The sequence below is a fragment of the Mya arenaria genome, chromosome 3 (genome assembly GCF_026914265.1).
Source record: "Mya arenaria isolate MELC-2E11 chromosome 3, ASM2691426v1".
In the NCBI taxonomy this organism is placed as follows: domain Eukaryota; kingdom Metazoa; phylum Mollusca; class Bivalvia; order Myida; family Myidae; genus Mya; species Mya arenaria.
This window is the reverse complement of record NC_069124.1, coordinates 12360955-12505133: the sequence shown is the minus strand read 5'-3', so window position 1 is coordinate 12505133 and position 144179 is coordinate 12360955. Positions and strand designations below refer to the sequence as shown.

Here is a 144179-nt window from a genome sequence, read left to right as displayed (position 1 = left end):
CTAGAACATTTGCAAAAATGCCATTGAGCATCATGGATTCATGACACTTACGAGGATTGCCGATTGCTTGAAACGTTGAGTGAAAACTGACTGACTTCAATAAACTGGCGAATAAAACAAAACGGTGGTCAGCTCGTCATTATTCACCAGTGATTGCACCCTAACCGACTAGGAAAGCCTATCTGTCCATTGAGAAGGACGAGTAACCCTTTATAATAAATATTTTGAGGGTATTTTTCCACAACAACAACAACAACAACAACAACAACAACAACAACAACAATAGCATCATTAACAACAACAACAATATCATCATCAACAACAACATTAAAACCGGAACGAATATTGTGACATGCACGTGATTACAGGAATACTCTACGGACATATGCCTGCGTCATAAACGGGAGGACAAGCGGGGGTGGACTAGCGGCTGTGGTACGGGAACAGCTCCGAGCTGCATTAGCTCGAACTGAAAAACAAGATTTTGGGCAGTATCTGGGTACGTTAAATAACACTCCTTTTTATGTATTCCACCACTCTCCCCCATCTTATATTTCTCCTACTCAATACCACTTTTCTTCGACTCGTATAAGATTTGATCCTTCTCATCCCCGTCATGGGCTTCGCCACTCGTGAAAATATGTTTTTCTATGACACTCGTGAAATAAAATACGATTTTACACTGAAATAAACAAATATCCTCTACATCTTAGATTTGGATACGAAAGGGCGATCGAACGACACTGAATTGATGATGGTGTCATCTTCATTCACAACGTATATAATAATGTAACCCATTTTTTAACATACCGATTTCTAATTATAAAATGTGTCGTAATAGTGATGATTGTACTTGTAAATAACATTTCATTTACGAAGATTCTAATTAAGTACAGCAAGTGCAAACTGGAACAATGCTTTATGAATGAAATATTTGGCGGGAACAGCCTTTGGGGGCATTGCCTGCTGATAAGAATTGTGAATTGCAAAATTATCAGAAATAACTGTATCGTTCTTCAATATACGTAAATTGTGTTGATAAATGGTGGGCTTAGAAATGACAAATTCGTCCAAAGCAATAGTGCAGATATCGTATCGTCTTTCTCGACGAAGGTGACATTAAGAGAAAATGTGTTTATTTCCCCGGAGTTCTCTTTGTTATTGGATCAAATATTTAATAAGGAGTAATCCCATGATTTTTCCAGGGCACCATGAAAACCTAACTCGAGAACAATGTTTTCCAAGTTTTCTTTGTTAGACTTATAATAGTCCTTAAATGCTTCTGTATTTCTGAAAACTCTATGAGGCACATCTTGGCACAATTGTTAAATAGGGATATCGGGCGTGTATCTGTTTTCGAATCTGATAAGTATTTCGCTCTCATTAGATAGTCAATGGGATTATTTGTAGAAATATAAAACGCAATATCAAGCCGTTTAATTCGCTTAAACATTACAAAACAGAAAAAAAGCATGGCCAATCCGAAAACTTATGTCTCCTCTCAAATACTTAATTCTAAGTACAATGGAGCTCCGCAAGGAGGACCAAGGAGACATTGTCATCAATAAGTGTTGCAATTGTTGGAAGTTTCAATGAATTCCATTGAATATTTATCGAGTTATCGCCTGGACATTTTTGCTCTTGAAGAAAAGATGAGCCAACTTTATAAAGACGTGCTCAAGAATTGCAAATTCTGAAGTAAGCACACGTTCAATTAATGAAAGTTTTACGCTTAACAAACTCGTTGAATAAAATTTAGCATACCAGGGGAGATTAAAGATACTTTAATTATAAGACTAAATGAGGATATATTTTTTACCTTTTTTATGGCGAGCTATTTATGACAGTTGCCTTGTGCCCCTAAACAGGGTTTTATTTTTCGACAACTGGGCTTGTCCCTGTATTTTTTATTGTGATATTGTTAACAAATTTCAATTTAGCAATTTGATTTCCTGCAAAATCATGCCCTCTTCTGTACATCCTTTTTCAGATTACATTTGTCCATCATAACACAATGCCATTCATCAATGATTCCTTTTTGAATGAAGTACGCACACTTTCATTGTAATAGTTTTGCTGTGACAAAAATGAACTCGTTTAAGAATATGACCCATAGAGCTACAACCAGGACGTTCATATAGGGGATAGTGAAATTAGTCGACAGCGACTTCGACCAACAATAACCTTTTTAAATAGTCACTCTTTTATCTTAGTCATTTAAAGTTTATATCGAGTATAAAAGTTAGTTTTGTCTTACTTTGCAGTTGACAAAAGAACAGCAATACGGTTAGAAATTCAATTCAAATGTCATAATACTTTTCCTCGTCACTGTATTCCTTCAATGCCTACTGGCTAACAGTGTTAATATTCTTTTAGACAAAGTGGCATGTCTTGCAGGTAAATATTAAGCAGGATGGTCCACCCGGAAAGAGCATCGGTAACATTGCGGTCCGGAGAGTGGACAAACTCTCGCTCGCGTCTGCTCTTTCCGATCGCCTTCTTCATAATTAACCTCGTGTTCTGGTTATACTTATAACTTGTGACACATCCTCTCAGTCGCAGTGTTGCGCTTTCTGTGGAATTAGGTGAAGCCACATATATATTCCTGTTTGTGATGCTCTTCGGCCTATAATAATAGTTCTGGATGAAAGGTCGAGCAGCTAGGTGACACATTGCTACATTTGGACTGTGTGTCACTATGCTTGCGTTTCCCTAACTCCTGCATGGATATAACCCGAGGACAATGGCATTCATGCTTTCAGCACGGCGCTTGAAAGCTTTATTTAAATATGTGTGATGAAGGTTGATGTATTCCCTCGCCTTCTCCTTCCACTATATGAAACCATATAACATTTGTTTTTATCTGTGATATTCTGTAGCTGGCAATGCTATAATGTTACTGACAGAACGCTCGACGCAAGCATTCATTACTGTCAAAGTCTACTGAAGTATTTTGACCTATAAAAACTTTTTGCCAGCGTCTTTGCAAAGTAATTTGAACCGCGATAAATTAGAAAAAAAGCATTAATAAAATCTGCATTCACTCCCTCGAACGATGGAAATCGAATCCCTGCGTGATACTGAAATGTTACTTCTAAAACATTCCAATGTTTTCAATGCAAATGGAAGGGAAAAGTTTTAATTAACGGAGTTGATTGCACACTGCTTGAGCTGCGGTAATTAACAAGAGTACGATCGATGGTATGGTACCAAAATTGCAACGTAGTTTTTTACGACTGCTTTGGATAAGAGACTCGGAACAATCTTTCAGTTAACTTCTGGTAGGTCTTGCAATATTATACAATGAGATTCTTCGGTTTATATTTCGTCACTCTGGAAGCTGTTTGGTGTAGATATTAACATTCTTGGAATGGAATGATCATAACAACTCCATAGCGTACTAAACATTTACCACTGTAGAATGCTCCCTTACGTAACCTTCTGTGATTCGTTTATCATTATCATTATTAACCGAAATAAACTGTAATGTATAAACAGAAGATTTACCCACAGAGTTATTGATGCTATTTAGGATTTGCGTGGCTTTGACAAACTATCTGGTCTTAAACTCGTCTTTTTTCTCTATTACACTATTTATCTTGTCGATTTAACTTCTCTTTACTGCATACTTGAACCTTTTATTTGTTGAGAATGTTTTTATGATATGAATATGTCCCAGCAGTACTCTTTCATATATTTTATTAAAGCATTGAAAACTATAGGAGCACGCCCAGTAGTCAAAAAATCAAATTTAAACACATTGAAAACATTTTTTTTCTTCTTAAAAACCAATGGTGCAGTTCATCTATTTATTATTAAAGCAATCACAGAATTTCCCCCGTTTTTCAACATGGAAAAGCTTATTAGTTAATACTGTTTAAATAATCATTATAATGTACAAAAATCTTTAATCCTATATACAATAAATGATTGTTTAAACTGGAATAATACGGCGTAGTTAATAGAAATATCTGTCTGGAACATGCTCTGGTAAGAGTGTTAGCTGACTATAGTTTAAATTACAAAACTATCAGAAATTATTGTGCCCGTCTCTAATATATACGTGAATGGTTTGAATAAACAGTTGGCTTCAAATTGACCAGTAATACAATGAAAACTGCAGCAACAATTCCAGTAGTCGAGAATAGCTTGTCGTCTTTCTCAACGAAAGAGTGCAAGTATTTCCCCGGGGAACTTTCTTAGTAATTTTCGGATATTGGATCAGATGTTTAATAAGGGCCCGTCCAATAACCTCTTATAACTCTTCAGGGCACCATGAAACTCAAATCGTGAACATCGTATTCCCGATGTTTTCATAAGACCAAGAATCCTCTTTTTTGTTGCCTCGCTCATTTCCTGATAACGCCGAACATGTATTTTACGACGCCATTGGTAACTAGAGCCTTCGGGAGTGCATTTGTTATTGCAAAGATCTAAAAACGAACATCGACGCAAGTTTTATTAAAAGCCATTTCTTCTGCAATCTATTTAATTCACATATCAAAACCGACATTTATTACACTACTTTACATATGGTATATTATGTGAGAGACCCATATTACTACAACCGATGCGTGCATGTGGGATAAGGATTACAGTCGATGGCGACTTTGAAATACAATAACATTTTTGCAGTAGTTACTCGTATTTGTTTTCCTAGAAGCCTTTATATCAATAGATTGAAACGAATGGGGATAACAGTCGATGGAAACCTTGAAATATAAAAACCTTTATCCACTAGTCACTTATTTTCATGGTAGCCATTTTATTTATATCTTCAAACGAATAATCCATATTAAAGTCTCACAAACATCGACACCAGAACTTAAACTCAAGTTGACGCCTCGCATAAATTTGATTTTTATTTACTTTGCAGTTGAAAAAGCTTTTTAACTCGTATTCATATACCGTAATTTAACCATTGTAAGTGTACTGCTAGAACGCACACATGCTTATATGTTTTTTTTTGTTGGTTTTTTTACATTAATTGGTCATGTTTTGCAGGATGATACTTAGCAGGGTGACTCAACCGGAAAATGCCTAGGTCCGTAGAGTGGACAAACCAAAAGCCTATGCTGTTTCCGCAGGTAAGTTCGTGTTTAATCTCGTGCTCTGGACCTACTAGTCACTTGTACCACACGCTACAAGTTGAGGCCCGTCCGTGGTTCGCGCAGAATTACGTAAGGCAATCGTTGTACATACACCGAGTTGGAACGCTTACTCGGCTTAAAATCTCGAACACTTCATTCGATCTCGAGCGATGGACTCATGGATCCAAGCTGAGAGTCTGTGTTACCCAATGATACATTTACCCGAGGACAATACATTCTGAGCACTTTATTTGATTCCGTACGATAGACTCATGGATCCAATTTGAGAGTCTGTGTTGCCCAATGATACATTAACACGAGGAAGATACATTGACTGTTTATGATTTCGGTTATAGGATGAAGTTTAAAAGCTTTGTTTATTATTTGTTGCATGTAAGTGCTTGTATAGTCCCGTTAGTTAGTTAGTTATCTAGTTAGTTGAAACTTCCTCTGTCAAATGTGGAATATGGATGTTTATCATGTGCCCATGTTTGAAATAAGTTATCAAACTTTGTGAACAGTACAAGTTGTGGTATCTCTTTCCACGATAGTGTTTATTTTAGTCTTTATCTTCTTTCTTAATTAACAACTTTAATCATTTTCGCATCACAGAGAATACCGTTAATATCCATTTCGCGGCCACAACAATTACTTTCGCATCAGTCAGTTTTGGTAAGCTCGTATATGTTATCATGCTGTTTTAAAGTCAGTTACTGTGTTTGTTATACTAGTCACTGTTTATTTGTATTTTAATTTGTTTAAAATAAACAAACAATTCCCATTCTTTAGAGTTATATTTCTACAACCGTAACGGAAATGCATAAATATAAATTCATAAAAAACATCGAAATTTAAAAGTATATATAGATGAAGCTCACAAATGATATTGTACATAACGGTTATACATGAGCAAAGACCCAACATAAAAAGGAAAAGTTCAATGAATAAACGATCATAAATATATACAAAAACAAGGATTGAATATAGACAATGAACACAATGTTAGAAAGCCCATCACGGACAGCTCTATATGAAAATGATTAAACTCGATATCAAATAATGATACACAGCTTGATGGTTTTTAAGCCGTTAAGAGTCGAACATTGGCTCCACTCAAACCTTTACACAACATTAAAGCTACTATTAAACTATTGCGATGACGATAGTTTTGAGTATGCACAATATGTTTAGCAAACTTTTTGTCTAATTTTGTTTGTATCCTCAAACGCAAGATGCAATTACACAAGCAATACCTAAAAACCGGCATTCCCCGTTATGGTTCCATCCGGCCAAAAGTTCCACAACAGTCCTCATCAGTTTTCCGCTCCGCCACTTGCTCATCAAGGTTCTTTCCGGTCCTGCAGCTCAAAAACCGGTCAATCCCTCGCCACTACCAACTCGTCAACCACATCCCCGAACCTCAGCAGGGTTAAGTCATATACTGCAATTCAGAGACCTGTCAATTCCCCGACCCAACACAATTCCCAACCACTGCCCAAAACCTTAGAAGGGTTTAGTCCGGTTCCTCAGCCCCATGGCCGCTTCATCCAATGCCTCTTAAAGCTTAACCGTCGTGATTTTAGACTAGTCCTCTAAAATGATACATTCGCTAAAGGAGTAAATATTAAACAAATAAGGCTTGTTCATTTTATGACCCTGAATAAGGTATTGTTATTCAAGAACAAGATTTCATATTTAAATTGAATTAAATGCTATATGCACAGTGGCTGCTCTAGAATATTCCAACCGAAATTTCAGTTAGATGCATAATATTAGGTCGATTGTAATCTTTGAAAACGAATATGATAAAGCAGCAAATTTGCTTACAACTTTGTCTAGCTGACAGTATCTCTTTTCCGGAAGTGGGGTCTTTAGAACAGTCGAATTTGATGGCTCTGAGGGAAAGAAAATTTAGAATAACAAAGTTTATAACTTAGCAAAATATCATCAAATTGCCCCTTTCTACCAATCATTATTAAGAAGCAAACTATTTGATACCTGTAAGACTTCGTACACTTTTCGAAATACAGTGTACATGAACATACACGCACACACATCTGTTGATAACTCCATATTCCGTCATTACTTAAGCCAGAGTTATCTTATAAATGTGAGTCAAAAACATCGATGATGTCAATTGTCTTCCACAATTGTCATTTTTTTATGAAAAAGGATGACAAATAAATGTTGTACATTGAAATATCTCGTGCATTTATATAGTGTTCTTATCCTGAGGAGAAGAATTATGTAACGATTCTACATTAGAACTGACACTCCAATACCTATTGAGACACTGCTTATCGAATAATTGTATTGGGATGAATACCAAATGTTGAGTACACTTATATAAAATATAAGGACAGTCCATTAGTTATTATATTATTATATTTGGTTGTCATCCTTGAAGATGTAATGGTGGTAAAATTAGCAAACATACATGAATTATAATCAAATTACGCGGTAGAATGCGTTATACTTAATGTGAGTATTTGCATCTACTCGTTGTCCTAACTATTGGTTTCGCTATCTGCAAGTATAAGACAGAATGATGATTGTCCTCCAAAAATTGGTAGCTAGAATTATGGAATATGCACATCTTAAAAGTCATGGTAGCTAATATGAGAGAAGATACATGTCTTGCAAGTGAAAGTTATGGTAGAAATTAGTATGAAACAAGTCATTGTAGCGATAATAATAAAAAATGTATTTCCTGCAATTCATTGTAGCGACACTTATGGAATAAGCTTGTCCTCGAAGTCATTGTAAAAATACTTTTGCATATGCATGTCCTCGATTTCATGCTAGAGATAATTATGAAATGTGCGTGTCTTTCAAGTGATATTATGGAATTGTAGTGATAATTATGGAATATGAATGGCGTCGAAGGTAGCGACAGTTATGGAATTGGTAAACTTTGGAACATGCACGTCCTCCAAGTCATGGTAGCGATAATAAATAAATAAATACATGCCCTCTAACTCATGGTAGTGATTATCATGGAATAAGCAAATGCTCTAAGTCATTTTAGAGATACTCATAAAATATGCATGTCCGCCAAGGGATGGTAGAGATCAGTATGGGGTATGCATGTCCTTCAAGGCATGGTAGCGACAAATGTGGCATATGCATGTCCTCATGTCCTCCAAGGGATGGTAGCGACAAATGTGGCATATGCATGTCCTCATGTCCTCCAAGGGATGGTAGAGATCAGTATGGGGTATGCATGTCCTTCAAGGCATGGTAGCGACAAATGTGGCATATGCATGTCCTCATGTCCGCCAAGGGATGGTAGCGACAAATGTGGCATGTGCATGTCCTCATGTCCTCCAAGGGATGGTAGCGACAAATGTGGCATATGCATGTCCTCATGTCCGCCAAGGGATGGTAGAGATCAGTATGGGGTATGCATGTCCTTCAAGGCATGGTAGCGACAAATGTGGCATATGCATGTCCTCATGTCCGCCAAGGGATGGTAGCGACAAATGTGGCATATGCATGTCCTCATGTCCTCCAAGGGATGGTAGCGACAAATTTGGCATATGCATGTCCTCATGTCCGCCAAGGGATGGTAGAGATCAGCATGGGGTATGCATGTCCTTCAAGGCATGGTAGCGACAAATGTGGCATATGCATGTCCTCATGTCCGCCAAGGGATGGTAGAGATCAGTATGGGGTATGCATGTCCTTCAAGGCATGGTAGCGACAAATGTGGCATATGCATGTCCTCATGTCCGCCAAGGGATGGTAGAGATCAGTATGGGGTATGCATGTCCTTCAAGGCATGGTAGCGACAAATGTGGCATATGCATGTCCTCATGTCCGCCAAGGGATGGTAGAGATCAGTATGGGGTATGCATGTCCTTCAAGGCATGGTAGCGACAAATGTGGCATATGCATGTCCTCATGTCCGCCAAGGGATGGTAGAGATCAGTATGGGGTATGCATGTCCTTCAAGGCATGGTAGCGACAAATGTGGCATATGCATGTCCTCATGTCCTCCAAGGCATGGTAGCGACAAATGTGGCATATGCATGTCCTCATGTCCTCCAAGGGATGGTAGAGAGATAATAATGACATACGGAATGTGCATGTCCTTTAAGTCATGGTAGAGATTATTTTGGAATATGAATGTCCACCAAGTAATGGTAGAGATAATAATGAAATATGCATGTCCACCAAGTCAAGGTAGTGATAGTTATGAAATTTGCATGCCCACCATGTCATTTTAGAGTTTATTATGGACGTGTCGTCAAACGACTGGTGTGCGAAACAATTCAATTGCCTTAAGAAAAAATTATATATCCTTCTCATTAAATGGAACTTTTTCTGCGACATTTAAAAGCTTGCAATACCATAACGTTACTGACAGAACTCTCGACGCAAAAATCATAAGTGACAAATTCTACAGAGTAATATCATCCTTGAAAAACATTTCGCCGGCGCTTTGGAGATTGGCGCTTTGAGAAAGGGTTGGAAACCGCGGTTCATGTATTTAGAAGACAATTTGATGTTAAAATATGCTTATAACTTCTGGAATTGATGGATGCAATTTCGAGTAAGTGTATACTATTTTGGTATAATATAATTGTTATGATGATAATTTTTAAAAAGATATACAATGCACTTTCGTCAAAGATACAGCCTGGCTGTGGAAAAAGAGAGACATCGAAATTGCTCTTGAATGGAAAAGCGCGAAATTCTACTCTATTGCTTGGTATTAATTATTTAAACAAGCCCACCATCATGAGCAAGCCTGGACAGCATAATAAGGCGATGCAGGGCTTGTGCGATTGTTCTTATTTTGACCACAGATGTACGGTGCGGCGCAGTATTGTTTTGAAATGGGTTCCGTTGGGATGTTTATGACGTGACCAATGGCTATTTTACAGAAACGCCAATAACGCTCTTCACTGATATATTGATTTGGATTAATGCAACTGACAAAACATTAAACCAATTTGAAAGGAAAACGTTTTTAATGATTGTAATAACCGTGTGTAAAAGATGTACTATATATGGTTCAATAGTGATGTATCAATACTTAATAGGCACTGCTGTTGATGTGGCGAATACTCGGTATCCAACGCACCTTGGACAAATCTCGCACGTTCAGCGGCTCTGACATTGATCCGCGCAAAATGGTAGAACTATCAGATATGTCACGTAGTACATACCAGTGATTATAGTATAAATGTTAAATTAAGCAATGAGTGAAATTAATTAGCAAAGAATACTTGCAGTCATTATTTTAAAATAGAATATTCAATACTAACTGTGGGAAAGCTTACATGGAACAATTCCTCGAGGTTCCCGGTGCAGACGACATCGTGATTTGGCAGACAGCAAGAGTAACAGCTGACAGAATGACTCCAGGATTTAAAACGAATTTCATAATGCTGTTTTTTTCTGAGGTTGTGTTAAGTGCCTTTCTGAATGCGGAAAGTTTATCTAGGTATGTTGACATTTCCAGAACCTAACTACGTATATTTGTATTTTCTAACCAAACATAGCATTACCGAATGATTACCGGTTTTGTTAACGTCAATTCATTTTGTGCAACAATTTCGAAAAACCACTACATTTGTATATTTTTGAAAACTATGGAAATTGAAAATTGAACCCAAATTCTTCTGTGAGAGAAGGACAACTCCGTTTACTTAAATACTTCAACTTGCAATATGATAAGTAATTTGAGAGAAAAAAACAGTACGATTTTGCTCAATGTTTCAGTTAACCGTTTCTGTTACAGACAAGCGACGCTGAACTCCCTGCTTGGTCTGGAGAAAGGATCTTCCGGTACCTTTTCCACCCACCGCTCCAAGTATGACTCCAGCATCGCGCCAGATTTCGAACTAGGTAATGTGCATGAACTTAGTAAGTATTAACCAAATTTTAACTGACATATTTTTATCAAGCCCTGTAAATTATAAGATAACAATTGACACAATTTTAACCATAATCAAACTAGGTTATATCATATTGTATTGTATTTATTGAAAGCGCAGCATATCCACAAATTTTATAATCGGCAAGACTCTCGGAAGTATGTGAGTGATGGCTTAAAGGTTTTATTTGAATGTTATTTAAGGTAACTGATACACAATATATATGAATTTTGGATACGCATTACAAGAGAAAGAAACGTTACAATCTATGCTTTCCTTTCAATCCGAATCATTATATTTAGTATGTGTAAACATGTTGTTTTGTGTATTTAGTGTGATATAAAAATATGTTTACACCAGTTTTGTTTGCAGTAAGAAATAATACATCGGTTTACTGAAATTTATACTTTTACCTTCAAAAACAGCAAAATAGGTCATGGTTATGTACGAATTCAGTTGAAATAAAGATCAAATACATGTAAACAAATTGTTATATTTATTTATATATAAGTTTAATATTCTTTTGGTCATTGGTTTCCATACATCAAATACCTTCACACGATACAAAACTTTGGCTTATATGGGGTCACAAAGCATACAAATTTAAAATTACGGTCAATGAAGCTATCAGAGAGCTATACACAGTATGTGTTGGTGGAATTCCTTTAGTATTGTTCGGTCAAATGTCTACATACAAAATGTAAACTGTTATTTTTTTTGCAATGGAATCAATTTCCATATTGTCTAAGAGCTTCAGGGAAATAAATAATCTGCAAGATAAAGGTTTGGCGTCCGGATAAATTGAAAGCACATCTTAAACAAAGAAAGTCTTAGACTGCATCCGATAGAAAACATTGCCATAGTGAACAGAAGATTGAATTAACGAAGTTGTTTGCATGTTTGATCTTATTTGGCTTGCATCGCGGCAATTACCATGAGAACGATCAATGGAATGCATACATTTATGTATGACTTGTACATATCGCGTGTCTGATGGTATTGGTATTGGCGATGTTGTCAGTCGTCCTGTTGATATACAATGATGTTGATATACAAATTTATTTTTACAAGTTTCTTTTTATCCTCCAGTTTATTGTTCCCTTGCAACGCCGCCTTTGTACATACAAATTTCCTTAGCGAATTCCATTAAATCCTATATCTTAAAATATGTTTAGATATAAATGTATTTATCTCCAATTATTATATACCATTTACAATACTGCTCTTGATGAAAACAAGTTTCTATATGCTAATTATTTGTTTAAACACTAATGTTCTTGGAAATGAGAGCTCATTGCAACACCAAAGCGAACTCAACATTTATTACAGTGTCTGCTTAGATTCGGTGTTTCATTTATCATGATGAGCCAAATGAACCTGTTAATTATTAACAAGAGATTTCCCCACAGTGTCATTGATGCCATTCAGGCTTTGCCTGGGATGATTTGTTTTTCTCAGATCGCTCGCTTGGACAAATTATCTGGTATCTAGCTCTATCAAACTCCGGTATAGACTTTCTTTTCTGTAAACTTGATACCGTTTCCGTTATAGATGTTTTGACATATGAATATGTCCAAGCAGCTGGTTTTATTTTGAACGATCACTTGAATAATAGTAAATTCAAGCCTAAAAATATCCAATTTTATAGTATGTTCTGTTATCATTTCAAATATCATTACGATAAACCGTTCTTACAAAGAGGTTGTGCATGGTTATATACGGAGAAAAAATTGTTGGTGTTTGACCCTTTAAAGCATCCCTTCCGGATCATGTTTCGCGGCCCCTGTTGCACATAAAACAATGAAGATATCACGCTTGAAAAAAAAAGCAGAAAGAAATGATAAAATAGGATTCATATTCGCATGAACAAAGGATGATTTGAATGATTCATGCTATGATCAAAACAATTAATTTATTAGAGTTAGTTATTCAATAGTAATTTATCAGCTAAAAAATTTAAGGGACTCGCTCATGTGTTTGAAAAATGCACTTCTTTGTGTGACAAAATAAAGTGTGGCAAATAATTAGGAGTGTTAGAACTAGGATACCAAATGCTAATACCCTTCAGCAAATGTTGATATTTGCTCGAAAGACCACGATTCCATTAGCGTTTATAACCGCTCTGAGGGATTCGTTGTTGTGTGATTGGTTGATGCACATGATCGCTTGATGTAATTAATGTATTGTTAAAAGGTAAAAATAGTCATCATGTATAAGTCCTGGTAGCCTAGTGGTTAAGGCATCTGTTTCCCCTTTTTCTTGACTTTACCGGCGTTGGTTCGCATCTATCTAAATCAAAATACTGGTTTATACTATACTTGCAATTTTTGCTGCAATTTTTATATCATAGAGAAAAACATGACAAAACAACTGTTTTCAGATGCATTACCTGGAAAACTAATGTTTTGACAAAAACATGAGCGAGTCCCTTTAACTAGTGCATGAGCTCTGCTAGACATGATGTTGTGCCATTAACCCGGGTTTATGTTTAAACTGTTTGCTACTGAGCTTGTTTCTGTAGTTTTTCACAGGTATATGAATAGAAAAAAACTAGAAGCAAACTGCAAGATTATCGACAGAAATCCCAACTTTTTTTTAAAATGAGACCTCGATTTATAGCTTTAACACATGTTTTCATCTTTTAGACGTTCCTACTGAAGTCTATGTCCGAATCCTGATACAGAACATTTACTCCGTCACCGAGACCTCCATGGTAAGACGTTTACATTGTCAAGTTATCCCTGGGTAATCCGGCGTCGTCGCAGTGAAAAGAGTTTAACCTAAACTCTTAAACTGCCGTTCAATATATATAAATGAGACTTGGGACACATGTTGCCAGATACAGTACTCACATGTACAGCAAGACGACAATAATTTATTTCAGTAATGTTCTTTTTCGCTAAAAAACAAACAAAACAACAACAGACGAGCGTTTGATGTCGCTCCACGGTTGAACTATATACGCAATGGTCTGGGCGTGTCTAGCAGTTTTTGATGATGGACAAAATTGCTACAAATTGAAGGCAACACTTGTTCTTATCTAACATGCAAGAAGTAGAAACTATGCGTATTATGGCTAATCTAACATACAGGAAGTAGCAAACTAGGCGTATTGTGGCTAATAAAACATACAAGAAGAAGCAAACTAGGCGTGTTGTGGCTAATCTAACAAACAGGATGTAGCAAACTAGGCGTATTGTGGCTAATCTAACATACAGGATGTAGCAAACTAGGCGTATTGTGGCTAATCTAACATACATGGAGTAGCAAACTAGGCGTATTGTGGCTAATCTAACATACAGGAAATAGCAAACTAGGCGTTTCGTGGCTAATCTAATATACAGGATGTAGCAAACTAGGCGTATTGTGGCTAATCTAACATACAGGATGTAGCAAACTAGGCGTATTGTGGCTAATCTAACATACAGGATGTAGCAAACTAGGCGTATTGTGGCTAATCTAACATACAGGATGTAGCAAACTAGGCGTATTGTGGCTAATCTAACATACATGGAGTAGCAAACTAGGCGTATTGTGGCTAATCTAACATACAGGATGTAGCAAACTAGGCGTATTGTGGCTAATCTAACATACAGGATGTAGCAAACTAGGCGTATTGTGGCTAATCTAACATACATGGAGTAGCAAACTAGGCGTATTGTGGCTAATCTAACATACAGGAAATAGCAAACTAGGCGTATTGTGGCTTATCTAACATACAGGATGTAGCAAACTAGGCGTATTGTGGCTAATCTAACATACATGGAGTAGCAAACTAGGCGTATTGTGGCTAATCTAACATACAGGAAATAGCAAACTAGGCGTATTGTGGCTAATCTAACATACAGGATGTAGCAAACTAAGCGTATTGTGGCTAATCTAACATACATGGAGTAGCAAACTAGGCGTATTGTGGCTAATCTAACATACAGGAAATAGCAAACTATGCGTATTGTGGCTAATCTAACATACAGGATGTAGCAAACTAGGCATATTGTGGCTAATCTAACATACATGGAGTAGCAAACTATGCGTATTGTGGCTAATCTAACATACAGGAAATAGCAAACTAGGCGTATTGTGGCTAATCTAACATAGAGGATGTAGCAAACTAGGCGTATTGTGGATAATCTAACATACAAGAAGAAGCAAACTAGGCGTATTGTGGCTAATCTAACATACAGGAAGAAGCAAACTAGGCGTATTGTGGCTAATCTAACATACAGGAAATAGCAAACTAGGCGTATTGTGGCTAATCTAACATACAGGATGTAGCAAACTAGGCGTATTGTGGCTAATCTAACATACAGGAAATAGCAAACTAGGCGTATTGTGGCAAATCTAATATACAGTAAGTAGCAAACTAGGCGTATTGTGACTAATCTAATATACAGTAAGTAGCAAACTAGGCGTATTGTGGCTAATCTAACATACAGGAAATAGCAAACTAGGCGTATTGTGGCTAATCTAACATACAAGAAGAAGCAAACTAGGCGTATTGTGGCTAAGTTAACCTACCGGATGTAGCAAACTAGGCGTATTGTGGCTAATCTAACATACAGGATGTAGCAAACTAGGCGTATTGTGGCTAAGTTAACATACAGGATGTAGCAAACTAGGCGTATTGTGACTAAGTTAACATACAGTAAGTAGCAAACTAGGCGTATTGTGGCTAATCTAACATACAGGAAATAGCAAACTAGGCGTATTGTGGCTAATCTAACATACAAGAAGAAGCAAACTAGGCGTATTGTGGCTAAGTTAACCTACCGGATGTAGCAAACTAGGCGTATTGTGACTAATCTAATATACAGTAAGTAGCAAACTAGGCGTATTGTGGCTAATCTAACATACAAGAAGAAGCAAACTAGGCGTATTGTGGCTAATCTAACATACAGGATGTAGCAAACTAGGCGTATTGTGGCTAATCTAACATACAAGAAGAAGCAAACTAGGCGTATTGTGGCTAATCTAACATACAGGATGTAGCAAACTAGGCGTATTGTGGCTAATCTAACATACATGGAGTAGCAAACTAGGCGTATTGTGGCTAATCTAACATACAGGATGTAGCAAACTAGGCGTATTGTGGCTAATCTAACATACAGGAAATAGCAAACTAGGCGTATTGTGGCTAATCTAATATACAGGATGTAGCAAACTAGGCGTATTGTGACTAATCTAATATACAGTAAGTAGCAAACTAGGCGTATTGTGGCTAATCTAACATACAGGATGTAGCAAACTAGGCGTATTGTGGCTAATCTAACATACAAGAAGAAGCAAACTAGGCGTATTGTGGCTAAGTTAACCTACCGGATGTAGCAAACTAGGCGTATTGTGGCTAATCTAACATACAGGATGTAGCAAACTAGGCGTATTGTGGCTAAGTTAACATACAGGATGTAGCAAACTAGGCGTATTGTGACTAAGTTAACATACAGTAAGTAGCAAACTAGGCGTATTGTGGCTAATCTAACATACAGGAAATAGCAAACTAGGCGTATTGTGGCTAATCTAACATACAAGAAGAAGCAAACTAGGCGTATTGTGGCTAAGTTAACCTACCGGATGTAGCAAACTAGGCGTATTGTGACTAATCTAATATACAGTAAGTAGCAAACTAGGCGTATTGTGGCTAATCTAACATACAGGAAATAGCAAACTAGGCGTATTGTGGCTAATCTAACATACAAGAAGAAGCAAACTAGGCGTATTGTGGCTAAGTTAACCTACCGGATGTAGCAAACTAGGCGTATTGTGGCTAATCTAACATACAGGAAGTAGCAAACTAGGCGTATTGTGGCTAAGTTAACATACAGGATGTAGCAAACTAGGCGTATTGTGGCTAATCTAACATACAAGAAGAAGCAAACTAGGCGTATTGTGGCTAAGTTAACATACAGGATATAGCAAACTAGGCGTATTGTGACTAATCTAATATACAGTAAGTAGCAAACTAGGCGTATTGTGGCTAATCTAACATACAGGAAATAGCAAACTAGGCGTATTGTGGCTAATCTAACATACAAGAAGAAGCAAACTAGGCGTATTGTGGCTAATCTAACATACAGTAAGTAGCAAACTAGGCGTATTGTGGCTAAGTTAACATACAGGATATAGCAAACTAGGCGTATTGTGGCTAATCTAACATACAAGAAGAAGCAAACTAGGCGTATTGTGGCTAAGTTAACATACAGGATATAGCAAACTAGGCGTATTGTGACTAATCTAATATACAGTAAGTAGCAAACTAGGCGTATTGTGGCTAATCTAACATACAGGAAATAGCAAACTAGGCGTATTGTGGCTAATCTAACATACAAGAAGAAGCAAACTAGGCGTATTGTGGCTAATCTAACATACAGGAAGTAGCAAACCAGGCGTATTATGGCTAATCTAACATACAAGAAGTAGCAAACTAGGCGTATTGTGGCTAATCTAACATAGAGAATGTAGCAAACTAAGCGTATTGTGGCTAATCTAACATACAAGAAGTAGCAAACTATGCGTATTGTGGGTGGTCCAGGGCTTGTTCTCGTCCATTATTAAGGCCATGCGGTATTTAGCTCATGTGAATGTAGGTCATGCTTCATTTTTGAGGTCAACACCGACACGCTTTTTCCTGCCAATGCCATTTTGATGACAATGTAGGCCATCTCTAGTTTTTGACAGCACGGACATTTGAATATAATTTTCCCAAGCTTGCCAATTTATTATTTTCAGGCTTAAGCCATTTTTTTTTTTTTTTTTTTTTTTTGGGGGGGGGGGGGGAGATTGTTTTGTATAACCAACTAACCAATATGTCAGTTTAATGTTTCTTCTTCGTAGCTCGGCTGGTTCCACACAAATTCTTCATCTACGAGACGATCTATTAAATTTTGATCATCCCATTTATCATCGTCCAACACCGTGCTACCTTTGTCTATGTCTTCAAACCAGATATTTCTTGCTGATGTGTTGCTTGTTTATGTCTGTCCATGTTAAATTTCCTTTGAATGATTTATCTAATTTGTTACATGAATAAATACTCTCTGTGGTTGACGATGCACTATCCAAATATATCGTCAAACTCTGGTAGATTTCTTGCTTTTTGTGTCTCTCTCTAGTCTATTTTGGCTAGATATGCTTATTTTGTTTGTTGCGCTGATAAAACTCACTTTTTCTTTTTTGTTCTTTTTTTCTTGGACGTTACTTTCACTCTTAAGCTGTGCTTCTCTGCAGCAGTTATGACATGCAAAGCAGTCAATGTTTTTCATATGTTCCAACTCAAACTTCAACAGCTCTATTTACTACGACCTGTGTTGGTGTTATGCGTTTAACTTTATAATTATGTTCATTTGTCAAGTCTTGCATAGACCTAAAAAGATATTTGACTCTTTAAGGATTCGGGAAGTATGTAGTTGAATTTATGATGATCCTCTCGCAAGGACAACCTTAGCAATTAGGAAGATTTAAAAGCCTGAATAGTTTTTTTCAATGCAGGTTCTTTTTTCTTTCTAGTTAATCCTCATTTAAAATTTAATGTTTCCCTTTTGTTATATCCTGAACTATATATCCTATTTTCATCTTACGGTATGTGATACACCTTTATGTTTTATATTCAGTCGTTTATTTGAAATATTGTTTTGAAGTTTTACATACAATGGTGAATACTTTGCTGGTTTCATCTTCCCTCAACAAACTGTACCGTTAGTAGAACACGGTCTTGTAAAAAGGATGCTTCACGACCATTTTGATCTTTTACACATTAAATTCTAACAACTCTTTCTTATTCAACGGAATATAGAAGGGTGTATCAAAACCAAACTGCAACGTCCTTTCGTAGCAGTTGAAACACGTCGCAAAAAATGTGTCGTTTTTCACCTTTGAGAATACTTTCACCACAAAAGTTACAAAACTAACTAAATTGATTTGCACTTAGTCTGTTTTCATTGAAGTGCAGATGCTTGAACATCTATCAACGCTAGTTTTCAATTTCCTTAACATGTAAGTGGTATTTTCAAATGTATTTTGCAAAACCACGGTTTATTTTCAGGGAAAGTGTCAATTCCCTCATCACTTTGGAGATACACAATCATGATTGGTTCTAGTACTTCGTCGCTTGAAATCCAAGAGATAAATGATAATGGTTAATACAACAAGCGATAATAACATTTTAAAAATGCAAGTTTTAAAACGTTGACTTATTTACACACCACGAGGATACAAAAAATATATTTTTGTTGCTTTTTTTATACTTACAGTAAATTATAGATTTTTTTTATATTTTACTCTTTTGTTTCTCTATATTAATAGAACTTACTTTTTTGTTTCTGTATAAAGTGTAAGTACTCTTTTGTTTCTCTGTTTTAATAGTACTCTCTCTTTTGTTTTTCTGTATTAAGTGTACTTACACTTTATTTCCTCTTTATAAATAGAACTGACTCTTTTGTTTCTGTATAAAGTGTAATTACTCTTTTGTTTCTCTATTTTAATAGTACTTACTCTTTTGTTTCTCTGTTTTAATAGTATTCTCTCTTTTGTTTCTCTGTATTAAGTGTACTTACACTTTTATTCCTCTTTATTAATAGAACTTACTCTTTTGTTTCTGTATAAAGAGTAATTACTCTTGTGTTTCTCTGTTTTAATAGTACTTACTCTTTTGTTTTTCTGTATTAAGTGTACTTACACTTTTATTCCTCTTTATTAATAGTACTTACTCTTTTGTTTCTCTGTATTAAGTGTAATTACACTTTTATTCCCCTTTATTAATAGTACTTACTCTTTTGTTTCTCTGTATTAAGTGTAATTACACTTTTATTCCCCTTTATTAATAGTACTTACTCTTTTGTTTCTCTGTATTAAGTGTACTTACACTTTTATTCCTCTTTATTAATAGTACTTACTCTTTTGTTTCTCTGTATTAAGTGTAATTACTCTTTTATTCCTCTTTATTAATAGTACTTTCTCTTTTGTTTCTCTGTATAAAGTGTACTTACTCTTTTGTTTCGCTGTATTAAGTGTACTTACTTTTTTGTTACCTTTTTGTTAGTCAATAAACACGTGAACAATATGTTTTATGTCAATTCTATTTCATAACATAAAAACAATTAATCTTTACAGGTATACAATTGAAACAATTTGAATTACTAAGGTTATTGTTGTTTTTTTCTTTCATTTTTCTTCATATCTATTTCGTTACTGTAAAATTCGTTGTTTCATTTCACATTCCGCTGTGTTTGATATTACTTTTGAACTCTGTAATAAGAGTAGTTACTTTTTGTACCGTGTACAAATAGTACCTTCTGTTTTGTAACTATGAACAATTTTGAGTTAATTAAAATTCATTAACCAATGTCAGATACAAAAAAGGTCAGTTAATAATTCAGCTGTTTAAGGTCAGTATAAGTAGTGCAGGCCGGAAGGATAAGGTCAATAACGTTACCTCTCATTGATAAAGCAAGCCGTAAAGAATGTGAACTAATCACAACTATTAACGAATGTTTTTGGCTGGATTTTGAGAATCACGGTTATAATAGTCGTTATGACATTGACACAGAGCTAATTAATCATTGTTTAAGCAATCCAATTACGAACCAAAAACAACAAAAGAACATATGTACCTAATTTATTTATCTTTTTCATAATCACAAATTATATCAAAATACATATTAACAATAATGTATCAAATATGAACTCTCGCTTTATAATGTTTGTTTCAAAAGGAACCAGTCATATTATATTTAAACCATAAAACGGCGATTTCTGTGTTCACTACGTACTTTTGTGTTCACTAAAAGTGAACCCTGAAGTGTTGAATGTACTTATTATGTCTGTACCAGCGGTAGATCAAACGATGTTTTATTAAGGAAAATACACACTGAATAATGTTTGACGTGTTCTTTCCACTGATTGTCAGTTTGCTACCACTGGTGTAGTTTTATATGGCAGAAGAAACAGATGACTTTGTCCGTGAATCCAGTGTATTGTAATCCTGCCTTTGCTAACTAGTGCTTGTCAGATATAATCTGTGAAGACCACGTATTAAAGGTAGCCAGACGATCATCGTAAAAGTTGTTATTTTTCTGTGATAATAATTCAGAAACATCCATTAGTTCAGTATCCATCAAGGAATGCTTTTTACAGCACTCTAACTCTCTATTTCAAATCGAAGAGAGTCTCAATCTGTTTTACACTCAATGTTATGGGTAGAGTTCATTTCCGTGATGGCATATGACCTGAATGTTCAGTTTTCTTCACCACAAGCGTTTTCTTTTCATTTAGTTTGCAGTTGATATGGTGTAGCACAGGTGAACACTCAACAATGGGAAATCCTTTTTGTTTAAATACTTTAAGGTTTTCTCTTTGAGATCGAGTTGTGCTTGTGTCATACTGCAAAAACGATGTTTAAACATGGTCCTTCTTTAGCTTAGAAACATAATACATGTATGGACAGGTATTAGACAATGACCTTGTTTATGACGTGAAAACCCTGACCGAGCTGTCAAGATGGCCTGCACTGGAAAATAACTAGGGATGCTCTACATTGACATGAGCTAGATACAATATGATCAAAATAGCTCGGGCAGGTAAAACGTGTCTTTGTTGACAATGAAATTATGATATACATTACCAAGACTTAAATACATTATGACCTTAATAATGAAGGGGAACCCCTCGACTCCCCCACCCATAATACGCCTAGTTTGCTATTTCTCATTCAAAATGCAGTTAATAGTCATATTGCACTAACATCACTGTCTAGAAAATATGTTGTTGTTGTTGTTGTTTTTAATTTGAGAATTTGAAACATTTCTCATTTTTAGTACACATTTAATCAGATAAATGTCAAGATAACGTACTTATAAATTTATGACTCATACAAAAAATGCCATCGTCGGAAACGCTGTGCTAATAAAAAAACTGGCTTAAACAGACAAAGAAAAGCGACAGTATTGTTATCCTTGTTGAACAGCGAAGAAAAGCCCGCTTGCCCATTGAGAATGCCGTGCATCTCCTGTCATTTTATCATTTTGTGAAGGCAATCTTTCAATATCTTACCATCAACAACAACAGCAACAAAAACCAAACAAAAATAAAACAAACAACACTACCAACAATAACAATAACATTTGAACTTTAAGTAATATTGAGCCATTTGCGTACTTACAGGAGTACTCTATGGACATCTTCCTGCGTCAGAAGTGGGAGGACAAGCGGCTGGAGTACGGGAACACATCTGAGCTGCCTTGGCTCGAACTGGACAACAAGATGATGAGCAGAGTCTGGGTACGTTCATGAGCTTGGAGATGAATGTTTAACCCTTCTGTTCTTCAACCATTTACCCTGTCTGTTCGAGACTATCGATCCTGTCCCTCATCCCCTTAATAATTCCCATTATTACAAAATTATATATAAACCTGAAATTGCAATCCCTTTTTTCCTCCATCTCCTCCATCTCCATCTTTCTTCTTTTCCTTATTTGTTTTTTTGTTTTCATCGTGACATCAATCCTGTCTTCTCAACTCCATGTCTAATCAATCAAAATCTCTTCCAGACCTTCTATAAATATCTCCTTCTATCTAACCTCTTTCGTCTCATTTTGCCCTTCTACGTATTATGCATGACATTCTGCTTTCATCCTTTATATATGGCCTATATTTTCAGAATATGTCTCACCCTTTTTACTAATCCTTTTTTCTTCATTTGTGTTCATCACATGCTTCTCTTTTATTTTTTTTATTTTTCTATAAATATCATATTATAAAATATTGTCATAATCTTATACACTTTCCACTTTGTTCTCCCTTTTCCCCTTTTAAGCTGTTGCAAGTATTCCCTCTTTGTCTTTTTCATTTATATTCTCCTTTGCATCATCACCATTATCCTTACCCTCAAAATTGTTTTCAAGGGTATACCTTAATCATGACTGTATCTATCTGTTTAAGATACCAGACACTTTCTTCCCGAATGAAAAGAAGGCGAGAGTCCACGACGTGACAGTGCCAAACAAGATGATGCATCTTTACAAGAACGGCACCGTGCTCTATAGCACCAGGTATATAAATTATACAATATTTGTATTATATATACGGTACAATTGTTTTAACATTGATAAAGACAAACTGACATCTGACAAAGGCTGGTAACAAAAATATCGAGAAAAATATTGAAAAATTAAGTTTATAAGAAAAGGTTATAATAATAACAATTGTCTTCGTAAATAAAGTGTTCTATAAATATTATATATTGGTGGATGCTATATACAGTAAATAACAGGCTCTGTGGACATGAAGTTGACTCCGAAATGACAAAGTCGTCCGAAAGTTTGCTTCAGATAGTCTTCTATCTCGTTGTAGTCTTGTTTTGCGTTCGTAGTGAGAGAAAACGAAGTGCATGTATTTCCCAAAAGAGTTTGCATTGTAATTATGGGATATTGATTCAGATGTTTAATAATGACCCGCACCCCATTATTAATATCTTTAGGGCACAATTCAAGCTAAGTTTCCAAATGTTATTCATGACAATACGAAAAATCTGATTTCGTGATAAAGCCAGAGGCAGTTTATGACACAACTGTTAACTTGGGACACTGGGTGTGCATCTGTTATTTCATAAAGCTAAAAACGAACAGGAATGAATTTTAATTATATATTTATACTGACTATAGACCCGCAACCGCATCTGTACCAACGACTCTAAATAAGTGTCAATGACACCAAGTGAAAACATCGAAATGATTTCTTTTGTAAGAGCAGAACAGAACACTTTGTTACGATACGTATTCCCGTATTTTTTTAAAGGACATTAGGGTGTTTTCACACGAAAAAACATGATATATTTCAGGTTGTCTCTGACGCTGAGTTGTTCTATGCAGTTACAGAAATACCCCATGGACGTCCAGACCTGTCCTATTGTCCTGGCTAGCTGTAAGTCTGGTGGAATGTCCTGTGTTTCAGTTATCAAAAATAAGTACGGCATTTAACATATAATGCGCATTTTCGTTTCTATCGAAGCGAAGATGTCATATGAGCTTAACCATGGTCTCTCGGCTTTTAGTAATTTCCTTTAAGTGATCCACAGCCTTTCATATCAGCATGATAGAGAGAATGTCCTATTTACAGTCTATCCAATAAAAGCGTCTATACTTTTGATTGAAACCAAGGTGTGCCAACCCATGAGCATTTTGCATCTAAAGTTTAGTTCTAAATTCTCTAAGCCCTTCACATCAATATAGAATCGAGCGAGGATGAGACATTCTGAATAGTAGTTATAACTTTCAAATTCACCAGACTACTTAAAATAAATAGGTTTTTGATAACCAGCAAATATATTTTCTATTCAAGACGGATACACAACAGAGAACGTAATCTACCGATGGGACGGGCCTCACCCTGTGCGCCTAAATCACGTGGAAATGCCACAGTTTGGTGCTGAAGTAGCTGACAACACCTTCAGCGAGTCTTGCCTGGAAAACTATGGAGAAAGTAATCAGAGCGCTTCAGTTCAATGTTATAATGTCAATAAAGTAAAACGCTTTGGCCGCGGGGAATAGGTGCGGCAGGTTTGACATTGTCCCATACCTATCGCAAGCAGATATTTGATTTTAAGACGTCGGAGAAGGTTATAATAGATAAAAGGTTACAAAAGAAACTGTTACTTTAAACAGTCTACATGGACTGTCTTAAAAAAACAAATAGATTGAAATATAAGTTAAATAGTCCTGACTTTACGTATTCCAGACCAGTTCGCGTGTATCCAGGGCTTCGTCCAGCTGAACCGAAAGGTGGGTTATTATATTGTCCAGGTGTTCGTGCCCTCAATATTGATCGTGGTGCTCTCTTGGGTCTCCTTCTGGGTGGACCACGACGCTGTCCCCGCCCGCATCTCACTTGGCGTCCTCACTGTCCTCACCATGACGACTCAGAGTTCGGGCGCGCGCCAGTCGCTCCCGCAGGTGTCATATGTGAAGGTAGTGGTTGTGTTGCTTATTTCGTGATGGTACAAATTCTTGTTGTCTTCGTATATTTGTCTATAGATCACCGAGTGTCGCACTCTTTCAATCGTGGAAACGCAAATATAATATGCCGCCTGTTTGGAGCACCATCTTATTAAATGGAAAATGCTGAAGGAGCTACAACGAATCATACGGATAAAACTGATGTATCTGGAGATATACTTTATAATTGACATAGTAATTTTAACAAACTTTAAGTTTACGTGTTTAAGTCAACTTATCCTATGCAACCTATAGAAGTGTGAATGCTTATTTTACCATTTGCAGGCTATAGACGTATGGATGTTTACCTGTCTGATATTTGTCTTCGTGGCGCTGATCGAATACTCGTACGTTAACGTGGTGGCTCGTGGCGCACAGAAGGGGAACTCACATGCACGGGATAGACCCATAGAACTACAACCAGTACGTCAACGTAGGGTTGGGGATAGCAGGCGATGGCGACTTTGAACCACTTCCATTTTAAGTAGTCACTCGTGTTTATTTCCATGGTAGCCTGAATATCAGTTTTTGTAAACGTATATTCCTGTTAAAAGTATTTTTCTTATTAACACAGAACGTTAGCTGAAGTGTATACGTCGCATGAAATAGTTATTTATCTTACTTTGCAGTTGACAAAAGAACGCCAAGACAGCAATACAGTAAGTGAATTAACATGCCGAGATCATTTACTTTGCAATGCATTGCTACTTATCACACAGGATAACATGGTTGGTCTTTTTTATGGAATGTTGGAATGTTTTGCAGGAAAATGCTAAGCACGGCGGCCCATCTGGAAAGAGCGTCGGTAACATTGCTGCCCGGAGGGTGGATAAACTCTCTCGCTTTCTCTTTCCGGCGGCCTTCGTCGTGTTTAACCTCGTGTTCTGGATCTACTACTCACTTGTTCCCCATCCTACCAGTAGCAGTTGAGGCCCGTCCAAAGAATCATGTATAACCTCGTAACATAATCATAACTGGGCTCATGGTCCCGAGTGCTCGGACCTATTTTCATCGGAGCTCAAGATCTCCACCGAGTGACTTTAGGTTCCGAGCTAAAAATACCGGCCGGTATTCATAAAACATTGTAAGTCATTTCTTGTTTTAAGGCGAAAAAATACCACAATATAAATTGAATTAAAACAATAAGTGATCTTCGAAAACAAATAGTCAATTCAATAGAATCAATGACAATCAAGTATTTCAGATTGTATAAGGTTATTATACCAAATGACCAAGGATAAACCTCGGTTAGGAAAATGACTTAAGTTAGAAAATGACTTAAGATGTTTTATGAATACTGACCCTGGATGAAAGGTTTAGCTATTGCTGGTATAGTGGGAGTTTGTGTGTTCTTATGATACATTTTCTCCCACATGATTAAGTCCATGGAACAATGAAAGGACTTTTCGTGCTTTCTGTAATCAGACGGAATTGTATTGCTGTTTCATGGACGTACGTGTATTGTCTTGTGTATTGCGTAGTTTTTAAGCATGCTCATCCAAATCTGCAAAACATGTGTCTGTATCAAACAAAATTTAATGTAAGTTTTTGAATATTTATTTTGGAAGCATGGACACAGTTTTCCCGAATGTATACATTGAACTTTGTCATCGAAATGGATTATTTTACTTGTATTAATTGTTTGTGGTAGTATTTGTTTTAAAAAAAATCAAATCACTTATTCAATCATTTTTTCATCAAAGAGCAGATCAATTTAATCAATTGAACAAGAAATGCAATGTATTAAATGTTATAATACATACAAAACATCGATCGGGTAAGAGGTCTTTCTGCAAAAGGTTTCTCGGAAAGAAAGACCTGTGCCCGGGATTCATGTGCCATCGAGAGTCGTGCATAGGTCTTTGCTACGCAGAAAGGATGATGGACGAGGTTGACATCCGACTTAACACATCACAAACTGTTTGTAAATCTGTACACGTCTTACGAAATGTTGGGAAAAATAAACTATTACGGTATGAGGTTTTATTTAAAAATAATCTTCACTCTGTTAGAATGTGGCTTCGCCGTCACTAAATCTTTTTCTAAATCAAAAGGAAAAACTTGATTTGGAATTTTATTTTTATTTCACCCACTCGCTTTAATTTTTCTCAGCCATAATTCGTCAAACACAACATTAAATTGGTGTGGTAAAAATGAATGCAGAATAAGACACTTTAAGTAATAAGTTACGGGTTTCAACGGATCGTACGAAATATTGACGAGGCAGACCCATAAACTGTATGTCATGGCAAGGTCTTGTAGCATGCCCGAAATCATTTGCGGGTGGTTACAAGGGCTACGAAACATTGACGATGGTTTGGCAATGGCAGAAAAAAAATGTCGTGGTTATGTCGTTCTTGTGTCGCAAGTCAGTCTTTGTTCACCCACGGACGCCTGCGCGTTCATCAAGTGACTATAAAACACGACTTGGTATGTTGCCTGTAAATTGCTCTAGAAATTAAAACTCTTTCAGCGACGATAAACAGTTTTTATTTCAAATCTTTCATTTGCCTGGGGTGTATACCCCTTAAAAACGAAATTATATTAAGAGACTAACGCAAGACCTACGCACGACCTACATATAGATGTTGTTCAAGCCTCTTACGAAATTTACTGTTAGTGAGACAATTTTGCAAATCTCTCGCGACTGCCCTGTGACAGTTGTGATACAATCGTGCGACAGTTGTAGATTGTTTGACTATTTAAAAAGAAAAAAAGAAATATTCTGCTACCCACGACAAAATATTTATCGCACGATAGTCGCTTCCACGGCAAAAACAAGACATAGAGACTACACAAAATCGTAGAACAAAAAGGTGCATGTCCAAATCTGACTAATAACGACACGTCGATGCCACGTTGCCAAAAACATTCGCAGGACTGTCTTGTGACGACCATCGATGATCCCCGATTTGCCAAAATGTTCTGTCGTGTCGTTCCATAAAATCATTGTTGGTTTGCTGTGACTATGCCTTAACACAGCGAATTATGAAATAACTTGACACTTTCATGAACGATATTATCACTTAATTTCAAAGGAAATAACTCGATAGATTACCCGTAAGAAATGTTATGGAGTTGAATTTGACATGATGTTTGTCTCACTCGAAGTTGAGGTAATTTATGAGCTCACAGAATCGCCAAATGAACCCGCTATTGTAACCTGACCACGAGCAAAGAAAGAACTCTATTTTGTTTGTGCACGTATTTGCTATTATGCTCAGTCAGTAATTGTTTATTTTATAATATATATAACTTGTAATAAATTGTTTTAATTGTCATAATTGGAATAAAAATAGAATCACATTGTTCAGTATCGTGTTTCTATGTAATAACTATCGATGCAAACGAATGGCAAAATTGATATTCGAATATTTCGTAATTCTTTCGATCGAATATTCGAATATTATATTACCGAAATACATATTTTGGAAGATGTAGTAAACTACTATTATTATTCGCTTAAGTATTAACCCTGGCAATTTTACCCTACTTTGTCGTAGCCAGTACGCGCGCTGGACTCTTATTTTCCCTTTGAAACTCGATATTTTCAGGAGTAAAAAAACAGTACATTTTAAACAGACAAACAACAAAATCAAATAATTTCAATCCCACTGCCTTTATATTTGTAAACAATGTAAAATTAGATGCATTCCTAGTCAAGTAGCGTTTTGCGCCAATGCGCCAATTTACAAAGATAGCGTTGTATTTAATCAACGGCCGAAAATAACAAGTCAACCACACTATTTACACAGACAAGCAAATACCGACTTTTTTGAAAATGGGGAATATTAAAAAAAATGCCATAAAAACACAGCTTGGACAGATCAGTTAGAATATTCCATATATGTGTTTGATCAACGATAAACAATTACATGGTTTTCAAACATAAACTGTTGCATATAGACAATACAGCTTGAAGAACTTGACTGTAAAACTGAGGTATCCTTATAGTGATTTTGGCAGAACATTCAAATGCCATTTACACTAACACCAGTATTAAATATGAATCGGCATGGACCTAAGCATTGCTCCATCCATTCCATCAATGCTTTTTTCAGTTTTTCGCTCAGTCCTCGGCCCCAAGGATCAGTCACGTAATGCTGTTCCGGCACAACTGTTTACCAACCCATTCCTAAAATCTCAGCTTGGCTCATTTCGATGCCTCAGCTCCAAGACTGTCCAAGCACCCGCCCCTAACGATTCACAAACACCATCTATTTCAGCAGGGCTAAGTCCCGTCCAAAGTATGATAAGGTATGGTGTATAAATAAACATTGTCTTATAAAGACCATACCGAATCCGGAGCAAAGACCGCCAACGAGTCCTTGAACGGTGGCGGACATCCCTGCCGTTGTGATCTCGCTGGCGTAGGAGGAGGCGGCGGCGTACATGAGTCCGAATGTCAGGCCTTGTATCAACTCAACCGGGAGTATGTACCACGGCCCTGGGATGGCGGAGTAACAGAAGAAACAGATAGCGTAGCAAAGACAGGCGATGTGCAGACAAGACATGTGGCCGATACGTTTGATGATTTTGCCAGCGAATTGCAGCACGATTATTTCCGGCACACATTGGAATACTATGTAGAGTCCTAGGATTTTTTGCGAAGCGCCTAACATTATGAGATACCAGAATAGAAACGCTTCGTTGTTACTATGCAATATCATCATATGAATGATCAATTTGTTTTCGTTTGTTTTAAAAGAACATATCGATGCATATGCATTTGTACAACTTGATATAGTATGTATACATGAATCATTAAAATTATATGTTTCCAATACTTCTTTGATAAGGAGCTTATTGGTGATGTGGCACGATATCTGGTGTTCAGAGTTTTCCCCAGAAGGAGGGTTTTATCTCAGTTTTTCCTCGGCCAGTCGACCACGTCTGTAAGCTCCAATTTTGTCAGGCATGTTGTTACCTAGACAAACTTTGCTCATGTTGTAAGTTCATGCTGTATGCGTCAATCAGTTTCCCAAGTGCTTCTCCAAAATAATACCATTGAAATGTATTGATTTTGTTGTTTTCTTTAGGAGGTTATATAATGGTATTCAGGGAACTGGGCATACCTGCGTTTAACCCATTGTAGATAAAAACATCTACGATAAAAAGCATAGGGGAGAACCTTTGTCTCGATATGGCAATATCAAAATTTGATTGTGACAGTTGTTGTCACGATAATTGAAAGGCGGGAAAAGGTGAGTGCGTGTCATTTCTACGGATGCATTCGTCTAAGAACTCCTCGCCATTTTCCATCGAATACATTGACGGTTTATTACTCTAACATAAATTGGTGTTCGCACACAGTTGAATATTGTGGGCCAACGTCAATCGAGGAATTATCATTTTAACTGCCGCTCCATATCATGCAGAGCAGATTTGACTACGAATATAAACTATATTTATCTCTATTTTTGTACAGATTATTTTGGCGATAAACATGATTTGGTCAAGTCGTCTATTTCCTATAGATGGCTATGCCCTCTGCGCCTGCTCGAAGTATCTATGATTGACAGTTAAGGGTGCCGTTTTCTGGAGGCAGTTGAAGCTTACCTCATGAACCCGATCTCGGAAATAGATCTGTAATCAGCTGTAAAATCGTACTGACATCTACTCAGTGCACAATTCAATATTTATTCGGCAATATTCAAATAGAAATTTCTTCCTTTAAAATGCTCTTCATAATTTACAACCAGTCAAACAAATTCAGTACTAAAATGTGTGTGCAAACTGTTGTTGATTATAATGAAAAATGCCCATTAACGAGTCCATCCCAGTGAGGTTATGTACTATGCAGACATACCTAAGAAATTATAATAATTTAAATATCAACATTCTTTTAAACGAACAGTATCATAAACGTTCGTGTGTCGGTGCTTTACAATTTCTGTACAAACATCAATCTTTTTTTTGCTTTTATAAAATATATTCACAAAGTCGAGACAATTTACCATTGCCCGACACTCCGTTAATGAAACTACCGTCTTGGTGGTTTAACTTTAGCGCCAAAATACCCCGTGACTACAAAGAGGGCGGTGCTAGCGGGTCAACTTCGTGCTACCACCAAATATGCTGCGCTCAATCCATTTTCTGCAGATCGCAAAAATGAACTCTTACATATACATTATATAAATGTGAAGTGAATAGTTGTCAATACGTGTCGATGACGTAAGCTTCAACTGCAACCAAACATCGTCACATTTAGTCAAACTTGTAGATATTAATAAAAGCCTCAACATTTTGTTACAAATTAGTTCGGTTCAAGTAAGGAATAACTTGTCTTTCACTCATTTTAAAAAATATAGTTCATAGCAATGTTCATGAACAAATTATATGCGAAAAGGTTTTTACTGATCCGAAATACCGAGTGGTTCACCATGGCACGCACATATAAACCAAAGATCCGTGACCATGTTTACATGAACATGGTCTTGTAACTACACGTTTTAACAATATGGGTGTTTTGAACTGTATGCTTTATAATGCCATTAAATTAATTTTTGATGTAAATACATTGAAATGAGCAGTCAGTCGGTCTGTCGGTCGGTCAGTCGGTAAGTCACACTTCGTTTCCGCCCATTCAATTGAGAACACCAAGACCAAGGAACATGATACTCAGTATGCAGGATGGTCATGACCAGTAGATGATGTTAATTGATTTTGACATCAACAGGTCAAAGGTCAAGTTCACGGTGACATTGAGTTGAACAACGATTTCCGCTCAATATCTTAAGATCCGCTTGGAACTTAATGCTTAATATGCAAGCTTGTCGTGACAAGTACATGGCCCCTATTGATCTTGATTTCAGAAGGTCAAAGCCGCGGTGACCTTCAGGTGAAATACGATATATTGGTGACGTCAAATGTCAAGGTCGCGGCGACCTTAGGTAAACAACGGATTTTGCTCAAACACTTTACAACACTTGCACCCAGGATCTTCATACTTGGTATGTCAGTTTGTCAGGACTAGTAGACGACCCCTTTTGATTTTGGAATCAGTAGGTTAAAGGTGACCTTGAGGTGAAAAAACGTTTTCCCGTTGAATAATTAAAGATCACTTGAACTCAGGAACTACATACTTGATATTCCAGTTGGTCATGACTAGTAGAGGACATCATTAAATTCATATAGAAGTTATTTGTGCCGTTGAAAGTACCATTCTTGAAATCATAATCTGTGCATGTGTGGCCACTATATGAGGTGTTTCCCACCTGAATTTCGTTTCGAATATACCCTTAACGTCACTTTGAAACATGACGTCATCACTGGTTTCCACAACACGACCACACGTTACCTCAATCAACGTCCCAACATCGGCTGTAAAGCACATGCTGCCTACCTTAATCGAGTTCCTGCTCACATAACTCCCATTGTCTTGAAATACCAGTAAGATTATTGGTGACTAGAGCTTGTTTTAAAAACATCTCACAACCACCGTTAGCGACATTACAATCCCTAATAAAATAGTATCTTTTTGAAAACTGCATGTGGACCTTTATTGCGAGAACCGAGTTCCCATGCGTTTACTTCGCGGACATCAAAAGAAAATGATCATACCATACTCCAGTTAGTAACACACATACGATAAGTATTTACAACCTGCCATACAGAAGAAATACATGAGATTGACCGGAAGCAGCTGTCAGTTCACTTCTCCACATGGTAAGGCCATCCTTCCGTCTGTTACAACATCAATTTATACAATATATTGTAGTTAAATTAACTCAATCCGTGTTCGATTCTTTCTTCACTCCAGTTTCAAGCCTCATGCAAGAGTCGAGCAAAAACGTTTAAAAATATAACCGTATTCAGAGCAAAAGTATATTTTATATTTAATTATAGTGTTAAAGTTCAGTAAGTCCTCTCAATTCCAACGCAAGCTGGTCAACATTTTCCAATTAATGTTTAACAAGATTGGGCGAGTTACAAACACGGGTACTGCAGCAAGACACAACGAAGATACCGTTCCTCTCTGACGAAAACCGCCCGACAAACCTTGGAATGAAATTCAAAGAGTTGTTTGAGGATAAGTGGACAGACGCCTTCAGCATTCTTACTGCCAGTAAAGGCTTGAAAGACGATGAAGGGATTGAAATACTGCTCAAATTGCTAAAGGTGTTTACATCATGCATATCAATGATATGATATAATGTATATAACAATCATGTTTTTGAAAGATGGTTTTAAGCCTGTTATGAAGACTGATTGCAGTTGTGTGTGTTTTTCACTGTTGTTTTCGAAGTTTTGACGACATGAGGTAACTCAACCAAGCAACTTTTCTAATAACCTACTAAATATTAAAACTCGGGTATCACACAGAAAACGAGCTCAATATGAAAATAAATTATATATGATAACATGGTACAACATCACCCTTGTTATGATAACTACTGTTTTCTAATAAAGTTAGTTTTCGAATTATTGAATCATGAAGTGCATCATGTTGATCGACCTCGCGCATCAATGACACCGGCATCGGTGATTTGGCGTGTATTTTACGTATCACATGGAACTAACCACCAAAGAGGTGTGCTTATACATCCGCAATGCATTTATATATGTAAAATTTGCATCAGTTTCGCTCTTACAGACTAAATAAATAGTAGCGCTCACGAGAACAGCTCAGTGACCTAACAACTTGACCTTCTCTTCAGTGCAAAAAGGCATTGCGATCAAAAACATTGTTGACGAGCACGTTTCTCTAGGCTTATTTGGAAACAGTAGTATTTTTTAAATTCAATATATTGTCATTATTTCCCTTATTCACAGGACAGTAACTCCCTCTGTGAGGAGGCGTCGGCTAACATGAGGTCAAGTATTGAGAGGATCGTGACACATCCGACCTATCTCACCCAAAGCAACCCGTGGGCTGAGGTAACATTATCAGAGTCCATTGTTGAGTTTAGCAGTACCGTATATACAAAAATCTAAATGTTTACTGTAATGTTATAGGAGAATCTTAGTAGCATGTGGCTTGTGTGAGCTCAAATGTATGCGATATACCACTACTCTTTTAAGGCGACAGATGATGAATCGGGACCTACTCTTAGTGCACCTGCCTGGTCCCGGGGTGGAGGTGACCCCAAGGTCGGCCAGTCACATGTTTCTCGAGAAGCTGTCCAGCAAAACCTCGCTGGGAATCCTTCGACAAAGGCCGTGGATCAGAAACAACAATTATGTCTTCAGCAGCAGCAAGAACAAAAGAAACAAAAACACCAGGAACATGATGGACACGATGAAATGGGCAAGGTAATATATTCAAAAAAAAATTCATAATACTGAATACTTGCATTTTTGTATTAGTTCCTACATTAAAGTTTTGAAACTCAATATGTTTATACATTTGTAATGTTCTACATGTAGGTGTACATATATTTTAGAGAGGAGGAATCAGATCTACTTTAGAAAATCCCATTCGAGACTTTTGCAAATATTCTGCGCAGGAAGTGTTTAAAAAACGTTCAATTAGAGGTTTGTTTATGAATGCGTTTGGTATTAAATTATCATATTGTCAGCGTTTACTTTAAAGAAAGGAAGGGAGGGGTCGATGGAGTAATTGACCCTATGGCTTATATACATACCTATTTTAGAGCGATTTGCAAAAGAAAAATATATACCTTTAAAACCTTTATTTATTGCAACTATAAACACACAGAGTGAATGTAACGTTTGAAATAAAATTTTGCATGTTGAAAATAATTTCTTTTTTAAAAACAAAACAAACTTCTTTAACTTATTTCTTTTGCATTCCAGTCAATTGTTCGGAAAATCATCCGGAACCTAAAGTTTCAAAAGGCCCTTCTGAATCACAAGGAAATAACCATTTTAGTTGTCCAATGCCTGCGTCTATGTTGTTTGATGCAGGCTCAGTACCCGCCCATGGTATTGGATTTCTCCTTCCGGTGCGGTGATGTCTTTCACACGGACGCACTGGACGCCTTCTCTACGCGCGGACCCACCATGGCGTACCTGGTCTGGCCTCCTCTGCGCTTACACAAGGATGGGCCTCTCGTCTGTAAAGGATACGCAGAGGGGTTAAAGAAATAAACCTAAAACCATTGGCGGTAACATGATTATAAACAACATTTGAATGAATTGAATCAAACTACCCTATCCAATGTCACAATGTGGATTTCAAACTCTTTATTTGGGTCATGAAACGTGCCCTTCCCTTTTTTGAGCAAAGAATCAATCGAAATCACAAAAGCTTATGATCGTGTATGACTAATCAACCATTACGATTTTAACGTGATACCGGGACAATCGTAGTACGAATACTTGACAACTGACAGCAATATATGCCAAAAATCGCCCAATATCGACCGAAGTCGGCAAATTCGAGTTTCTGCCGTTTTGATTGGCCACCTCACTCGCCAAATTCAGGCGACCATTTTCATTGGCTGTTGAAACTCTCCCTAATATGAGAATGCTGTAAATTATTTTGAAAAGGCAGCCATTTTGTTTTCCGTTTTGCCGACTGTTTTGAAAAGTGTGTGCCTAGTTTAAAACATATCTGAAAACAAAGTGAAAACAATTTTTAGCTTTTGGAAAACGATTTACGAAATAATCACGATAAGTATGCTTCCTTAGGCTGTACACTGCAATTGGCATTTTTAAAAGTCAGTGCAATGTCATTACTAATGATGCATGGTAAAATCAGCAAGCATTAGTCTAGAAAATCAGAAATCATAAATGAAAAACGGAAATAATCTTCAATAATAAAGTAAGGTATTATAATGTTTTCAACCAAATATCGTAGCATACGTAATAGTTCATTAATAAAATGCTTATTAATATGGTGATTTCATAGTGGCCGAGTTATTCGCAATCAGTCAGCAGTACTTGCCTTCGCCATAGCAGACCTCGGACAAATAACCCGAATAATATGAAATCAACTATTTGATAACATTATAATATTTACGTATTGCAGTGTTGTATCCTCGTATTGTTGTATTCCTGACAACTGTTTACGCTTGTTTTAACCTTGTATAACCATAATTATATTCTCTCCGTGATATATATTAAGACGTGTTGTTTTTTCTGCTCAAAAAAAAAATAATTCGCTAAAAATGACACTTCCACTGTAAATTAAACTTTCAGTGCATTTCCCCACACTTAACTTCAAGAGTGCAGAAAGTTTATGAACAACGCTTGTCGGTTCTTCCTTGTTGACCTCATAGTCAGAGATCGGATCTTGTGGTCCATCCGACTCGACGGAAATTTAAAACTAGAAGGTTCATACCTAGGGTCCCTTTGATGGCGGACCGCCAGGGAGCCATTTATTTATATATATTGTATACTGAATTGTGTACGATCCGTTGTTGTTGAAGAGGTTTCATGAAGCACCATCATAAGCTTTGTAGATAAACGGAAAAGAAACATAAATCAATTTGTATATGCTAGTGTATATATCATCAAATATTTTTTACCATGTGTTTGCTATTACTAGTTGTGAAAACAGTTTTGATAAACTGTTAGCACGGAGTTAAAGTAAACACATCAACGTCACCAGTGCTTCAAAGGGCATTTTTAAAATATGGTTCTAAAATCATTTCTTTCAGAATTTCTTCTTGTCCACAAAAGTAAAATAATACTCTCTTGGGCCCATTTAATCAAAAATGACTTGCAATCCTAATCATATTCAACTTCGTTGATGACATGAACATACAATATTACAAATACAACAAAAGGTTCAATATTACCTGGACGTTAAATATAGTATAAAACAACAACAACAACATGATATTATACGAATGCAATATGATCCTTTCACAAAATATCTTACTTGTGCAAGAAATGTCCATCTGGTGACGAAGATAAGAATCCCATACGCGGAGATGATCAGGGTAAGGTGAAAGTAACGTCTTTTGTATTGCATCCTTGGTCTCGTGCTCGTACACAAAATAGTTCTGAAACAATTTCACGCACTACCATTTCCTTCTTTTCAAATGTGCTAACTGATAATGCAACTTGTTATTCCTTCTTTTTATATATCTGTATTGATATTGCTGTGTATCGATTGTATTTACTAACCACTCAATGATAATATTTTTGTTAAGCAAAAATGGTCTTGTTTACATCGTGTTTGACGTCATCGCAATTTTAAAACGTTTTTCGGAAATATATTGTCAGAATTGATATATTATTATTGATACAAAACATTTGCAAGCTCGCACAAAAGTGTTAAGACATGAAAACCTATACCGGTTTTCATAGTGACTTCCGCAAACTGTAAGGCCCTGAGTCAATATTGAACTTTGGTCGAATGTTCATTATTAACAGATAAACAGTATCCCATGGCTAGTTATAAAAAGTTTGATCTTAAATAATGTTAACTTTATTTGGTAAAAATAATATTGAAATGCATTCTTGTGGGAAATTTTAATTATATTGAAAACGTTTTTTCAGTTTAACTTTTTTTTCTAATTTAGTTCTATTCATAACAAGCAGAATATGCGTCAAAAGAAACAATTCAGATTTTGTTTTGAATTAATTGATAATTGTTTAGGTTACCATTAATTAGGTTTTTAACTGTACAGTATATCCATTCGTATTGCATTCTTTTTATACCTCGTGCTATAGAGAAGGGTGCCGTTTCTAAAGAGATGCATAATCTAGTTCGGAACTCTAAAGTCATGGACTCACGCCTTCTTTTCGTTCGGGCAAAACGTGTTCCTGACCTTAGATTATTTTTGATATTCAAAACAAACAATAAATAGGCACATGTTATGTTTATAATACTTTCATACACGTTCCATGACCTTGTTTACAAATTAATCGCCGTCATTCTTTTTCTAAGATATTTCTTGTTCGTGTTTAACCTCGCGTTCTCGATCTACTAGCGACTTGTGCCCAATTCTACCAGAAGCATTTGAGATCCGTCCAAAGAATCATGTAAAAGCCACATACATATTCTGTGCTACAGTTTAGGGCCGGAATTCATAAAAACATCATCAAATCCTTTCTTATCTTAAGTCGATTACTTAAAATTGTCGTACTTAGGGTAAGTTTAAACAATACAAGAAGTGATTTTCGGAAAAAAATAGTTAATTCAATAGAATCAATGATACTCAAGTATTTCAGAATGTATTAGGTTATTATACCAAATGACCAAGGTTAAACCTCAATTAGGAAAATGACTTAAGTTAGAAAATGACTTAAGATGTTTTATGAATACTGACCCTGGATGAAAGGTTCAGCTATTTCTCCCACTTGAATATATCCCGGAACAATGAAATGACTTTTCGTGCTTTCTGTAATAGGACCGAGTTTTAGACCTTGGTTGTATAGTTGTTTCATGTATGTTCGTGTATAGTCTAGTGTGCTACATAGATTCAAAACATGCTGAACCAAATGAGCAATACAACAAAATAAATAAATCAAATTTAATGTTTGTATTTGAATTCTTATTTGAGAAGCATGAACACATTTTTCTCGAATGTATACGTGGCATACATGGCTTTTTTCATCCAAATGGTTTATTTTACTTGTAATAATTGTTTCTGGTAATATTTGTTTAAAAAGATATAAATTCACTTATTTTATCCCAGAGCATATCAATTTTATCCATTTTACAAGAAATGCAATGTAGTTGTTTTAATACATTAGAAATATATATGAAGTACGGGGTCTTTCTGCATAGCATTCTACTTAAGGAAGACCAGTGCACGAGATTCATGTGTCATTATGAGCGGTGTTCAATGAAACCCGGACATAGGCCTTTAGAATAATGTATAAAATAAACCATTAATGTATAAGGTTATATTTGTTTTCCAACTTCCGGTAGACTAAAATAATTATGTTGGATATTTTTTACCTTACATTGAGAAGGTAGATTAAAGTTAATTGATTGTTAAGGATTATCATTCTTAATATTCAATTTGTGTTAGAATGTGGCCTCGCCTTCGCCAACTCTTATTTTAAATTAAAAATGAAAAATTGATGTGGCAAAAATGAATACAGAGAAAGACACTGTTAAGTTCCGGGTTACAACGGATCGTCCGAAGTCTTGACGTGGCAGACCCATAAATTGTATGTCATGGCAAGATCTTGTAATATGCCCGAAATCTATTGCGGGTGGTCACGAGTGCTACGAAACATTGTCGATGGTTTGGCAATGTAGACGCGACAGAAAAAACAATGTTATGGTAATGTCGTTGTTGTGTCTGTTGCCTGTAAATTGCTCTTAAAATGGAATCATCCGAGTTCTGACCTAATTTTAAACCAATTTTTGAAAATTTATTGTATTCTGCAAATTCAATTCAAGTTTGTATTCGAAGTGCGAGAACTCTGGTAACAGGTCGAAAATCCACCCTGTTTCAGCGACGATACACATATTTTATTTCCATGCATTCTTTCGCCTGAGGTTAATACCCCTTAAAACAAAATTACATTAAGAGACTAACGCAAGACCACCGCACGACAGAATTGCGAAGTTGTGGGAGCATCTTAGGAAATATAATATTAGTGTGACAATTTTGCAACTCTTTCATGAAAGTCGTAGATGTTTGACTAAAAAGAAAAGAAATACCCACGACAAAATATGTATCGCACGATAGTCGCAAGAATATCGTAGGACCGACCCACGACAATAACAAGACATAGATACCACACCAAATCATCGAACAAAAAGGTGCATGTCCAATTCTAACTCACAACGACACGTCGATGCCACCTTGCTAAACACATTCGTAGGACTCTCTTCTGATGACCACCGATGATCCCCGATTTGCCAAAATGTTCTGTCGTGTCGTTGCATGAATTCATTGTTGGTTCACTGTGACCATGCCTTAACACATGGCCAGCATGTAGGTGGGTCTGGTTAGAATAATACACCTGACCACGAGCGAAGAAGGAACTCTATTTTGTTTTATAATATATTAAACCTGTATTAAATTGTTTTTATTATCATAATTGTAATAAAAACATGTGTCACATTTCTTCATGATCGTGTTTCTATGTAATTATACGATATGTTTGCCTGAATCCTCTAAATAAATGAATGTATTGGACTTAATCGGAATACAAAACTCCAAACAAAATTCAGACCTACCTATAAAGAACATTCTACAACTGTTAATATTAGGCATTTTACAAAGATGGCGTTGTATCTAATCAACGGCCAAACATCACAAAGTCAACTACAATATCTACACAGACAAAGAAATATAGACTTTTGGCGAAAATGACATAAAACCCCATTATGGACAGATCAGTAAGAAATTGATAAACTCCATGTATGTGGTGGATCAACGAAAAATAATTACATGGCTTTCAAACAGTAGACTAAATAACTGTAATGTTAAATGTTGTTCCCGCTTAAACCTTGAAATAAAACCAGGTAAAAGAATGCGCTGACGAATGTGTTGAGTATTCCATATACGACTGGGATAATTTTGATTCATATCTCAATTCATATGCAATCTCATTAACGCAAGTATTAAGGAAGAACTGTCATGGCCCTCGGCTATCGGCATGACTTCATCCGGCATCGTGTTCCATCATCGCTCTGTTCGGGTTTTCGTCCCCTGCCCCGTCCCAGCAGGGATCAGTCGCGCAATGCAGCTCCGACACAACTACATCTCCGCCGCAATCTCCGAGCCTCAGCTGGGTTAATTTCGGTTTCGCAGCTCTAAAATCGGCCAAGCCACCGCTTGATTCACGATTCACGATTCACCAACATCCCCCTACCTCAACAGGACTGAGTCCTGTACAAAAGCTCCAAGACTAGCCAAGTCCTCGACTCTAACTAATCATATTTACTTTCACACTTCATTCCTAAACGATGGTTGTTGTTTATCAATTGCACTTTATTTCTGTATAAAGTGCAATGGCATTTCCCATCGATATCGCGTGCGTTTGTTCGATACTTCTGTCCTGTCATTGGGCGCAATAATACCGAGGAGCGGGGCATATTTACTACGGAACTATTTTTTTCAATGAAATCGTAGTAAATTTTTTGCCAATATTGGCAACATGCAAAACTGTAATCTGCAGTAAAGCAGTTAAAAAAAGATAAGCAACGATAATTTGATTGATTTTAATGTAGATGGTTTCATGATGGATGGAACAGTTGAAGAAACGTTGGTGTTTAAAAAGGCTGTTAAATGTCACGAAAATGCAAAAACAGTTAGTTCAAAATAACCTCTATGACGGGTGCTTGTATGACGTCATGAGTGATGTCATTGAAAAAGTTTTACATTAAGCTCGATTCGGGCCGCAACATAACTCGGCAGCTGCATTTTGTTTCGACGCCATTTTTTGCAGTGTTCATTCGTTTTGAAAGTGTTGTTTTTTCGAAAATTGACTGGATTACTGGGATTATTTACACGCAATGCCTATTGGGTAATCAATTACTTACCTATTCAGTCATACTTTAACCATTGTTTGTTTTGATAACTAATTTAAGCCTGACTGAAAATTTGGTAAACATGTTCTTGATAAAATGAACAGCATCTTCAGCATCAGAGAAAACATATTTGAAATTTCTTTGTTCATTGCATACGACGTAATGGAATCATGTCCAGAATATTGGTGGAGTCCTTCGGACTCCACCCATTTTGAACAGCCCCATTGCATACCATACCCCAATAAAATGCAACATGTCGAATTTTGATCCTTAAATAAACATCCTCCTATCTCATCAGCTTCAAATCCCTCACCCAACATCCCCATACTTCAGCAGGGCTTAGTCCGATCCCGCATCTCTACGGCTGCTCCGTCCCCTGCGCATAATAGCTTCTCCGCTGCGCCTTTAGCACTCTTCTCTTTAACAACAAAAAAAAACACTTTGAACTCAAATAGGACTTGTTGTTGTAAGAATACTGAATAGTTTATTGTTATTAAGGCAAATAAATTTATTTTATTAACGTTTACGATGTATTCACTGTTGTTGCTATATCATACTAAAACTATCACTTCACTTATAAGAATGGAACATGTTAGATGCATAATATAAAGTGGATGATAACTTTGTTTTGAAACGCGTCAAGTAAATGAGCCAATTGAGTACTTTGTTTCTTTACGTACCTTTTCCAGCCTGTCTGTATGACGCAGTCTCCTTGTCGGAAGTGGCGACCCGGAAGAAGGCGAAATGGACGGCCCCGTACACCAGCAGGACAGTGATGGCAAAACCCCCATAAATCCGGAATGTCAACACCGGCCCAAGGCCCGTTCCGGCGTCAAACAACTGCCCCGTCACCAAACTTCCGATACCCTTGCCTAAAATTGAAACATAGTAAAATTAACTATAACTATTGACATCAAATGAGACCACATTTACTTCAAAATAAAACTAAAAGTTTTAATTAGGGGCGAAACAGATTCGTCATTCGTGAGTAATAGATAGGCAGTTGCTCAAAATATAAACATAAATCCGTGCTTGATATGCATAGGCATGTTCAATGAGAATACAGTTTAAAAGCATAATGACTCAACATTATAGGTGTACGTCGTATCAATAAACACCTATAATAACATCATACCGAATCCGAAGTATAGCCCGCCGACGAGTCCCTGGGCGGTGGCGGACATCCCTTCCGGTGAGATCTCGCTGACGAAGGAGGAGGCGGCGGCGTACATGAGTGCACACGTCAGGCAGTGTAGTAGCTCAACCGGAAGTACGTACCACGGCCCCGGGATTATGGAGTAGCAGAAGAAACGGATGGCGTAGCCAAAACAGGCGATGTGCAGACAAGACATGTGACCGATACGCTTGATTATTTTGCCGGCGAATTGCAGCATGATTATTTCCGGCACACATTGGAATACTAAGCAGAGTCCTAGGATTTTTTGAGAAGCGCCTAACATTATGAGATACCAGAATAGAAACGCTTCGATAACACCGTTCATGATACCGTAACATGCCATAGCTATCAGGAACACAACGACTTTGGGATATTTTAACAACCCTAGGATGTTTTTGAATAATTGTCCACAGTGGATGTTTTCCGATAGCTTTAAGAAGTATCCGACTACGCACGAACTTACTAATAGGGCCAGGAAAATGTAGAATGAAACTGAATAGTCAACGCTGTTGGTGTTTTGGCTGATAGCGTCCATAACAAACGTTGAAGCAACGGCAAATATGAAATAGCCTATTGTCCCCCAGAGGCGTTGACGGCCCCATGATCTGCGTTTATCACTTAGAATATCGTACGCTATAGCGTCGATAAGATTTGTCACAGGGGATATCGCTATGCTGCAAAACAAATATATAATAAAAAAGATCCAAAATGTCTCGCTTAGTTTGTCATCACTGACAATAGTGCTCATACATTTCTGGCTGATTTCTGGCGTACAGTGTAATTTGCAGTTAAACAGAGTTTCGGATTCACATAGAAGTTGCCAGTAATTTGTGCCGTTAAATGTCAGATTCTTGAGATCATAATCTGTGCATGCGTGGCTTCTATACGAGCTATTTCCCATCTGAATTTCATTTGCGAGTATACCCTTAACGTCACTTTGAAACATGAAGTCATCACCTATATTCAAAACACTTCCACAAGTTACGCCACTCAACGTCCCAATATCGGCTGTAAAGCACGTGCTGCCTGCCTTTATCGAGTCTCTTTCTACAGAACACTGAAACACACATGTTTTCGAAATTTCAGTAAGATTAGTGGCATCTAGAGCTTGTTTTAAACCAATCTCACAACCACCATGAGCGACCATGCAATCCCTGATAAAAGAATCATCATGTGAACACTGCATATGGACCGTTATTGCAAGGGCAGAATTGTCGTGCGTTTGCTTTGTTGGCGTCAAAAGTAGAAGATTATACAATACTCCAGTTAGTAACACACATACGATAAGCACAGCCTTATGGTTCTGTATCTTGTCAGAAAGAACCCCAATAAGGGGCCGCACGAAGAAGGCGACGAAGGGCATGACCCCGTAGATGATACCCGTCTCTGTCGCGGACAGTCCCAGTTGACGCATGTATACCGGGATGAAGGGAAGAATGGCACCCTGTCCTGTACAGAACAAAATAAATAATTAACTTGTTTTTCTAAGCTAGTGGCCATGTCTGATAAGTCATGATTAAAAACAGCGTGAGTTTTATATACTTTAAAATGCAAATATCTGCTTGAAGCACTCTCAGTTTATCTCGAGTATACCTCTCACAATATCACTCAATCCATTAACTTTTATTACATATAAAGACTATAAGAATAATTGAAAAATGAAAAATGAAATGCTTTTTACCCGCAAAAAAGAAGAAGTACATCAGTTTGACGGGAAACAACTGTCGGTTAACTTCTCCACATGGTAAAGCCATCCTTTCGTCTGTTTCAACGTCAGTTGATAAAATGTTAAGCTAATTGAATCCGTGTTTGATCTTACTTCCATCCAGTTTCAATTGACATGCTTGAGTCGAGGATTGTTTGAAAACTAAACCGTATTCAATTTGAATGATATTAAGTTTGTTTTCATAAATGTCCGTTGTATTTTACTGTATGTCATGTCTGTTAAGCTTATCTACTGTAACTTGGCATAATTGCGTTTAACTCTTTATAGATAAGGTCATCCACTTGAAATAACTAAATGGGACAGTTTTTGTCACGTGATTTTGATACCTGAAAGGCGAAGTGAATGCGTATCATTTCTGCGGATGCATACGTCTAAGAACTCCTCGGCCATTTTCAATCGAATACATTGACGGTTTATTATTCTAGCATAAAATGGTTTTTGCACACATTAAAAAATTGTGGGCCAATGACAATCGAAGATTTATCCTTTTAACTGCCGCTCCATATCACGTAGTGCAGGTCTCACTGCGAGTATAAACTATGTTTTCTTTACTTTCGTAGAGAAATAGTTTGGGGATCTTTGATGTGAAACGAAATTAAGTCCTCCCCCTTGCTTAACTGTCAATCATAGAAATTTCGCGCAGGCGCAGAGGGCATAGCGATCTATGGAAAATAGACGACTTAACAAAATCATGTGTTCTAAATAACCATGAAGTTTGGAAAATAGGAATATATACATGCAAGCACAGTTACAACATACACAGATATGCCATATTTGCCGAGAAAATATGAAAAAATGTGGATAAAATCAACACGTTTATTTTTAAACATTGCCGCCTAAGCCACAATCTGTTCAATATTTTTTTTATCTTTATAATTATGATACCAAACTAAGAAGTCGATCGAAGAATATGTTTTTCGCCACATACTGGACGCATACATTTTTCAAAATTTAAAGAAAAAGTCCACTTACCAGGCAAACTTTTGTTTGCCATGAAACATTTTTTTTTCACTTAATGTTTGCATGAAACGAAATTACGTCCTCCCCCTTGGTAAAGAGTGTCGTTTTCTGGAAGCAGCTGAAGCTTACGTCATGAACCCTTTTTTACTCAGATATCGGTCCATAAACACATGTATACTACGTTTTATATCAATTACATTTAAATGAAACAAAATAATCTTAACAGGTATCAATTGTAACAATTTGAATTACTAAGATTAATGTTGTTTTTTTCTTTCATTTTTCGCATGTATTTCGTTATTTTAAATTCGTTATTTGAGTTTCATATTATGCTGTTTTATTAACTATGCAAAATAGTAGTAACTATTTGTGACGTGTCAAAATAGTACATACCTTAAACTATGTACAATTTTGAGTTAATTAAATTTACATTAACGAATGTCAGATATACAATGTAACCTACAAGGTTACTTAATTATTTAGCTGTTACAGTTCACTTGATTTTATCTGTATATGTAGTGCAGGCGGGAAGGATAAGATCAATTACCATTCCTCTCATTTATAAAGCAAGCGGTAAATATGTGACCCATTTAGAACCATTAACGAGGTTTTCTTTAGGAGAATGTTGCGAATCAAGGTTATGGTAGTTGTTATGGCATTGAAACTGATTTAAGCAGCCCAACTATGAACAAAAACAACGAAAGAATATGTGTAGCTATTTTATTATTTTTTTATAATTATGAATTATATCAAAAATCAAAATTAACAATAACTTAACATTGTATCAAATATAAACACAAGCTTTATAATGTATGTTTCAATATTAATCAGTTATTTTTTAACAGTGAAACAGCGATTTCTGTGTCAACTAAAAGTGAATCCTGAAAAGCGGTGATGGATGTATTTAGAATGTCTATACCACTGTTAAATACAAGGGTTTTAGTTAGGCAAATACAAACTCGATAGTATTTTAAGTGTTCTTCCCCACAGATTGTCAGTTTTCTATGGCAAGAGAAACAAATTTCCGCAAATCCAGTGTAAATATCTGCAAGACGATCTTAGTTAACGTTGTCTATCAAGGAACGTCTTAAATAGCACACACCCTTTTTTAAATCACAGAGAGTTTCAAACTCAATTCTTGCGAAGAGTTCCTTTCCTTAATACAATAAAGGCTGAATGTTCAGTCACAGTCTACATAAGCGCAGGTTATTCATCTTGTTTGCAGCTGATATGTTGTAGAAACACTTGAGTCTAAGGATTCAACTGTAAACTTTGTGACAGTATCATTCTACAAAAACACTGTCTAAACATAGTCTTCCTTAAAAAACACATGTATGGACAGGTATAAGACACTGATCATGTTTTTGACGTTTGATCGACCTTTACCTAGCTGTTAAAAATGTCACAAAGACTCGCGCGAAAGAAAACTTGACGGTGTTGACCTTGGAATTGTGACCAACATTCACATGATCTTAATATAATGTGACTTAAATAATGGACGTGAACCCCAGGAAACCCCCGCAATACGCCTAGTATGCTACAAATCGAGGGGTGAAAGCAAAAAGGTTCTATCTTCTTCTTTACTTAGTGTCACATAGAACCTTTTCACATTCACCCCTAGACATACAACATGCAGATAATAGTTATATGGCACAAACATCAATGTCTAGAAAAAATATATTTATTTTTTTATTTTGATCATTTAACTTTTCTCGTTTCTAGCACAATACTTACAAGGAGAAATGTCACGATCACGTACTTCTTTATTTATATGTAAATATGTTTGATACTCTCTAGAGTATTAGCAACAATGCAAATGAATATAATGATTTTTTTATTCGAACGAGAAATGCCATCGTCGAGAACGCCCAGCTATTCAAAGCCTGTTATTAAACTGATATAAAGCAAAGCGACATTATTGTCATCCATGTTCAGTAGTGATTGCATCCTTCACCCAAGCAGAAAAGCTTTCTTGCCCATTGCGATTGCCGTGTATATCCTGTCATATTATCATTTTGTGGGCAATCTTTCAACATCGTGACAACAACAACAAAACACCAACAACAACAACAATACATTCATCAGAAGTGGGAGGATAAGCTGCGATACTGGAACACGTTCGAGCTACCCTGGCTTGAACCGTCCAACAAAATGATGAGCAGAGTCTGGTTCCGTGTATGTGCCTGGAAATAAATATATAGCCCCCATGTTACTCGACCATTTTCCGCATCTGTAGGAGGCTACTGTCGTTAGAAGTCCTTCCTCCTCTTACTCATCTACACGATAAGATTAACGATATCTAAACCTGAAATTATAATCCCTTTTTCTTCTCATCATAACAGCAAACTTAGCTTCTTAACTACTTCTTCCTTTCCTGTCTTATTATTCAAAATACCCACCAGGCAATATGTAGATATACCGTCCTATCTTACCTTTTTCATCTCATTTACCGTCCCTTCAACATAGTATGCATGCCATTCTTCTTTCTTCCTTTTTATATGGCTAATATTATCAGAATACGTCTCTTCTTTTTTTAAATAATTGCTATCATCTTCTCATACACTTTCCCTTTCTTTTTCCTTTTTTCCTTTCAAAACGGTTGCATGTTTTACCTTCTTTGTATTTGTTATTTATAGCCTTCTTTGCATCATAATCATCCTCACTCTAAAAATTAAAGAGTAATCTTCAGTTGTTAACAGATAAACATTTATTTTAGCTATAGCCGTATCATGATTTGATTTATCCGTTACAGGTTTCAGAAACTTTCTTCCCGAACGAGAAGAAGGCGAGAGTGGACAATGACAGCTCCAAACATGATAATGCATCTCTACAAGAACGTCACCGTGCTCTATAGCACCTGGTTTACAACATCCTACAAAGACTTTATAACAGGCTCTGGGGACATAGTATGCTGACAAATATTTTAACTGCTTAAACGCTTGAAAATATTTTTGTACGTCAATATATGAGTAGATTGTGTTGATAGAGTTGACTTCGAAATGACGTCATGTTGTAATGTATTGCAGGAAAATGTTAGGCAGGGTGGCCCGGCTGGAAAGAGCGTCGGTAATATTACAGCCCGGATGGTGGACAAACCATCTCGTCTTCTCTTTCCGGCCGCCTTCTTCGTGTTACCTCGTGTTCTTGATCTACTACTCACCCATCCTACCAGTAGCAGTTGAGGCCCGTTCAAAGAATGTAAATTTTGTTTAAATAATCATTATTGTTTTTTTGTCCCAAACGTTCGGACCTACTTTCACGAGAGCTATATATCTCGACCGATTGACTTTAGATTCAGAGCTACCAATCTGAGCCGGTACTTATAAAACGTAATATGTACTTTCTCATCTTATGTCGATTAACCTAAGGTGTTATCGTATAAATTTGAACAAAACAACACTTTATTTTCGGAAAAAAATAGAATTTCAGATTGTATTAGGTTATTATACTAAACGACCAAGGATATATCCCAGTTAGGAAAGTGACTGAATATGTATTTTGAATACCGGACCTGGATGAAAGGTTGAGCTTTTGTTGGTATATTGGAAGTTTATGTGTTCCTATGAGACCTTTATGTTTTCTCCCACATGAATATATCCCGCGAACAATGAAGTAGTTTTTTTTGTACGTTCGTGCTTAGTCTAGTTTTTTGCATAGATACAAAATGTGCTCAACCAAATGTGCAATACATATAATTATCTTTATCAAACCAAATTTAATGTTTGTATTTGAAAATTTATTTTCGAAGCATGAACACACTCCACCAAAATAAATACGTGGCATGTATTGGTTTTTGTCATCCAAATGTGCGTTTATATTTGTATTATTTGTTTCTGGTTTTAGAAAAATATAATATCACTTATGTAATCATTTCTTCACCACAGAACAGATCATTTCAATCCATATAACAAACACGGCAATGCCTTTGTTATAATAAGTACACAATGTTTATAATACGTAAAAAATATCGATCGATTACGAGGAATTTCTGCATAGGATTCTACTTAGGAAGACATGTGCACGGAGTCAATGTGTCATCGAGAGCGGCGTTTATAAAACCCGTGCATAGGTCTTTGATATGCAGAGGGGAGATGAACGAGGTGGATATCCGGCTTGACCCACAACACGCTGCTTTTCTTTTATGTAGTTGATACATGTCTCATGTAATGTTAGGAATTTTTTTTAAGGTAACAGGTTTTATTTTAAAGTTTTTAAAACTTCCGGAAGCCTTAACTACTTCTGTTGGATAAGCTTAACTTACATTTAGAAGGGTGAATACATTTATGATTGCTAAGGATTATCCATATCAATATTAATTATGTTTAAGAATATGGCTTCTCCTTCGCCAACTCTCATTTTTAATAACAATGAAAATTTGGTTTGGAATTTAATTTTCATCCAAGCCATTCACCATAATCCTTCAAACACAACAATAAATTGGTATGGCCTAAATGAGTACAAAGAAAGGTACTGTTAAGCCCAGGGTAACAACGGATCGTACGAAATCCTCTCGTGGCACATTCATAAAATATTTTTCATTTCAAAATCTTCCAAGATGCCCGAAACATATCGTGGGTGGTTACAAGGGCTAAGAAACATTGACGATGGTTTGGCAATGGAGGCGCGACAGAAAAAAAATCGTGGTTATAATCGTTGTTGTGGCGCAAACAGTAATTGGTCACCCATGGACGTCCGTCAACCGACTTTAAAATGAAACCCGTTGTGTTGCCAGCGACTTGCTCTCGAAATTGAAGCTTCCAAGTTTTGACCGAATTTTAGACAAAAAATATTACATACTAGTATATCATTTTGCAATAAAAATCAAGTTTGTATCCAAAAATGTGAATAACGTGGTATCAGGTAGAATATCCTTCCACTCTTATCATTCGTTTGTGGTTTATAGAGAGACTTTTGAGAGACTAACGTATGAAGACTACCGCGCGACTTACTTGCGATTTTGTGCGAGGCACTTACGAAAATATTATTATTTATGATTAAATTTTGCTGTCTCACGATTTCCCTGTGACAGTCGTGATACAGTCTTAGACTATTTGACTTAAAATATTATTCTGCTACCCACGAAATATAACTATCCCAGCCAGTCATAGGACTGTCGTTAGAATGTCGTAGGACAGACTATCGACAGCAACAAGACATAGATACCATACAAAATCGTATAACAATAAAGATGCATGTACCATTCTGACTCACAACAACATGACGATGCCACGTTGCTAAACAATTCGCAGGAATGTCTTGTGACGACCACCGATGACCCCCGATTTACCAAAATGTTCTATCGTGTCGTTGCAAAAGTGCTTCGTGAGTTCGCTGTCACCAAGCCTTTACAAAGCGAATTATATTGAATTCTATTATCCATAAATTACTTGTTAAAACTGTTACCGAGTTAATTTTGATTTAATGATTGTTACACTCGTAATTTAGGTAATTTACGGGCTCACATAAAAACAAAACGGGACTATTATCAGGTAAAGATAATTCAGAAAATCCAAAATCAAAATTCAGACAAACCTCAAAAGAACATCCCACAACTGTTAATAATAGGCAATTTACAAAAATGCCGTTGTATTTTATCAAAGGCCGAACATAACAAAGTCAACCACTATATTTACACAGGGATACAAATATATACTTTAAAAAAACAACAACATTAATTATATTTAAAATGCCATAAAACACATCAAGGACAGTCTGAAAATTCCATATATGTCAACGATAAACAATAACTTTGTTTTTAAACACAAACTGTTGCATGTAGACTATACAACTTGAAGAACTTGACTAAATGTCAAAGTTTGGTCCCACTAAAACCTTTGAACGAAAAAACAAGTAAATGCATGTGTTGACGTTTAATATTCCATATAAACTGAGATAATCAAATAGTGATTTTGGCAGAACATTCATATGCAATTTACAGTTTCACCAGTATAACATAATCGTCGACATGGACCTAAGCAGGGCTCCATCCATTCCATGATTGCTCTTTTCAGTTTTTTGCTCAGTCCTCTGCCCCGCACCAGCAGGGATCAGTCACGAAATGCTGTTTCGGCACAACTGTAATTTCACCCAATGCCAAAATCTCAGCTAGGCTCATTTCGATGCCGTAGCTCAAAGATTTGCTAAACAGCCGCCCCAAACGATTCACAAACATCCCCTATTTCAGCAGGGCTAGGTCCCGTCTAGCAGGTTCGACACTGGCTAAAGCCCCACCCTAACAATTCACAAACAAACCCTATCTTAGCAGGGATCTGTCCCGTCAAGCACTTCCAAGATTGGGCAATCCCCCGACACCTACGATTCACAAACAACACCCTATCAAAGCACGGCTCAGTCCCGTCAAGCAGCTCCAAGACTGGCCAAGCTCCCACCTCTAACGAGTCACAAACATCCCTTATCTCAGCAGAAATCTGTCCCTCCAAGCAGCTCCAAGACTGACCAAACCCCAGCCCCTAACGATTCACAAACATCCCTCTATCTCAGCAGGACTCAGTCCCGTCCAACAGCACCAAGACTTACCCGTATCTGCCCCTAACAAATAATAAACATCCCCCTTCCATAGCAAAGTCTCGTTCAGTAGCTCTTAACCCCAAGCGATCTACAAACATCCCCGTATCTCAGCAAGACTCCGTCTCGTCCAGCGTCTCAAAGATTGGTTAAGTCCCCGCCCCTAGCGATTTACAAACACCCGCATACCTCTGCTGCGCTCAGTCCCGTCCAGTAGCTCAATGACTAGCCAAGCCCCCGCCACTCATTATTTACAAATATCCCCCTATCACAGCAGGGCTCAGTCCCGTCTAGCAGCTCCAAGACTAGGTAGGCCCCCGCCCCTAGCAATTACAAACATTCCCTATCTCAGCAGAGCTTAGTCCCGTCCAGCAACTCCAAGACTGGCCAAGCCCCCGCCCTATATGATATACAAACATCAATCCGATCCCGTATATCAACGGCTGTTCCGTCCAATGCGCCTAGCTGCTTCTCCACCACGACTTTAGCGCTATCCACTTAAATAGACAGTTATCAAAGGATTACACTATGAACTCAAATATGGCTTTTTCATGTAAGTATACCGACTAAATAATTGCTGTTGAAGACAACTACTTAGTTTTAAACGTTTAAACGATGTATACACTGTGGTAACTTTTGTTTACGCAAACCATCATTTCTAATGAAAGAATGAAACATGTTAAATACTGAGTATGAAAGCGATAACAAATTACAAGATACAAGAAACAAGAACCTTAATCTTAATTTAATGTCGGGTATATCTTAACAAGAAACGTTAGCCCATTGAGTTATTTTCCGACATGAGTAGTATAGAAACGCGTAAATGAAAGGAGCCATTTTATTTTTGCTTCTGTACGTACCTTTTCCAGTGTGTACTTCTAACACAATCTCCCTGTCGGAAGTGGCGTCACGAAAGAAGGCGAAATCGACAGCACCGTACAGTAGCAGGACCGCGATGGCGAAAAATCCAAACACTCTGAATGTCCACACAGGCCCGAGGCCCGTCCTGGCGCCAAACAACTGCCCCGTCACCAAAGTGCCGATACCCTTGCCTTGAAACATGCAGTAAAATGCATAACTATCAACATCAAATGAAACAAGATACTTTTTAATTTTTAACAAAAAGTAAAACGTTAATTTTATCTTGTTTTACGGGCGAAACAATTCATTTATACGTGAATGACTTGATAGGCAAATTGATAGGCATGAGCTTAGGTCTAAGAAATATATTTAAAATATAAATATTAATCAGTGCTTAATATCTTTAGCATGTTCAAGTTTGTTAAATCAAAAAGAATATATTTTTTTTTTTATTTAAAGCAAATTGAATAGGTATGGTGTATAAACAAACATCAACTTAAAGACTATACCGAATCCGAAGGAAAGACCGCCGACGAGTCCTTGAACGGTGGCGGACATTCCTTCCGTTGTGATCTCGCTGGCGAAGGAGGAGGAGGCGGCATACATGAGTCCGAATGGCAGGCCATGTAGCAACTAAACCGGAAGTACATACCACGGCCCCGGGATGGCGGAGTAACAGAAGAAACGGATGGCGTAGCAAAGACAGGCGATGTGCAGACACGATATGTGACCGATACGCTTGATGATTTTGCCGGCGAATTGTAGCATGATTATTTCCGGCACACATTGGAATACTAAGCAGAGTCCTAGGATATTTTGCGAAGCGCCTAACATTATGAGATACCAGAAGAGAAACGCTTCGATAACACCGTTCATCATACCGTAACATATGATAGCTATCAGGAACACAACGACTTTGGGATATTTTAGCAATCCTAGGATGTTTTTGAATAATTGTCCGCAGTGGACGTTGCCCGATAGCTTTAAGAAGTAGCCGACGACGCAAGAACATACTGATATAGCCAGGAAAATGTAGAATGAGACTGAATAGTCAACGTTGTTGCTTGTTTGACTGATAGCGTCCATGATGAAGGTAGAAGCGACGGCAAAGGTAATGTAGCCCCCAGTCCCCCAGAGGCGTTGACGACCCCGGGAGCCGCGCTTTTCACCAAGAATATCGTATGCTATAGCGTCGATAAGATTTATCACAGGGGAATTCGCTATGTTACAGAACAAAAATATTACAAAAAGATCCAAAATGTTTTGTCTAGTTCATCATCACCACTGAGAGTGCTCATACATTTCTGGCTGATTTCTGGCGTACAAAGCAAATTGCAGTTGAACACAGTTTCGGATTCACATAGAAGTTGTCAGTAATTTGTGCCGTTGAAAGTCAAATTCTTGAGATTATAAACTGTGCATTCGTGGCTTCTATGTGAGCTGTTTCCCATCGGAATTTCATTTTCGAGTATACCCTTAACGTCGCTTTGAAACATGACGTCATCACCGGTATTCACAACACGATCACACGTTACCTCACTCAACGTCCCAACATAGGTTGTAAAGCACGTGCTGCCTGCCTTAATCGAGTTCCTGCTCGCAGAAGGAGGGTTTGATCTCAGTTTTTCCACGGCCAGTCGACCACGTCTGTAAGCTTCTTTTGTTGTCAGGCATGTTGTTATCTAGACAAACTTTGCTAGTGTTGAAAGTTACTTCTGTATGTGTTTCCCAAGAGCTTCACTAATACCATTGAAAAGTATTGATTGTGTTGCGTTCTTGAGGAGGCTATATAATGGTATTCAGGGAACTGGGCATACCTGCGTTTAACTCATTATAAAAAACATCTACGATAAAAAGCATAGGGGAGAACGTTTGTCTCACCATGGCCATTTCAAAACTTGATTTTGGCAGTTTTTGTCACGTGTTAATTGAAAGGCGTGTTATTTCTACGGATGCATTCGTCTAAGAACTCCTCGCCATTTTCCATCGAATACATTGACGGTTTATTACTCCAACATAAACTGGTTTTCGCACATATTAGAAAATTGTGGGCAAACGTCAATCGAGGAATTTTCCTTTTAACTGCCGCTCCATATCACGTAGAGCAGATTTGACTGTGAATGTAAACTATATTTTCTCTAGTTTTGTAGAATAGAAGAATCTGTTATTTTGGCGACCTACACGAGTTGGTAAAGTCGTCCATTTTCCATAGATCGCTATGTCCTCTGCGCCAATGCAAAGTATCTCTGATTGACAGTAAAGGGTGCCGTTTTCTGCAATATTCAAATACAAATCTCATTTCCCTTTCTTCCTTTAAAATGCTCTTTATAATATACAACCAATCAAACAAAATAAGTACCAAAATGTGCAGACTGTTTTTTATCATTATTAATAAAAACCTTAACGAGGTCATCCCTAAAAAGTTCTGTACTATGCAAACATGCCTAAGTAATTCAAATAATCAAACTATCAACTTTTATTTTATTTTCAAACGAACAGTTTCATAAAAGTTCGTGTTTTGGTGCTTTTCCATTTCGTACAAACATCAATTTTATTTACCTTTATAACATAATTTTATATTCGCAAAGTCGCGACAATTTACAATTGCCCGACAGTTCGGTTCAAATTAGGAATTATTTTTCTTTCACTAATTTTAAAGATATTATTCATAACAATGTATTTGAACAAATAATATGCAAAAGTTGTTACTGATCCGGAATACCGGGTGGTTCACCATGGCACGCACATATAAACCAAAGGTCCGTAACCATGTTACTACATGTTTTAAACAATATGTGTGTTTCAAACTGTATGTTTAACAATGCCATTGAATAAGTTATTATTTATTGATGTAAAAACATTAAATTAAGCAGTCAGTCGGTCAATCGGTCGGTCGGTCGGTCCGTCACACTTCGTTTCCACCCAATAACTTTAGAACGCTAAGACAAAGAAACTTCATACTAAGTATGCAGGATGGTTATCATCAGTAGATGACCCTTATTGATTTTGAGATCAAAAGGTCAAAGGTCTAGTTCACGGTGACATTGAGATGAAGAACGTGTTTGGCTCAATAACTTAAGATAATTTTGGTCAAGTAACTTAACGCTTCATATGCAAGAAAGTCATAACATCATCTTGAGATCAGAAGGTCAAAGTCGCGGTGACCTTCAGATGAAAAACGATTTATTGGTGACCTCAAATGTCAAGGTCGCGGTGACCTTAAGGTATAAAACGGGTTTCGCTCAAAAACTTTACAACACTTTCACCCAGGATCTTAATACTTGGTATGCCAGTTGGTCATGACTAGTAGATGTCCCCTACTGATTTTGGAATCAGAAGGTCAAAAGGTTAAGGTGACCTTGAGGTGAAAAAAATAGTTCCCGTTGAATAATTAAAGAACACTTGCACCCAGGAACTTCATACTTGGTATTCCACTCGGTAATGACTAGTAGATGATCCCTATTGGTTTCTGGATCAGTTGGTCAAAGGTCAAGGTCGTGGTGACCTTGAGGTGAGAAAAAGGTTTTCGTTGGATTACTCAAGAATGCTTGCACCTTCGTAATAATGTTCTATTAATTATAGTCATGTTTCCAGATATAAAGGTCGAGAACTGTTACCAATCAGCACAATAAATATGGTAAGATTTATTCAGAAACACCAAAATTAATGAAATTCAAATCTAACCACAACGACATTTATAAATTTACAAATGTATGGTTATATATGATTAATGATCCAACATAACAAAGAAAAGCGCATTGTATAAACGCTCGTTGCAATTAAGAAACACTGTATCGTTGAAATAGAATTATAATTAATTTGTCATTGATGCCCACCATGAACATGTATAAGTCAAATGTCATAAATGTCTAGAATGTGCAGCTGAGTAGGAAATCCGAAAATGATGAACGCAAAAGATGAATATGATAGACACTTCTATAAAATTTAAACAAAAACTTCTGCATGTAGACAAGTTGAAGATGTAGAAGTTGGCTGTATTTAATTTTCACATTCTAGTTCATACTTATGTTTTGATTGTGCACGTATATATCACCATGCCCTTAAAAGCTGCGCTCTCACAGATATACCGTTTTTACAACATCTTTTTTAAATTATTGTCTTAGAAGGAGAAAATTTTTGCATATATATCTGCAAACCAATGATAAAAGATTGCTGACAAAAGATCAGATCGCAGATTTTCCTTTTTTTGTTAGAAAATTAATGTTTTATAAAACATCAATTTTTGAACTTAAATATGAAAACCTGCGATCATTTTTTTTCATCAGTCTTATTTAACTGGTTTCCATGCTGTCGAAGACAAAATAAAAAACAGTTGTCAAAACGTAACAGTCAGTGGGTGTTTGTTACAATAATTATATTAAGCTTGTATTAAAATGTTTCATTTGTCATGTTTTAATAAAGACAAGTGCCACATTACTCAGGATCGTGTTTTTATATAATACGACCGAAACCTCTACAGAAACAGAGGCATCGGGCTTTTATCAGGTAAAGATTTAAACCAAATTCAAAAAATCCTAAATATGTTATAATGTTATAAGTAGGCAATTATTACTAACAAATATTACCCTGTATCTTATCAAAGGCCGAACATAACAAAGGCATCCACAATATTTACACAGGGGTACAAACTTAGACAAAAACAATTGATCAAATTCAAATTAACAAACACATTGTCCTAATGTCCACCATGGATCGACAGCTCAGTTAGAAATTACTAAACTCCATATATGTCGTCAATGAACAACTACATGGTTTATGAACACAAACCGGTGCATGTAGACTATTAATCTAGAAATAACTGACTGTAATGTTAAAGTGTGGTTCTATAATAATCTAGTAAAAGAATGCGCTGACTATTATGTAATAAGTGATAATTTTGTGGTATTTTGGCTTCACATTCATATGCAATATGTATTAACACACACTCTTAAGAAGGAACCGGCATGGTCCTCGCCATGGTTCTCGGCATGGTTCCATTCGACCACAAGTTTCATTACCACTCTTGTTATTTCTTTGCTCCGCCCCTTGTCCAGCCCCTGGCAGCAGAGTTCAGTTACGTAATGCAGGTCCGGCCCAACCCTGTCCCTACCAACTCCCCCTAAATCTCAGCAGGGCTCAGTCCTGTCCTGCAGCTCCACGGCTGCTCCGTCCCCTGCGCCTAACAGCTTCTCCGCCGCGTCTTTCGAACTCTCCTCTAAAATGAACAGTTATCAAAGTAATGCACTATGAGCTCAAATAGGGCTTGTCCATATAAGAATACTGAGTGAATTAATAATATTGAAGAAAACTACCTTATTGTATTAACGTTAACGATCTTTGCACTCTTTCCTCCAGAAAACTCAAAACAATATTTTAATTAACACAAGAGGCCCAAAAGGGCCTATGCTCTACTGGCATGGCTTTTGTGGTCATCTCAATCCAGAGCATGTATGTATGGGTAAAAGGCAACAGACATATAGTTTATGTTTTGTGTTTGGGTTACCTGAAAACGTAGCACGTTCAACATCTGAGCCCAGAAAGTACTGTAAGCAGATTAGTTGCATGAACTATTTTAATATGTGCCAAGTAAAAGTCATCTGACAAAAAAATGCTTTCAAAACTGTTCTCATAGTAAAACTTTCTGTAGTTTTAAAAGTTAAAAAAAGTTGGTCAAAAGGTCAAAGTCAAGGGCATCCTAGGACAACATTTATCAATTTGAACAAACATTCACAATCAATTGTGCTGAGATGGATGCACGAACACACAAAAAGATTTTCAAACCATTCCAGATTTATGTTTACCAAACCTGTGAACCCTGGGTGTGGCCAGTAATGACACCAGGTGCATAACTTAAACATTCACAACCAATTTTGTTAAGATGAATGCACAAACTACAGAACTTAAAGCTAAAAAATGGCCTTTGGGCTTTCAACAAGAACAAGGCAGAGTAATTCACAAAATCAACTGCAGAAGCAAAAAGCAAATTGTCTCTAAAAATCCTACACTTGCAAATTGTCTCCCTTAACTCTAGACTTGAATTTACATGTACATGTAAACTTGGCTAAAAATAGAATTCGCTCATGCAGACCTGGCTAAAAATAGGAAGCATTTCTTTAAAACTTTCATGGCCCATAATCTAGGCATTCATGGGCGGATCTGGCTGGTTTTCGAAAGGAACCCAGCTCTAATGGATATCTAGATACTGTACAAGTTTCATCGAGATACAATCAAAACTGAAGACTGTATCGTGTTCACAAGCAATTGTTTACAGACGCACGGACGCACGAACGCACGGTGGCACATACTACGTACACATTACCATCGCATAAGCTCTTCTGGCCTTTGGCCAGTAGAGCTAAAAATGAAGCATCTTATATGCATAATATGAAGTGGATGATAACTTTGTTTAGAAAAGCGTAAAGTAAAGGAGCCATTTTAGTACTTTGTTTCTTTACGTACCTTCTCCAGCCTGTCTGTCTGACGCAATATCCTTGTCGGAAGTGGCGTCCCGGAAGAAGGCGAAATGGACGGCCCCGTACACCAGCAGGACCGCGATGGCGAAAAACCCATAAACCCGGAATGTCCACACAGGCCCGAGGCCCGTCCTGGCGTCAAACAATTGTCCCGTAACCAAACTTCCGATACCCTTGCCTACAATTAAAACAGTAAAATGAATAACTATCATCATCAAAAGTGATAACATCTTCTTAAATTTAATACAAAAAGAAAACGTTGACTGAAAGTTGTTTATGGAGCTTGAAGTAAGCAACAGACAGCTACTCCGTAATGTGAATACGTTTTAAAATAAAAATAAACATCTGTTCCAGGTCTGTTCATGCCTTTTCGATTTTGTAAACTCAAAGAGTGAACAGACTAAAAACATAATGATAATGTATGGTGCATAAACAAACATCAATAATAACATCATACCAAATCCGAAGTGTAGCCCGCCGACAAGTCCCTGGACGGTGGCGGACATCCCTTCTGGTGTTATCACGCTGGCGTAGGAGGAGGCGGCGGCGTACATGAGGGAGAACGTCAGGCAGTGTAGAAGCTCAACCGGAAGTACGTACCACGGCCCCGGGATTATGGAGTAGCAGAAGAAACGGATGGCGTAGCCAAGACAGGCGATGTGCAGACAAGACATGTGGCCGATACGCTTGATGATTTTGCCGGCAAATAGCAGCATGATTATTTCCGGCACACATTGGAATACTACGCAGAGTCCTAGGATTTTTTGAGAAGCGCCTAACATTATGAGATACCAGAATAGAAACGCTTCGATAACACCGTTCATGATACCGTAACATGCCATAGCTATCAGGAACACAACGACTTTGGGATATTTTAGCAATCCTAGGATGTTTTTGAATAATTGTCCACAGTGGATGTTCTCCGATAGCTTTAAGAAGTATCCGACCACGCACGTACATATATTTAAGGCCAGAAAAATATAGAATGAGACTGAATAGTCAACGTTGCTCTTTTTACTGATAGCGTCCATGATGAAAGTTGAAGCGACGGCAAAGGTTATATAGCCAACAGTCCCCCAGAGGCGTTGACGGCCCCACGAGCCGCGCTTTTCACCAAGAATGTCATATGCAATCGCATCGATTAGACTGAACACAGGGGAAAACACTATGTTGCACGACAAAAATATTACGAAAAAGATCCAAAATGTCTCGCTTAGTTCGTCATCACTACTGATAGTGCTCATACATTTCTGGCTGATTTCTGGCGTACAGTGTAATTTGCAGTTGAACACAGTTTCGGATGCACATAGAAGTTGCCAGTAATTTGTGCCGTTGAAAGTTACATTCTTGAGATCATATTCTGTGCATGTGTTGCCGCTATATGAGCTGTTTCTCACCTGAATTTCATTTGCGAGTAAAGTTTTAACGTCACTTTGAAACATGACGTCATCACCGGTATTCACAACACTACCACACTTAACCTCACTCAACGTCCCAACATCGTCTGTAAAGCACGTGTTGCCTGCCTTAATCGAGTTCCTGCTCACAGAACACTGAAACTCACATTTTCTTGAAATACCAGTAAGATTATTGGCGACTAGAGCTTGTTTTAAACCCATCTCACAACCACCGTTAGCGACATTACAATCCCTGATAAAAGAATCAGCTTGTGAACACTGAATGTGGACCGTTATTGCGAGAGCCGAATTATCATGCGTTTGCTTCGCGGGTGTCAAAAGCAGAAGATCGTACAGGACTCCAGTTAGTAACACACAGACGATAAGCACAGCCTTATGGCGTTGTATCTTGTCAGCCAGAACCCCAATAAGGGGCCGCACGAAGAAGGCGACGAAGGGCATGACCCCGTAGATGATTCCAGTCTCCTTCGCAGACAGTCCCAGTTGGCGCATGTATACCGTGATGAAGGGAAGTAGGGCACCCACACCTTGACAGGCACATAAAGATAACATTTACTTTTACTAAGCTGGAGGGGATGAGCGTGTGAGATGATTATTATAAAACAGAATAAATGGTGTTTAATTATATAATCATATTATTAATTCTATCATAATTATAATCTACTTCACATCAAAATCTAAATATCTATTTCAGCTCTGTAAGTTTATGCATGGACGACTTTTCATAACGATATTAAATTCATTCATTTCAATAACAAATACAGTCCTTCAGAATAAATGTAAAATAAAAATAATAATATACACCAACCTGCCATAAAGAAGAAATACACGAGTTTGACCGGAAGCAGCTGTCTGTTTACTTCTCCACATGGAGAGGCCATCTTTCTGCCTGAAACAACGTCACTTGATACGATAGTTAAAGTTAATGACCTTCAACAGTACAAAAGTGAGTGGGGAAGGGAAAAAGTTAAAATGTATTAAACGTGAATGTTTAATTTAAAGCTGCACAGATTTACCATTTTTACAACTTTTTTTTATTTTTTGTCTTGGAAAGAGCCTATCTTTGCGTAATTATCTGTAAACGAATGATATAAGACAAAAAAAAAACAGATCGTAGAGTTTCATATTTCCGTTCGAAAATTAATGTTTATGGCTTAAACGGTTACTAACGGTTTAAGAAAAATGCATAAAACATCATTTTTTGAACTTAAATTTAAAAATCTGCGATCTATTTTTTTTTGTCAGCAGTCTTATATAACTGGTGTCCATGGATTTTGACAAAACTTGGCTCGTTCCAAGACAAAAATAAAAAAAATTGTCAAAACGTTCAATCTGTGAGAGTGCAGCTTTAAGTTTGAAGAACAATCTGACAAAATAAGTACATTTTTGTATCAAATGCTCCAGACTACCCAATCAACAATGTCTTGGAGTTTCTTACTGATATGTTTTCAAATAAGAAAGCTATTTAAAAAAATAAGTGAAAAATGGTGGACTAAATTCATTTCCTGGTTACAAAAATGCAAATACCTTTCTTTAATTACAAGCAATCACCACAAAGCCGCAATACATTTTTGATAGGGTAATGTAGACTACATGTACACTTAAAACATAATCATTTTGTTTAAAGACATTTTGTTAAGAAAAAAAATGCAAATGCTTTTTTTTTTTAAATTCTGATAAAATATTCTATCGTAAAATCGGCTTAACTTCTAATTAGTTTTAACACCTACACATGTTGCAAATGATGTATGTTTAATTATGCTTGTTAAATATTGAACCTTAAAACTAAATAAGAATGTTTTTGTTTTTTTTAAACATTTTATGTTTTGGGCTTTCAGACGCCTTTTGCACTGTGGAAGGCCCTTAAATAAAACCGTGTTTGATTTTTTTCTTCCCTCCAGCTTCCAGTCGTAAATGCCAGTGTCGAGTAATGTTTAGAAAACTAAACATATTCAGCTTGAAAAGTACTAATGTTAGTTTCATTTAATATCAGAGGCATTTCCATCTGTGCGAAGTATTTCTGTTATGTTTATTTACAGCTACTGTGCTACAAATGTTGAACCCCATGTTGACAAAATATGATAGCAGACAGAATCAATGCCTAAGGTTTAAAATCACTGCGGAAAAGATATTCCTTCGTGTAGTATGTCGGTCATTATTCATTTATACGATCGTTCTAATTTATGTCTATGAACATGACACATGAAGGCTACACGCATGCACTGGTGTATGGGATGTAATGCAGTGAAAAGTAGATCAAGTAGATCAAGTTCTTTAAATCACAAATCGTTCAGGTACAAAGATGAAAAGAAGCCAGTTGATTAACATGTTATAAGTTATATGGCATTAACAGTAAAATGTGGCGTTAATCACGACTTTCCCACCGACAGAACCAATACAGTACACAGACAAACTTACATATCCTGCGTTTTCCTTTCAGTTGTATTATGTATAAATGAAGGTAACACATTATATAGGAAAACATCGTAAATTGATATGAAATAAACTTAAATAAAGTCGACAGAATATGTCAACAAGATCTGAAAACAATTTTCGTAACCTAAATTATGTTTTAAAAGGCAAATAAAACAAAGAAATACTTACTATTGAAGCGAACGTGTGAAACACACCCCTTTCGTTAGCAATGGTTTGGAGTAACTAAGGGAAGGAACTCTTTTAATAATACATTAAAAGGCTACAGTTCAGTAATCGTTGTACGCACAGTTGGCATTGAAGATAGTTTAAGTTCAATTTTACATAGAACTCTGTGCAATTCACATTTACTTTGTGAATGGATTTCCAAAATAACTAATAGGAGAATTATCTAAAATGTTTTCCGAAAAACCTAGCAACTGCTCTTAGCGATTTTAAATGCCTAAATTTTAACTAACCAGTAGAAAAGAGTTGCTCTTATGAAAATAAAAATAGACTGTGTACAAGAAATAGGCGACGAGTTTCATTATCTTTTTAAATATAATAATTTTATACCTGAAATACTTACAAGATTATGTTTATCACAAACTGTTTAGCTACAAAAAAGGAAAGTAGCCAATTGATTTAACTTTTATAAGTTATGTGGCTTAAAATTCAATTCGATGTTAATCACGACCTCACTATCAACAGGACCAAAACACTAACACATTTACATAATCTTGGTTTTTCGTTTACCTGTATTGTGCATACTTGTCCAAATAATTGTACGTTGACGTTTTTTTACGATTTTAGATATGGCAAATCCTTGAGGTACACATTGTTTTGTACCAAAAGTGGGTAGTTATATATTCCGATCGGGATTACGAATTTAAGCATGATGCGTCTATAAATATCATAAAAACAAGAAATATTACCAGATAATGTTATTTTAAATTAGTTCCTTACACACACAAAAGAAATATCCAACGAATTATTATGTGTTTGGTGCGGGTTTTTTTCATTTCATACTGGCAAAACACAACGATATATACATGAACGGCACCTGCAAGGCTGCGGTTCACAGTTTTACAACGATCGGAACACTTCGGCCATGGCCGAGTTGTTACGATTGTAGTTACGAGGTCTATCGCGAAGCTTTCCGGAGATGGTCGAGTTTTTACGCTTGGTATAATTGTTGCCTGTGTCAGTCAAGGTTCGTTTTATTGGAAGGTAAATCCTGTGTTTTAATGCATTTAATAGTTTAATGCTTGTTTTGTGCAAAATAAATTTGCACTAACACGTTAAAATAATTATGTGTATAACCTTTATTATTTACTTCAAACATAAAGTACTTCTCTTAATACAATTTCAATATCCCCCCCCCCCCCGTTTTTGCATAAACCCGTTTAGACGTAAGAAATTGGAAGAATCCCGACTATGTGCATACATGAAGGTAACACTTTATAGGAAAACATCGTAAATTGATATGAAATAAACCTTAATAAAGTGGACAGAATGTGTCCACAAGATCTGAAACAATTTTCGTGACTTAAATTACTTTTTAAAAGGCAAATAAATCAAAGAAATACTTACTATTGAAGCGAACGTGTGGAACACACCCCTGTTGTTTTGCAATTGATTGCAGGAACTAAGGGAAGGAACTCTTTCAATAATACAAAGGATACAGTACAGTATAGTTGTACGCTTAGTTGATATTGAAGATAATTGAGTATTAGTTCAATTTTATATCAAATTGTGTGCAATTCACTTGAAAAATGTATTTACTTTGTGAATGGATTTCCAAAATAACTAATAGGAGAATTATCTTAAGTGTTTTCCGAAAAACCTGGCTATTGCTCTTTGTGAATTTAAATGCCTGAATTTTAACTAACCAGTAGAAAAGGGTTTCTCTTTTGGTAATGAAGAAAGAGACTGTGTTCAATATGTAATAGACAAAAAATAGGCGACGAGTTTCATTTTCTTTTTAAATATAATAATTTCATACATGAAATTCTTAATCATGTTCATCATAATCTTTATCGCTATCCAAACATTTTTAATGGTATGTGTACTGTTAAAACTTAATACTTGATATGCATGGCGCGGCTAAAAATATCGGGGGGAAAAAGAGTTGTGATACGGTAAAAACTATTTTTAAATGCCATTGATATCATTGCTCGACCGCCCCGCCGAAGATCTGACTTGCCGTCTGATAGAATTCAACAAGAATCAAACAGTTAGTAAGGCAAGTCATATTATTTATCATTGGAGATGTATATCCCATGTTAATACTTTAAACGTTCTTGTAAGAAGTATAACCTTGACCACGGACATAGAAGGACATTCCAGCGCCGTATGCAATATCGTTTTTATCACTGTCTGTTTAGACACGCATTAGCAAAGCCATTCAGTCAACTGACTAGTTATTTTTACAGTCCAATCACGCTTGGATTATAATCTTAAAATAAAATGAGGTCTAAGGTGGTAATTGAATACAGCCCCTTGTACCTTTATCAATAACCATGACGTATCTAACTTACGTTTAGGAGTTTCGATTGAACTAATCTATGAAATACTGGCCAATAGTCTGAATGACTTAGGCATATCTATTATCTAGGGATAAGAATGAGAATGCTATTGAATACTGTCCCCAGCCACCGGAACTTAAAAAAACCCCTCTGTCTTTCAACCTCTGTCTTTCAACCAAGGTGAAGGTGGTTTTAAATATATGCAACTTCGGTACTTACCATTATATTTTTCATGTTTCGTATAATTATGCATATTTATTTTATCATGCTTTATAATTGTATATAATTAATTTATCACTCAATTTACCGTTTGGAAATAAAATCAAATTTCCTATTCATTTTACTCATTTTCCTAGATGTAAAACTGTAAACAATAAGAACAATTATAATGTAAGGATTTATTCAGATATTCCGAATGAAAATCAAATCAAAACGCAAAAACATTAAAAAAATTTTTACAAATGTACGGTTGTATATAATCAAGGACCCCACATAACAAAGAAAACCTTAATGTATAAACGCTCATATAAATACAGAAAATATATATCAATAAAATAGAATTATAAATAAAACGTCATTAATGCCCACCATGCACAGTTCAGTTAAAAATCTGAAAATGATGAACCAAAAATAAGTCATAGAACAAAAGATAATCATCATAATAAACAATTATAATTTTATACTTATTAAACACAAACTAAATGTAAACACGTTAAAGATGAATCCCTTGGTTGAATCAAATGTTGAAGTCTCCATATGCAAATATATAACCAAATTAGAGAAAATCCAAAAAATGCTATAATATTATAAGAAGGCAATTTAAAATTATAAGATATTATTATCAACGGCCGAAAATAACACAATATTTACACAGTTTTACAAATATAGGAAAAATGACAATTGAGCAAATTAAAATTATAAAAAAATGTCAGAAAAAAACCCCATCATGGACAGCTCATTTAGAAATTCATCAACTCTATATAAGTCGTGGATCAACAATAAACAACAACATGGCTTTTAAACACAAATCGGAACATGAACACTATAAAACCTGAAATACTTGTCGGTAATGTTCATTTTTGGTCTCACTAAAACCTTTTAAAAAATAACATAGTAAAGGAATGATCGGAGGAATGTGTAAAACTGAGGTTATATCTTGAGATCATATTGTCGTATTTTGGCTTCACATTGATATGCATTAACACAAACATTCAGAAAGAGCCGGCATGGTCCTCGGCATAATTCTATTCGGCCACGAGTTTCATCACCACTCTTGTCAGTTCTTTGCTCCGCACCTTGTCCCGCCCCAGCAGGGTTCAGTTACGTAATGCAGCTCCGGCCCAACCTCGTCCCTACCAACTCCCCCTAAATCTCAGCAGGGCTCAGTCCGGTCCAGCAGCTCCAAGACTGGGCAAACCTCCGACTCTTCTAATTCGCCAACATCCCCCTACCTCAGCAGGGCTCAGTCAGGTCCCACAGCTCCAAGCTGACCAAACCCCCGACCCTACCAATTCGCCAACATCCGCCTACCTCAGCGGGGTTCAGTCCGGTTCAGCAGCTCCAAGACTGGCCAAACCCCCGACCCTATCAATTCGCCAACATCCCCCTACCTCAGCAAGGTTCAGTCCGGTCCCGTTGCTCCAAGACTGCACCTTCCTCTGCGCCTAACAGCTTCTCCGCCACGCCTTTAGCACTCTCCTCTGAAATAGCTGTTATGAAAAGAATACACTATGAACTCAAATAAGGCTTGTTCATGCAAGGATACTGAATCAATTATTGTTATTGAAAACAACTACTTTATTTTATAAACGTTCACGATGTGTACACTGTAATTGCTTTAAACTACTAGTAATCGAAAAACTTTTCAATTATATGAATGAAACATGATATTTGCTTAATTTGACCTCGATGGCAAATCAGTTTAGACAAAACGTAAAGAAGCCAGTTTATTACGTTGTTCCATCACATACCTTTTCCCGCCTGTTCATCTGACACAATATCCTTGTCGGAAGATGCGTCCCGGAAAAAGGCGAAATGGACGGCCCCGTACACCAGCAGCACCGCGATGGCAAAAAAACCATAAACCCGAAATGTCCACACCGGCCCGAGGCCCGTCCTGGCGTCAAACAACTGCCCCGTCACCAAACTTCCGATTCCTTTGCCTTAAATTGAAACATAGTAAAACTAACAATAACTATCAACATCAAATGAGACTACATTTTCTTGAATTAAATACAAAAAGAAGACGTTGACTGAAAGTTGTTATATGGAGCGTGAAGTACGTGATAGGCAGGTGCTCCGTTATATGAATTAGTTTCAAGATATAATGCAACAGTCAATTGAAACCACGGAACCCCCAGATCCGTGGGAACACCGGGGATAGCTGGGGAAATGGGCCGTGTTTTTACCGTCCAGGTGGCCGCGCAGTGCCGGTGAATGCATTGGTCTTGTCCTCGCGCCAAAATAGCGGGGAATGGGCCTGGGGTGCGGGAGCATTTGGCGGGGATTTTACCAGCAGTTCGTTCCCGCAAGGCGGGAATCTTACCCGGGCTTGGCTTGACCGAAAGTCAAAGTCCCCGCTATTCCCCGGACCTGGAGAGGCCGTGGTTACAATTGACTGGTGCATTAACAGAACACCGTACAAGATCTGTACATGTATGTTTATTTTTGTAAAATCAGTGTTCACAGATTTAAAGGATCTCGGTTATGCATCTAAAAACAATAATTTTATCATTATTAAACTCTATGATATCGAAAATGTCGGAAAAATACAGTTATAGTATAAATATTTTTTTCATTTTAGTGGTTTGTGAATCCACGCCGGTAAAGTAAAAAAGAAAACCGACCCCGATATCACAAGGCCAGCGAAACTTTAAAAATGAAAGAGGTAGATATTTTTACAGTTCATTGATTACATCACGTGATAATAAAGCTGTAAGTGATTAATATTGTTGTTAATATTTATGCGAAAAACTACAGAAACAAGCTCAGTAGCAAAATGTTTAAACATAAACCCGGTTTAATGGCACTGGGTAAACGCCAAAGAATAATGGATAGTGTGGTCTTTAAAGAGGATACTTGAGAATATATCAACATTTGCTAAAGGTTTCCAGCTTTTGGTATCTTAGTTTTAACATTCCTAATGATTTGCCACACTTTATTTCGTCATACAAAAAATGCATTGTACGAAAACATGAGCGTACCCTTAAAATCATTAATATAGTGTATGGTTTATAAGCGAATATCATACCAAATCCGAATAGTAGCCCGCCGACAAGTCCCTGGACGGTGGCGGACATCCCTTCTGGTGTTATCACGCTGGCGTAGGAGGAGGCGGCGGCGTACATGAGTGCGAACGTAAGGCAGTGTAGCAGCTCAACCGGAAGTACGTACCACGGTCCCGGGATTATGGAGTAGCAGAAGAAACGAATGGCGTAGCCAAGACAGGCGATGTGCAGACAAGATATGTGACCGATACGCTTGATGATTTTGCCGGCGAATTGTAGCATGATTATTTCCGGCCCACATTGGAATACAATGCAGAGTCCTAGGATTTTTTGGGATGCGCCTAACATCATGAGATACCAGAATAGAAATGCTTCGATAACACCGTTCATAATACCGTAACATGCCATAGCTATCAGGAACACAACGACTTTGGGATATTTTAACAATCCTAGGATGTTTTTCAAAAATTGTCCACAGTGGATGTTCTCCGACAGTTTTAAGAAGTACCCGACCACGCACGTACATATTGTTAGAGCCATAAAAATATAGAATGAGACTGAATAGTCAACGTTGTTGCTCTTTTGACTGATAGCGTCCATGATGAACGTTGAAGCGACGGCAAAGAAGATGAAGCCTAAAGTCCCCCAGAGGCGTTGACGGCCCCACAATCCGCGTTTTTCACCGAGAATATCGTATGCTATAGCATCGATAAGACTGATCACAGGGGCAAACACGATGTTGCAGAACAAAAATATTACGAAAAAGATCCAAAATGTCTCGCTTAGTTTGTCATCACTACTGATAGTGCCCATACATTTCTGGCTGATTTCTGGTGTACAGTGTAAGTTGCAGTTGAACACTGTTTCGGATTCACATAAAAGTTGCCAGTAATTTGTGCCGTTGAAAGTCAGATTCTTGAGATCATAATCTGTGCATGTGTGGCCGCTATATGAGCTGTTTCCCATCTGAATTTCATTTTCGAGTATACCCTTAACGTCACTTTGAAACATGACGTCATGACCGGTATTCACAACACTATCACACGTTACCTCACTCAACGTCCCGACATCGGCTGTGAAGCACGTGTTTCCTGCCTTAATCGACATCCTACTCACAGAACACTGAAACTCACATTTTCTTGAAATACCAGTAAGATTATTGGCGACTAGAGCTTGTTTTAAACCCATCTCACAACCATCGTCAGCAAAATTACAATCCCTGATAAAAGAATCGGCTTGTGAACACTGCATGTGGACCGTTATTGCGAGAGCCGAGTTATCATGCGTTTGCTTCGCGGGTGTCAAAAGCAGAAGATCGTACATGACTCCAGTTAGTAACACACATACAATAAGCACAGCCTTATGGCGTTGTATCTTGTCAGCCAGAACCCCAATAAGGGGCCGCACGAAGAAGGCGACGAAGGGCATGACCCCGTAGATTATTCCAGTCTCCTCCGCAGACAGTCCCAGTTGGCGCATGTATACCGGGATGAAGGGAAGTAGGGTACCTACACCTTGACAGACAAATAAAGATCACACCTAAGTTTCTTAGTTCGAGGGGCGTCTCGGATAAGTAATATAAAATAGTTTCAGACAATAAAATGCAAATATTTGCATTTAGATAACGTATATAGACTATTGACGTAAAGAAAATTAAAATCAACAATATAATTAACACCAACCTGCCATAAAGAAGAAATACATCAGTTTGACCGGAAGCAGTTGTCTGTTTACTTCTCCACATGGTAAGGCCATCCTTCTGTCTGTTAAAACGTCTGTTGAAACACTAGCTAAGTTAACTAAACACGTGTGTGATTCTTTCTTCACGTCAGTTCCCGGTCCAACATGCCAGAGTTGAGCATTGTTTGAAACTAAAACATATGCAGCTTGAATAGTACTTAGTTAAGTTTCTCTTGATAACTATATGTGACATTCAAATTCGTGCGAGGTATTTCTGTTATGCCTACTTACAGTGATTTATCTGTACTTATCAGGTTATGTATAACTATCTCGATAGGTCGAATCATTGAATGGCTAAGGTGTAAAATCACTGCGGAAAAGCTTATATGCATTTGTTTAGTGTGTTATCAATTATTAATACGTCTGAATGACCATGACGCCAGAAAGCTTCACATATGTACTGGTACATGTACATGGAATGCCTCGTAGGGAGAATTAAATAACTTACATTGAAAACCAAGGCCTTTTTCCACCACAAATATTTTTGTTTAAATTAGCTGTTGTATACTTACATATTCACTAATCTAAATATAACTGTATAACAGTACATGTATAAACGTAGGCTGCAAAGACACACTGGAGAGGGGACTGGGTACCGGCATAGACTAAGAAAGCGGGTAACGGGGATATGAAATAAGAAATGCATTTCCTGTCCCATCCTTCATCGATCTTCAAATTTATTTTCAACGTTTGGAGTGAAAATGACCAATAATTTAATCATGAGAATGGTTAGGTAGACACTAAAACGTAGTCGTTATCTTGTGACAAAAACAAAAATAGCTGTGTGAGTTGATCTATGATTAAAATAGCTGGTAACAAATAACACATTTACTCTCACCAGCAAATGAGGTGTTTTTATGAAAAAATACTCTTTATGTATATTAGAATTACCAGCGGGCCAGAACTGGGCCTCGAATGACGCGAAAGAAAAGAATATGAGCGATGAAGAGGCTAAGAAAATTGAACCAGTTGAATCAAGAATATACTTTGTCTTCATATTTTCATCCTTCGAAGATTTAAGACCACTATATAAGTGTTCTAAACTTCTATATATTATATAGTTAATTTTCCGAATTGCACTTGAGCTTGGGAAATAATACTGCTGTCTAGTGTTTCACGACCCCAACACGTCATATAGTATATGATGAACGTTCCACTTGTGTACTAAACAAATAACAACATACACATAATATATTCACGCCACGTAGGAGTAAAGACGATGCGATAACATGTAAAACAATTAGAAAAAGATTAAGTAGTTAAAACTCTTTAAATCACAAACCTTTTAGCTACAAAATAGAAAAGCCAATTGCCTTAACTCTAAGTTTATATGGTATAAATAATATAATGCGACAACCATGTTCGAAAGAAATAGTTCGTTAATCATTGAATCAATACCGACATTACCAATACACTGACAAACTGACATAATTCACTGTTTTCCCTTTACCTGTATTATATTCATTGTAAATTTCGTGTGAAATTAACTGAAACAAATTAGATATAATGTGTCCGAATTATGTGAAAACATAATTCGTGACTTAAACTATGTTTTAAAAAGCAAATAAAACAAAGAAATACTTACTAATCAAGCGAACGTGTGGAACACACCTGTTGTTTACAATTGATTATAGTAACTAAGGGAACGAACTCCTTTATTAATACACATTTAAAGGACACTGTACAGTAATAATTGTACGTTATGTTGGTATTGAAATAGCATAAATTCACTCTGATATCGAACTATATAAAAATTCACAGGTATTTTACTTTGTGAATGGATTGCGAAAATAACTAATAAGATAAGTATCTAAAATGTTTTCCGATACACCTGGCTATTGCTCTTGTGAATTTAAACACCTTCAACAATTTTAATTTACCAGTAGAAAATTCGATTGCTTTTATGGTATTTGATATAAACTGAGTACACAAAGTATTAAATAGACAAGAAATAGGCGACGATCGCGAGTTTCATTATATTTTTAAATGAAATCATTTTATACACGTAAACATGTTCATAATGATCTTAGGCTATCCAATATTTTGAACTTTAGAAATATTATGTGTACTGTTAAAAACTTCAAACTTGATAGCATTGAACGGTAAAGAAAATCAGAAAAAAATACGGTATTTTTTTGTTTTTGAATTATTGCATTACTCGTTTGCCCCGCCAATGATCTGGTCCTAGTTTCTCAATGATCTGGACTTAGTTTCTCAATGATCTGGTCCTAGTTTCTCAATGATTTGGTCCTAGTTTCTCAATGATCTGGTCCTAGTTTCTCAATGATCTCAATGATCTGGTCTTAGTTTCTCAATGATCTGGTCCTAGTTTCTCAATGATATGGTCTTAGTTTCTCAATGATCTGGTCCTAGTTTCTCAATGATCTGGTCCTAGTTTCTCAATGATCTGGTCCTAGTTTCTCAATGATCTGGTCCTAGTTTCTCGAATCATCTTAAATCATTTTTTACAGGATTAAAGCTGCACTCCCTCAGATAGACCGTTTTTTTATTTTTTGTTTTGTAATGAGCCAGTTGTGCGTAAATATCTGCAAACCAGTGATATAAGACTGCTGACAAAAGATCAGATTGCAGATTTTCATATTCCCGTTCGAAAATTATTGTTTTATGGCTAAAAGAGTTACTAACGATTTAAGAAAAATGCATAAAACATCTTTTTTTATATAAATAAGAAAATCTGCGATCTGATCTTTTGTCAGCAGTTTTATATCACAGTTATCACTGGCGTAAATTGGCTCGTTCCAAGACAAAAAAATAAAGAAGTTGTCAAAACGTTCAATCTGTGAGAATGCAGCTTTAGCTAAGCTCACTATTTTTGTTTTAGTACAATTTTGTGTTATAATAACAATCTGAAGTGTTTTTAGACTTTAAATGAATTTTTTTTGTGATAATCACGATTAGCTACTTTTTATTTCGAAAAATCAAGGTCAAGTTAGATAAATGGATAAATTAAATAAGCTACAAATCTGATTAATATCAAGAAGTTTCGATAATTGGAGCTTGATTCTCTGTCAAAGCAAACTCACCCAATTACTAAGGCAAGTCATATTATTTACCATTGGACATTAACATCCCATTTTAACACTTTAAACGCTTTTTCTTATCACCACACTTATTACGAGAGTAAATCCACCCCTATGCTGATCTTTAAGTTTTTGCATAGAAACCAAGGAATTAATGTTATAAATCCCGTCCATCTTATCTCCCGCCTAGCGAATAAGTAAATACGGATAGATAAATGTATGTATATAAAAGAACAACACGTCTTTTCTGTGAATGAAAGTACTAAATCGCTGTTATTTGATCATCAAAGATCTCTATCAAAGGTTCTAATAGAAATTAAAAGCTGAAAAATAATTGAAATAAATTGGAAAATTCGACGTTCTTTGCAATTCGAGAGAAGCATTCGATTGTTCTTCGCCTGGAATTAAACATGGAATAACTTTTTCATACTTCATTTTGTTCCTTGTTATTTGAATCTAATGCAAGATTTTAGTGATACTCTTTAAATAGTTTTACAAATAATAGAGGGCATGGACAAAGCCATCAAACCAAAGGTCGGTTGTTGTCAGAGGCCGATCTGTACTGGTATATTGTTTGTGTGTCTTATCGGTGGGATAGCAGCTGTCGTCTGCGTCACGTTCCTCTTACCGGATGTGAGAGGCCCAACACCACCGCCGCCACCAGCGCCACTGGAATGGTGGCAGAAAACCATCATATACCAGGTCTACCCCAGGTCCTTCAAGGATAGCAACGATGACGGCGTTGGAGATCTAAGAGGTTGGATCCGTTTTTGTTCAGTTTTTTTCCTCGCATGACAGCTTGGGACATAGTCTAATTTCGATTCAAAAATGATATATCTGAATGTCTTCATGGCATCTTTGATGTCATGGAAGACATATTGAAATTGAATAATAGAAATATCTTTGCGACATGTGTAAATAGGAAATTGAGACGATAAAATGTTTATTTATTAAATATCATTTCCAGAATACTCTGACATGTGCGCGCACGACCCCGCATCGGAAAACATTTTGCTTTAAACCTCTGCATTTCTCATTGAATATTTGTATCGTTAAAGACAAACTCACTAAGTGTTTATACATAAAAAGGTTAAATGAAATGACCTATTTTAGATAGATAAAATCCTAGATTGTCCCGTTAGTCTGCTTTCAGATAAGTAGATTTGTTTGCATTTTATATATATTTGAAAGACATATAGCAGTTAAAATAAAAAAAATCGGAGGGGCCTCAACGGATGTAACCCCTCTTAAATTGCCTGGGCTTGCCCTTTTTCTAATCAAACTCCACTTCAGGTGTCATCGAGAAACTTGACTACTTCCGGTACCTGGGAGTAGGGGCCGTGTGGTTGAGTCCTTTCTTCACGTCCCCAATGCGCGACTTCGGATATGACGTTTCCAACTACACCGAGGTCGATGCTATCTTTGGAAACATGACAGACTTTGAGGAACTCATGACCGAGGCGCATGAACGGGGTTTGTAAAATTAGGCAAATGCAAATCAATCTTGCCCAGAGTGAAATCTGAACGTCTAATGTGCGTGTTAAACAGCAGTTAGGTGCCATGTATGTTACACTGCATGCGTACATTATGGGCTCAGTTTGCTGCCATTGTACATATGTATACTACAGTCGAACCTCGTTGGCTCGAATTCGATTCGCTCAAATACCTCGTTGGCTCGAACTGGATGTTAAGGACCGACTTTTTTCTATTAAATGTTATATTACCGCTTGGCTCGAATTTCCTGGGGCTCAAGGTATTTTCACCGGTCCCTGGGAGTTCGAGCCAATGGGGTTCGACTCTATTAGTTAGGATTTTAACTCTTCAAATTTACTAGTTTGTAATAGCCTTCTCAATGATCTGATCTGAACTGATCCACGATGGTAAGTTTACAATCACAGGTAATGGAGTGGGAGTTTCCCTTCATTATAGGCATTAAAATCATAATCGACTTCGTCCCAAACCACACAAGTAACGAGAGTGCATGGTTCGAGGCGAGCCGGCGGTCAGAGGAGCCTTACAAGGACTTTTATGTCTGGAACAATGGGACCCTCCTGGAAAATGGCACACGTGTTCCGCCTAACAACTGGGTAAGCATAATGAAATGGAGTACAATTAAGAGAGAACACCCCTTTTATAAACACTTTTAAAACATGTCTCGTGAAAGCTTGAGTTTGAACTTTTCAGTTTACACATGCTATGGTTACTCCGCTCCGTACCCATTCGGAACTCCTCGGCCATTGTTATCGAAAACAACCTCGGATGTACGCCGGTACATCAGTTGAAGTAGTTCGTAAATTTTTGAATTATATCATTAATCAAATGTTGTGTTTAAGAGTTGTATTTATTGATCTAAGTTTTAAATTGATTGCTAGTGAAGTGAATTATTGCAAACATAATTAAGATTCCTAAGAGTTACGTCATAAAGTTTAACTGCTAAATAAAATTACTACGCGATCTACTTGCAGCGGACTTAAACGTACCACTTTTTGAGTATGTAAACCGTCCAAATACATCCGAGGTTGTTTTCGATAAAAATGGCCGAGGAGCTCCGAATGGCTCCGTACCCTCTTTAAATGCTTAGGGGTGCTAAATTGCGGAAGTTTATATAAGATGAACGTAAATGAATAGATTGGGAAACATTATCAAATCAAAAATTAAGTCATATGACAAATGATTACAATAATTTTGTATCATAATTATCCTAGCGAGGTTTCTTCTGAACATTTTGAATTTTTTGTCGTTATATCGTCAATGTGTTAAACAGCAGAGCGCATGTTTTTTCCGAGTGCAACAAAATGCCACCCAAAATCTCAGCAAATTATCTGGCAAATGTTTACGTTTGTTGTATTTCTGTATAATGCAGAAGAGCGTATTTGAAGGCACGGCCTGGCAGTGGGATGAGGCCCGTCAGGCGTACTATTATCACGCGTTCCTTGCTTCACAGCCGGACCTCAACTACAGAAACCATGCTGTCAGGGAACATATAAAGGTATTTTTTCGCGGGTTGTCCGTTGTATCTAGTATGACTATCCAAGTGTTTTTAGTGTCGAGTACACTTGTAAACGGTAGCTAAAACTCTCCGATAGAAGAATAAAAGCTCAAAGATAACTTTAAAGCTGTACTCTCACAGATTGAACGTTTTGACAACTTTTTTAATTCTGTCTTGGAACGAGCCAATTTATGCGAAAATGCATGGAAACCATGTATATAAGACTGCTGACAAAAAATATTTAAGTTCAAAAATGGATGTTTTATGCATTTCGTTAGTAACGGTTTAAGCCACTAACGGGTTAAGCCATAAAACATCATTTTTCTAACGGAAAAATGAAAATAAACGATCTGTTCTTTTGTCAGCAGTCTTTTATCATTGTTTTGCAGATATTTACGCAAAAATTTGCTCTTTCCAAGACAAAAAATAAAAAAGTTGTAAAAACGGTATATCTGTGAAATCGCAGCTTTAAGGCATTAATTACACTCAGTTGTTGATGAAATAAGTTCGGGGGGGGGGGGGGAGGTATTAAGCACATTTGGTATAAAAAAATACATATTCGTACTCCCACAAACACATTTGTAAATAACATTAATTCTATTTTCTAGACACGATTTCACTGGTGTAATGCATCACTATGCCTTATCTTTTTTGGCAGGAAGTGTTAAAGTTCTGGTTACAGAAAGGAGTGGACGGGTTCCGGATTGACGCAATCCCGCATCTGTTTGAGATCGAGGACCAGTCCATGGATGAACCTTTAGGAGCGGTACGTTAACGCATTTGAAATGTTCACGTCAAATTACACGAGCAGTATGCAAAATGTTATATATGTACTTCTTTATGTTATCTGACAATGATCAACCGTGACGTTTTATCATCTTTTACGAATCAATAGAACGCTATTTCATATTTTTTACAAGTTTATCATGTACCATCAAAATCGTTTTCAATAAATATAAAAAATACGAAAAAAAAATAAAAAAGATATGATGTTCCTTTTTGGCAGACCAACGGTTTCGATCCAAACCTCCACAAATATATAAAGAACCAGCCAGAAATATTTGATGTTGTCCGAGAATGGAGGTCCATATTGGATGGGTTTGGAGGAGACAGGTACGTGTGAAAACAACAGGTTTAATATGCATAACAGTAAAATGTTGACGACATTCTGAATGATACAAAGAAACAGTATTCTTCTTATTCGAACACATGCACTTGGGTTAAGGAGCTATGTTTAATGTGCATTGTGACTGAACACTTATTCATGGTATAACTCAACGCCTTAACTTTTTTTATCCTTCACTTCGTCAGTGTTTATTTAGTAAAAAAGGATAACATAGAGTAAAAAGGTCTTAATTCTAATCTACGTTTTCTTGCAGATTCCTATTGGCGGAGACAGTTGGTATCCCCCAGGAGGCCCGGATGCAGTATTACGAGGCGGGTTCCGTGCCATTCTTCTTCGATCTAATCCCACTGGGGGGAAAGGCCTCACCCTGTACTAAATCCCTGGCCAGCTGCTTCATGGAAACCATTAGAGATGGCGTCAACATCTCGTCGGGGCAGTGGCCAAACTTTGTTGTAATAGTTTTAACTTGCATGTGCATCTATGCTATACAATTTTAAAATTACTATATATTTGTTTTATAGTTCACGACTTAAGTTCCTCTCAAACCCTTGTCAATTTTTACTTAAAAAGCATCCACGGAAAAGAAAACCGAAAAAAAGGATCGGAGTGATAGCTTGGTTTCCAAGCACCATTATATTTCTGATAGGCAGAAGTTGTCACTGGACCTGTTTTTGACCAGTATATCTAATGACAGATCGGTAACCACGACAACCCGCGGATTGCTGACCGTATGGGTATCCAGTACGTGGATGCCTTGAACATGATTCTGCTCACACTTCCGGGAACCCCCACAACCTACTACGGCGAGGAACTGGGCATGCACGGGGGAGACTACCGGGGACTCCCACCGAAAGACCCATACGCCATCACTTCCAACAATCCGGTAGGGTATGCTGAAAGTGTTTTCAATTATGACGTCCACGAATGATTCCACGAAAACACCAATATTACATTCATTTAATTTCATTTAATAGCTATGGTTTATTGGTTACGGGTGTTTTGTTTTGTAGCGAGAAAAAATTATGTACATTATCTAATCTAGATTATACCAATATTTTGAATCCCTAACTACCGGTTGAACATTCTAGTAGTTAAGGTTGCTATGTTTATTGTTTTTAAAGCTTATTTATTTAATGAAGATTATGAAATAAGTTATTAATTATTATTAACATTATATTGATAACTCTCTGTTAAGGCGAGAGTGTGATCTTGCGTTTTGGGGGAAATCGGAGTATCCGGAAGAAACTCACTCGTCCGGTTTCAGGCAGGTCGGGAATCGAACCCGAAACGTCTTGGTGAGAATAATAAGTGCTAATGACTGCACTAACCCATTGTCGGCAACCACGGCACTTAATTCAGTTATATATAAGCGAAGCAATTAACGTTGTATTGTATGGGGTGTTTCCGACGATGGCACTTACCATACAACCTAAAGTCATAGTTATGCACCAGTCACTTGTAACCCCCCCCCCCCAGGTCCGGGGGTATACCGGGGATAGCCGGGGAAAAGGGCCGTGTTTTTATTTTCCAGGTGGCCCCGCAGAGCCGGGTGACCGCGGTGGTTTTGTCTTAGCGCCTACTTTAGCTGAGATTGGGCCTTATATAGAGTCTCTGGGGTGCGGGGGCATTTGGCTGGGGTTTTACCATCAGTTCGAAAGTCAAAATCCCCGCTATTCCCCGGACCTAGGGGGGAGGCGTGGTTACAATTGACTGGTGCATTATTATGTAACATAAACAGAACATTGAGCATTGAAAAAAGTCGCTTTTTAATCCTTGTTTATTCTTTTGATTAAATATCAATTACAGGATAACTCGCGAGACTCTGAGCGGAATCCAATGCAGTGGGACAGCACTTTATATGCGGGCTTCACGAAAAGTCATACACCCTGGCTTCCCTTCACCTCTGTCACAAATATGTCGGTCGTCAACGTAAAGGTAACTTTTGGAAAACATAGGTGTGAGAGTGCACAGTATTGCTTTTGAATGTATTGATTTTAAGTGTATTGATATTAAGAATACTGGTATTTAGTGTACATTGTATATTGGTATTGATGAATCTGATATTGGGGTAGCCACAATAATGCGCGTATAGGGAACGTTTTTTAACATTTAGATATTTATTGTGTTCCCTATAACGTAGAGTCGCCAACACAAAAATCGTCAAAGACTCGGCTGTTTATATGGACTTATATTGGGGAGATTGCTGATGAGGGTGTCTGTTTTGGGAATATTCATATTGCCGGTAATACTAATGAGGAAAAGGAGTGTAAAGTTATATCAAGTGTATTGATATTGGAGATCGGGGGTATTTGTTTTCAATGTATATTGATAATGAGGATATTGAGGGTTTGGATATCCATATTTGAAATGTTGGTATTAAGGAAAGTGGTATTGATAATGAGAGTATTTTGAGGGTATGGATATTGGTGGTATTGATAAAAGGAGTAATGATAAGTATCATTGAGTATTCGATTATTACTATGGGGGTATTTATATCGAAATTTCTAATATTAAGGTATTGGTATTAAGTGTATTCGGGATATTGATATCCAGAGTATTGATATTAATTGAATTGCTAAAGAAGATACATATATTAGGAATTATGATGTTAAAAGTATTGATATTGAGTGTAGGGGTATTGGGGATAGTGATATATGGGATATTGATATTGACTGTACTGATATTCGGTATATTGATATTGAGGGTATTGATAATGAAGTATTGAAGCAAAGGGCATTAATATTGTTGATGTGGATATTGATATTTGGGAAATTGACCTAGAGTATATTGATATTGGATATATTGACATTGAGTGTGTTGATATTGGGAAACAATGATATCAAGGACATTGATGATATGATATTGATGCTGGAGGTATTGATATTAAGTCTATTCATATTTGGTGTTTTTATATTGTGTGTCGATAATGGGGATATTGATATTGAAACTTATTTGTACATGAGGGTTGTGAAATTGACTGTATTAATAAGTGAAATATTCGTCTTAAGAGTATTGATGTTGGTGATATTGATATAGGGAAAATTACTATTGAGTGTATTGCTATTGGAGATGTTGAAAGTGAGTGTAATGATATTGAGTGAAATGATAGTTAATGTATTTAGTTTGTGCTCATTGATTTTGTTGATACCGATTTTGATTGTAAAGCCGTTGAGTGTTTTTAAATTTGAGATATTGATATTTTGTTTATTGAAATTAGGGATATTGTTATTAAATGTATTGATATTAGGGGGTGTTGATATCGCGGATATTGATATTAATTGTATTGATATTATGGGTATTGATACTGACTGTCTTGTTATTTGGGATATTGGTTTTGAGGATATTGATATCAAGTGTATTGATAATGAGAATATTGAAATTTTAGTTATCCATTTTGAGTGTATTGATATTTGGGATATTGATATTGAGTTTTTTGAATGTAAATGTTTGGGTATTAGGAGTATTTATAGGGTGTGTATTGATATTGGGGATATTGGTAGTAGTTATATTGACGGTATTTGTAATGGGAGTAATTTTATCTAGCTTGTTGATATTGAATGTATTTATATTTGGTGAATTGGTATTGGAGAATAAAACATTGTATTTTAGAAAGAGAATGCAACAGAAGGGTCCAGTTTGCTCCTGTATAAAGAGCTGGCTTCACTTAGACAGAATCCGGCGTTCATGAACAGCAAGATAGGTAAGGCCGTGAACGTCTATGTATATGCAGTATTTTTTTTCTTCTTCAGTTAAAGCGCAGTTAATTAGATATATACAGTAATACGGTACGATTTTATTATTTCTGAATCCATTTCAAGAATCCATGTGTATTTTAGATATACCGGACGGTGATTTGAATGAACAAGTACTCATGTACGGCCGGGGAACGACGCGCGGGGAACGCTATCTCGTTATGGCATTCCTTGGCAATGCCACAAGCAAGCAACTAAATGCCTCGTCATGGGGTTTGCAGGGCAAAGTTGTGTTCGCCACGAAATTGGGCCGCCGGGACCACATGGTCAAGCTCAATAACGTGACATTGAACCAGGGGGAGGGGCTTGTTGTGCACCTGGAGGAGGTCGAATTGCAGGCTTAAAATATTGAAAGAAGGGCTGTGCCGATTGATGGCTAGTGGAGTTGTGTTGTGTGTAGATTGATGGATTATCGAGGTGGGTGTGTGGGTGTGTTTTAGATAACTATATAATTATATCCAACATTTGATAGAGTACGGATGATTTTAAAAGTAAAAAGAATGTGTCACTACCTCATTGTGTATGCGTGCGTGCGTGCGTGTATGTGTGTATGTGTGTGTGTGTGTGTGTTTGTGTTTGTGTGTTGTATAACTGTTGTTTGTGAGACTATAAAACATTTATTGTCATTTGCAAGCTTTTGAAACACGATACTAAGTAACCATGGACATTTCATTGTGTTACTGGTGCTATGATTTTGATATGTTATCTTAAATCGACTGTTATACATTAATGTGCTAAAAAGGCAAATGATAGATTCGTTTATACATACATGTATGTGTGAAGAATATCTATCCTAATGTAACAAATTATATTACGGAATAAACTATGAAAAACTTCATTATTTATTGACACAGACTCATTTATTTAATGCACCAATCAATTGTAAAAGGGCCGTGTATTACCTTCCAGGTAGCCCCGCAGTGCATAGTGGATGCGGTGCTTTTGTTTTCGCGCCTAAAATAGAGGGAAATGGGCCTTGCCTAGGTATCCCGGGGTGCGGGGGCATTTGTCGGGGATTTTACCCGTGACTTGCTGAACCGACAGTCAAACGAAAAGTCCCCGCTTTTCCCCATGGGGGCATGGTTACAATTGACTGGTGCATAAACTGTGTACATGTATTGCAATTTGTGTTCGGTGCGCACAAATGTTGCGTAATTCAATGCTTGTGCTTTAGTTAACATGTATTTGTAATTAATATAGTTATGACTGCATGCATCCAGGCTTCTATCACCTTCGAGATATTGGGCTGATTGTTCAGAACTTGATGGATGTTGATAACGTGATAAACGACATCAGCTGTTCACTTTCAAAGATGAAATATTTGATGATGTGCTACCATAGTTGGATAATATTCAATTACAACTAAACATTTGTCTCAAATCCTGTGAAATACAGCAGATCACAACTGTGTCCACCAAATCTTTATTGCAGTAAAGATTTAAAAGCAAACAACTATTACGTTTACAACGTTGTTAACTTTAACGCAGTACAAAACAATCGGCAACATTAGGCCTAATAAAAAAAATCGGGTAACCCGACCCTACCTACGGAATAGGCGCCGACCCTACCGTTGTTACAGTCACTTTGAAAAAAAATGAAAACACTAAAAAAATAATTATTATTGAATTATTTTTCAATATGTAGTTTAAAACCTTAAATGCTTGTACAGAAGATATCTTTAACACTATTCCGCTAGGATAAAAAATGACGTTATTATATAAACCAAATAATAATTTAAAAAAATATAAAAAAATGCCTACCTACCCTACCTATTTTTGAAAAGGATGTTACCCTAACCAAACGATTTTTTTTCTAGGCCTTATCAAAGAGCAAGGCTAAATTAAGAGCTTCATGTTAAATCATTCTGCTGAAAATACAAACAATATATCAACTGCTTAGCTATTTAACCATTTTCCCGTTTTGGTTCATTATAATCGCAGTGTCTTTAAATCAATTAATGTGGTAGGGTTTAGGTTTCAGATTGAGAGAGTCCGTGCGTATGTGCGTGACGGTGCCTTTGTGTTTAGAACAATAGGGGAGAAACTCCACAAACAATGACCCAAAATCTCAACAGATATTTGATCGTTGTTAAAACAAAGATCTTAATTAACTTAGAAACAAAATGGCTGACGGTGTAAGTAATAATGTTTAAAGACAAAATGAGAAAAAAATAAGCATACTTAAGTAATCTTCAAGTTCCAGAATGGCTACAATTATGTCTTCGGCAGTTTTATTTTTATGTTGTTTTGGACTTTTCTTTGTGTTAACAGGTAAGCACATATTTTCTCTGTTTCACGTCGCATTATTAAATAACAAATCCCGATATGGAAAACGTTTGTAGTTTTTTTCTTTTTACTAGACAGGCTTTACTGTATCGTTATCACTATTTAAAATAGCATGTTACAAAAAAACTTTAGAATTTATACATATTCTTTTAAAATGACACTCTTATTTAAAAGCAATGCATACACATTTATGACAAACATTATCGTTGACCTACTGTGATCTACTATCGTCTCATAAAGTAGAAATATCGTGTTTTCTGCACCTTTAGTTCAAAATAAACTTGGTATCCTTCATAAGAACCATTGTTTTCGACATTATTTCATTCTGATTGTTTAGGGGTATTTGTTACTTGTCGACAAAAATACAACTGGTGCGGTTTCCACAACTTTGTCAAAAGGACATGAATTACATTACTTTAAAATGCAGCCTTTCTCCCAAATAAGATTTAACAAAATTAATACATACTTTTAATATAACAATCTATTATACATCATTTTATAGGCAATTCATTTTATCTGTAAATAATTTAAAAAAATCACCTTCCAAAACCCAGACGGCCAATGTACCTTGCCGCTAAGTGACGGCACGTGGCATTCGAGTACGCGCGGCACGTGGACAGTGGCTACGAGCGGCGGAGCAACCGAGGTCTCCAACTTCGAGGCGGCACTGTCCTACTCAAGTAACGTGGCGACGCTTACTTGTCAACAGAGTTCAGGGACACAGTACATTTTAGGGTGAGTGCATGGCTTTTATTATAGGGCCTAAAGTGTTGTGTACCGACTAGTCTTCACTTGTTGAATGGGTAAAAAAGAACCCAAGAACTGTTAACAAGTATTGTAAATGTACCCGCTATTTCTCCTGTTTTGCTTTAAAAGAAGCCCCGTACGAATTTAAGCAATTTGTATTTTCAGGACGAATTTTGAGATATTTTTCCAAGTGTTTATCAACGTGTCCGTGTGCCTGGACATACGGACAATCAGTGACGAGAACACAGACAGCTACATATTCTACTTCGCCACAGGTATACGTCCATAAAAGCATTATAACCAGTCTGTTTGGAAGTTAGAAACAAATATTTTATGATAAACTGTTGTGTCACAGCTACCGTATGATTATATATAAACTATGTATGTTCTTTGTTGTTTTTATACTATATGTCCTTTTTACAACTTTCTATGTTTTTCTTCTTTTTTCTTTTTCTTTCTTCTTCTTCTTCTTCTTCTTCTTCTTCTTCTTCTTCTTCTTCTTCTTCTTCTTCTTCTTCTTCTTCTTCTTCTTCTTCTTCTTCTTCTTTGATTGTTACTCATTTTCTAATCGGCGCCCTGCGTATATCTGAGAATGGAACTATATATTTTCAGCTGTTGATGATGCTACCGGGGAGCGGTTCACCAGTAACACTGACGGGGCGTGCTCGGAGATCGGATACGAAACAGTCGCGAACGTCCAAATCCTCGTCAAAGATGGTACGTTTTATTTTGAATTGATGTTGTTGCGAACAATGTTCAGTAGTTTTCTTTCTATTCAGCCAGAAATTCTCTATGCAGAGGGTGTCATAATATATGTCCCCATTTGTAATAAATGCACTTTTTATGCAGACAGATATAAAAGAAATCAGTGTTCATACTCTTACTGCATACAGAATAACCATGAATCGCCATGACTATTTAAACAAAACGCAATTTTACCCGTGGTGAGTGCAAAAGTAACTTACTAAAGCATCATGCGTTACATGTAAATATAAATATTGGCTCCCCGCCCGACAGGACAATAAAGTCAACTGCAAACTAGTAATCAACTTCGTCTTCAACCAGGTTTTGTGGCGAGTGCGGCGATGCAACTGCCGAACCTTGCGTTGGGGAACTATAGTGTAACATACGAGGTGCTGTTGTCAGCGGTTACCGTGGAGAACTGTACACTTGACACGTGTACCAACAAGACACTCATGGAGTTCGGCAACTCTGACCCAACTCAGTACCTCGGCTTTACAAGTAAGAATCGGGTCTCTTCAGTGACAGATGTGGAAATTTCTGACTATTATGTAAAAAATATTACGCTTATAATATGACAGTTTCTAGTAGGTGGAAGCAACCCACTTCCTGATTTTCTGTGGTGTCATCATTTGCATTATATTTTTTGGAATTCTGATAATTACGATTTACGACAGCATTGTGAATTATTTCAAGGTGGTGGTCAGATGTACTCCATCTACACGGACTCTTCTGGGACTGACACCTTCACGTTAACGTACAACGCGGACGTCAGTCCGGATGGGATCAACACTCATCGCTTTGCATGCTGGGTGATTTGATTATTTTTCAAGCTTCATTTTTGATAAATAAAAGGGTACAGATTGTGTTAAAACATTTGTCAAATGTTCGATGGAAAATAGAGACAATTTTAAACGCTTAAGAGCAAGTAAATTCGAACTATTTGAGTGCAGTGAACAACTATTTATATGAGTAAATTGAAAAGTGGCCAGTCTCCACACGGATTTCTTTAGCCAAATACCATATACATGTACTTGAATCATCACATTTCGTTTCTGAAACTGTAACTGGTATTTATATATTATTTCAGGCGCTTCTTTATTCCGACGGGACGTTGCAAGCGACGGTACTTCCGGAACAGTGCGAGGGCTCTCAGACATCCACGGCGGTGACCAGTGGCGGACAGAGGTTAACCATGACCCCATATTTCACATGCGGTAGGTGGACTTGTATGGTTGGTCAGTTGGTATCCTCGTTAAGAATCGTTGGTATCAGTCGTCGTTATCATCCTCGTCATCATATACATGTATGATTATATAAATGCTTATCTATGAACTCCGATTCCAGGCCCAGAGGAGGAGGCCGTTGGTGGTCTGGCGGGCTGGGTGATCGCACTAATAGTCCTTGGTATCTTGGCGCTAATCCTGATTGTTGCTATCATTATTGTCTTCATTTGTATGCGCAAGACCGTCGCGTCCTTGGATGATGAGGAGATGCTTAAGAAAGGTGAGATGCATCAGATTAATAATTGTATTCGTCTGTTTGTCAGGTTTTGCATAGAATATAAGTGTTGAAGTGTTCCAATAGGCTGTATTTTCAAGTCACGGGATTGAAATGAGAAAATTTGGTATTAAATATAGGATCAATGCATCCGTAAGAATGGAACAGCAGTAACTTCAAGTGTTTCGTTTTGATGAAAATCCGAGGTATAGTACAGAATGTTCATCACTCGTATTAATCGTTTGGTTAAATTCCAGAGGGTTCCCGGCAATCGACCCCGGACAGTCTGGCTGGGTATGGGGAGAAAGAAAGGGAGGCCATAAAAAACATCAGGCACGGGAAGGACCCAGCGTAAGAAATAACGCTTTTGATTCCGATAACGCATACTTTTTGCATAACCATTTGTCATTTACAATTTAACTTTGACAATAATATACCTGCTTTACATCTTTATGCTGTTCAGCAGCCTTTTGGAATAAACAGCATGGTTAAAAATTAAAAAACGCATACTGTATATTATTAAAATCTTTTTAACTAGTAGTCAAAAAACCTTCAAAACGTAAATATTCAAAAGCATATTTCTTTACTTCGACGTCGTTTATTTACTTGCTCTGGTCACTCAGATATAAACCGTTTAAACGGGAAAAACCAGACCGGGAGGGGACGTTTGATTTGACAGAGATTGGGAAACCTGGGGGCGGGAAAAAGTTACAGGACGGACAACCCGTGGAAGCAGAGAAAAGAGTGGAGACTTCAAAGGTGCGTGCGCACGTCGCCTACAGATGAGCAATAATTGCGGATTATCACGGAATATCTTAATCTTGCAGTATCCTAGAAGTTTTTCATCGCAGGGAAGCATGCGATGTACTTTGACAAAAAAAATATTATTAAACGAAGTACACAATGTACTCTTGACTTATATTATTCCGCACATATCCCGTGTATAAAAATAGTTTCAGAACGTTCTTAGCAATTGTTAAAGCTGAATATTGAAAGGTTAGGATTTTCCTGACTAATATAATTCACCTTGTTTTTTCCAAGAGTGTGCAGCTACGAAAAGATATACAAGGTGGTGAAAGTTTGGGACCCATCGTGTTTCCACCCGGCAAGAAACCTATACCACCGACCACCCCACGACCAGACAAAGATGACGAAGTAAGAGACGAAAAAACATCATAGGAACGTTTAAAACTAGCTTCTACGGAAGCACATACCTGCCAAATGATGTTTTTTGTATTTCATGGACAAACCACAGCATCCCCACTCAATACTTACTGGCGTTTAATTTCACCAAAGCAATCTTTCAGCGCTTTGTTTTTCCTCTGTAGAGTGGGTTATTTTCTAGAAAGTTCTGTTCTACTGTTCGACGAATGATTCGTTTATTTTTGTTTCTTATAAGAGTTAACTCCTTATATCATTTTTAAAAAAATATAAATAAACATGGTATAAATAAGAATACCAGAACTGTCAGTTAAACAAACATAAGAGTAATCAAAGCACCTACAGTACTAATAGACAGGGGCAATGTCATCATGATAATGTTCACAGCAAGTCACTTACTTGATGTAACTCATTTAAGAATTTGTATTTGAAAGAAACGAAATTTGCCCCTTGTTTGTTCAGTAGCTGCGTTCTCATTATGAATGTTATTAAAATTATTATGCTATAATCACGATGAGGTATCAATTATAACGTGACTTCCTTTCCTAACTAGGTGCTGTTGCGGATTAAGAAGGAACGTGAGCGAAAGGAGCGCGAGCGTGAGGAGCGCCGGAAGAAGGAGAAACAAGCAGAGGAGCTCCGAATTAAAATGGAGGTCAAGGTAACTATACCGAATAAACGCCTTATAAACGTCAAAATGATTCATATAATAAAGCGGTGCTTCAAATTTGATATTTTGTTTCATATTGTAGTATTTTCTTATCTGTGTTTGTAGCAACGAATGCCATCTTTCTGGAGGAAAGCAATTGTATGGTTTGCTGTACTCGCAAAAAAATATATCAACAAAAACATTTTACACAACGAAACGTCTCTACAGTATTTGAATCCAATAGGTGTCATGCATACATCATGCACATACTTATCTCCAATTCTTTCTTTTTTTCAGAAGGACCCCGAAGAAATGGTTGATAAGGTATGTGCTCCTATATGTATTTCTTGAAAGGTATTTTGTTTTTCAAATATATTCGTTTGTCAACATATCGGAAGCAAATGAACATTGTTCCATTGTTTCACTAGTTAATTAAAGCTTAATTAAATATTAAATTCATATCTATTTTAGGTGATTAAGCACCCTAAAGAACCGGAATCCAGTGACGAATATGAGGTAGGCTTCCGAATATATCACTGACATAACATTGATATGAATGTGTGTACTCATGCTATATAGACACGTGATGTATGTATATCTTGATCATAAGATGACAAACAGTTGCTTCAATGTGGATTATATTTTATTTCACAGACCGACGATTCTGAGAAAGAGGAGAGGGCCAAGCAGTTAATGGAAAAGGTATCATTAAACAAATGTGACCTATCATGATCCTCATTTTCTAAAAATCCACCGTCAAAACATTGTTTGTAATTCTTAATTCACTTAAAATGTATTTTTCTTTATATTAAGTTACATGTATGTATATTTGATTTTTATTGATGCAAGAAATGTAATAGAATAGAACCACAATGTTTTTAAGTGAGCAAGTGTATTGACATTTCTACTTTTTAGCGGCGGCGGCTGGCAGGTGCGACTTGGACTCCTCCGGGTGGATTGTCGAACGCCAAGGACGTGGTCGGCAGGAAGAAGCGCAGGAAGGTGAGACGGTGCATGCCATGTTTGTGTTGCTTAGCATTGTTTATGCATTCATGCAGTACACTCGCATTGGCGTTATTTTACAACTCTCGGGAATTTTGCAAATTTAACCGTCGAAAAATACTTTTCAATCCTTATATTTGTCATTGTTTTATTTTTTATACAAACTTCAAATTCAGGTTAAGTTATGGCGAAACATTTATTATTTAGTTAAAAAATACATGTCTGCAGCAATGATAAACTTTTTTCCTCATATTTTAGACGTTGTAATCAATGTTTCTTACTGTCTGTTTTTGTTAGCGACACGGACACGATGAGGGAGAACTTGGTGGGGCGCTCGTGACCCGCGAACAGCAATATCAGCTAGAGTTCGACCGCCGCCGCCAAAAGAAGGCGATGCGTAAGCGCGCCAAGGGCCGCCGCCAGCAAAGTGATGTCAGCGGAAGTGAGACGGACACGGACAACGGTCAGCGTCGCCGGAAGCGGCGTAAGCCGCTGGCTCGAGGAGCACCGTTCATGGACAAGTACATTGTTAAGAAAGAGATTGAGCACGAGTTGGATGAAATTGACTTTTGGAACGAGAAGACAAACACAGCAAAAAATGTTGACGACATTGTAAGCAAATCTTGTAAATAAGAACATCATTTGCGATTGTCCTGAATTATTTTTCACCGAGTTTTGTTACACACACACTCGTATCCTGATATACTACTCTGTTGCTAAGCTGTAGCTTAACTACGCTTGTTTACTTACTACTATCTCTGACATATTTAGATTGACGAAAAACCCAAAGGAAAGACTCTACATGTAGCGCCGGCGGACACTCAGGTCAAAGTGGAAGCGCGCTCGCCCTCCCAAATCGAGACAGCTCTGATGGAAGAGGAAAGCGTCTGGGCCGGATATGGAATCACTGGATTCACACCGGGTCAAAGTGGGGAACTACCAGACGGGTTCCATTTTGACAAGGAAGGGAATGTTGTGGTATGGATTTCTCTATCGAATATTGAATCCGAATTCGAACCAAAAACGTTAATTATAAGGTATTGCAACAGTAAAATATTCTTAATTATTGGAAATATATCCCAAATTCTTATTCATAGAAGTTGCAACAGAATATTTATTTTACCTACACGGATTTATTTATCTTTTCAGAGAAATGTTGACGGTAAACTTATTCCTAAAGACATCTATCTGAAACAGATGGAACTGCGGAAAAGGTTTAATGTATTTGCACTCCCGAGATTGAAGAGGAGCACAGACGGTCGTCCAGTCGGGGTAAGTTTTCTGCGTAGATATCCTGTAAAACAAAAAATTGTGCACTCTTATTCAAAATCAGTACAAACACATAAATAACAAACATAAATTTTGAGTGATAAACCTTAAACTTCATACTTAACAATGCACTTTTGGAAAATATTAATAATTAATAACAAGATTATGACTGTGTATTTACTAGCTGAAAACGCAAAAATATTAAATGATTGGTGAATGCTAAAAGATTTACTTTGATCTACTATCATTTCATATGGTAGAAATACCGTGTTTTCTGCATTTTTCTTTCAAATTAAACTTGGTATCACTAATAAGAACCATTGCTTTTGATATGAATTTATCCATTTTGGTATATTAAAACAATTATATCAATTGTGGTAATTCTATTTAAGAGTAAGAGTGCATCTTTAAAATGTACAGGCTTGATAGAAATTAAATTATATATTCTGGTTATTGTAATAAGTGTAAGTCTGGTAATTTGAAACTAAACTGCTAAACACTTTGAATTGGTTCCAATCTAAGTCGTTTTGTATAAGCTAATCCAACCCCTTTTGGTATCCAGGGATACAAGGACGACGAGTTCGGGCCGACGGCTTCCTGGGACTTCGGCGAGCCGGCGAGCGGCACAGACGGGGAGGAGGATAAACGGCAGTCAGTGGTAAGGAATGAAGTATAATTTGATGTTGCATTTATGCTATGGGTGATGTGTTTGTCATTGTGGTCATCGTCGTCCAAAAACTTTTATTAGTCATAAGAATCCATTTCGATTTAAACATGCAACTTTATACACGAGTTCATTATGACAAAGCGCCATAATATTGTGTACTAAGACGTACCACTCTGATTAAAAGAAATTGATGAGTTATGCCCCTTGCTTAATAGGAAAACTAGCATTTGCAACCGTTTGTAGTGCCAATGAATAAGTCTGAGAATAAAGCTTTAAAAATTTACCTTTTACAATATCAAATCCCAAATGAGATTTGTTGATTTTGCTTGCATCTTCACAATTGTTTAATAAAAATGCATTCACAACTTTATGCACCTTTTCCAGTCTATCAGGCCGGCCTCCGGTCGCCAGGTTGCCTTTAGTGTCGGCGGCGATAGAAGTAAGACATCTTCTCCTTTGGAGGACATCGACTACAATACACGGAAGGTCAGAAGACGCACTGAAATATCCCTTAAGTGTGATGTATTTGAGATACATTAGCAGACGCACTGACATATGCCTATAAGTGTTATGTATTTGAAATACATAAGCAGACGCGCTGGCATATGCCTTATAAGTGTGATGTATTTGAGATACATTGGAAGACTCACTGACATATCCCTATAAGTGGGATGTATTTGAGATACATTAGCAGACGCACTGACATATCCCTATAAGTGTGATGAGTCTGAGACGCGCTAACATATCCCTATAAGTGTGATGTATTTGAGATACATTAGCAGACGCACTGACATATGCCTATAAGTGTGATTTATTTGAGATAGATCAGCAAACACACTGACATATCCCTATAAGTGTGATGTACTTGAGATAGATCAGCAAACACACTGACATATCCCTATAAGTGTGATATATTTGAGTTACATTAGCAGACGCACTGACATCTACCTATAAGTGTGATGTATTTGAGATACATCTGCAGACAAACTGACATATCCCTGTAAGTGGGATGTTTTTGAGATACATTAGCATACGCACTGACATATGCCTATAAGTGTGATGTATTTAAGATACATTAGCAGACGCACTGATATATGCCTTATAAGTGTGATGTATTTGAGATACATTAGCATACGCACTGACATATCCCTATAAGTGTGATGTATTTGAAGTACATCTGCAGCCGAACAAACATATGCATATACGTGTGATGTATTTGAGATACATCTGCAGACGAACTGACATATGCCTATAAGTGTGATGTATTTGAGATTAATCTGCAGACGAACTGACATATGCCTATAAGTGTGATGTATTTGAGATACATCTGCAGACACACGGACATATCCCTATAGGTGCGATGTATTTGAGATATATCAGTAGATTCACTGACATTTGCATATAAGTGTGATGTATTTGAGATACATCAGAAAACATACTGACATATGCCTATACATGTGATGTATTTGAGATACATCAGCAAATGCACTGACATATGCCTATACATGTGATGTATTTAAGATACATCAGAAAACATACTGACATATGCCTATAAGTGTGATGTATTTGAGAAACAGCAGTAGATGCACTGACTAGTGATGGAACGATTATCGAGTACAATCGATAAATCGTCGCTGACAATGCTTAGTCGGCGACAATCGATAGTGGTTGTCCAAAATCGATGTCGCTAATGTTACTTCCGGTAACTACGTATTTTAGTTACGCGGTAAAATAAGGTTACATGTCAATTTTTCCATCCGGTAAATTCTCGTTGAGTTCTTTTTAACAAGGGAGATCAGTCTCTAACACAAATGCGGTGAATGTAAACACTTTTGCTTAAAAACTTACAAGGTCTCCCAAAATAAATTGTTTTAAATTGTATATATATTTCATAAAACCCCAATAGTCGGTATCTATGGTGTAGTGGGTCCGATCTAACCTGCAAATACCGGGGATCCCGGCTCGATGCATTCTGTTTTTGAAACCTTTTTGTGGTATCGTTTGTTATAAACAAAAATCCATATTATAGGTTATTGAATGTTAAGCTGGTTCACAAATATTCAATATGTTTTTACATGGATAAAATGCTAAGATAACATACTTGATGCGGTGTGCATCATTTTGCAATTGATGTGCAATTATTTAGTATGTGTTTTGTTTTTTTCGTTAAGACAGAAAAAGGTTATGGATATTTACTTACTGTTGCAATAAGCACGACTATAGCATCACACATACTAATTTTAGATTAAACAATTTAAATGATCATGATTATACTATGTATATAGAATGTATTTCCTAAATGATTATATGAACTTTCGATTATTGTCCGATAGTAAATCGAATTACTTGATCTGATTCGATTCGATTATCGATAGCAAATGGACTCCGATTTTCAAACAGTAGCACTGACATATGCCTATAAGTGTGATGTATTTGAGGTACATCAGTAAACATACTGACATATGCCTATAAGTGTGGTGTATTTGAGGTACATCAGTAAACATACTGACATATGCCTATAAGTGTGATGTAATTGAGTAGGATGTATTTGAGATACATTAGCAGACGCACTGACATATCCCTTTAAGTAGAATGTATTTGAGATACATCAGCCGACGCACTGACATACCCCTATAAGTGTGATGTATTTGTGATACATTAGCAGATGCACTGACATATGCCTTATAAGTGTGATGTTTTTTAAGATACATCAGCAGACGCACTGACATATGCCTACAAGTGTGATGTATTTGAGGTACATCAGTAAACATACTGACATATGCCTGTAAGTGTGATGTATTTGAGGTACATCAGTAAAAATACTGACATATGCCTATAAGTGTGATGTATTTGAGGTACATCAGTTAACATACTGATAAATACCTATACGTGTGATGTATTTGAGGTTCATCAGTAATCCTACTGACATTTGCCTATAAGAGTGATGTATTTGAGGTACATCAGTAAACACACTGACATATCCGTATAAGTGTGATGCATTTAAGACACAGCAGCAGACGCACTGACATATGCCTTTGAGTCTGATGTATTTGAGATACAGCAGCAGACGCACTGACATATCCGTTTGAGTCTGATGTATTTGAGATACATTTGCAGACGCACTGACATATGCCTATAAGTGTGATGTTTTTGAGATACATTTGCAGACGCACTGACATATGCCTTTAAGTGTGATGTATTTGAGATACAGCAGCAGATGCACTGACATATTGCTTTGAGTGTGATGAAATTGAGGTACATCAGCACACGTACTTACATATCCTTATAAGTGCGATGAATTTTACTTATACTGCTCTTTTCGTTATAAATTCTAAATAATTTATTTTAGTTAGTTTATGTTTTGCTTGTGGTGACTGCTAACAAGCAATGTGCTGAAGAATTCAACTCTCATGTTAAAGGGTCGACAGTTGGGATCGGCGGAGCGGGGTCTGCTTAAACAGCGGTTGTTCGATAAAAACGGCAAGCCAACCACTGAAGAAAAACATCCAACCACACCGGTACTACTTTTTATCATTTCTGTATGCGAATCCCAAAGAACGGATTCATCTTCTCTTAAAGCTTCACTCTCACAGATTGATCGTTTTAACAACTTTTTTTTTGTCTTGGAACGAGCCAATTTATGCGAAATTGCATGGAAACCAGTGATATAAGACTGCTGGCAAAAATCAGATCGCAGATTTTATTTTTTAAGTTTAATAATTGATGTTTTATGCATTTTTCTTAAACCGTTAGTAACGCTTAAGGCAATTAAAATTAATTTTAAACCGGAGAGATGAAAATCTGCGATCTGATCTTCTATCAGCAGTCTTATATAACTAGTTTAGGCAAACATTTGCTCATTCAAAGACAAAAAAAAAGTTGTCAAAATGGTAAATCTGTGAGAGTGCAGCTTTAAACGGCTGCTTGTTAAAAAAGCTTCCATTAAATTGGAAGAAAACACCCGTTCCTTTCAGGTGGTCAGACCATTTACAATGGATGGCCGCGTAACACTTTGTGAATTTCGCAACAAACACCATACACAATTCAAATCCAACTTGCACACTCAACTATTTCAGATCTTCTTCAAAGGTCCCACGGGCGGTCTTAAAGCGGATGCGGTTTACATCGACAGTGCCCAGATAGAGCGACACGAGCCGGTGAAGGCGCCTGCACGCAGCCAGTCCCAGCGGCCACCAGCTTCGGGCTCACAGATGATCAAGCGCTCAGACACATTCGAGGACGGACGACCAAACATGAGCCGCAGAAAATCAAGTGAGTTATTTTGTCTTAAGCCTTAATGTGATTAAATACAATTGATTATTGAAAATCACTTACAGGGCTCGAAACAGCAATACTTCATTACTCATGTTCCATTAATGCTGATTGAATACTTGACCTTTAAAGTCCATATTCTCGTTTAAAGCTGCCCTCTCACAGACTGATCGTTTTAACTTTTAACTTTTTTTTATTTTGTGTCTTGAATGAGCAAATTTTCTCGTAAACGTCTGGAAACTAGTGATGTAAGACTGCTGAAAAAAGACCAGAACGCAGTTTATGATTTTGGTTCGAAAATTGATGAGCGTTTCTAACACTTTCAGAAAAACGAACTGATCGGTAGTTTTACCAAACATTTTTTTTTGTAAATTATTTTATATGACTGAATTGAATGCATTGATGCTCAAATCAGTCGATTTTGAGACAACTTGTTAAAAAATGACAAAACTGACTATCTGTAAGAGAGCAGCTTGAACGGTTCACTCCGTATAATATGTGCTGCATTAAAGTTAACGTTTGTCATTACATTTTTTATTAACATAATTGTCTTGAAAACTATGATGGTATATCTATGGCATACAGTTTAAAATCAGGTACGAATATTGAGCTACGTTTCAACCAATGTGTTGCCATGTCTGTTTCAGGGCTGAGGTCCTCCTGGACAGGCAATGCAAACTTGATTCCCGAGGAAGACAACGCTATGCAGGTTTGTAGCACTTGCATGGGCTACTTAAAACTTAAAATCAATTGAATCGCAAGGATTATCATTAGTGTCTCTTTCCTTCATTTTGCGACTCTTCATGCTTGTGCAATTAACAGGCAGTTTTTGACAGCTGGTGTGTTCCGGTCTATCTATTGCATTATCTATATTCATATTTCGTTATTTTAAATCATTTCAGGGCATGTCAAAGGGCAAACGCAACATCGGGTCAGATGACGAGTTTTTCTTGGTTGTTGGAAGTATTAATCAAGTCAGTACCTCTTCATATCTTACACCGTTCTATGCCAGATAATGTGTTTTGTAACTTATTTAGATTTCAGTTGAAATAGTGTTTATAAATACAAGAGCTTATGTTAAAGCTTTAGTGAGCATGCTGTCCATTGATCTCGTGTAACAATGTATATTATGTCTTATTTGAAACTGATATACAAATATAATTAGGCATTAGGACATATTTTGAATATTTTGCTTATTTGATTTCAATACATTTACGCAGGGACACTAAATAGAAAAAAAACGTATTCGCAATTACGCTTTAATACAACCCCACACGTATAGTTATTTCAAATATTTATATTCTTATAGCTAAGCAAGCCCCCGGAGATCCTGGATTCCCAGCTTGGCATTAACCGATGCACGCGGTACAGTGAGCGACACGGAGCGCCCCGGGAGCCGTCCGGTTTAACAGACATCAGCATGCGCACGGCGCCCGACTCCACTACACCCGACAAAGTGAACTGTCGGAAATACCTAGAAGAGCTTTACAAGGATAAGATATACTTCGACAAATACATTAAGACTGAAAGTAGGTATACTTTAGAGTAATTATTTATCATTTATCTGTCTTAATTTCATATATTAAGTTTAAAGCCAGAGCGTCAGAATTAATTGCAATACTTCATACATGTACTAAATCTAGTTCCGACGCAAGAAAAAATGCTCTTCTATTCTATTTTTTTTTTCATTTACTGGCTTTAGTCGTGCATGGTCTAAAATTATACCGCTAACTATTGATGTTACGGTGAACTTAAATAAAATACGCATTGGCTATTAACTCTCCTTTCAGAGCTTCCTACAAATGCTGCAGTGGAGACACGTGAACTAGCTGATCACGCGAGGAGTTCCCTGAATAACTTAGCGGTGTATTTGAAGGAACACCAGCCTCTCAACCCCGCACCGCCACCAAGTGAGCTTAGGTTGAAGCTTTCCCGCATGCACACAGTCCATGCTGAGGATTCAAGGAAAAACTCTATGCCAATATCAGTAAGCGAACGTCCATTGAGCGCCGACGACATAAGGGACAGTACAGTGGCCTCTAAAGCACAGAGCCGTGAGGTCACCATGTCGCTTACCACTGATAGGTCGGCATGGGCCCCGGTGGACACTACCGGAGAGCTCGTGCCACCGTCTCCCGTGGGCATTTCCGGTGAGCGTGTCGCGCCAGTAGGGGGGCCATCAGGGTCAATTGAAAAGACAGTCACTATTGATGAACCTTCTAAAAACCTGACGAGGGAAAAATCATCCACAAAACCCCCAGCGCCACAAAAGCATTCACCTGCAAAGAAAACAAGTGTTGCGACGCAGGAGGCTGTAATACCCAATAATGTGATGTCTCTTGTAGACACATCGTAACTTGTGTTTCATAAAACCCGTTTGTAATAAAGGAACTCCAATTTTCTACTTTGTAAAGCCATACGGTAGTGGTTATATTTGTTAGTCACGAGTTTTCATTTTTTCTTTTAATTATTACTGTTCATTTGTTTTTATATGATCCGATAGAAATTTAACTTGGACGGTATGTCTTTGATAATGACTGCTATTTATTATAATTCTAATTTTTGAGAGAGAGAGAGAGAGAGAGAGAGAAAGAGAGAGAAAAGAGAGAGAGAGAGAGAGAGAGAGAGAGAGAGAGCGTGTGTGTGTGTGTGAATGCGCGCGTGCGTGTGCGCGTGTGTATGTGTGAGAAAGAGAGAGAGGTTATATTCGTGTTTGCTCTTATATATGATATATCTGTGATATTCATTGTTATCATTTTGAAATAAATGCTTTCATTCATGTGCTTTCTTTATTAAACAACAAATAGTTCGCTAACAAATAAATTTATTTATCGTAACTTATACATATAAATAACTACCTTACAACGGAAACGAATCTAGCTTAAAAAATCCATATAATTTTATATATTATGCACATCTTTAATAACATAATAACAACGTTTACACTACGAAACAAAAACCCTATAATGGAGAGGTCTCACGGTGGAAATATATAACGTCCGCATCTCACAGCATACACTATAGTTAGATTGGATTAAACGTCCATTTCGGGTATGTCATGGTCTAGCTGTGTGATTGTGTGGTGACTTTGCGAAGGTGACCGGTAAACATGTCGGAGACTTGCGTCCTTGTCGATCAGATCACTCATTTTCTTCCGGGGACGCCGAACTTGAGCGACTGGTTGTTTAGTTGGGTCTGTATGCTTACGCCTCGATTCTGCCTTTAATGTCTCCTCGTCTCGAGGTGTAAGAATCTGTTCCGGTAGTGGGCTTCCGTCCCTGTACGTGCCTTCCTGGATAGGAACGAAAGGCGACAAACGGCCACCCTCGCTCCCTAGTGGCGACTGCCGTGCCATTATTTTCCGGTCTTTTTTCTTCACGCTGGCGGCGTCTATCTTAATCTTAGGCACCTCCACAGCGGTTTTTCTTTTTTGAAGGGATGAATTGTCCCTGTGTGTTAAAACTTGTTGCGGTAGTGACAAAAAGGAATCAAATGTTGACTCCCTCGATCTGACAGCGGAAAATCCTGACGGTGAGCGGTGGTCGAAAACGCCAGCTGGAGGGCGCTGGACCTCAATATTGCGTGTGCTTAGGGGACCCGGCGATGGCGTCATAATACTGCTCATTGTTATTTCTCTCTGTGCAGCTAGCGGAGCAAGCGAGGACTCAGCTCGACCCATGTCGGTAACGTGGCGTACATGACTGACCGGAGCTTTGGACGGCGATATCGTTCCTTTGTCAATATCGCTGAATATCCAGTTTCCGTCTGGTGAGGTGGTTATTTGAGGCTGGGTAGCTGAAATAACGTATGTACATGTAGGTTTGTTATGATAACAACAGAACGCTATGAAATCAAAACAATTTACTCAGCAAATGGAATTTTACTACAAGTTCGCTTCATTTTTGTTATACTATGTTTTGTTGTGTACAGAACATAGTTTAAACGATTTAATCAAATAATAGATACAGTAAGTGAAATTCGACCGCAGTGATTTAAATATGACTGCGATAAAGCGAGTTTTCGATAAACAATATCGACACAAGCGGAAATATTTTTAATAAAAACAAAAGGAATTAATACGGGACAGGGACAAGTCCGACAGTAACAGAGTTCGACATAACGGCGTTCGACTGCAGTCAAGAACTATTGAGTATTAAACAGTGCGATTTACCTTTCGAGTACAAGCCAGACTTGCCTCCCCCGACGCCCTTCCACAGTCGCCAGTATCTCCAGGCAAAGTATCCTAGGATTACCGCGGCAATGAGCGCCAGGCCAAACATTACTCCTAGACCGATGGCGGCTCCGCTGTTGCATTCGGTCGTCGTCGCCTCGCATGGATCCAGTGTGGAGGCAGCCGGGACTAGCAATTGTTGAATTGTTAGAATAAGTTGAAAAATATTTAAAACATCATATCAAATATCACAATGTTCATCAAACAGTGTGTATTCTGTTTCAGAATTTCATTTTTTTGTCAAATGTATCCCATGTTTTAGGATGACGAGCAAACCTAGTTTTCAAACTAAAAAGGTACCAACCGCTTATAACAAAATCATTGTTTAGCTGTTTAATAACACGAATAGATAATTGATCACAACACGAGTAAAGGCGTAAGTTGTGTTTTTTCTCCCAACGAAAAGAAAACAAAAGTTGTCCACAAAGGAAAAAAAACACTATATTATTTTACCACATGATGGCGGCACGCTGTCCCAGGAGCCATTACGGAGGCAGGAGCTGCTCGTTGCTCCTTCTAGCGTGTACCCGCTGGCACATGTGTATTCTGCTACAGAGAGGGAGCCGCTTGTCGTTACCTTGTACGACAGGCCTGTTCCAACCTGCAGCTGCTCGCAGCGTACTGGAAAACAGGACTAGAACACTCAATTTTGAACAAACTGACATACCATGGTCATGATCCACGTCGAATATATCACAAGCACGCTTTATATTGAGATTAAGTGTTGATTCCGACAACATTGATTTGGGTTACAGTAAAGCTTAAAGCGCTCGTATTACAAAAAAAAATGTAAACAGCAACAAGAAGAAATTGGTAAGCTTCATCCGTTACCGCATGTCGGAAGGTGGATATTCCATGATCCGTTAGAGCTACAGGTGACGTTTTGGCTGTCGGCGAGGGTAAACCACGGGTCACATAATACAACGGCTTGACTGATCACACCACTTGTCACTAAGGTCACGTTCATGTTACTCACAAGGTGCAGTTCCTCACATTGAACTGTAAGGATAATGTTGAAAAAACAATTGCTGAGTCTGTTTGCATTGAGTTAAACTTTTTTACTATGGCGAATTAAATAAGTTTTACTCAAGACCTGACAAGAGCCTATTTAAATATGTATCGTATACTTAACTACTGTCTGTACCCCTTGTCAAAATGAGACATACAGTTAAACAATTCAATGAACAGTGCCTAACTTATAAGAAATTGTTCAATCAGTACCACAAAAGGGATCCTCGTCAGTCCAAGCAGTACCGTCACTTTGGCAGACTCTCGTGGTTGGACCTGAGAGACTGTAGCCTGACTGACAGGAATACCTAGCCGTAAGCCCATCTGCAGAGATGATTGTTTCCCCATTTTGCAGAGACGGCGGAGGTTCACAAACTGTAAAACATAAAATTCACAAATAAAAACGATAAGAAGTGAGTTTGTGTTAACTTAACAATTTCCTGATACAAATCTAATATTTCATTTTCGCACAATGACAAATGTAACAAAATCAGCAATATAAACGTGTCATATACGGGCGAATACAACACATTAATGATATCATTATTATACAAAAAAATGTTAAACAGCCTACCACAATCAGGTACGTCGAAGTTCCAGGTTCCGTCAGCTCTGCAGTTAAGGGTTCCACTGCTGTCCAACACAAACCCTGCCGGACAGGTCACATTGGCAGAGGTCATCTCACCGTCTGTCATTATCGATACATCACCGACAGACGGGGGCGTCAATGTTTCACAAACCTCTGCAAAGGTGTTTGTATACATATAACTGAATGCAAACTGATAATTGCACCACTCGGTACGGAATTGCAGCGTTAAACGAACGCTTGAAAATCAGATTAGTCTTCTAACGAATATATATTTATCATTAACTATTAAACGTTACTATTATCAGTATTTTACAGTCCTTAGCTTAAAATTTCTCTGTAAAAACAAAAAAATAGAAAAAACTTAGCCTACCACATGTAGGCTGACTGGCATTCCATGTGCCGTCGGAGCGACAGCTAATGATTGTCTTCCCGCTCATTGTGTAACCAGGATCGCATTTAAACTCGGCGTACGTTCGTTCACCGTCCGTAAACTGTATAACCTCAAGACCAGCCGTTGAAAACAATGTTCCACATATTACTGAAGTAATAAACATATTATTATGAAACCTAAAAATGAATAAACGTGAACGTCGATACGTTTTCACGGACGAAATGAAGTCTACAACCCAAATCAACCTTTCACCTTAATTAAAACTATATTACACGACGTTAAATGACAGTATTACCACAAGAAGGCTGCTGCTGGACGGAGGAGCCAGATGTTGCAGGAATACATTCTTGAGAAGGAACACCCTGGAGGGAAAAACCGACATCGCAGGTGTATGATACTTGGGATCCGTCAGCTGACACCATCATGTTGCCATTGGTGGGGGACACAAACCGGTCACACTCTGGAAAAGTAAACAGCTAACAATAAAATAATAATAAGTAGTAGTAGTAGTAGTAGTAGTAGTAGTAGTAGTAGTAGTAGTAGTAGTAGTAGTAGTACCATTATTATGATAATTCAAAAAGGATAGCCTGAAGCTCACAACTGTCAATGTGATTCATTTAAAGTTAAGAAAGGTCGAAGTACATCTTTGTGCATTAATTCATTGATAATATTAGAAAAAAGCAAAAAGTATTACCACACTTAGGTATGGATTTGTCCCATATTCCGGAGGAGTTACATTCCAATATTTCCGAGCCAGCCAAACTATATCCGTCCTCACATGAAAACGCAGCTGAAGTTAAACTCCCATTTGTGGTAATTGTAATATGACCGTTCAGGATCGTATCAATGGCAGAACATGCAACACACGTTGGTTCCGTAGCTGACCATGTTCCGTCCTCCCGACATGTCAGACGCTCGGTACCAGCCATCGTGTAATTGACGTCACACGAAAACGCACCTTCGCTAATGGTACCAGTGCTGGTTACATTAACGCTTCCATGACTGTCCAGTGTGAGAGCAGGGCATTCCACTGGAATGTGTTATTTATACGTAATATTATTTATTTAATTTGATATACTTCTTTAATTCTATTAAAAAGTACTTTGATGTAACGTCGACTAAACATTCGTACTAAGTTCACATAGTGAATTCAGACTAAACTCTATTTTTTGGAGAGTACAAAAAAACAACATTTCCAATATGCTTGATCAAACAGACCACTTACCGCAGTCAGGCAGACTTGCATTCCATGTACCATCCGGATTACACACAAGCATGTCTTCTCCACTGGCAGATGTACCGACATCACATGCCACTTCAACGGACGTCACTGAGCCGTTCGTAACCAGGGTTATATCCCCGTTCGAAAGAGTGGTCAGTTCAGGGCAAGAAACTGCAGATTTTCATACTAGACTGTTACAATATCGTCTCATGCACTACTCGAATAGAGTTTTTCTAATTTCCGAATTTTGAGGTGTTTATTACAATTTAATTACATCCATTCATACATATCAATCCTTTTTAATAATAAATCACATTGCAAAAAATGTCGTCTTAATTCAAATGTATGCAAAGCTTCTAAAATAGCTGTTCCTAAGGAGTTTTGGAATAATTTAGGAAACTATATCTTGTCTAATGTTTATTGGTTGAACAAGCACATTCAATTACCCACCACAGCTTGGTTCTGTGCCAGTCCAGCCTGTCCCGTCGGTGTTGCAAGACCTAATTCCAGCGCCATTGAGCGTGAAGCCAGTGTCACAAGTGTATGTCACCGACATGCCGTTTGCCGACAATGCCGCCGACCCATTGGATATCTGACCGGATGGGTTACATTCTGAAATTATAAATTCATCAGCATTATGTTTTAATTTTCACATTTAGCAGGTTTGACAAAGTGCACTTTATAAAAGATGCATTGGTAAAGGTAACAGCTTCTGTGCGCCAAACATCAGCGGATTTGGATGGGGAGGGGCGACGCGTATTCTTTTGGAAGGGGGCACACTTTCTTAGACGCGCTTCCAAAGTGCACACCCTCTAACGCCAAATTCACAGATTCCTTTACATTTGTAGTTTAAACCTGCATGTGATCATTTTGGCACTGATGTATCATCTTGTTTCCAAAATGAACAGAAGTCATAGGGAACCCTTTTTTCATTAAATAACTACATAAATCCTAACCGTCGCCTTAAGATCACACATATCGCAAAATACGGTAGTCCGTATTCCACTCCAGTGCAATACGGCCGTATTCCACTCTTGTGACGTCATGTCATAACAAGTATCGTTGCGCGATGTTAAAATGATGTCATCAAACAAAATAGTTCGTCGTTAAAATGACATTTATTATAAAAACATGTGACTTTTAAGTGATCTAACCAGCAATGTATATAATATAAGGGTTATTTGTGCTGCGTTTTGATCCGGGATGTCGTATTCGACTCTGGTGGATTTTTGCTGATTTTGATTTCACTCGGCTCGTGAAATCCAAATCTGCAAAAATCCACTCGAGTCGAAATCAACCTACCGGATCAAAACACAGTACTAATAACCCTAAATGATCTAATCAACGTATGTTAAATGTTCATACTGCACAGAGGTTGGTGGAAGTCCCAGAGTGCACTCAGACCGTCTTCTGCCTGGCATGTGAGGCTGGATCTGCCGTCAATGAAGTAACCGCTGGCACATGTGAACATTGCAACAGGGTTAGATCCATCCGTTGTAACGTTGACAAAGCCACTTGTTGGTGTGTCCAAGGCAGGACAGGAAACTGTAACAAGACAACAAGAGCGGATGGTAATTTGACTGTCAGATGCAAACCACATAAAAAGTAAGTGTATATATTACAGTATATAGATTACACAGATTTTTTTCTTTCCGCTTTCCAAAACACTTTGCAAAACATCCTTTTTCTTTTCAATAATATATACCACATATTGGTTGCTGAAAGTCCCACGATCCATCGTCTCGGCATTTGAGATTAGCCGCTCCGTATAGGGCATGTGTCGTCTCGCAAGTGAAAACCGCTGTTGTTGTCGTCCCGGACGCCTGTAGCTCCACTGTGCCCCCAGATACGGTGCCTAATGTCGCGCACGTAACTATTTAAATAAAAAAGTAAACTAATCAAATAAATCAAACTGATATTCAGAACAAAGTGTTTCTTACCCAATTAATATAGAAGCAAATAGTTAGTATGTTGATTATTCATTTGGAACTAGAGGAAAGCATAGCACTAATTTAAAAACAACTACATCTACAATCTAAAGTTGAAACAATAATAACACTGTGAACGTTTGTAACACAACTTCGAAATATTATTATTTCAGTTACCGCATGTTGGAGGAGACGTGTTCCATGTTCCATCACTTCGACAAGTGGCGATACTTGCACCAACTAACGTAGCCCCAACCTCACATGAAAATGTCGCCGAAGTCACAGTTTCATCGGAGGCCAATGCAATTGCTGCGGTAGTTGATAGCGGATCGCACAGAGCTGGCAAAATACAGCTTTGTATGAAACACATGAAGACATGATATATTCCTCTAAACTATGTTGATAGGCTACCGCAAATATAAACAAGATTGAACATGCAGTTTATATTAAACACAATATAATATTGATTTATTTGGCAAACTGTTTATATTATGATACAATCATGCCATTTATTATCTCGAGAAATATTTAAATCCATAGTTTACATACTGCAAGATGGAGGTGTATAGTCTGGGGTTGTTATTGCTGTAATGCAATCTATTGTAGTGTCTCCCGTCAGTGTGAAGCCTTCTCCACAAGTGTAACTAGCCTTAGTGCCGTCCGTGGAAATTGTCAAGTTCCCGTTCCGTGGTGAACTGAACACCTCACATTCTGTCAAAAAGACATGTATCAATGTAAGGGCTGACGAATGATACCGTTTCTTTGGCTCAGTATTGAATATTTGTCAACATATTCATATCTACATAAAACTTCAGGGTTTATTATTGATGCGTTTTAAAACCATGATTTTTAAAACTATTTAAACGCATTACCACAAGAGGGTGAATCATCCGACCACGTTCCGTCCGGACGACAGGTAATTGTCGACTGTCCAATCAGGGTGTAACCGCTGTCACAACTGAATGATACTTTTGCCTGGTTGTCTTCATTAAACGAATCCGAAAAGCCGTTCTTGGGGTCGTTAAGCGAGGAACAATACACTGACAAAGTAAGAAATAAATATCGTTACAGTTGACTGGAAAGCATATATAATTTTTTTTGATTGCTTACAATACTATTTTCAAATTAGGTTGTGGGTGGTTTCCAAAGTTTCATAAATTCGAATGTCTTTGATACTTTTTCTGACATAAAAAGACAGGAAATATAAAATACTGACCACACTGAGGAAGTCCGGTTGTCCATGTGCCGTCTGGCTGACAGGAAACGATGGCATTATCACTCAGAGTATGCCCCAACTCACATTCGATAGTGAGAGCTGTTTCAGTACCATTGGTGGTATAAGAAACGCTCCCGTTTACCATGTCTTCTAGTGGCTCACATGGTACTTAAAAAAGTAAATAAAGTAAGTGAGTCAACCAGACTGTCGTTTGGTAATATGAACAGATATACATTTAAAAGGAAACATCTAGTAGAAGAGAAGACCTTCTTGAGCGTTGTCTTTAGAAAAAAAATGCATGAACATAACAATTTCAATTTTTATCGGAATTGTTCATTGCGAATATATAATGAAATCCTGGGTTTTTAAACACTGCATTACCACATGTAGGAGGATCAGATAGCTCCCACGTTCCATCTTCAAGACATCTGGACTCGCTGACGCCAGATGCTGAGTATCCAACATCGCAGAAATACTGCACGTGTGTGACGGTACCATTCGTGCTTAATAATACATTACCCGAGTCTGGCGATGCCAGATCACCACATTTTACTGAAATGCAGATGTACACAAGTGACACATAAGCACATGCCGATTGGAAGACACGTTTTAAAGAAAAGAGTATTATTTAAATTACCACTTTGATTAAGACTTTTATTTCATGTACACCGTCTATTGCATTTGTACAAAAAAGATACTTACACAATACAGAAAAATACTTTCAAAGTATAAATAATGATTCTTACTACATGAAGGACTAGAGTCTGACCAGCCATCCCCGTAATTCACTACATGTCCTGACGGTCATTCCAGAAAGTGTATACCCCTCAATACACGAGTACTCGAGCACACTGCCGTTTTCCCTTACCTGGTAAGCGCCGTTTGAAATGCTAGTTGGCATAACGCACTCTGTGAAAAAAATTGGTGAGCTTTGGTGATGTTTCGAAAACATAATAAAACAAATAAAAATGTAAAACAAACATATGATACACACTGTGTATTCAAAATAATTTGAACCAAGGCGGAATAACCTAACTTACTGCAAACAGGACTATCTTCACTCCATAGTCCAGACGTATTGCACAAAATTACATCAGCTCCCTCGAGATAATATCCAGACGCACACACAAATGCAGCTTCCATGGTTAATCCGTCAGTGCTTGCGTCGACGCTGCCGCTTGCAGGATCAACAAGGCTTGGACATTGCACTACAAAAAAAACGGTTTATCTTGCTACAGCAAACATAAAACTTAAATTTTACATTTCGACACATGCAGTAGGTGTTTGAGAAAATTGTCCAATTGCAATAAGGATTACTGGAAATGTATTAGAAATCCCTGTTTAAAATATTCCTTCGAACGCAAATGAAAAACTCAATACCACATGAGGGTGTCTGGAAATCCCAAGTCTGATCCGTACGACATGTCAGAATGGAGGATCCAAGAATGCTGTACCCAATGTTACAACTAAAGCTGGCAATTGTAACACCGCCTCTATAAATCTGCTCTAACACTGCTCCCTCTGGTGCATAAAGGCCCGGGCATGACACTGCATGTGAAAAAAAATCTATTTCATTAATGGCTGACCTTCTTCATAAGGCTAAATTAAAAATATGTCTTGCCTTTTCCTTATGTTTTCTGGTCATGTACATGAGATGTGACTGTCATAGTAAATAATTAGAATGAAGTTAACCCACAATCAGATGATGAGAAGATCAACCTTATATAGCTAGTTTGAACTTACCATAAGAAGAGGGGCCATAAAAAGGAAGTGATCTTACCACAAGAAGGCGGGTCATTTGTCCATAAACCATCGCTACGGCACTGTGTACTAGATGACCCGACCAAAGTGTAACCGACATCACAAGTAAATTCCATGACGGTCGTCAACCCATCCGTACTGGCATTAGTAAATGCGTTGGTTGCTTGGAGCGTCGCACACCCCACTATAACAATAATTTATGTTCCAAGTAATAATAATACTCAAAGCATTTTTTCATCTTGCGTGTAATCATATAAAAGCCAGAAAAAACACGGAATCAACAGGGTTTCAGACCTGTTAAAATGAAAGGAAAACAACTTTAGATGTATTTTCTTATAACTTGTAGAAAAAGACATACCACAAGTCGGTGGGTCGTTGCCGGCAAGCTGAGCATCAACAGTTTCACAGACTTGTTGTGCCTCTCCACTGAGAGAGAATCCCTCTGCACAGGTATATGTGGCGCCTGTTCCGTTCTCCGAGATCTTCAGATCGCCGTTCAAGGGAGATTGGAATGATGAACACACTAAACAATATGTAACGTAGTAAGTAATGAGTACAGTAGAGAAAAGTAGTACTATGAACGAAACCATTTTAGATATCACATGGGAACTTTTCAGCGAATATATATATACATGTACATGTATATCAATGGTTTATACCGCATGTCGGGGTTGCTCCTTGCCATGACCCATCAGTCATGCAAATCAGATCTTCATCTCCAACCAAAGTATATTTATCCATACACGAAAAATTAACAGTCGTAGTTGTTCCGTTTGTAGTGATGACCCTGTCGGCGTTGTGGATACTTGCCAGCTCTAAGCACGGGACTGTAGTTCAATATTAAGTTTTAAGAAACTTGATAATAATAATAACTTTCCACGTGTTTAGTGCGAAACGTAAGAAATGAATTGACACAAATGTACACAAAGAAGCACTATTTTTAACTCAGATACGACTTTGAAGTAAATATGTTTATGTTTTGTTTAAATATACATCAGAGCAATGAAATGCAGGCTATACAGTACCACAAACTGGCGATTGATTTGACCACTGTCCATCTGACTGGCAAGACGAAAATGAAACACCGGCAAGTGTGAAGCCCACATCGCACCGATAGTCAACTATAGTATCAGTTCCGTTCGTACTCACGATATAACTTCCATTTGCCAAGGCGGCAATTTCAGGACAATACACTTAAACAAAGAATGGCAAAATAATAGATAAGCATTATAATATGAATGTATAACAATACATAAGATAATATCATATATATGTCTATACAAATACATTTTTGTCGTACCACAGGTTGGCACTTGCAGATCCCAAGAGCCATCGCTGAGACAGGTGGTGACGGATACTCCGGATACAGTGTTTCCTACATCGCAAGTGAAAGTCGCCAATGTCGCCTCACCATTAGTGGTAAAGTGGTATGTTCCGTTTTGAACAGAGCCCAATGGATCGCATGTAGCTAAAATAATTATAAAAATACTTTTGACAAGACATTATTACTTACAAACACATATAACTTCAAAAAGGAGAATACGTCTTATATTTCAAACCTTAAATCAATGTATTTGTTGACTGAAACATATGGCAAATATAATCACACATTTATCACAATATCATTGAATCATGAGGAAACATATTTCATACAACACTCCGGCTGTTCTCCCAGCCAGCCTGCCCCTGCGGTGTCACACATCTGTGAAGTATCGCCGAACATGGAGCTACCCACTTCACAACTGTAAGTCACCATTAGCCCATCCACAGATATGTTAAAACTTCCGAGGTTTAAAACGGGTGGTTCTTCACACTCTGAAATGTATATCATTACATCCATATATAACTTTTAAAGTGTATGTTTAGCAAAAACAATACGAACGTTATATATTTGCTATTTAACTACAAGTAAAGAACATAACTCACTGCAAATAGGAGCCACGTCTGACCAAAATCCGTTGGTTTGGCAGGTAAGGCTGTTCGTTCCATCCAAATAGTAGCCAGCAGCACACATATACGTAGCCTTGGTGGTTGTACCATCCGTTTCTAAATCAACTGTACCACTGTATGGGTCGGTCAGGGTTGGGCAAGAAACTAATGAAAAAACAGAAGTGTATGACATCAACAAAGATGTACAGCACACACCATGGCTCAATATAACATCGAAACGTCCCTTTGAGATATGACGGACTAACTCACTAAAAAATTGATACCAAGAAATCAAAACTACTAACCACACACTCCAGGTTCGAGATTCCAAGATCCATCTGCTCGACATGTAAGATTCCTTGCACCATTCAAACTGTATCCAGTGTTACACAACACAGATACCCTAGTCACCGTACCATCCGTTGAGTAACTTAGCGTTCCGCCCGCCGGCTGCGTCAGAGGATTGCACGAAACTAGACAATAACATTATAACATAAGCACATCATTGTCGTTATATACGTCATCATCCATTAATATCAAAGGTTCACAACGAAATTGAATTTTGAATAAAGCATGTTTACCATACATTTTCATCTGAGTATCGTAATTGAATTACTTACCACACTCAGGAGCTTGGAAATCCCAGGATCCATCGCTCCGACAGGAAATATCTGAGTCTCCCTGTAGCGTGTATCCCTCACCGCATGTAAACCTTGCTATCGTTGTTACGCCGTCAGTAGAAATATTTACTGATCCACCGGAAACGAAGTCCAGTGTCGAGCAAGGTACTGTAATAAAGCTCAATGCAATTTATAATAACCACCCTAGAGAGCAATCGTTAGTATTTTACGCTGTTATATCATACAAGTTTACGAATAGTTTAAACTTACACACAATAAAACTATAATTCAAGTACAACAATGTTTTCTCACCACATGTTGGAGGTAGGCTTCCAGACAATAAGTCCTCGACACTGCCACACTGTTGCATCGTCTGTCCATTGAGCGCATATCCATCACCACAGGTGTACGTTGCAGTCGTGCCGTCAGCAGATATTTGAATGCCTCCATTTGTCGGCATTTGAAAGGACGAACATACTGCGAAAACGTGAAAATCACATTATGCAAGCTTGTTTAAGGCATTACAAATTAAGTAGTATGTAACTGTATTACTATTCGGTGAGTATGAAAGACATTTGGTAATATTTCTATGGAATGTCGGAAAAAAATTGTCAAGGTTAGACACACTGAGTTCTAGTGTTTCATGACCCAAAACTCCATAATGAAAAAAAATACACTTACGAACTAAACATTTAAAAAAGTGAGTAAATGTAACGTTCTATAGAAGAAAAATAAAATCGGTTGAACGTAACCACTATGTATTTGATTAAGTGACCACATCCGGTATGGACGTTCAAACGATGCGACGAAACTGCAAACGAAACAGTAAATCATGTATACCTAGCATGTTTGGAATGTTTTTATAATCAATAACCATTCAGATTTAAAACCTATAAAGATGAAAAGTAACCAATGGTCTGAGATGGTATAACCATGCTTTGATTCACGTTCATGTGCTAAAACACATGTAACACTGAGCAGTCACTTCCTAATTGATGTAATTTGCCATTGAAGATAAAAGAAAATATCTATCATTGTATAAATAAGATAGAGTATTAACTAGTAGCAAATGTAAGCATATGTGTTAAGTCATCATTTGTTCAATTGAGTTGTGTCATTTGGTTAATTTGGCATAATGTCGTCGATGAATTTAGATTTTGGATTTTCCAGCGCGGTTTTACAAGTAACATCTTTCATTTTAGAATCTATCGTTCATGACTTTCACTGACAGAAGATGTTAGATTGAAACATAGATGTCAACCATTTATTTGAGTATGTGTTTACGAGTATGTATGTATAAGTAAGTGTAACTAGTTCAAGGAGCGATTTGACTTGTTTCCATAGAATTTCCCGGCCGGTAACAATTGCCAGGTAAAGTATTGCTAATTAATAAACAAATATTAACCGTTAACGTACTTATAAAAGTAACGACATCCTTCTCTGGAATGAAATATATACTCAATCACTATTAGCAATATACGTTGACCTACCGCAAACAGGAATGTTGTCTGCCCACTGAGCCGTCACTTGCACAATACAAAACTTCGTCTCCTACGAGTGTATAGTCGGCATCACAAGAGTATATCGCACTTGTTTCGAGTCCGTTTGAACGTATCGTAAAGTTACCGTTCTCAACAACAGCTGGTGGTAGGCATGTAACTAAAGATGATTTAATTATAAAGCACATGTTATACAGCAAGAATATTCTACATAACAGCATAAATAACACCCCAATATCGTCTTCATTCATATCATATTGCAATCAAAAAATGTTCCAGTCTTAAAACAAACACTAAAGACGGTTTCAGTCTTGGTCAAACATTAAATTAATGATCACACCAGTTAATAAATTAATGAACAATCCTATTACCATTTTACTACATTTAAATAGTGTTGATAAATAAAGTGCACTCGTAAAACTACTCACCACAAAACGGTTGACTGGATGACCACACTCCAGAGTCAGAACACGAAAGAATAGCTGTTCCAACTAGGGTAAAACCGAGATCACATCTGTGCTCTCCCTTTGTCACAGTGCCATTGGAGCTCATGGATAGGCTCCCATTGTCTATTGTATTTAATTCAGGGCAGGACACTAAAACACAAACCAAGTGAATTTAAAAGTAAGAACATGTGTTTTCATAGAAAACGACTATTTGAGCGGTTAAATAATTCACAAAAGATTAACATCTTTGCAATCAACACAAGGAACAATAATTATTTCCAAACACAGAAATATGTACCACATATTGGTTGTTGAAGATCCCAAGAGCCGTCTGGTGAACAAGAGGCAACAGCATCACCAGCTAGAGTATGACCAACACCACATGTAAAGGTAGCTGACGTAGTTTCACCGTCCGTATTGAGATTGACTGAACCATCGGTTATGCTTGTAAGTAGGTCGCAGACGACTACAAAAGAAACACGTAATTATTGTTTCATCTCAAGTACATGCTGTAAATATATGGTTCTCGCGTCGTCAGAAAACATACCGCACTCCGGTTGTGTGTCTAGCCAGCCTGTTCCCTCGGAGTCACATATCTGGGACGTGTTTCCGACCAATTGAGCTGCTAACATCACAACTGTAAGTAACAGTTTGTCCGTCACCGGAGATTGAGTAGGATCCGTTCTGTATTGCGGGTGGAGCTTCACATTCTGTCAAAAAGATCGTTAAAGTACACGGTTAGAAATTCCTATCAGTACAGATAAGTGTATGTTTTTTCTTGATTAATAAAAACTTATTAAAGGTCATAAATATGTTTTGTGCTTGCAAGCATTTTGTGGCAAATGACAAAAAACGGGACGGGTTACTCACTGCAAACAGGTGGTTGATCAGACCAAGTACCATCGGTCTGGCAAACTGTTTCACTTGATCCATCAAGATAGTACCCGGAGTTGCATGCATAGGTTGCCATGGTAACATAACCATTCGTCATAATGGAAAGCGTGCCACTGTCAGGGTTTTCAAAGCTTGGGCATTTCACTAAAATACGGAATTTTGAGTTTTAAAAATACAAGCAAAATTGACAATGTAATTTCAACGGATTACTAAAATTACCCATAGACATATGAATGGTTGAAATTGTTATTTTCTTTCTTGTTCATATTCAATTGCAAATAGAAAAGCTGACCACATGTTCCAGGCAGAATATTCCAAGACCCATCTGAGCGGCATGTAAGATACTGTGCACCATTCAACGTTGATCCAACGTCACATATTACAGTAACTGTTGAGACTGTCCCATCCGTGGAATAAATTAGAGAACCGCCAGATGGCTGAGCTAGAGAGCTGCATGACACTAGAAAACAAGCAGGAAAATCAAACATTATTTTTTAAAGCTAACACTGTGTAATTTAACACAAGTTATTCGATACAACGATACAACGGGACCAGAATATAACTCAGTCATGTTTGAAGGTTAAACACAATGAAGAACACACGAAGGACCATAATATTAATACCACACCACAATACTTACCGCAATCTGGAGCCTGCAGGTCCCATGATCCATCACTCCGGCAGGTGATCTCCGAGTCTCCCTGTAATGTATACCCCTCTTCGCACGTAAACGTTGCTGTTGTCGTGACGCCGTCGGTGGAAATATTCACATTACCCCCAGAAACGTAATCCAGCGTTGAGCAAGTTACTTGAATATAAGAATTCACGTAGGCATTACCGATGTATTGAAAAGCTGATTTACAAGTTTTACGTTTTAAAAGTATTATGAAGTACATAAAAATATTTATAACGCAAACTGATGCACGCCGAATTAGTCTTACCCGAAGGTAAAATCAGGTAAACCAACCACGTTAAATGGAACAAAACAGTTTAAACATCCCGTATTTAGAATGTACTTAGGATGATGCAGGATTAATATTTTCTTACATTTTGAATTATCATCAAAAATCAAAAAGTATTACCACAAGAATGGAGATGAGTTTCCGGCCAGTACATCCTCAACACTTCCACATTGTTGGAGCGCTACTCCGCTTAGCGTATACCCTTCGCCACATGTGTACGTTGCCGTAGTTCCGGCATCGGATATTTCAATGTCTCCGTTTGTCGGCGTGTGAAAGGCAGAACAAACTGTAAATAAAAATGTAACCCTGTTCCGTTTAATATAAAGCGTTCCCCATTGCAAATACAAAGGGATAAGCCCTGACGCCAAACATTGTACCGATGCAACATGATTATTAAATACGGAGACACAAATTGTACGTACATAATAACACAGGCATACCACACATGAAAATATATAAATAATTTTATGGTATTATCGCCATGGAACGGTTAATATTTTATACTATGTTACAGGTTGTGGTTTGATTAAATGCTTTTCTTGTAGATTCTATAACTTCCCTGGATTTTGTTTGTCAAGTCAACTATACACGATTCGCAATGCTCTGTGGACGTTACTTCTTAAGAACGTTATAAGCATGGAGAAAACAAAACATCCAAACTTAGTTATGACCGAATTGTATTATTATTTTCTCTATAATGACCTACCGCAAGTAGGCATGTTGACCGTCCATGAGCCATCATTTCCACAATACTGGACGTCGTCTCCAACGAGGGTATAGTCAGATTGACACGAATAGTTTGCGGTTGTCTGTTGCCCATCGGTACTTATCACAAAGTTACCGTTTTCCAAAATAGTTGGCTGCTGACATGCAACTACAACATAATACATTTTGTTAAGAAGAAGCAGTTTAAAGAAATAAAAACAAAACGATTTACGGCTAACTTTTCCAAATAACACCAACAATTGTGCACACAATCATTTATTATTAACTTAGATTGCAATAACAGTCATGATTTTTTTCTGGTGCTCAAAATTAATCTTGCATTGAAACAAGTATATGTCCTAAATAGTCTTTCAAAATCAAAGCAACCATATCATTTTCAATAACAAATAATTGCATTCAATACTTCAAATGACATGCATATACTAGTAGCTACCTTTAAAAACAAAGAACAACTCACCACAAACCGGCTGACTAGATGACCAAGATCCAGATTCAGAGCACACAAGGTGTGTCTGTCCCTACCAGTGTAAACCCAAGGTCACATGTGTGTTTCGCTAGCGTCAAAGTGCCATTGGAGCTCATCGTCATAGTCCCGTTGCCTATCACACTTAATCCAGAACAGGATACTGAAAGACGCGTTTATACAAATAGTGAAACTCAAACCTTGGAAAGTCACAACGTAATTAAAAAAAAGATGTTTTACAGGTTAAATCCGAACTACTTTGCTTCATCAAATGTTGGCATGACTCACTGTCGTATAATTTCTAGAACATCTTGGGCTAAATTCAGAGTGAATATCAGTATGTTACCTTCCTACCAGAGCCTCCATTATTTTGACCCATTAATCTGATAAATTTAACGATTTAAAAATAGTTATATCCTGCTAAAAATAAAACGCCGGGATACAGAAATACAGCGTGGAAATAGCCGAACAAGCAAGAACTCATACTCGGACCGCAATACAACTAATCTATTTTATGATATCGTCGTCATTCTGCTAAACATAGAGAGCATTGAGACAAAAAAAATGGTTATAAACGAAATGAATAGAAGTGGTTCTTTGGAGTCTGCGGTCTTAAGACTCCCTGCGCGCATGCGCAGATAGTCTTAAAACTTAAACGTAAGAACGCTACTGTTTTTAGAGATCCTAAAAGGATTACTGACAAAATTGCATACATTCGGTGAGAACAGATAACACCACATATATTCAGATTATATATTCCAAACAATCATGTATATTATACTTACCACACGATGGTTGCTGTATATCCCATGTGCCATCGGATTGACACGAAGCAACAGAAGCTCCTGCTAAAGTGTTCCCAACTTCACATGTAAATACAACCGACGTTGTTCGACCGTCCGTAGTGAGATTTATAAAACCATTTGCAAGGTTTGTCAGTGAATCACAGACGACTGCAAAATAAGGATTGTAAATTTCATTTTATCCAATGATAATTACTTGAAATAAATGCTCGATAAACATAACTTTTTCACACGTTCTCGAAACTTACAACACTCCGGTTGAGTGCCAAGCCAGCCTGCTCCCGCGGTGTCACACATCTGGGAGGTGTTGCCGACCAAAGCGCTGCCACTTTCACAACTGTAGGTGACAGTCTGTCCGTCGCTGGAGATTGTATAAGTGCCGTGTAATATTTGGGGCGGAGATTCACATTCTGAAATTATATTTAAAGTCGGTTAAGTGGTGTTAGGAAAATGTGCTAGCTGAATGGGTATAACCCGATGGTTATATGGAATGCATTTCTTGTAAGCTGGTGACCCTCAACGTCCTAAGTTTCTGAATATGTGAATCATACATATTGTAATGATAGACATGGGTAGCTCATCTAGTGTGGAAAGATTGTGCAGTGTATTTGTTAGGAACAAGTCGACATGTTATCACGCATGACTGAGTACCGATCAGAAAAAAAATGTGATAGTGACTGACAGGCACGAATTTTTCACAAATACAGAACCTGGTGCAGTGAGTTGTCATATGTAAATAGCATAAGGTCGTGTGGCACAACTTCGTTGAGGACTGTCGTGGAAAAGTGGCACTGGATTTCTGACATTGTGAATGTTTGTATTGGTTTATAGTGATAATGATGGAGCATACTTTTGGGTTTTTGTATTGGAAATATAATATGTCTTCCCGTTATATTACTTTTAAATTAATAGATTGCGCAATTTCGCCTTAGCAAAAACATGCCTAAAAATCAAAGAGCGCATAATAAAGTGTATGTATTGGTTAGCAATCATGCATTTGAGTTCTTTCAACATGACTTATATGTGTTCAATGGTGAACGATTTCCTACATGTGCATGACGTCTGAATATTGTACAGCAGTGTTTTATGGCAAACGAATCATATAAAACTACTGGTCAGTTTACTTACTGCAAACAGGGGGTTGGTCCGACCAGGAACCGTCGGTAAGGCAAACTATTTCACTGAGTCCATCCAAATCGTATCCAGATGCACAAACGTAATCTGCTACGGAAACAGATCCGTCCGTTGACATTGATAAAACGCCACTGCTAATGTCCTCAAGGTCAGGACATTTCACTGCAATTGCGAATTGTTGCAGAATAAACATTAAGCTATTTTAAGAGCGTTCATGTTAACTGTTGAAATGACAAATTCATTTAAGGTTTCATTTTGAAGTAAAAAATAATAAAACAATTAAGTTTTCAGTAGAGACAATTATCATAACTAACTGACCACATGTCCCCGGCTGAAAATTCCATGAACCATCTGCACGGCAGGTAAGATTCTGTGCTCCAAGAATGGTGTAGCCGTTGTTACAGGTAATTCCGGCATTTGTGACTGCGCCGTCTGTCGTATATTGTAGAATACCTCCAGTAGGTTGAGCCAGAGCGGAACATGGTACTGTAAAACAAAGCGCAAATGGTAATCACGTGTTAAACTAGATACATTTTCTTTTCGAATCCTATTTTAGGTTTTAGCGAAGCTTCGTGCATTTATTTCGGAAGAGTCTTCCTCATATGAACAGGGTGTTAAAACAAAGGTCTTAACAACAAGCCATATCATAAATAGATAAAAGTCGGTGATACATTTTCCTATGATAAAAGTAATTGTAGTTCAACATTTATAGGGCCACAGGTATGTACTCAGCGACGATGGTAATTTTGATTAAATCATTTATGTTTATGTTAGTTCCATTTTAATTCCTTACCGCATTCAGGGGCCTGAAAGTCCCAAGATCCGTCATTTCTGCAGACGATGTCTGCTTCACCCGTTAGCGTGTACCCTTCCCCGCATGTAAAAGTAGCCGAGGTGGTTTCGCCGTCAGTTTCTAAGCTTACGCTTCCGCCAGACTACGATGGCAATGGTTGAACATGTGACTGAAGAAATATATTAAATACAATTAGAGCTAGAGAGACAAACACAGTAGTCGAAATCTCAGACATAAAACCCTGTTTAGTTGCGCATGGCATGAGCCAGTAGGTACGTACTAACTCAATGTCAAGAACGAACCAGGGTGTGGTTCAGGATGCCCTCTCTATAGTTAAGACTTTAAATACTTTTTCAGATTGATGTTTTCTTTAAATCTGACCGATGCACACTTATAAATTGGTATACTTTAAATTCAGTACAATTCCTGCACTCAGAGAGAGAAAAGTTTCATTAATATCTCAGAAATTTAATATTTTTTTTGTTCGACCATAACTTGGCTGTCTTCCGTTTTCATGCAACATGGGTTGCTTAGCATATTAACGGTGCTTATTATCAAAATGATTTAATTTTCTTAGAATAACCTCAACATACCTCTTGTTTCTAAATTTATGGGGTCAAAACTGAATGTTAAGGAAATATAGGTTGTTATAAACATGTATTTCTGTTTTCTTAATGTTTTACTGTCAGTTGGTGTTTTACAATACCGCAGGTAGGTGCAGTTCCGTTCCATCCTGATCCGTCTGATTGGCAATACCGTAATCCATCTCCGTACAATGAGAAACCTGCCGAACAGCTATGCACAGCAGTGTCAAGGTTATCGCTGCTGTTGCCATATTCGACTGCACCGTTTACTGGGTTCGACGGTAAAATGCAGCCTGTATGAAAAGCTTACGATGTTAAAATTGACGCTTACCACTGAAGCTCCCAATTGTTCATCAAATATATTTTATGTAATGGATGAGATGAGCTATTCTTAGAACAAACAACAGGATAACAATGTATGTAATACTAACGGCATTTGGGCTGAACTCCCGTCCAAGATCCTGACAACAGGCATTCACGTGAACTGTTCCCGTCCAGGTAGTAACCATCAACACACGAATATTCTGTCCTCGTCACCATACCATCAGTAACCAAGACAAAACTGCCGCTATCGGGAGCATTTAGCGTTGGACATGTTACTAAAACAATACAACGATTATCACATAGTTCTTCAAACTAAATTACTACCTGATTCGTTAAACAAATATAAAACTGTTATTTGTTGCTGTTTTACATGAAAGCTAAAAAAATGGCTTGGAACTATTACCAAGGCAACATTATTAACTTTTCCCCTCTCGCACTATGACGTCTTTGCAATTTACTAAGTTGGAACTTAATATATTAAGTTAAATATTGAACCCGAAATTATACCTTCATCTGACTTTTTGTACTGTTATATTGGAATGATATACATGTATGTAACAACACCTCATGCATATGTTTATTTATACATAGCATTCCTTTGTTAAGTTCTGTTCACCACTTTTCATATGTTATTTTTCACTGCTATAAAGCCGAAATAAACGTATTGTATTGTATTGTATTGTATTTACCAAAAGAAAAATTGACGGTATACCATTAACGTTCGGTGGGTATTTTAAACACAAATGAAATTTTGACAAACAGTTATTCATTCATTCCTTAAATAAACTTTTGTGCAAGTAAAAACAGTTATTTTATGGTTATATCAGTCAAATTTAAAATCAGAAACCTATAGCAAACCTCACTTACCACAACTCGGTGCTTCGATAGACCACGTTCCGTCTATCCCACATTGTGCTGTATTAGCGCCACTAAGAGAAGAACCGGCTTCACATTGAAATGTAACTGTTGTTTGTAACCCGTCAGTTGAAAGAAGTCCTGAACCCGATTCTATAGCTGGTATATCAGCACAAAGCTCTGCAAATTCGTATGTAAAACATGATGATATAACATGATGAACACTTAAGTGTATATAAACAAATTAATACGTAAATGGATCATGAAACGAAATCTTACTGGCAAAAATAACGACATTTAAATATCATTTTTAGGAAACGTTTAGTGCACAGGTTTTAAAGGGTAAGAACTTACTACAACTTGGCGGAACATTATTCCAACCAGTGCCGTCTGACTGACAAACAGAATTGGAACTTCCAACGAGAATGTAACCCAAGTCGCAAGTAAATGTTGCCACCATCAGGTCTTCCGATAGTGTCATATTGCCGTGCTCTGGTATTGACTGTGCTTCACATACTGATGATAGAAGTATTATTGGTGTGTATAATGTAAAACAAAACAAAGATAGCGAAATAAATATCTTAAGTTACTACAAAAAATGACACTTGAGGTGATAGTGAAATAAATATCTTAAGTTACTACAAAAAAATGACACTTGAGGTAAATAGTTGACTTTTATTGAACGAATCGTGACTTCACAAAGTATCCTACCACAAGTAGGTGCTTGGTCTTGCCATACTCCCGAGGCACATTCAATAATTTCATTCGTGTTCAAGTGATATCCATCAACGCAGCTGAATGTTGCACGGGTAACCACACCGTCGGAGTTGTACGCAACAAAACCTGCGTCTAGTTCCAACAGACTTGGGCACAGATCTAAACATTACAAGGTAAAACGGTATGCTAGAGCAAGTTCCAACAAAAACATTATTTAACCTAATGTTAGTTGGTATTTACGTAATGAAACATACAGTAGACAATTCATTGGCCATTTACTCGCAATTAAACATAGCACGTGTACATAAATATCTTTCCGGGAAGTCGGACAAAAATATGAAATATTGCTGAAACTGTTTTTAAATCCATATAAAATAACTTTGAGGCAATCTATATTGAAAGAAGTATTTTATCTTAATATCTATACGTATGGTATATATAGTAACACAAACACAAGTTCATGCAACAGATTAGAATTCTGCAAATATGTAAAATATAAACAGCATAATAGCACACCGCAAGATGGACTGCTAGCATTCCATTGCCCTTCTTCTGTACATCCGATGACGTGGTGTCCTACAAGACTGTAATGTAAGTCACATGTAAACCATGCGAAAGTGGTTATTCCGTCTGTGGTTATAGAAATACTCTGATTTTCTGCTGGAGACAGTGCTGGACATTCGACTGAAACACAACAACATAATATACGTTCCGATATTGCTTCTCTAAGAGTTGGGCATTGGTCTTACAATCTTTTTTTGATTACAAAATATGGCAAAAACGTGTTTATGTTCATTCAAATAAGGTTTTGTTCCAGGATGTTGATTTTATTTCTTTATTTTTCTATTATTTCTGACCCTCATCAACAAGCAGTCTTGTTTGTCAAATTGAACATTGGAAGACTATGGAAAAATGAAATTGGAAAAACATATGCAAATTTTGGAATACATAACATAAACTTGTATGAAAAATGCTATTAGCTACATGCTCATTAAAACTATTACCGCATGTCGGCGCTGTGGCGATCTGCCAGACTCCATCTTCTCCACACTGGATATCGCTGTCTCCACTAAGAGTTGAACCAACATCACATTGGACAATTAATTTAGAGGTGCTTCCGTCAGTGGAAACATTGTAGCTTCCGCCATTGACAATTGGAAACTCTGCGCATGCCTCTACGTAATTAGAATGTAAAGATTGAATGCAAAGATTTGAGGGTGTTTATCATGTAATAAAACAGGAAAGCGGTATGAAAACCATGAAAGCTGAAAACTTCAATGGAACTACAGGGACAATCCTAGTAGTAAAATCAATGGAACCCGGCTTTAAAAGCACGAAATAAACGATAATGAACGAGGGAAAGAAACGTTCAAACACCGCAAACAGACCACACGTGCAAAGAAAACAGCTTTAAAAATAAATGGTGGAATTACCGCATTGGAACGGTCAGTAAAACACGAGTCCGCTGAAACACGACTTTACTAGGGGGTTTACCTAGTTCATATGCGCATAACATCATATTGTTCCAATATTGATCAGTAAACACAAAACTAAAAATAAATGCCACATCGGTGAAAACAATACTGAAGAAACCCTACCACAAAAAGGCGTTGTTCCGTTCCAGCCAGAAGAGTCCTCTCCACAGGATAATACGGTGTCGCCCTTCAACGTGAAACCTACGTCACAGGTGAACGTTGTGAGCAGATCGTCGGTTAACACAACTGAGCTACCGTTTGCTGGAGCTCCAATACTATTGCACGCTGGAAAAATAATAATTAATAATATCCTCAATTACTTGCATAATAAAATTTAAGAAAAAGAAAATAAATTTATACAAAAATAAAATCTTAAGAACTCATACCGCATGTTGGCTCATTGCTATCCCAGGTGCCGTCGGATCCGCATGTGCGAGAAGCGTCTCCCTGTAAATGATATTCGGAGGCGCAGGAATAACTCACTGTCGTTTCTATGCCGGTCGTAGACATGAAGTAAAATCCGCTGCTGACATCTGGTAGGTCGTCGCACTGCACTGTAAATTGAAACAAAATGTTTATTGTTTTCTGGAAATACGAACTCATCATAATATACTCCAGGGACAAGTTGTTCTTTAATTTCCATATATTGATCAATATAAAACGAAATATACCACAGATCGGCGCTACAAAGTCCCAATCCCCGCTTGGACGGCAGGTACTTATTTGAAACCCTTTCAAAGAGAATCCAAGATTGCACGAGTACTCCACCCAAGTGTGACTTCCGTTTGAAGAAAGATCTATTGAGCCATGGTCCACTGGTGCGATGGCAGCGCAAGACGCTGAAAGCATATAAATGCTAGAACAAAAGCGATGACAGGATCAATTTAGAGATTTTGGTTATACAAGGATTAATTACTTAAATAAATAATCTTTCCGCATGTGTGCTTTCCTTCCACTTGGTTTAAACCAAACACGTGACCGTCCTTCATTTCCAGATTTAACATATTGGTATGCAAATTATGCTAATGATTATTCATTATTCAAGATTTACTTTTCATGACAATGTGCGAATAAGGTGTAATATTTCGGACAGATCATGCATAAATGAACCAAAAACATAATATTCAAATCTTAAATAATCATCAAATACATCCACAAGTCCGATATAAACGGTTTAATGCTCACTGCACTCGGGAGGTTGGATATCCCAAGAGCCATCAGACCGGCACTGCAGGGTGGTCGTTCCGCTGAGTGAATATCCAGTATTGCAGGTGTACATTGCTGATGTACTTGTTCCATCTGTTACCATCGACAAACTGCCTCCCGTTAGCGAAGGTAAACTGTCACAAGCATCTGAAGTCGAACAGAAACATCATGTCTCAATTAGCACTTTGATAGTTTTTAGCTTTCAAAAATCCGAGAAAAAAAGATATATAAACATCACTACGTACTACAGACGGGATTTGTTCCATTCCATCCTGACCCGTCGTTTGCACACACACGGACATGTTCTCCGTACAGAGTGTAACCCGGCTCACATGTATAATGCGCCGTGTATCCGTCCGCATCCACTGCACCATCAACGGGTTTTGAAGGCGTTTCACAGACTGTAATGACGAAACTCGTTAACTATGACTACTTTTTTTTCTTGCATAACAGACATGCCTTTATGGATTGTTAAGACTAGCCACATGCATCCAAGCGCCATTTCAGAATACTATTTCAATGGATAATGATTCTAAATCAAGAATTGGACAATTTTGAACAACAAAGTCAGAACAATGTTCATCAAAAAATACTAGTATATCAGTACAAAGTTTAATGAAAACATCTAAGCGGCGATATCAATCGGGAACCATTTGCCGTTCACTTCAGATTACTGCGCGTCATGACGTTTGCGTTAATAAACAACCTTGCACGCGCAATTGAGTGGAATATCTAAAGTAACCCTTACACCGTCAAAATTGCATTAAAATTTAGATTTTCAGTATACAAGAAAAAGTATTGTTCACATGTATACGGTGCGTCGTTATCGGATTCCGCATGTGACCTCGGGTTGGATTGTTCCATTCGCCCCGCATACATGTGAAATATTCTTAATATATTTTGCGAAACCCATACATTCCCCTTGCTAACAAAACCTGTACGATATAGCATTCTATACACTTTTATTTACCACATGATGGTCTTTGGTATATCCAACTTCCATTTTTTGAGCAAGTGTTTATTTCTTCTCCCACGAGATAATAACCGGATAGACAAGAAAAGGTAGCCATGGTAACGCTGCCATTCGTAGAGAAAGACACATGACCACTCGAGGGTGCCAAGATGTCCACACATGAAACTGGAAAATAAAAATTTAATCATGACGGTCGAACTATACGCACTTTGCCGCATATAATTTATTAAACATTTTAAGAAAAATACGAAGATATATTCAAAAGGATTCCATACCACATTCGGGAACTGCAGACCCCCATGATCCTTTGTCGTCGCATGAGATTACGTCTAGGCCGTTCAACGTGAATCCCCCCTGGCACGTTATGGTCGCGTAGGAAGAAATGCCGTCTGTTTCTACAACCAACGCTCCCGCATTTGGTGCTTCAACTTCGCTACATTGAACTATTTCAGGACAGAAATGGGAATTAGAAAATTACATTAAATGCCGACACATTCTGTAGAGGAACGATAACATTAGTGTGATTATTCAAATGGTTAAAGTAATGCGTGTGTAAGTGCAATAACACAAGCGTACCCAGTATTTCACAGTGCTGTGAATTTACCACATGAAGGTTGGCCTCCGTCCCAGCCCAGACCACCAGTCTGACATTGTCTGGTAGTATTACCCTCTATAGTAAAGCCAGCTTCACAACTGTAGTAGGCCACATATCCGCCTAAAATAACTTCTACCCATCCATTAGTTGGAGCGTCTGGTATATCGCACACTGAAAGTCAAGCACAGGTAAAATATGTGAAGTCCGCTGCTGAGGGTAAAACAATTGTTTTCCATATATGTCAATAAGGTATAGAAACGTTGATAATCAAGCAGAACTTTCATAGCGACTTAACAAATATTTTTTCTCGGAATGAAAGCATTTCATTTGTTTCATTAAAATCATATTTACGAACTCAATGCTTACCACAAAGCGGAACGGAGCCATTCCAGGACCCATCCGCCTGGCATTTTAGCAGTAACGGACCATCCGCGTAGTACCCAGAACTGCATGACACACTTGAAAAGGTATTTAAACCGTCCGTGTATTTTGTAATTGTACCGCTATCAGGAGCCGTGAGGTTTAAACAAACAACTGCAAAAAGAGTTATCACATTTGGTTTAACCAGTATGTATTTTGATAATATTATAAGTTCTCAATTTACATATACAAGAAAATTGACAGAATGATACTCACAAAGTTAACATGGTAGTTGATATTTGTAAGTATAAAACATAAAAAACATAAAAAGTGCAGCTATCAATTAAAGTACTCATTTTTTTCTAATCTGTCAACTTATTACATGTGTCAAAATGACTAAAGATGACTACATTTGACACTGGTTTACTATTCAATCATATTTGATGAGGATTTTTTTTGACGCCTTATTATTTTTATTTCTGTGTACTCAGAGAAAAAAAACTTGGTGATGTCAGAATGTCCTAAAACAATTAGGCAACGAAAAATAAACATATATACATGAAAGTATTGTAATACACATACCACAGTTCGGAGGGGAACTAGTCCACGTCCCATCTTCAAGACACGTGACGACCGCATCTCCTTCCAGACTGTAACCCTCGCCACAAGAGAATGAGTAGCTGCTTTTCAATCCATCTGTACCAAGCGTACTAGAACCATCCGCCACCCCTAACACATCGCTACAAGCAACTGAAATATTTGCAAACAAAGATTGCAACACTTTTTTGAAGAACCGTTCGTTTTAACCATAAAATGCCCTTATTGCTATAATGTAAATATATCTAATTCATGATAAAAATACACAAAGACGTTGGTAATATACGCTGGAAGTTTCATTACCACAGGTTGGAAATTGTTCGTCCCAAGATCCATTGGAGAGACAGTTGACTAAAGAGGTACCCGAAAGGCTGTATCCGGCCTGGCACATAAAAATTAGACTTGAAGACGTTCCGTTCGTTTGTACGGTAATGTCTCCGTCGTCTACTGTTGGTGGGTCTCCGCAGGTAACTAAGTTGAAATATAACTTTACAACACATAAAGATTACAAATGTTTAATAACTTAAACCGATCATCAATTTATTTTGAATTAATGGACACATTTTTCAGAGACAAATTAAATAAAATCATACCACATAGTTGTCCATCTGCCGACCATTCTTGGAAATTTCCGAGGCATGATACACTCTGCTCCCCTTGTAATGTAAATCCTCGGTCACAACTATATTCTGCAGACAAGCCATCAACTGACACAAAAATTGAGCCATTTGCTAGGCTGGATGGTTCAACACAAACTGAAAAATAGTATAAGCTCATTTATCGAATAAGCGTGTAGCTGAATATCATTCTTTTTAACTCTTAATTGTGTTATCTCAATCTAACCTAAAATAACATGTATTGGTCTGAAATCAAACAAAAATGCTAAACGCCTTTTCACTTACTACATGTTGGTGCAGTCGAGTTCCAAGACCCTTCTGTGCCACACACAGAGGTCTCATCCCCTATCAGGAAATAGGCCGCATGGCACGTGTACTTTGCTGTGGTCACAAGACCATCGCTAGTGACTGCCATAAAGCCACTGTCTGGGGCATCCAAAACCGGGCATTGAACTGAAAAAATATAAACAAAAAGCTAACATGAACAATACAAATGATTTATTCGTTATAAAGAAAACAATTCATGTTGGAGTAATAATTGTATTAAATTCGACTCTCATTACATGAAAAGTGGAAACTACTGGAACAAAACCAGTAGCGTACAATCGAACCAACATTTAGAAAATTGTTGTGTTACATAAGAGATGAAGACCTACCGCAAGATGGTTCTTTGAAGTTCCATGTACCGTCATTTCTGCACGACAACGTATCTTGTCCGACCAAAGTGTAATAAACATCGCAAGTAAAACTTGCCGTCGTCGTTTGGCCGTTCGTTTGCAATTCCACATGTCCTCCAACAGGAACGTCCAATGCCGAACAGGCCACTAAAATGAACCACGGCAACATACATATGTCTTTAAAAAAATATCAGACATTCAGCAATCATATCTTCCAAAATTGCGTGATTAAATAACATAGGTATACGATAATTATTCATACCTCCACAAGAAGAAACTTCCATATCCCAGGCTCCATCTGTATTGCAGGTGAGTGCGTCTGGTCCCGACATGGTGTAGCCCACGTCGCATTTCACCATTGCTAATGTCTGGTAACCATCCGTGGTCAAATTTATTGAGCCGCCAGTTGGAGCCGTAAGTGCATCGCATGCAACTGCAATGTATATGACATTATTCCTTAAGTAACACTTAATGTACCACACATATTTGTTTTGTTATACGGTGGCAGTCCATCACTTGCGAACAAACTTATAAACATTTCTTGTACCTACCGCAAAACGGTTCTATGGAACTCCATCCAGATCCATCATTTGAACACACTCTCGTGTTCGGCCCGTTTAAAGTATATCGCTGATCACACAGGAACGTGATGACAGACCCATTTGAGGTAAACTCGCCATTTGCAAAATAAGCCGGCGGAGAGCACACTGAAACAGGGTATATATTTTGCATTTACTGATAATTGCTTCGACAAGTGTGAGATTGAGTACTCAACATATGGTTGAAACAGTCAGTGAATCTAGAACATATGTTGACACCTACAGCATTCTGGTTCCGACCCCGAGTATGTGCCCCCACTGCATTGTCTAGTTGTTTCCCCAGATAAGAAGTATCCGGTTGTGCATGTGTACGTCGCTAAAGAAGTTGAACCATTGGTTGTCAGAACAACTTCTCCGTTGGGTATGACATTAAGAACTTCGCAGCTCACTGCAAAACAAATTGGTGTATACCAAAATCAATATGTATCTTAATCATTGTGGTCGGTGTTTTTGTGTTTTGGAGGGGGTGGAAACTGGAGTGAAATAATACAAACATAAATTAATTTCACTTTAAAGTGACAAGATTAAAAATTACCGCAGGACGGCGGCGTAATATCCCAAGCACCCGTATCATCACAAATGCCGATGAAAACACCCTGGGCACTGTATCCAAGGTCACAGGAAAACGTCACTGATGTAACCGTTCCATTGGATGTCAGTGTAACATCACCGTCCGACAAGGACTGGAGGTTGTCGCATTTAACTGTAACATATAAATAAAAATAACGTTCGTTTTAATATATGTACCAATATAAACAAGAAGTGGGAGTCATGTTAGTGAACATATCTAATGTAAAAGCGTTAGTACATAAGGAACTTACCACACGTCGGGGGTTGACCGCCCCATCCTGATCCGTCACTACCGCACGTTCTCATATTATCACCAACCAGTGTAAACGAGACGTCACATTCGTAAGATAGGGTCATGCCGTCCGCGCTTATGGTGAAATCGCCATTTATCAGTGAAATCGGTGACTCACACACTATAAAATATATATAACATTGTCAAGTCATTGACATCGACAGCAACCATGACACAGTGTCATGCTTCATTAAGGATTGATCGCATTTTTTCTTGCGCAATAATGGAAATAAACAAAGACCTCATAACTCCTTGCGTGTTATAAAATATGAACGTCTAACTTTATCTATACAAAAGACTAGGCGAATGTAAACATTATGCTATAAAAACTACAAAAAAAACTTTCACGAAAAGAACTTAATAGTCACCAACCACATTCGGGAAATCCATCGCTCCATGAACCGTCCGTTCTGCACTCAAGACTGCTAGTGCCACGAAGCATATAGCCGGATACACACTCATACGTTAACATCGTTTTCAATCCATCACTGAACATCAATACGCTACCACTGGATATTGCAGACATGTCTTCACACTCCACTTTTGGGACAGAAAAACAGCATAACAATTAGCTTTTTAAAGAGAACATAGAATTATAATGTCAAATATTTCTCAGATTTGTCACAAATGAAATAAGAAAGGGATTAACAGATAAAACGCCGTACCGCATATTGGAATAGGGTCAGACCAGAGTCCGTCTACGCCACAATAACTGAGAGGGGAACCTGCAAGGGTGTATCCAGCGATGCAGGAAAATGTTGCTTCCGAAACACTACCATTAGTGTTAATGGACATGTTTCCATTATTTGGCTCAGTCAGTGGATCACAGCTCACTAAAAAGTAAACGTTCAGTGAGAAACAAACAAAACTTACATCATGAATAAAGTAAACAACGAAATATAGAATGTATAAAGAATAAAAGATGTGTGTGGTTGGGGTGCAATATGTGAGTGGTTATAGGGGTGTGTGTGTGGAAGGGGTGGATAGAGCGTTGATGACGGTGGACGAGTAAGAAGTCACTCGTTCTAAACATAGACTGTTGGAATGTACCGTTATCGGTGTGGACTTAACGCTTCAAGCGTGTATTACTTGACGTGTAAACCTTATGAACCAGTGTATTGTCGAATAGCAATAGTTAAAGTGTGACGTGGAAGAGATGAGATTGCTATGCAGTATATTCCATTTCAGGTTCATTATATACGACTTCTTTTGAACACTCAAAACTATGACGTACCGCACGAGAAGCTGTTGACGTCATACGTCCACGCCCCGTCCTCTCCGCATTGCAACTCGACAATTCCATCAAGTGTGAACCCTGACCCACACGTCACAGTTAGCAGTGTAACTACACCATCAGTTGAAACGCTGACGGTTCCTTTAGCAGGGCTCTCAAAACTATCACACTGAACTGAAACAAAGCCATATTGACAACGGTTGCATTAGTGAAGACATAACTTGAAATGACATATTCTTATTTGTTCACAATAATGCATCAATTGCCTGTTATCAATTCAATTTCTCACCACATGTCGGTTCCACGTGGCTCCATCCCTGTCCACCCATCAAGCACGTGCCTTCAGCAGTTCCGTTCAGATTAAATCCCTGGTTGCACGAATACGCTGCCGTTCGACCGTCAGACGATAAGGTCAGTACGCCGTTAGTGATTTGTGCTGGTGGGTCACACACTGAATAAAAAAGTATTGAAATATTTGAGTCGAAAAAGACAATAATAGTAGATTGACTGTTAAAACAAAGTTATATAAACTCATGGGTTTCATTGGAATGGACGTTTCATCATACAAACAACTGGGAAACCAGAAACCGATATAATTTATCCTAGACATTGTGGTAGTTTGTTGTCTAAAAACTATTTTGTGACTAAGGTGGCAGGCAGTCCCTATTCATCCGAATGTTTTAGATACTTTACAATATGGCCTAACCACACTCCGGTTGATCACTGTCCCAGAGCCCTTGAGTAGTGCATGTGAGGACTGCCTCTCCCTCCAGATGGTAGCCCGCTTCACACATGTATGTGACCAACGTCACTGAACCATTTGTGGACATTGACTGTGTGGCGGAATCCGGGGCAGTCAGGGTGGAGCAAGAAACTGGAACAAACACGGGTAGGGTTTGATAGGAAAGCATCCATTATAATATTCCAATGTATTTTTGAATTGAAGTGTACTGATTGGTCTTTAAAATCTGAAAAACGCGTACAATATATGAAGAAAATGCATAGACATCTTGGAAATCCTTGTGTTTAAAAGGAAAGCAAAAGAAATAGAAATGGTCTCAAAAACAATAAACCATTCTCCCACCACATAATGGTTCAGTTCCCAGGTACAAGCCGGATAAACCACAAGTGAGTTCGGACGAGCCTTTCAGTGAGAAACCGACGTCACATGTAAAGATGGAAAACGTTGCTACTCCGTCAGTAAACGTGCTGTAACCACCGTTAGTAGGACTCGATACTGTCTCACACATGACTGTAGAAAAAAGAGTGTTGCAAAGAAAACTACGTCACATAGAATATAAATTCCATTCAGCATGTTTATTGCTCGGTACACGCAATGCACATGTAGCTAAGTCTGCCCTCATGAAGATAAAACAGTAAGGCATAATATATGTAGAAAATCATGTTGATAATAGCAACACAAATTAAATTCAGTATAGCTTACTGCACGACGGTCCAGTTGTATTCCAAGTGCCGTCGCTACGGCACTGTGCTGTGGCCGGACCGTCCATCGTGAACCCAGCAGCGCAGGTGAAAGCGGCTTCAGTCACCAAACCATCCGTTGACGTAGATACTGATCCTCCGCTGATGTTTTGGATTGTGTCGCAAAGAGCTAGAAAGGTTGATATACAATATACGACTCTTGGTATAAAGTCATAGTTATGCTATGATACAACCATGATACAACCATGATACAACCATCTGTACTTATATGCAAATTATCTCCAACCAATCCCATCTTCTTCCTCTCCCCTCTCGTTGCCCTCACCTCTTTTCCATCACTTCTTTCTCCGCTCCCCCTCCATCTATTTATCCATTCTATCTTCATTCCTCCTTTTCTTACCCCTTTTCCCCATCTCACCATCTTTCAAAATCATTAAAGAGGGTGTTGTGAATATTTTTATTACAAACATGTATTATACCACTTCAAAACATTGTATCCTTTTTAAAAAGGTGAGAGCCAGGAGTATCGTTTAAGTTAAATTATCTATGTTATTTATCTTCTCTTCATATTAGACAATTCAACAATTAACCAAACGTTCACAATAGCTATATGCCTAAGCAACGGAACATCATTTGTCTAAGAAGAAATAAATAGAATATTTACTGCATGACGGTTGCTGTCCAGACCAGCCCTGTCCATCCGAAAGGCATGTACGCCCTGGGTCTCCGTCCATCGAGAATCCGAGAGAACAAGAATAGTTTATGACGGTACCGTCTATTGATACTGATATATCGCCGCCTGTAGGAATCTCAGGAACGACACACGCTGAAAAAGGCAAGAGAATAATACATCGCCATTCTTTGACTAAAACAGTCATTTAAAAAATTGCAGTGAGAATTTTAAGAAAAATGTTTCTCAAAAGGCAATATTTAAAAATCATTTCTAGAGATATGACGTTAATTAATAATACTCACGAAATGAGGATGGTTATTTGGAATAATACGTACAGCAAGTTGGTGAATTGCCTGTCCAGACACCGTCAGTGCCACAAGTACGATTCAACTGGCCAACAAGTTCGTAGCCCTGCACACAACTGTAAACCCCTGTTGTTGATATCCCGTCAGTCTGCAGGAGGACCTCGCCACTGTCCGGGGCCAGCAGTGTTGGACATGAAACTGTTAGATTCAAACATTATGTAAAACGTGTATTACAAGTGAAATGACATCGCACTACCATGTTAAACATATTACATGTATATATTAACTAGTCACGGGATAACCCTTGACAAACAAACACACAAGGAATGGGATTCAATACATTATTTTGGTAAATGAAATAGGTAATCATCGAAGTGATACAGCCCTATTGATCGCCCGTCTAAGATAATATTCCCTATTTACCACAGGTTGGCGTCATGCCCGACCACGATCCGTCAAGGACACATTCGAGGACCGGACTTCCCACAAGCGACGCTCCGGCTGGACACGTATACATATACATGGTGACGCTGCCGTCTGTACTCTCTGACAATGATCCTCCAGATATGTCCGATATCGCCACACATTGAACTAGAAAAGCATTGATTAATAAATGTATTTACCATATTTTATTCGGTAAAAAATAAACATTAGTTTGTAGTTTTTATTGAACTCATTACCGTATATTGAATTAACAATCACTTTTGTTTAATTAATTCACATTCGGATCAAGAGTATTCACTTACAGAGTATCATTGTTGAATCAGTTGAAATATTTAATTCAAACTCAAATATCAAATCACTTACTACACTCTGGCACATTACCGCTCCAACCAGCTCCTCCATCAAGACAATGAGCTGTGTTGTTTCCATTCATGGTGTAGCCAAGATCACAGAAAAATGTCACTATCCGTCCGTCTGTCTGCATCTCCCCGTTTGCTGGAACTCCAGGGTTGTCAGACACTGAAAAATACAAAAAAGAAAAGAATAACAGTCATCAGAACGCAAAATTGTTGAAATTAATTACACGGCATATTTGGATATTTAGAGAATAAAAAAACGCCATAATGAGATTTGCAATGAAAGCGTTACAAAACATAGTAGGTGACATGATAACAAGCAGCCTCAAGTCTCAGACTCAAGAGGTTAAATAGCAAAAAAAAACTTCTGACTTTTCTTCTAACGGAGAACTGATGCAATTATATTACTAACTGCAATGGTACAGTTACTAGTGATTGCATATTTATTTGTAACAGGAATGGTAGAATAAAGACGAGTTTATTGTAATTTAATAAAAGGGTTTTTATGAGTCTTGTTTTGGACTTAAGCCTGTTCGTGATCATGGCCTCGGAAGGCAATACATTCATGGATTTACTCACAGCATTCTGGTATGGGATCCCACGTCCCGGAGGAGTCGCAGACCATGACATCAGCACCTTGCATGTAATATCCGTCTAAACATTGTACAGACAGGTAACTCGAGGTTCCATTCGTTTTTAGCGTGTATACCGAGTTTTCGATAGTAGGGGCTGAGTCGCAAGTGACTAGAAAATAAAGAAGTATTTTAACGTTATGTACTTCAAGCATTTAATACCAAATGAAAGACCAGTTAATGACTGTGTGCTAAGTAGGAGGTTTATTTAAAACAAATGGAGCATATTGAATGAAGGAATGGAATGCGTTATTTTTGTTATTACCCTTAATGCATATCCTTTCAGTGTTTTATATATGTGTATTTACTTCAAAACGGAACCATTATATCACGGACAGTATTAAACGATCTTCCCAAATAATATTGTTGAATTAATCTTACCACAAGTTGGAGTAGGTTGTGACCATGTCCCATCTTTCAGACAATAGAGACTTTGTTCCCCAACCAGAGTGAAACCAATATCACACGAGAACGTCGCCCATGTAGTTTCGTTGTCTGAGGTCAGCAGTATGTAACCATTCGCGGATGATTGCAACTCCATGCAGAAGACTACAAGTATATAATGTGTTGTGATTTATAAAAAAAGTGATTTCATGTTGAAAATAAATTCCGTTTATCACAGAAAGAGGCTAACACAGAAGCCGTTATAAAAGTGCAGCTTGATGTAAGAAACAACAAGCATTGCATAGAAGTAGGATATTGATCGTAAGATATGGTCTTGATATATTTAACAATGTACAAAAGTATTTACAAATATGTTGGTGTTATAAACAACATCCAGGGCGACCTACCACATGAAGGGAGCTGCTCAGAGTAAGAGCCATCTGGCTGACATGACAGTGAAGGATCAGTTGCGGAGACCGTAAAGCCGACGTCACAGCTCACGGTGGCCTGTGTCGTAGTGCCATCTGATGTCAGAGTCACCGTGCCATTTGCTGGATCGGTTGTAGCTTCACAACCGACTGTGAATTGAAAACAAAAGATGTCGTGGATCAATATATTCGATTTTGAAATAAATTTTAGTAGATAACAGGTCTTTTCAAATATACATGGCATTATAGTAAATATGTTATCGTTCACTGAAAGTGCCATCGATGACAATCTCATAATGTAGGTTAAATGCAGAAAATAAAGCTTAAACACATGCTTCATAAACAATTAAAACAAATGTTAACGGTAAGATAAAACAACATTTGGATGGTGCTATAAATATATTCCAATACATTCTCGAACCAATCGCAACGTTTGGGACATCAACATACCGCAGATAGGATCTATGTCGGACCATCCTGTTCCGTCCAAGGCGCATGTACGTTCAGCTGGCCCATCTAAGCTAAAGCCAACATCGCAGTGATATTGCGCTGTGTAGCCATCATATTGGAGAATGAACCCACCGTTCTCCGGCAACAAGGGAGCATCACACACTGAACATAGAAACACATTAACTTTGAAGAAAGCAAAACAATAACAAGTACATTACTGAAACTTATTCAGATTTTTTTTATGAAAAACAACAATGAACAATAGCATCGTCAATAAGCTTAATTAAAACATCATTATGATTTTGAAACTAATGTTGACCCAAAACAAAAACACTGACGATCAATCCAAAAAAACTTGGCAAGATCGAAAGAGTAGTCCAGTAACAAAAATGTTTATGGTATAAGCAAACAAAAGAACTATAGTGCTTTTGTGTTTAGCTAAATTGCTCTGCTGATACGCTTAGCAAGCAAAGTTACCACAGGTAGGGTCTGTTGAGTTCCAAACACCGTCACCCTGGCACAGCCTAAAGCTGTCCCCTTGTACATAGTAGCCGCCAGCACAGCTGTAAGTTGCCATACTGTTGGTGCCGTTGCTTGTTACTACAACAATGCCGCTGTCGGGACTGTTAAGAGATGGACAAGAAACTGGAAAAATATAAAACATGAAAATTACGAAGCGCGTGGGCAAACCACGCATTGTACGTCTGAAGACATCAGTCTTAGGCAAAGTGCAAGAACGCCACGCCAAAAGAAGCTTGTATTCAGAGTGTTTGGGTTATTTGTAACAAATAAAAAACCTCTATGGGTCACATCTCATCGTCGGAACCTGAGTTTTTGGGGTTATTCAGGCTACTCTACAGAATAACAATGGAGTTATATATGTAATGGTCTGGGTAATGGGGTAGGCGTTGCAGCGGAAACACTACCTTTTCGAAGCGAACAATGGTACCTACCACAGGACGGCTGCTGCTCGCTCCACGTGCCACTAACTGTGCATGATGTTTCGTGCACTCCTTGCAACAAGTAGCCGACCGCACATTGGAATGCAATCGTTGTTGCTAGACCGTCCGATGTTGTCATAGTTTCAAGTCCTTCCGTTTGTACTGGATTTGTGCAAGACACTGAAGTAAAAGATAAGAGACGTAAAATGATACAGCAAAGTTACATGAGTAATGCTTATTTAAATACCTACTGGATACTATTCAATGAAATACTCGACGACGGCGTAAGCGACGAAGTGAAGGCGAGCTCGTCAATCGAAAGATATGACAAAATAAACTATTTAAAGATCCACTTCTCGATAGATTTTTAATGAAATATTGTAAAATTGATGATTTTGTCTTACAATGAAATTCGAAGTAGTATTCTGAACAAGAAAATATTAATGACCATAGCTAACGTTAAATAAAACTAAAGCGCTTTTGATTTATAATGTGTTTGAGATTGTTATTCAGTTATTACAATATCTATAAATGTGAAAAAAAAACAACAAATTTTCATACCACACTGTGGGACGCTGAAGGACCACGACCCTGAGGTGCGGCAGGTTAAATGGTGTTCTCCTGCCAAGGTGGTGCCCGTGTGGCAGCTGAAGTTGGCATGTGTTGAGGCACCGTCCGTCCATAGGAGTGCTGATCCACCAACCACAGAGTCCAGCGTGCTACATTCAACTGAAAACGGGTACGGTAAGTTGTTGAAGAAAGCTCGCGTAGTTTAAAACAATGCTTTGAAAATTCTGTTGTCAAATATTTAAAGACGTTAATAAGATTTTATAACGATTGTGACAAATAATAACCAACTCGGTAGGTATATAAGGCGTTTTATCACAACTGAATCGTTTATTTTGTCATGTTTCTAAGGTAACAGTTTGAAGTTAATGTAAGGTTTAAAAATTGATGATTCTAGGTCACCTAACATAAACAGACAAAACCTTTTCGCTATTCTCATATTCTGGTTGGAAAGGTGCATCATATTCAAACGATAATTTCTTTCTAGGTACATACCACATGTCGGGGCATCACCAGTCCAGCCCGTGCCGTCGAGACGACATTCTCGTTGGCTAACGCCAGACAACGTGTTCCCGACGTTGCACGTATAGTCAGCCGTAAGTCCATCCGTCGAGACGCTCACTGCGCCGTTCGGAGGCGAGGAAGCTTGACTGCATACTGTGATTCGAGAAAAAAATACGTAAAACGACAATGATGGGTCGTTTATTGAATGCGTTCAGTATAAATAATAAAATGCATAAATATAATATATAATTACTTATCTACTGAAATCAACCACTCCTCATTTTCGTATGCAGTTACAGTTCAACAAATTGCTTAAACTGGAGTTAAAAATGCAACTCACGGCAGACCGGCACATCCCCGTCCCAAGAGCCGTTAATAAGACAGTTTCGTTGCTGATCGCCAAACATCGTGTATCCGGTTAGACAGGAGTAGATGGCGTGACTGGAACTTCCGTCGGTCTCAATACTGACACTTCCGCTTGCCGGGTTCGCCAACGTCTCGCATTTAACTATATAATACAAATCATACAAAAAGGGATGTTCTTGGGCCATCAGCAATACAATACTGAACTTAAGTTAGACAAACACATCAGTATTGCCAACTTTATTTGCTATAATTTCTCTGCGTGTAAATACATGGAAAAGAATGCTCTACCACAATCTGGAATGCTGCTGCCCCAAGTGCCATCGGGTAGACAAGAGACAGTCGTGGTTGCACTAGAGAGGGAGTAGCCGGCTGGGCAGCTGAAGGCGGCTACGGATGTCTGCCCATCACTCGTCACGGATGCACTACCTACTGAAGAGGCGGCCAACGGTTGACAGCTCACTGAAACAGAAAAACAAACGAGAGTAACATATAATTTCGTAAACTAAAGGTATATTCTTTAAAAATTTCAGAGTCTGTTAAAAATTAGTCTACTGTATATGCCAAAATCTAAAAAATATGCAATATTGCTTATTATGAAATAATGTGTGGTTATCAGACAGTATGTGTTTGGCGGTTACTTCTTTGCTCACATTTTAAGAGATTTCCTAACCGTGGAAGATTGAGGGTTGTACTAAATCATTCGGGGTTTACTATACCACATGAAGGTTGGGGGTACAGCCAACCGGTTCCATCACTGCTGCAGTTGTTCTCTGCCTCACCGGCCAACGTAAAGCCCACATCACAGGTAAAAACCATCGAGCTGCCATCCGAAGACACCCAAACACTTCCGTCGGATGGAGCTGCCTGAGCGTCACACACTGGGGTAAAATGACGTGAATATGGTAAATGGTCATTCTAAACTGGTCAAGTCTTATTTACAAACTTTGACTTATGAAGGGTCTATTATCAAAATATGTGACTGCCGCCAAGAACAGGCAACGGAACACCTACATGATTGCTTTGCTTTAAAACACTGATAAGTTCACCTAAGTATTTAAGATTTCGAAAAAACACTTAATGTAAGAATATTGAAAAACTATATGAAATACCAACTTTTATCTACGTCCGATCAATAACTTTAGAAGCCTTTATCCAATTTTCACCGATTTTGGTCAGAACGTATATGGGCATCATGTCTTGGACTAGTTCGATAATCAGCTGTATAGTTCAATTCACTTGAGAGATGTCACCCTTTTATTATATAAATTATTATATAAATCGTATTGCCTAAGCCATAATTAACTTTATTCAATTATCACCAAAGTAGGCTGCAGTGTGTATTGGTAGAAAATCTCGGTCAGGTTCGAAAACCAGCTACGTCGCACCATTCATTTCAAAGTTATGACCTTTAATTTGAAAAACTCTCTCTCTCACTAGAGAGAGAGAGTGTCCGCTTCTTTAATTTGACTAACGTTCAACCAATTATCACCAAAATTGAACGGGCGTACAGTTGGCGCTCTTGTCTGTATTTTTTAGAGTAAAACAATGATGAGTTCATACATACCACAGTAAGGAAAGGTGGAATTCCATTCCCCACTGTCCGTGCATGTAAGAGAATTGTCACCTATGACGTGATATACGGATCCACACGTCACTGAAGCCGTAGTTTCGACACCGGATGTTGAGAACAATACGTCCCCACTGTCAACAGTCCATCTTAGGTCACATTGTGCTGTAAGAGATAAATTGAATTACGTTTTCATAAATTAAACGATGCATGTATTAGAACAAAGCACTAAGCACATTTGTATATTTCTTGAATTTTAGTAATTCATTTTAACTAACCACATGTGGGTTCTGGTGCGTCCCAAGAGCCATCATTCTGACAAGTAACTTCCGATTGCCCACTGAGAGAGTATCCGAGGCTACATGTAAAGGTGGCTGTTGTTACCGCCCCGTCGGTCTGTAGATGCATGTTACCGTTTATTGGCGATGTCAGCGTGGTGCACGATACTGAAAATGTGGACGCAATACTGTTAGCCACTTGTTTCAGAGGATAAGAACGGATATGAAGTTGTGATACACATATTAGCCATACTTCCAATCAACACGTACATAATTATGTCGATTGACAGACATATTTTCTAACTTTTAAATCATCGTAATAATATTTCGATAAAGACAGATATTGAACAGACTATAAAAAACAAGAGACAGATATACCACACTCCGGTAGCTGTCCTGTCCACGTTCCGTCAGGCTGGCATTCCAGTGAGATAGCCCCAGACACAGTGGAGCCGACATCGCAGCTCACCGACCAAGACGTCACGGCGCCGTCAGACGTTACCTGAGACGTTCCGTTACTAACACTCTCCAGCACAGGACACGCCACTATAGGTAAAGGTTATGTAAGAGATATGAGGATACCAACACCGTCGATAAAATAATATATTCGCTTTGAGAGGCACGGTGGACTCAACCAGGTTAATTACTCATCATTTAGAAGGAATTGGAGATTACCACAAGTTGGCCAGGCAGCATCCCAGCCCGACCCGAGCGTGTCGCAGACGGATGATTGTGCACCAGACAGGGAAAGGCCGACGTCACAGGAGAAAGTTGCCGTCATTCCGTCAGATGAGACGTCTACACTCCCATTGTTGAGATTAGTCGGGACGTCGCACACTAGACGATACAGGTTAGAAATATAAAGCTAGCGCATTCTAGGTTATCAAGACGTTATAATTTTATCGAGGTTTAGTATTTATGTTTTCTTAAAGGTTTTTAAGGGGTGTTTTTTATTAAATGACGTTAAAATTAAGCAGTACTAAAATAACATTTTCAAAAGCTCATAATATACCCACCACATTTTGGACTTTCCAGGTCCCAGTTGCCAGCGGCGCTGCATGTCGGAGAGTCAGCTCCGTCTAAATGGTACCCGGACACACAGCTGAAGGACGCTATAGTGGCGACACCGTCAGTGAACGTCGCAACATGTCCAGCCGCCGGGGCATCCAGAACGGAACATTGAACTTAACGCAAAAGTCAAAATAGAATTATATACATGTGACAGTATTTTAAGCAAAACTTTTACGTGTATATGTTCAATAAAAGTTTTATGAAATTAATATTCATGTACTATACCTGCTAGTTGCTAAGTTTTCATAATACGTATAATACGTATGGATGTTACTACTGTTAGAAAAAAATGAGATTACATTATACGTACATATAAAGCATCAAAAGTCGTATAAAACGCATATTTATCAATTGTTAACGTATTCAGCTACTACCACATGAGGGTGGAGTGAGGTCCCAGCTTCCGTCCGAGCGACACGAGAGAAGTGCAGGACCAGATATACTGTAGCCCACCGTGCACGTGTAATTAGCCTGCGTCTCCGTGCCGTCCGTTAAAAATTGAAGGTTTCCGTTCGCCGGAGTCGTCAATGATTCACATGCAGCTAGGTGGGAAAAGTTGTGATATTTTTTTTTGTATTTATATCCCTTAAATCAAATTTGACAGCATGTAGCTGTACCAATATCATTTAAAGCGACCAAAATGGAGGATCTATTTTGTACATTCTAGTCTTCAGGAAAGACATAACAAATAATACAAAAGAAATGGTATCATCCTACTAAGTACACTCTTGTTCACTGATATTGTCTGCGTAATAAGAATCAATATAAACCAGTATCACTCGAGAAAATTTACACTTACTGCATGTAGGCACGGAGAGGTGCCATGTCCCGTCACTTCGGCAGACAAGGGTGGACTCGCCGCTCATTGTGTATCCAGTGTCGCATGTGATCTCGGCACGTGTGTCCGTGCCGTCAGTTACCAAGGTTACCTGACCGCCACCTGGGCTCGAGAGAACGTTGCACACCTCTGGGGAAATAAGGGATAATAGTATTAAAATATATATATACTCCATAATTTCTCACTTTTAATTAATTTTTCCAACATCTTACCCCCAAAATGTCATTTTGCATCATGTGATTGTTTTATACTTTTAGTATGTTAGATGTGATGCCCGATATGATACAAATCCACCAAAATGCATTTTACCCCCATTTTTTATTTTCTCTGGACTAATGTATTATTATACCAGTAACAGAAATGTATTTAATGCATAACTCTTGAAGAAGAAAATGGAACGTGTATAATCAAAAGCTGTTCACGTATTTTACACTGAGGGATGTGTGTTTCGCTCTTAAACGTCTACCTAAGAAGAAATAGAAAGGCAAAATTTATTTTCTTACTACATGAGGGGTCTGTTTCGTTCCATCCGGCACCCAATGTCCGGCAGCTCCTTGCAGACACGCCCACTAAAGTATATCCTGCATCGCATGTGTACAACGCCGTCCGACCGTCCGCTGAGATCTCCACAGACCCGCTGTCCGGGGTCAGAGGAGCATCACACACTGAAATATTATGAATACTTGAAGATGTTAAAAACAGTAATAAAAGTTTACCTACAAGATCAATTCATACTTGATACACATTTATGAATAAATCGAATATTGATAAGAACTATTTCAAATATATCTACCGCACGTAGGTTGAACATTGCCCCACTGTCCACTAGTTTCACACGTGCTTGATGCCTCCCCATTCACGTGATATCCAGTCACACACGAGTACGTGGCCACCGTTACCAGGCCGTCCGTCGACAATGCTATATCTCCGCTGTCCGGGTCCGTCAAAGTGCCGCACACCACTGTTTAAGAATTTCATATCATAAAAATAGTATTGCCTGGTGTTTCTTACTGAAAAAATAGAACGAACATATTCATAGACAATTCATTTGCTTCCTTCGAACGTATCAAAGTACAATTTATTCATTTAACAGCAGTAATTGTTATTGCTTCTTCCTGCATGTTCTGATATTATTACCGCATGTTGGGAGGTCGCCGGACCACACGCCATCGGAAGAACACGTGATACTGGCAGACCCTAGCAGGCTGCCGCCAATATTGCACGTAAAAGTGGCCACAGTGCTCGTGCCGTTCGTGATCACAACGAGGCTACCGTCCGTCGGGGCGATCAGTTGTGGACAGGATACTGGAATGAATTACGGAATAAATATTGTTTTTTCGTTGTAGTTGTTTTTTTGTTGTTTTTGTTTGTTTGTTGTTGGGTTTTTTGTGTGTGTGTTTTTGTTTTGTTTTTTGTTGTTGTTGTTGTTGTTGGTTTTTTTTTTTTGTTTTTTTTTTTGGGGGGGGGGTTATATAGAGGACGTTATCCAAAATCCAGTATGGCCAATACTCACTTTGCGTAAAAATAATCGAAGAATTTTACCACAAGACGGTGCATCGCCCTCCCAACCAAGGCCTGCAGTGGGACAGCACTTTATATGCGGGTTTCACGAAAAGTCATACACCCTGGCTTCCCTTCACCTCTGTCACAAATATGTCGGTCGTCAACGTAAAGGTAACTTTTGGAAAACATAGGTGTGAGAGTGCACAGTATTGCTTTTGAATGTATTGATTTTAAGTGTATTGATATTAAGAATACTGGTATTTAGTGTACATTGTATATTGGTATTGATGAATCTGATATTGGGGTAGCCACAATAATGCGCGTATAGGGAACGTTTTTTAACATTTAGATATTTATTGTGTTCCCTATAACGTAGAGTCGCCAACACAAAAATCGTCAAAGACTCGGCTGTCTATATGGACTTATATTGGGGATATTGCTGATGAGGGTGTCTGTTTTTGGAATATTCATATTGCCGGTAATAATAATGAGGAAAAGGAGTGTAAAGTTATATCAAGTGTATTGATATTGGAGATCGGGGGTATTTGTTTTCAATGTATATTGATAATGAGGATATTGAGGGTTTGGATATCCATATTTGAAATGTTGGTATTAAGGCAAGTGGTATTGATAATGAGAGTATTTTGAGGGTATGGATATTGGTGGTATTGATAAAAGGAGTACTGATAAGTATCATTGAGTATTCGATTATTACTATGGGGGTATTTATATCGAAATTTCTAATATTAAGGTATTGGTATTAAGTATATTCGGGATATTGATATCCAGAGTATTGATGTTAATTGAATTGCTAAAGAAGATACATATATTAGGAATTACGATGTTAAAAGTATTGATATTGAGTGTAGGGGTATTGGGGATAGTGATATATGGGATATTGATATTGACTGTACTGATATTCGGTATATTGATATTGAGGGTAATGATAATGAAGTATTGTAGCAAAGGGCATTAATATTGTTGATGTGGATATTGATATTTGGGATATTGACCTAGAGTATATTGATATTGGATATATTGACATTGAGTGTGTTGATATTGGGAAACAATGATATCAAGGACATTGATAATATGATATTGATGCTGGAGGTATTGATATTAAGTCTATTCATATTGGGTGTATTTATATCGTGTGTCGATAATGGGGATATTGATATTGAAAATTATTTGTACATGAGGGTAGTGAAATTGACTGTATTGATAATTGGAATATTCGTCTTTAGAGTATTGATGTTTTTTATATTGATATAGGGGAAATTACTATTGAGTGTATTGCTATTGGAGATTGTGAAAGTGAGTGAAATAATATTGAGTGAAATGATAGTTAATGTATTTAATTTGTGCTCATTGATTTTGTTGATACCGATTTTGATTGTAAAGCCGTTGAGTGTTTTTAAATTAGAGATATTGATATTTGTTTATTGAAATTTGGGATATTGTTATTAAATGTATTGATATTAGGGGGTGTTGATATCGCGGATATTGATATTAATTGTATTGATATTATGGGTATTGATACTGACTGTCTTGTTATTTGGGATATTGATATTTGGGATATTG

General features: G+C 37.7%; 9 protein-coding genes and 1 long non-coding RNA gene across 12 annotated transcripts; 3 read left to right on the top strand and 7 right to left on the bottom strand.

The window, feature by feature from the left end:
• Positions 1-10292: 10292 nt before the first annotated feature.
• Positions 10293-26349, top strand: LOC128227547 (glycine receptor subunit alpha-2-like). The gene is made up of 11 exons (XM_052938197.1): positions 10293-10542; positions 10840-10946; positions 13621-13688; positions 22130-22246; positions 22906-23015; positions 23804-23886; positions 24304-24461; positions 24705-24929; positions 25242-25379; positions 25586-25615; positions 25722-26349. The coding sequence occupies exons 1-11, from the start codon at positions 10379-10381 to the stop codon at positions 25884-25886; spliced, it is 1365 nt and encodes a 454-aa protein (XP_052794157.1). The 5' UTR covers positions 10293-10378; the 3' UTR covers positions 25887-26349.
• Positions 26350-41639: 15290 nt separating this feature from the next.
• Positions 41640-44248, bottom strand: LOC128225684 (major facilitator superfamily domain-containing protein 6-A-like). The gene is made up of 4 exons (XM_052935592.1): positions 44169-44248; positions 42446-43936; positions 41991-42182; positions 41640-41728 (listed from the first exon to the last, which is right to left on the bottom strand). Exons 1-4 carry the CDS (start codon positions 44239-44241, stop codon positions 41640-41642), a joined length of 1845 nt encoding a protein of 614 aa, XP_052791552.1. The 5' UTR covers positions 44242-44248.
• Positions 44249-51898: 7650 nt separating this feature from the next.
• Positions 51899-53174, bottom strand: LOC128227551 (uncharacterized). The gene is made up of 3 exons (XM_052938202.1): positions 53069-53174; positions 52559-52750; positions 51899-52195 (listed from the first exon to the last, which is right to left on the bottom strand). Exons 1-3 carry the CDS (start codon positions 53163-53165, stop codon positions 52047-52049), a joined length of 438 nt encoding a protein of 145 aa, XP_052794162.1. The 5' UTR covers positions 53166-53174; the 3' UTR covers positions 51899-52046.
• Positions 53175-56216: 3042 nt separating this feature from the next.
• Positions 56217-63082, bottom strand: LOC128227545 (major facilitator superfamily domain-containing protein 6-like). Its single transcript, XM_052938194.1, has 5 exons — positions 63055-63082; positions 61259-61339; positions 59490-60977; positions 59019-59210; positions 56217-57774 (listed from the first exon to the last, which is right to left on the bottom strand). Exons 2-5 carry the CDS (start codon positions 61329-61331, stop codon positions 57686-57688), a joined length of 1842 nt encoding a protein of 613 aa, XP_052794154.1. The 5' UTR covers positions 61332-61339; positions 63055-63082; the 3' UTR covers positions 56217-57685.
• A 2730-nt stretch (positions 63083-65812) lies between these two features.
• LOC128227544 (major facilitator superfamily domain-containing protein 6-A-like) lies at positions 65813-72053 on the bottom strand. 2 transcript variants are annotated; one of them, XM_052938193.1, is made up of 5 exons: positions 71640-72053; positions 70300-70488; positions 68641-70131; positions 67361-67552; positions 65813-67099 (listed from the first exon to the last, which is right to left on the bottom strand). In XM_052938193.1, exons 2-5 carry the CDS (start codon positions 70370-70372, stop codon positions 67002-67004), a joined length of 1854 nt encoding a protein of 617 aa, XP_052794153.1. In that variant the 5' UTR covers positions 70373-70488; positions 71640-72053; the 3' UTR covers positions 65813-67001. The 2 variants fall into 2 exon arrangements, with proteins under 2 accessions (XP_052794153.1, XP_052794152.1); XM_052938192.1 differs by having other exon boundaries at positions 71943-72052.
• Positions 72054-73653: 1600 nt separating this feature from the next.
• LOC128227546 (maltase A3-like) lies at positions 73654-82042 on the top strand. The gene is made up of 11 exons (XM_052938195.1): positions 73654-74155; positions 74692-74871; positions 75328-75485; positions 76262-76387; positions 77046-77153; positions 77394-77500; positions 77767-77965; positions 78208-78396; positions 79320-79448; positions 81123-81213; positions 81350-82042. Exons 1-11 carry the CDS (start codon positions 73909-73911, stop codon positions 81607-81609), a joined length of 1794 nt encoding a protein of 597 aa, XP_052794155.1. The 5' UTR covers positions 73654-73908; the 3' UTR covers positions 81610-82042.
• Positions 82043-83394: 1352 nt separating this feature from the next.
• On the top strand, positions 83395-98337 carry LOC128227542 (uncharacterized). 2 transcript variants are annotated; one of them, XM_052938191.1, is made up of 28 exons: positions 83395-83535; positions 84105-84285; positions 84463-84572; positions 84910-85014; positions 85363-85539; positions 85735-85850; positions 86129-86255; positions 86386-86544; positions 86796-86889; positions 87162-87297; positions 87580-87693; positions 88253-88360; positions 88646-88672; positions 88820-88864; positions 89003-89050; positions 89264-89350; positions 89648-89962; positions 90122-90143; positions 90279-90328; positions 90500-90622; positions 91182-91277; positions 91671-91772; positions 94706-94804; positions 95363-95558; positions 96206-96267; positions 96461-96532; positions 96868-97087; positions 97349-98337. In XM_052938191.1, exons 1-28 carry the CDS (start codon positions 83469-83471, stop codon positions 97912-97914), a joined length of 3624 nt encoding a protein of 1207 aa, XP_052794151.1. In that variant the 5' UTR covers positions 83395-83468; the 3' UTR covers positions 97915-98337. The 2 variants fall into 2 exon arrangements, with proteins under 2 accessions (XP_052794151.1, XP_052794150.1); XM_052938190.1 differs by having other exon boundaries at positions 90122-90328.
• A 137-nt stretch (positions 98338-98474) lies between these two features.
• LOC128225682 (uncharacterized) lies at positions 98475-132750 on the bottom strand. The gene is given in 82 exon segments (XM_052935591.1): positions 98475-99353; positions 99730-99918; positions 100243-100410; positions 100621-100788; positions 101011-101172; positions 101372-101539; positions 101757-101924; positions 102073-102237; positions 102472-102807; positions 103003-103170; positions 103450-103611; positions 104365-104544; positions 104705-104872; positions 105105-105266; positions 105477-105638; positions 105800-105967; positions 106144-106311; positions 106525-106695; positions 106890-106914; positions 106946-107052; positions 107184-107351; positions 107524-107691; positions 107924-108088; positions 108263-108427; positions 108564-108731; positions 108930-109097; positions 109205-109372; positions 109558-109719; positions 109831-109998; positions 110139-110306; positions 110454-110621; positions 110766-110930; positions 111944-111971; positions 111973-112112; positions 112381-112548; positions 112697-112864; positions 112946-113108; positions 113315-113436; positions 113933-114100; positions 114961-115128; positions 115484-115606; positions 116229-116396; positions 116495-116656; positions 117375-117542; positions 117699-117866; positions 118174-118288; positions 118320-118342; positions 118880-119050; positions 119189-119356; positions 119949-120116; positions 120291-120452; positions 120648-120812; positions 121170-121337; positions 121658-121828; positions 122252-122413; positions 122515-122682; positions 122800-122967; positions 123314-123481; positions 123580-123735; positions 124305-124472; positions 124583-124750; positions 124912-125073; positions 125269-125436; positions 125845-126012; positions 126163-126330; positions 126453-126614; positions 126762-126929; positions 127133-127300; positions 127416-127586; positions 127705-127860; positions 127976-128140; positions 128288-128455; positions 128574-128735; positions 128987-129154; positions 129280-129447; positions 129849-130022; positions 130138-130299; positions 130555-130722; positions 131293-131460; positions 131956-132117; positions 132300-132467; positions 132693-132750. Coding segments are annotated over 82 exon segments (13650 nt in total). The 5' UTR covers positions 132709-132750; the 3' UTR covers positions 98475-98592.
• Positions 114502-115474, bottom strand: LOC128227555 (uncharacterized). The gene is made up of 3 exons (XR_008259832.1): positions 115438-115474; positions 114961-115128; positions 114502-114540 (listed from the first exon to the last, which is right to left on the bottom strand). It is a non-coding gene; the product is annotated as an uncharacterized LOC128227555 (long non-coding RNA).
• Positions 132751-133640: 890 nt separating the features above from the next.
• On the bottom strand, positions 133641-142652 carry LOC128225681 (sushi, von Willebrand factor type A, EGF and pentraxin domain-containing protein 1-like). The gene is made up of 22 exons (XM_052935590.1): positions 142646-142652; positions 142233-142400; positions 141889-142056; positions 141599-141760; positions 141057-141224; positions 140632-140799; positions 140203-140370; positions 139862-140023; positions 139565-139732; positions 139187-139354; positions 138906-139073; positions 138085-138219; positions 137630-137800; positions 137316-137483; positions 136967-137128; positions 136466-136633; positions 135917-136084; positions 135441-135608; positions 134964-135125; positions 134493-134663; positions 134083-134250; positions 133641-133813 (listed from the first exon to the last, which is right to left on the bottom strand). Exons 1-22 carry the CDS (start codon positions 142650-142652, stop codon positions 133641-133643), a joined length of 3489 nt encoding a protein of 1162 aa, XP_052791550.1.
• Positions 142653-144179: the final 1527 nt, after the last annotated feature.

Coding starts and splice junctions, on each gene's coding strand:
- LOC128227545 (XM_052938194.1), bottom strand. CDS start 61,331: ATGGCCTCTCCATGTGGAGAAGTAAACAGACAGCTGCTTCCGGTCAAA. Junction 60,978..61,258: donor GTATTTCTTCTTTATGGCAG/GTTGGTGTATAT, acceptor GTGCCTGTCAAG/GTGTGGGTGCCCTACTTCCC. Junction 59,211..59,489: donor CGGGCTACACTTCGGATTTG/GTATGATGTTAT, acceptor TTTTAATTGTAG/GCAAGGGTATCGGAAGTTTG.
- LOC128227551 (XM_052938202.1), bottom strand. CDS start 53,165: ATGTATGCCGCCTCCTCCTCCTTCGCCAGCGAGATCACAACGGAAGGA. Junction 52,751..53,068: donor CGGTCTTTCCTTCGGATTCG/GTATAGTCTTTA, acceptor GCATGTTTCAAG/GCAAGGGTATCGGCACTTTG. Junction 52,196..52,558: donor AGAAGTACACACTGGAAAAG/GTACGTACAGAA, acceptor TGTCTATTTAAG/TGGATAGCGCTAAAGTCGTG.
- LOC128225684 (XM_052935592.1), bottom strand. CDS start 44,241: ATGGCTTTACCATGTGGAGAAGTTAACCGACAGTTGTTTCCCGTCAAA. Junction 43,937..44,168: donor GTACTTCTTCTTTTTTGCGG/GTAAAAAGCATT, acceptor TGTTCTGTACAG/GACAGGGTGCCATTCTTCCC. Junction 41,729..41,990: donor ATACAGACAGGCTGGAAAAG/GTACGTAAAGAA, acceptor TTGTTGTTAAAG/AGAAGAGTGCTAAAGGCGCA.
- LOC128225681 (XM_052935590.1), bottom strand. Junction 139,733..139,861: donor TGCTGCCTGGCCAACTTGTG/GTAATCTCCAAT, acceptor CTTTACCTATAG/TGGCGTGTCCTGTGCTGGAG. Junction 134,251..134,492: donor TGAGCAGCTCCCTTCATGTG/GTAGGTCGCCCT, acceptor ATATACTTGTAG/TCTTCTGCATGGAGTTGCAA.
- LOC128227546 (XM_052938195.1), top strand. CDS start 73,909: ATGGACAAAGCCATCAAACCAAAGGTCGGTTGTTGTCAGAGGCCGATC. Junction 75,486..76,261: donor GTGTTCCGCCTAACAACTGG/GTAAGCATAATG, acceptor TGTATAATGCAG/AAGAGCGTATTTGAAGGCAC. Junction 81,214..81,349: donor GTTCATGAACAGCAAGATAG/GTAAGGCCGTGA, acceptor TGTGTATTTTAG/ATATACCGGACGGTGATTTG.
- LOC128227542 (XM_052938190.1), top strand. CDS start 83,469: ATGGCTACAATTATGTCTTCGGCAGTTTTATTTTTATGTTGTTTTGGA. Junction 86,545..86,795: donor TGAGGAGATGCTTAAGAAAG/GTGAGATGCATC, acceptor GTTAAATTCCAG/AGGGTTCCCGGCAATCGACC. Junction 90,623..91,181: donor CAGACGGTCGTCCAGTCGGG/GTAAGTTTTCTG, acceptor TTTGGTATCCAG/GGATACAAGGACGACGAGTT.
- LOC128227544 (XM_052938193.1), bottom strand. CDS start 70,372: ATGGCCTTACCATGTGGAGAAGTAAACAGACAACTGCTTCCGGTCAAA. Junction 67,553..68,640: donor CGGGCTACTATTCGGATTTG/GTATGATATTCG, acceptor TTTCAATTTAAG/GCAAAGGAATCGGAAGTTTG. Junction 67,100..67,360: donor AGATGAACAGGCGGGAAAAG/GTATGTGATGGA, acceptor TTTTCATAACAG/CTATTTCAGAGGAGAGTGCT.
- LOC128227547 (XM_052938197.1), top strand. CDS start 10,379: ATGGAACAATTCCTCGAGGTTCCCGGTGCAGACGACATCGTGATTTGG. Junction 13,689..22,129: donor CCGTCACCGAGACCTCCATG/GTAAGACGTTTA, acceptor GCGTACTTACAG/GAGTACTCTATGGACATCTT. Junction 24,930..25,241: donor CGCAGGTGTCATATGTGAAG/GTAGTGGTTGTG, acceptor TACCATTTGCAG/GCTATAGACGTATGGATGTT.